The sequence below is a fragment of the Aegilops tauschii genome, chromosome 5 (genome assembly GCF_002575655.3).
Source record: "Aegilops tauschii subsp. strangulata cultivar AL8/78 chromosome 5, Aet v6.0, whole genome shotgun sequence".
NCBI lineage: Eukaryota > Viridiplantae > Streptophyta > Magnoliopsida > Poales > Poaceae > Aegilops > Aegilops tauschii.
In genome coordinates this window covers 148,246,695-148,390,873 of record NC_053039.3, presented here as the reverse complement: position 1 = coordinate 148,390,873, position 144,179 = coordinate 148,246,695, and positions in this window count along the sequence as shown.

The following is a 144,179-nucleotide window of genomic DNA, read 5'->3' as shown; positions in this document are numbered from 1 at the left end:
TCTCGAAATGCGTTTGTCGAGTGCTCATTAAGAAAGTTTCTATACAAGTTTCTGAACGAACTCCTTAAGAAAAGTTCTCCAAAGGTTCCCTATGAAAGAATCCTTTGAAGCATCTGGTCATCACAAACGTTTTGACTACTTGTGGAGCCAAAACGGACTCCGTATGAGTCAGATATCCATGTTTCAGTTAACACTGCGCAAAACTGATTCCGAACGAAACTTACAGACTAGTTCTTGTGTAGTTGCATTCGATTTTTTCCATTCTACTTCACTAAACATCTCCATATGAGATCCAATTACTTGTAGGGAAATGCAAGAGACCTCAGTTATGATGATGCACTAGGTCCATAGCTGGGACTTTGTGTATGTTCTAGAAATGCGTTTGTTGAGTGCTCATTAAGAAAGTTTCTATACAAGTTTCTGAACGAACTCCTTAAGAAAAGTTCTCCAAAAGTTCCCTATGAAAGAATCCTTTGAAGCATCTGGTCGTCACAAACATTTTGACTACTTTTGGAGCCAAAACGGACTCCGTATGAGTCAGATATCCATGTTTCAGTTAACACTGCGCAAAACTGATTCCGAACGACTGCTACAGACTAGTTCTTGTGTAGTTGCATTCGATTTTTTCATTCTCCTTCACTAAACATATCCATATGAGATCCAATTACTTGTAGGGAAATGCAAGAGACCTCAGTTATGATGATGCACTAGGTCCATAGCTGGGACTGTGTGTATTTTCTCGAAATGCGTTTGTCCAGTGCTCATTAAGAAAGTTTCGATACAAGTTTCTGAACAAACTCCTTAAGAAAAGTTCTCCAAAAGTTCCCTATGAAAGAATCCATTGAAGCATCTGGTCATCACAAACGTTTTGACTACTTGTGGAGCCAAAACGGACTCCGTATTAGTCAGATATCCATGTTTCAAATAACACTGCGCAAAACTGATTCCGAACGACAGTTACACACTAGTTCTTGTGTAGTTGCATTCGATTTTTTCCATTCTACTTCACTAAAAATCTCCATATGAGATCCGATTACTTGTAGGGAAATGCAAGAGACCTTAGTTATGATGATGCGCTAGGTCCATAGCTGGGACTTTGTGTATGTTCTCGAAATGCGTTTGTCAAGTGCTCATTAAGAAAGTTTCTATACAAGTTTCTGAACGAACTCCTTAAGAAAAGTTCTCCAAAGGTTCCCTATGAAAGAATCCTTTGAAGCATCTAGTCGTCACAAATGTTTTGACTACTTGTTTAGCCAAAACGGACTCCGTATGAGTCAGATATCCATGTTTCAGTTAACACTGCGCAAAACTGATTCCGAACAACAGTTACACACTAGTTCTTGTGTAGTTGCATTTGATTTTTTCCATTCTACTTCACTAAACATCTCCATATGAGATCCGAGTACTTGTAGGGAAATGCAAGAGACCTCAGTTATGATCATGCACTAGGTCCATAGCTGGGACTTTGTGTATGTTCTCGAAATGCGTTTGTCGAGTGCTCATTAAGAAAGTTTCTATACAAGTTTTTGAACGAACTCCTTAGGAAATGTTCTCCAAAAGTTCCATATGAAGGAATCCTTTGAATCATCTGGTCGTCACAAACGTTTTGACTACTTGTGGAGCCAAAACGGACTCCGTATGAGTCAGATATCCATGTTTCAGTTAACACTGCGCAAAACTGATTCCGAACGACAGTTACACACTAGTTCTTGTGTAGTTGCATTCGATTTTTTCCATTCTACTTAACTAAACATCTCCATATGAGATCCAATTACTTGTAGGGAAATGCAAGAGGCCTCAGTTATGATGATGCACTAGGTCCATAGCTGGGACTTTGTGTATGTTCTCGAAATGCGTTTGTCGAGTGCTCATTAAGAAAGTTTCTATACAAGTTTCTGAATGAACTCCTTAGGAAATGTTCTCCAAAAGTTCCATATGAAGGAATCCTTTGAAGCATCTGGTCGTCACAAACGTTTTGACTACTTGTGGAGCCAAAACGGACTCCGTATGAGTCAGATATCCATGTTTCAGTTAACACTGCGCAAAACTGATTCCGAACAACAGTTACACACTAGTTCTTGTGTAGTTGCATTCGATTTTTTCCATTCTACTTCACTAAACATCTCCATATGAGATCCAATTACTTGTAGGGAAATGCAAGGGACCTCAGTTATGATGATGCACTAGGTCCATAGCTGGGACTTTGTGTATGTTCTCGAAATGCGTTTGTCGAGTGCTCATTAAGAAAGTTTCTATACAAGTTTCTGAACGAACACCTTAAGAAAAGTTCTCCAAAAATTTCCTATGAAAGAATCCTTTGAAGCATCTTGTCATCACAAACGTTATGACTACTTGTGGAGCCAAAACGGACTTCGTATGAGTCAGATATACATGTTTCAGTTAACACTGCGCAAAACTGATTCCGAACGAAACTTACAGACTAGTTCTTGTGTAGTTGCATTCGATTTTTTCCATTCTACTTCACTAAACATCTCCATATGAGATCCAATTACTTGTAGGGAAATGCAAGAGACCTCAGTTATGATGATGCACTAGGTCCATAGCTGGGACTTTGTGTATGTTCTAGAAATGCGTTTGTTGAGTGCTCATTAAGAAAGTTTCTATACAAGTTTCTGAACGAACTCCTTAAGAAAAGTTCTCCAAAAGTTCCCTATGAAAGAATCCTTTGAAGCATCTTGTCATCCCAAACGTTTTGACTACTTGTGGGGCCAAAACAGACTCCGTATCAGTCAGATATCGATGTTTTAGTTAACACTGCGCAAAACTGATTCCGAACGACTGCTACAGACTAGTTCTTGTGTAGTTGCATTCGATTTTTTCATTCTACTTCACTAAACATATCCATATGAGATCCAATTACTTGTAGGGAAATGCAAGAGACCTCAGTTATGAGGATGCACTAGGTCCATAGCTGGGACTGTGTGTATGTTCTCGAAATGCGTTTGTCGAGTGCTCATTAAGAAAGTTTCGATACAAGTTTCTGAACAAACTCCTTAAGAAAAGTTCTCCAAAAGTTCCCTATGAAAGAATCCATTGAAGCATCTGGTCGTCACAAACGTTTTGACTACTTGTGGAGCCAAAACGGACTCCGTATTAGTCAGATATCCATGTTTCAAATAACACTGCGCAAAACTGATTCCGAACGACAGTTACACACTAGTTCTTGTGTAGTTGCATTCGATTTTTTCCATTCTACTTCACTAAACATCTCCATATGAGATCCGATTACTTGTAGGGAAATGCAAGAGACCTCAGTTATGATGATGCGCTAGGTCCATAGCTGGGACTTTGTGTATGTTCTCGAAATGCGTTTGTCAAGTGCTCATTAAGAAAGTTTCTATACAAGTTTCTGAACGAACTCCTTAAGAAAAGTTCTCCAAAGGTTCCCTATGAAAGAATCCTTTGAAGCATCTGGTCGTCACAAATGTTTTGACTACTTGTTTAGCCAAAACGGACTCCGTATGAGTCAGATATCCATGTTTCAGTTAACACTGCGCAAAACTGATTCCGAACAACAGTTACACACTAGTTCTTGTGTAGTTGCATTTGATTTTTCCATTCTACTTCACTAAACATCTCCATATGAGATCCGAGTACTTGTAGGGAAATGCAAGAGACCTCAGTTATGATCATGCACTATGTCCATAGCTGGGACTTTGTGTATGTTCTCGAAATGCGTTTGTCGAGTGCTCATTAAGAAAGTTTCTATACAAGTTTTTGAACGAACTCCTTAGGAAATGTTCTCCAAAAGTCCCATATGAAGGAATCCTTTGAATCATCTGGTCGTCACAAACGTTTTGACTACTTGTGGAGCCAAAACGGACTCCGTATGAGTCAGATATCCATGTTTCAGTTAACACTGCGCAAAACTGATTCCGAACGACAATTACACACTAGTTCTTGTGTAGTTGCATTCGATTTTTTCCATTCTACTTCACTAAAAATCTCCATATGAGATCCAATTACTTTTAGGGAAATGCAAGAGGCCTCAGTTATGATGATGCACTAGGTCCATAGCTGGGACTTTGTGTATGTTCTCGAAATGCGTTTGTCGAGTGCTCATTAAGAAAGTTTCTATACAAGTTTCTGAACGAACTCCTTAGGAAATGTTCTCCAAAAGTTCCATATGAAGGAATCCTTTGAAGCATCTGGTCGTCACAAGCGTTTTGACTACTTGTGGAGCCAAAACGGACTCCGTATGAGTCAGATATCCATGTTTCAGTTAACACTGCGCAAAACTGATTCCGAACGACAGTTACACACTAGTTCTTGTGTAGTTGCATTCGATTTTTTCCATTCTACTTCACTAAACATCTGCATATGAGATCTGATTACTCGTAGGGAAATGCAAGAGACCTCAGTTATGATGATGCACTAGGTCCATAGCTGGGACTTTGTCTATGTTCTCGAAATGCGTTTGTCGAGTGCTCATTAAGAAAGTTTCTATACAAGTTTCTGAACGAACTCCTTAAGAAAATTTCTCCATAAGTTCCCTATGAAAGAATCCTTTGAAGCATCTGGTCGTCACAAACGTTTTGACTACTTGTGGAGCCAAAACGGACTCCGTATCAGTCAGATATCCATGTTTCAGTTAACACTGCGCAAAACTGATTCCGAACAACAGCTACAGACTAGTTCTTGTGTAGTTGCATTCGATTTTCTCCATTCTACTTCATTAAAAACCTCCATATGATATCTAATTACTTGTAGGGAAATGCAGGAGACCCCAATTATGATGATGCACTAGGTCCATAGCTGGGACTTTGTGTATGTTCTCAAAATGCGTTTGTCAAGTGCTCATTAAGAAAGTTTCTATACAAGTTTCTGAACGAACTCGTTAAGAAAAGTTATCCAAAAGTTCCCTATGAAAGAATCCTATGAAGCATCTTGTCATCCCAAACGTTTTGACTACTTGTGGGGCCAAAACAGACTCCGTATCAGTCAGATATCGATGTTTTAGTTAACACTGCGCAAAACTGATTCCGAACGACAGTTACAGACTAGTTCTTGTGTAGTTGCCTTCGATTTTTTCATTCTACTTCACTAAACATATCCATATGAGATCCAATTACTTGTAGGGAAATGCAAGAGACCTCAGTTATGAGGATGTACTAGGTCCATAGCTGGGACTGTGTGTATGTTCTCGAAATGCGTTTGTCGAGTGCTCATTAAGAAAGTTTCGATACAAGTTTCTGAACAAACTCCTTAAGAAAAGTTCTCCAAAAGTTCCCTATGAAAGAATCCATTGAAGCATCTGGTCGTCACAAATGTTTTGACTACTTGTGGAGCCAAAACGGACTCCGTATTAGTCAGATATCCATGTTTCAAATAACACTGCGCAAAACTGATTCCGAACGACAGTTACACACTAGTTCTTGTGTAGTTGCATTCGATTTTTTCCATTCTACTTCACTAAACATCTCCATATGAGATCCGATTACTTGTAGGGAAATGCAAGAGACCTCAGTTATGATGGTGCGCTAGGTCCATAGCTGGGACTTTGTGTATGTTCTCGAAATGCGTTTGTCAAGTGCTCATTAAGAAAGTTTCTATACAAGTTTCTGAACGAACTCCTTAAGAAAAGTTCTCCAAAAGTTCCCTATGAAAGAATCCTTTGAAGCATCTGGTCGTCACAAATGTTTTGACTACTTGTTTAGCCAAAACGGACTCCGTATGAGTCAGATATCCATGTTTCAGTTAACACTGCGCAAAACTGATTCCGAACAACAGTTACACACTAGTTCTTGTGTAGTTGCATTTGATTTTTCCATTCTACTTCACTAAACATCTCCATATGAGATCCGAGTACTTGTAGGGAAATGCAAGAGACCTCAGTTATGATCATGCACTATGTCCATAGCTGGGACTTTGTGTATGTTCTCGAAATGCGTTTGTCGAGTGCTCATTAAGAAAGTTTCTATACAAGTTTTTGAACGAACTCCTTAGGAAATGTTCTCCAAAAGTCCCATATGAAGGAATCCTTTGAATCATCTGGTCGTCACAAACGTTTTGACTACTTGTGGAGCCAAAACGGACTCCGTATGAGTCAGATATCCATGTTTCAGTTAACACTGCGCAAAACTGATTCCGAACGACAATTACACACTAGTTCTTGTGTAGTTGCATTCGATTTTTTCCATTCTACTTCACTAAAAATCTCCATATGAGATCCAATTACTTTTAGGGAAATGCAAGAGGCCTCAGTTATGATGATGCACTAGGTCTATAGCTGGGACTTTGTGTATGTTCTCGAAATGCGTTTGTCGAGTGCTCATTAAGAAAATTTCTATACAAGTTTCTGAACGAACTCCTTAGGAAATGTTCTCCAAAAGTTCCATATGAAGGAATCCTTTGAAGCATCTGGTCGTCACAAGCGTTTTGACTACTTGTGGAGCCAAAACGGACTCCGTATGAGTCAGATATCCATGTTTCAGTTAACACTGCGCAAAACTGATTCCGAACGACAGTTACACACTAGTTCTTGTGTAGTTGCATTCGATTTTTTCCATTCTACTTCACTAAACATCTGCATATGAGATCTGATTACTCGTAGGGAAATGCAAGAGACCTCAGTTATGATGATGCACTAGGTCCATAGCTGGGACTTTGTCTATGTTCTCGAAATGCGTTTGTCGAGTGCTCATTAAGAAAGTTTCTATACAAGTTTCTGAACGAACTCCTTAAGAAAATTTCTCCATAAGTTCCCTATGAAAGAATCCTTTGAAGCATCTGGTCGTCACAAACGTTTTGACTACTTGTGGAGCCAAAACAGACTCCGTATCAGTCAGATATCCATGTTTCAGTTAACACTGCGCAAAACTGATTCCGAACAACAGCTACAGACTAGTTCTTGTGTAGTTGCATTCGATTTTCTCCATTCTACTTCATTAAAAACCTCCATATGATATCTAATTACTTGTAGGGAAATGCAGGAGACCCCAATTATGATGATGCACTAGGTCCATAGCTGGGACTTTGTGTATGTTCTCAAAATGCGTTTGTCAAGTGCTCATTAAGAAAGTTTCTATACAAGTTTCTGAACGAACTCGTTAAGAAAAGTTATCCAAAAGTTCCCTATTAAAGAATCCTTTGAAGCATCTTGTCATCCCAAACGTTTTGACTACTTGTGGGGCCAAAACAGACTCCGTATCAGTCAGATATCGATGTTTTAGTTAACACTGCGCAAAACTGATTCCGAACGACAGTTACAGACTAGTTCTTGTGTAGTTGCATTCGATTTTTTCCATTCTACTTCACTAAACATCTCCATATGAGATCCAATTACTTGTAGGGAAATGCAAGAGACCTCAGTTATGATGATGCACTAGGAACATAGCTGGGACTTTGTATATGTTCTAGAAATGCGTTTGTCGAGTGCTCATTAAGAAAGTTTCTATACAAGTTTCTGAACGAACTCCTTAAGAAAAGTTCTCCAAAAGTTCCCTATGAAAGAGTCCTTTGAAGCATCTGGTCGTAACAAACGTTTTGACTACTTGTGGAGCCAAAACGGACTCCGTATGAGTCAGATATCCATGTTTCAGTTAACACTGCGCAAAACTGATTCCGAACGACACATACAGACTAGTTCTTGTGTAGTTGCATTCGATTTTTTCCATTCTACTTCACTAAACATCTCCATATGAGATCCAATTACTTGTAGGGAAATCCAAGAGACCTCAGTTATGATGATGCACTAGGTCCATAGCTGGGACTTTGTGTTTGTTCTAGAAATGCGTTTGTGGAGTGCTCATTAAGAAAGTTACTATACAAGTTTCTGAACGAACTACTTAAGAAAAGTTATCCAAAGGTTCCCTATGAAAGAATCCTTTGAAGCATCTAGTCGTCACAAACGTTTTGACTACTTGTGGAGCCAAAACGGACTCCGTATCAGCCAGATATCCATGTTTCAGTTAACACTGCGCAAAACTGATTCCGAACGACACTTACAGACTAGTTCTTGTGTAGTTGCATTCGATTTTTTCCATTCTACTTCACTAAACATTTCCATATGAGATCCAATTACTTGTAGGGAAATGCAAGAGACCTCAGTTATGATGATGCACTAGGTCCATAGCTGGGACTTTGTGTATGTTCTAGAAATGCGTTTGTTGAGTGCTCATTAAGAAAGTTTCTATACAAGTTTCTGAACGAACTCCTTAAGAAAAGTTCTCCAAAAGTTCCCTATGAAAGAATAATTTGAATCATCTGGTCGTCACAAACGTTTTGACTACTTTTGGAGCCAAAACGGACTCCGTATGAGTCAGATATCCATGTTTCAGTTAACACTGCGCAAAACAGATTCCGAACGACTACTACAGACTAGTTCTTGTGTAGTTGCATTCAATTTTTTTCATTCTACTTCACTAAACATATCCATATGAGATCCAATTACTTGTAGGGAAATGCAAGAGACCTCAGTTATGATGATGCACTAGGTCCATAGCTGGGACTGTGTGTATGTTCTCGAAATGCGTTTGTCGAGTGCTCATTAAGAAAGTTTCGATACAAGTTTCTGAACAAACTCCTTAAGAAAAGTTCTCCAAAAGTTCCCTATGAAAGAATCCATTGAAGCATCTGGTCATCACAAACGTTTTGACTACTTGTGGAGCCAAAACGGACTCCGTATTAGTCAGATATCCATGTTTCAGTTAACACTGCGCAAAACTGATTCCGAACGATAGTTACACACTAGTTCTTGTGTAGTTGCATTCAATTTTTTCCATTCTACTTCACTAAACATCTCCATATGAGATCCGATTACTTTTAGGGAAATGCAAGAGACGTCAGTTATGATGATGCGCTAGGTCCATAGCTGGGACTTTGTGTATGTTCTCGAAATGCGTTTGTCAAGTGCTCATTAAGAAAGTTTCTATACAAGTTTCTGAACGAACTCCTTAAGAAAAGTTCTCCAAAAGTTCCCTATGAAAGAATCCATTGAAGCATCTGGTCGTCACAAACGTTTTGACTACTTGTGGAGCCAATACGGACTCCGTATTAGTCAGATATCCATGTTTCAGTTAACACTCCGCAAAACTGATTCCGAACGACACTTACAGACTAGTTCTTGTGTAGTTGCATTCGATTTTTTCCATTCTACTTCACTAAACATCTCCATATGAGATCCAATTACTTGTAGGGAAATGCAAGAGACCTCATTTATGATGATGCACTTGGTCCATAGCTGGGACTTTGTGTATGTTCTCTAAATGCGTTTGTCGAGTGCTCATTAATAAAGTTTCTATACAAGTTTCTGAACGAACTCCTTAAGAAAAGTTCTCCAAAAGTTCCCTATGAAAGAATCCTTTGAATCATCTGGTCGTCACAAACGTTTTGACTACTTGTGGAGCCAAAACGGACTCCGTATGAGTCAGATATCCATGTTTCAAATAACACTGCGCAAAACTGATTCCGAACGACAGTTACACACTAGTTCTTGTGTAGTTGCATTCGATTTTTTCCATTCTACTTCACTAAACATCTCCATATGAGATCCGATTACTTGTAGGGAAATGCAAGAGACCTCAGTTATGATGATGCGCTAGGTCCATAGCTGGGACTTTGTGTATGTTCTCGAAATGCGTTTGTCGAGTGCTCATTAAGAAAGTTTCTATACAAGTTTCTGAACGAACTCCTTAAGAAAAGTTCTCCAAAAGTTCCCTATGAAAGAATCCTTTGAAGCATCTTGTCATCCCAAACGTTTTGACTACTTGTGGGGCCAAAACAGACTCCGTATCAGCCAGATATCCATGTTTTAGTTAACACTGCGCAAAACTGATTCCGAACGACAGTTACAGACTAGTTCTTGTGTAGTAGCATTTGATTTTTTCCATTCTACTTCACTAAACATCTCCATATGAGATCCAATTACTTGTAGGGAAATGCAAGAGACCTCAGTTATGAGGATGCACTAGGTCCATAGCTGGGACTTTGTGTATGTTCTAGAAATGCGTTTGTCGAGTGCTCATTAAGAAAGATTCTATACAAGTTTCTGAACGAACTCCTTAGGAAATGTTCTCCAAAAGTTCCATATGAAGGAATCCTTTGAATCATCTGGTCGTCACAAACGTTTTGACTACTTGTGGAGCCAAAACGGACTCCGTATGAGTCAGATATCCATGTTTCAGTTAACACTACGCAAAACTGATTCCGAACGACAGTTACAGACTAGTTCTTGTGTAGTTGCATTCGATTTTTTTCATTCTACTTCACTAAACATCTCCATATGAGATCCAATTACTTGTAGGGAAATGCAAGAGACCTCAGTTATGATGATGCACTAGGTCCATAGCTGGGACTGTGTGAATGTTCTCGAAATGCGTTTGTCGAGTGCTCATTAAGAAAGTTTTGATACAAGTTTCTGAACAAACTCCTTAAGAAAAGTTCTCCAAAAGTTCCCTATGAAAGAATCCATTGAAGTATCTGGTCGTCACAAACGTTTTGACTACTTGTGGAGCCAAAACGGACTCCGTATTAGTCAGATATCCATGTTTCAAATAACACTGCGCAAAACTGATTCCGAACGACAGTTACACACTAGTTCTTGTGTAGTTGCATTCGATTTTTTCCATTCTACTTCACTAAACATCTCCATATGAGATCCGATTACTTGTAGGGAAATGCAAGAGACCTCAGTTATGATGATGCGCTAGGTCCATAGCTGGGACTTCGTGTATGTTCTCGAAATGCGTTTGTCAAGTGCTCATTAAGAAAGTTTCTATACAAGTTTCTGAACGAACTCCTTAAGAAAAGTTCTCCAAAGGTTCCCTATGAAAGAATCCTTTTGTAGCATCTAGTCGTCACAAATGTTTTGACTACTTGTTTAGCCAAAACGGACTCCGTATGAGTCAGATATCCATGTTTCAGTTAACACTGCGCAAAACTGATTCCGAACAACAGTTACACACTAGTTCTTGTGTAGTTGCATTTGATTTTTTCCATTCTACTTCACTAAACATCTCCATATGAGATCCGATTACTTGTAGGGAAATGCAAGAGACCTCAGTTATGATGATGCGCTAGGTCCATAGCTGGGACCTTGTGTATGTTCTCGAAATGCGTTTGTCAAGTGCTCATTAAGAAAGTTTCTATACATGTTTCTGAAGGAACTCCTTAAGAAAAGTTCTCCAAAGGTTCCCTATGAAAGAATCCTTTGTAGCATCTAGTCGTCACAAATGTTTTGACTACTTGTTTAGCCAAAACGGACTCCGTATGAGTCAGATATCCATGTTTCAGTTAACACTGCGCAAAACTGATTCCGAACAACAGTTACACACTAGTTATTGTGTAGTTGCATTTGATTTTTTCCATTCTACTTCACTAAACATCTCCATATGAGATCCGATTACTTGTAGGGAAATGCAAAAGACCTCAGTTATGATCATGCACTAGGTCCATAGCTGGGACTTTGTGTATGTTCTCGAAATGCGTTTGTCGAGTGCTCATTAAGAAAGTTCCATATGAAAGAATCGTTTGTAGTTGCATTTGATTTTTTCCATTCTACTTCACTAAACATCTCCATATGAGATCCAATTACTTGTAGGGAAATGCAAGAGACCTCAGTTATGATGATGCACTAGGTCCGTAGCTGGGACTGTGTGAATGTTCTCGAAATGCGTTTGTCGAGTGCTCATTAAGAAAGTTTTGATACAAGTTTCTGAACAAACTCCTTAAGAACAGTTCTCCAAAAGTTCCCTATGAAAGAATCCATTGAAGTATCTGGTCGTCACAAACGTTTTGACTACTTGTGGAGCCAAAACGGACTCCGTATTAGTCAGATATCCATGTTTCAAATAACACTGCGCAAAACTGATTCCGAACGACAGTTACACACTAGTTCTTGTGTAGTTGCATTCGATTTTTTCCATTCTACTTCACTAAACATCTCCATATGAGATCCTATTACTTGTAGGATAATGCAAGAGACCTCAGTTATGATGATGCGCTAGGTCCATAGCTGGGACTTTGTGTATGTTCTCGAAATGCGTTTGTCAAGTGCTCATTAAGAAAGTTTCTATACAAGTTTCTGAACGAACTCGTTAAGAAAAGTTATCCAAAAGTTCCCTATGAAAGAATCCTTTGAATCATCTTGTCATCCCAAACGTTTTGACTACTTGTGGGGCCAAAACAGACTCCGTATCAGCCAGATATCCATGTTTTAGTTAACACTGCGCAAAACTGATTCCGAACGACAGTTACAGACTAGTTCTTGTGTAGTAGCATTTGATTTTTTCCATTCTACTTCACTAAACATCTCCATATGAGATCCAATTACTTGTAGGGAAATGCAAGAGACCTCAGTTATGATGATGCACTAGGTCCATAGCTGGGACTTTGTGTATGTTCTAGAAATGCGTTTGTCGAGTGCTCATTAAGAAAGATTCTATACAAGTTTCTGAACGAACTCCTTAGGAAATGTTCTCCAAAAGTTCCATATGAAGGAATCCTTTGAATCATCTGGTCGTCACAAACGTTTTGACTACTTGTGGAGCCAAAACGGACTCCGTATGAGTCAGATATCCATGTTTCAGTTAACACTACGCAAAACTGATTCCGAACGACAGTTACAGACTAGTTCTTGTGTAGTTGCATTCGATTTTTTTCATTCTACTTCACTAAACATCTCCATATGAGATCCAATTACTTGTAGGGAAATGCAAGAGACCTCAGTTATGATGATGCACTAGGTCCATAGCTGGGACTGTGTGAATGTTCTCGAAATGCGTTTGTCGAGTGCTCATTAAGAAAGTTTTGATACAAGTTTCTGAACAAACTCCTTAAGAAAAGTTCTCCAAAAGTTCCCTATGAAAGAATCCATTGAAGTATCTGGTCGTCACAAACGTTTTGACTACTTGTGGAGCCAAAACGGACTCCGTATTAGTCAGAAATCCATGTTTCAAATAACACTGCGCAAAACTGATTCCGAACGACAGTTACACACTAGTTCTTGTGTAGTTGCATTCGATTTTTTCCATTCTACTTCACTAAACATCTCCATATGAGATCCGATTACTTGTAGGGAAATGCAAGAGACCTCAGTTATGATGATGCGCTAGGTCCATAGCTGGGACTTTGTGTATGTTCTCGAAATGCGTTTGTCAAGTGCTCATTAAGAAAGTTTCTATACAAGTTTCTGAACGAACTCCTTAAGAGAAGTTCTCCAAAGGTTCCCTATGAAAGAATCCTTTTGTAGCATCTAGTCGTCCCAAATGTTTTGACTACTTGTTTAGCCAAAACGGACTCCGTATGAGTCAGATATCCATGTTTCAGTTAACACTGCGCAAAACTGATTCCGAACAACAGTTACACACTAGTTCTTGTGTAGTTGCATTTGATTTTTTCCATTCTACTTCACTAAACATCTCCATATGAGATCCGATTACTTGTAGGGAAATGCAAGAGACCTCAGTTATGATGATGCGCTAGGTCCATAGCTGGGACTTTGTGTATGTTCTCGAAATGCGTTTGTCAAGTGCTCATTAAGAAAGTTTCTATACATGTTTCTGAAGGAACTCCTTAAGAAAAGTTCTCCAAAGGTTCCCTATGAAAGAATCCTTTGTAGCATCTAGTCGTCACAAATGTTTTGACTACTTGTTTAGCCAAAACGGACTCCGTATGAGTCAGATATCCATGTTTCAGTTAACACTGCGCAAAACTGATTCCGAACAACAGTTACACACTAGTTATTGTGTAGTTGCATTTGATTTTTTCCATTCTACTTCACTAAACATCTCCATATGAGATCCGATTACTTGTAGGGAAATGCAAAAGACCTCAGTTATGATGATGCACTAGGTCCATAGCTGGGACTTTGTGTATGTTCTCGAAATGCGTTTGTCGAGTGCTCATTAAGAAAGTTCCATATGAAAGAATCCTTTGTAGTTGCATTTGATTTTTTCCATTCTACTTCACTAAACATCTCCATATGAGATCCAATTACTTGTAGGGAAATGCAAGAGACCTCAGTTATGATGATGCACTAGGTCCATAGCTGGGACTGTGTGAATGTTCTCGAAATGCGTTTGTCGAGTGCTCATTAAGAAAGTTTTGATACAAGTTTCTGAACAAACTCCTTAAGAACAGTTCTCCAAAAGTTCCCTATGAAAGAATCCATTGAAGTATCTGGTCGTCACAAACGTTTTGACTACTTGTGGAGCCAAAACGGACTCCGTATTAGTCAGATATCCATGTTTCAAATAACACTGCGCAAAACTGATTCCGAACGACAGTTACACACTAGTTCTTGTGTAGTTGCATTCGATTTTTTCCATTCTACTTCACTAAACATCTCCATATGAGATCCGATTACTTGTAGGATAATGCAAGAGACCTCAGTTATGATGATGCGCTAGGTCCATAGCTGGGACTTTGTGTATGTTCTCGAAATGCGTTTGTCAAGTGCTCATTAAGAAAGTTTCTATACAAGTTTCTGAACGAACTCGTTAAGAAAAGTTATCCAAAAGTTCCCTATGAAAGAATCCTTTGAATCATCTTGTCATCCCAAACGTTTTGACTACTTGTGGGGCCAAAACAGACTCCGTATCAGTCAGATATCGATGTTTTAGTTAACACTGCGCAAAACTGATTCCGAACGACAGTTACAGACTAGTTCTTGTGTAGTTGCATTCGATTTTTTCCATTCTACTTCACTAAACATCTCCATATGAGATCCAATTACTTGTAGGGAAATGCAAGAGACCTCAGTTATGATGATGCACTAGGAACATAGCGGGGACTTTGTATATGTTCTAGAAATGCGTTTGTCGAGTGCTCATTAAGAAAGTTTCTATACAAGTTTCTGAACGAACTCCTTATGAAAAGTTATCCAAAAGTTCCCTATGAAAGAGTCCTTTGAAGAATCTGGTCATCACAAACGTTTTGACTACTTGTGGAGCCAAAACGGACTCCGTATGAGTCAGATATCCATGTTTCAGTTAACACTGCGCAAAACTGATTCCGAACAACACTTACAGACTAGTTGTTGTGTAGTTGCATTCGATTTTTTCCATTCTACTTCACTAAACATCTCCATATGAGATCCAATTACTTGTAGGGAAATCCAAGAGACCTCAGTTATGATGATGCACTAGGTCCATAGCTGGGACTTTGTGTTTGTTCTAGAAATGCGTTTGTCGAGTGCTCATTAAGAAAGTTACTATACAAGTTTCTGAACGAACTACTTAAGAAAAGTTATCCAAAAGTTCCCTATGAAAGAATCCTTTGAAGCATCTGGTCGTCACAAACGTTTTGACTACTTGTGGAGCCAAAACGGACTCCGTATCAGCCAGATATCCATGTTTCAGTTAACACTGCGCAAAACTGATTCCGAACGACACTTACAGACTAGTTCTTGTGTAGTTGCATTCGATTTTTTCCATTCTACTTCACTAAACATTTCCATATGAGATCCAATTACTTGTAGGGAAATGCAAGAGACCTCAGTTATGATGATGCACTAGGTCCATAGCTGGGACTTTGTGTATGTTCTAGAAATGCGTTTGTTGAGTGCTCATTAAGAAAGTTTCTATACAAGTTTCTGAACGAACTCCTTAAGAAAAGTTCTCCAAAAGTTCCCTATGAAAGAATCCTTTGAATCATCTGGTCGTCACAAACGTTTTGACTACTTTTGGAGCCAAAACGGACTCCGTATGAGTCAGATATCCATGTTTCAGTTAACACTGCGCAAAACAGATTCCGAACGACTGCTACAGACTAGTTCTTGTGTAGTTGCATTCAATTTTTTTCCTTCTACTTCACTAAACATATCCATATGAGATCCAATTACTTGTAGGGAAATGCAAGAGACCTCAGTTATGATGATGCACTAGGTCCATAGCTGGGACTGTGTGTATGTTCTCGAAATGCGTTTGTCGAGTGCTCATTAAGAAAGTTTCGATACAAGTTTCTGAACAAACTCCTTAAGAAAAGTTCTCCAAAAGTTCCCTATGAAAGAATCCATTGAAGCATCTGGTCATCACAAACGTTTTGACTACTTGTGGAGCCAAAACGGACTCCGTATTAGTCAGATATCCATGTTTCAGTTAACACTGCGCAAAACTGATTCCGAACGACAGTTACACACTAGTTCTTGTGTAGTTGCATTCGATTTTTTCCATTCTACTTCACTAAACATCTCCATATGAGATCCAATTACTTTTAGGGAAATGCAAGAGACCTCAGTTATGATGATGCGCTAGGTCCATAGCTGGGACTTTGTGTATGTTCTCGAAATGCGTTTGTCAAGTGCTCATTAAGAAAGTTTCTATACAAGTTTCTGAACGAACTCCTTAAGAAAAGTTCTCCAAAAGTTCCCTATGAAAGAATCCATTGAAGCATCTGGTCGTCACAAACGTTTTGACTACTTGTGGAGCCAAAACGGACTCCGTATTAGTCAGAAATCCATGTTTCAAATAACTGCGCAAAACTGATTCCGAACGACAGTTACACACTAGTTCTTGTGTAGTTGCATTCGATTTTTTCCATTCTACTTCACGAAACATCTCCATATGAGATCCGATTACTTGTAGGGAAATGCAAGAGACCTCAGTTATGATGATGCGCTAGGTCCATAGCTGGGACTTTGTGTATGTTCTCGAAATGCGTTTGTCAAGTGCTCATTAAGAAAGTTTCTATACAAGTTTCTGAACGAACTCCTTAAGAAAAGTTCTCCAAAGGTTCCCTATGAAAGAATCCTTTGAAGCATCTGGTCGTCACAAATGTTTTGACTACTTTTTTAGCCAAAACGGACTCCGTATGAGTCAGATATCCATGTTTCAATTAACACTGCGCAAAACTGATTCCGAACAACAGTTACACACTAGTTCTTGTGTAGTTGCATTTGATTTTTTCCATTCTACTTCACTAAACATCTCCATATGAGATCCGAGTACTTGTAGGGAAATGCAAGAGACCTCAGTTATGATCATGCACTAGGTCCATAGCTGGGACATTGTGTATGTTCTCGAAATGCGTTTGTCGAGTGCTCATTAAGAAAGTTTCTATACAAGTTTCTGAACGAACTCCTTAGGAAATGTTCTCCAAAAGTTCCATATGAAGGAATCCTTTGAATCATCTGGTCGTCACAAACGTTTTGACTACTTGTGGAGCCAAAACAGACTCCGTATGAGTCAGATATTCATGTTTCAGTTAACACTGCGCAAAACTGATTCCGAACGACAGTTACACACTAGTTCTTGTGTAGTTGCATTCGATTTTTTCCATTCTACTTCACTAAACATCTCCATATGAGATCCAATTACTTGTAGGGAAATGCAAGAGGCCTCAGTTATGATGATGCACTAGGTCCATAGCTGGGACTTTGTGTATGTTCTCGAAATGCGTTTGTCGAGTGCTCATTAAGAAAGTTTCTATACAAGTTTCTGAACGAACTCCTTAGGAAATGTTCTCCAAAAGTTCCATATGAAGGAATCCTTTGAAGCATCTGGTCGTCACAAACGTTTTGACTACTTGTGGAGCCAAAACGGACTCCGTATGAGTCAGATATCCATGTTTCAGTTAACACTGCGCAAAACTGATTCCGAACGACAGTTACAGACTAGTTCTTGTGTAGTTGCATTCGATTTTTTCCATTCTACTTCACTAAACATCTCCATATGAGATCCAATTACTTGTAGGGAAATGCAAGAGACCTCAGTTATGATGATGCACTAGGTCCATAGCTGGGACTTTGTATATGTTCTAGAAATGCGTTTGTCGAGTGCTCATTAAGAAAGTTTCTATACAAGTTTCTGAATGAACTCCTTAAGAAAAGTTATCCAAAAGTTCCCTATGAAAGAGTCCTTTGAAGCATCTGGTCGTCACAAACGTTTTGACTACTTGTGGAGCCAAAACGGACTCCGTATGAGTCAGATATCCATGTTTCAGTTAACACGGCGCAAAACTGATTCCGAACGACACTTACAGACTAGTTCTTGTGTAGTTGCATTCGATTTTTTCCATTCTACTTCACTAAACATCTCCATATGAGATCCAATTACTTGTAGGGAAATGCAAGACACCTCATTTATGATGATGCACTTGGTCGATAGCTGGGACTTTGTGTATGTTCTCTAAATGCGTTTGTCGAGTGCTCATTAAGAAAGTTTCTATACAAGTTTCTGAACGAACTCCTTAAGAAAAGTTTCTCCAAAAGTTCCCTATGAAAGAATCCTTTGAAGCATCTTGTCATCCCAAACGTTTTGACCACTTGTGGGGCCAAAACAGACTCCGTATCAGCCAGATATCCATGTTTTAGTTAACACTGCGCAAAACTGATTCCGAACGACAGTTACAGACTAGTTCTTGTGTAGTAGCATTCGATTTTTTCCATTCTACTTCACTAAACATCTCCATATGAGATCCAATTACTTGTAGGGAAATGCAAGAGACCTCAGTTATGATGATGCACTAGGTCCATAGCTGGGACTTTGTGTATGTTCTAGAAATGCGTTTGTTGAGTGCTCATTAAGAAAGTTTCTATACAAGTTTCTGAACGAACTCCTTAAGAAAAGTTCTCCAAAAGTTCCCTATGAAAGAATCCTTTGAAGCATCTGGTCGTCACAAACGTTTTGACTACTTTTGGAGCCAAAACGGACTCCGTATGAGTCAGATATCCATGTTTCAGTTAACACTGCGCAAAACTGATTCCGAACGACTGCTACAGACTAGTTCTTGTGTAGTTGCATTCGATTTTTTCCATTCTACTTCACTAAACATATCCATATGAGATCCAATTACTTGTAGGGAAATGCAAGAGACCTCAGTTATGATGATGCACTAGGTCCATAGCTGGGACTGTGTGTATGTTCTCGAAATCCGTTTGTCGAGTGCTCATTAAGAAAGTTTTGATACAAGTTTCTGAACAAATCCTTAAGAAAAGTTCTCCAAAAGTTCCCTATGAAAGAATCCATTGAAGCATCTGGTCGTCACAAACGTTTTGACTACTTGTGGAGCCAAAACGGACTCCGGATTAGTCAGATATCCATGTTTCAAATAACACTGCGCAAAACTGATTCCGAACGACAGTTACAGACTAATTCTTGTGTAGTTGCATTCGATTTTTTCCATTCTACTTCACTAAACATCTCCATATGAGATCCAATTACTTGTAGGGAAATGCAAGAGACCTCAGTTATGATGATGCACTAGGTCCATAGCTGGGACATTGTGTATGTTCTCGAAATGCGTTTGTTGAGTGCTCATTAAGAAAGTTTCTATACAAGTTTCTGAACGAACTCCTTAAGAAAAGTTCTCCAAAAGTTCCCTATGAAAGAATCCTTTGAAGCATCTGGTCGTCACAAACGTTTTTACTACTTTTGGAGCCAAAACGGACTCCGTATGAGTCAGATATCCATGTTTCAGTTAACACTGCGCAAAACTGATTCCGAACGACTGCTACAGACTAGTTCTTGTGTAGTAGCATTCGATTTTTTCCATTCTACTTCACTAAACATCTCCATATGAGATCCAATTACTTGTAGGGAAATGCAAGAGACCTCAGTTATGATGATGCACTAGGTCCATAGCTGGGACTTTGTGTATGTTCTAGAAATGCGTTTGTTGAGTGCTCATTAAGAAAGTTTCTATACAAGTTTCTGAACGAACTCCTTAAGAAAAGTTCTCCAAAATTTCCCTATGAAAGAATCCTTTGAAGCATCTGGTCGTCACAAACGTTTTGACTACTTTTGGAGCCAAAACGGACTCCGTATGAGTCAGATATCCATGTTTCAGTTAACACTGCGCAAAACTGATTCCGAACGACTGCTACAGACTAGTTCTTGTGTAGTTGCATTCGATTTTTTTCATTTTACTTCACTAAACATATCCATATGAGATCCAATTACTTGTAGGGAAATGCAAGAGACCTCAGTTATGATGATGCACTAGGTCCATAGCTGGGACTGTGTGTATGTTCTCGAAATCCGTTTGTCGAGTGCTCATTAAGAAAGTTTTGATACAAGTTTCTGAACAAATCCTTAAGAAAAGTTCTCCAAAAGTTCCCTATGAAAGAATCCATTGAAGCATCTGGTCGTCACAAACGTTTTGACTACTTGTGGAGCCAAAACGGACTCCGGATTAGTCAGATATCCATGTTTCAAATAACACTGCGCAAAACTGATTCCGAACGACAGTTACAGACTAATTCTTGTGTAGTTGCATTCGATTTTTTCCATTCTACTTCACTAAACATCTCCATATGAGATCCAATTACTTGTAGGGAAATGCAAGAGACCTCAGTTATGATGATGCACTAGGTCCATAGCTGGGACATTGTGTATGTTCTCGAAATGCGTTTGTCAAGTGCTCATTAAGGAAGTTTCTATACAAGTTTCTGAACGAACTCGTTAAGAAAAGTTCTCCAAAGGTTCCCTATGAAAGAATCCTTTGTAGCATCTAGTCGTCACAAATGTTTTGACTACTTGTTTAGCCAAAACGGACTCCGTATGAGTCAGATATCCATGTTTCAGTTAACACTGCGCAAAACTGATTCCGAACAACAGTTACACACTAGTTCTTGTGTAGTTGCATTTGATTTTTTCCATTCTACTTCACTAAACATCTCCATATGAGATCCGATTACTTGTAGGGAAATGCAAGAGACCTCAGTTATGATCATGCACTAGGTCCATAGCTGGGACTTTGTGTATGTTCTCGAAATGCGTTTGTCGAGTGCTCATTAAGAAAGTTTCTATACAAGTTTCTGAACGAACTCCTTAGGAAATGTTCTCCAAAAGTTCCATATGAAGGAATCCTTTGAATCATCTGGTCGTCACAAACGTTTTGACTACTTGTGGAGCCAAAACGGACTCCGTATGAGTCAGATATCCATGTTTCAGTTAACACTGCGCAAAACTGATTCCGAACGACAGTTACACACTAGTTCTTGTGTAGTTGCATTCGATTTTTTCCATTCTACTTCACTAAACATCTCCATATGAGATCCAATTACTTGTAGGGAAATGCAAGAGGCCTCAGTTATGATGATGCACTAGGTCCATAGCTGGGACTTTGTGTATGTTCTCGAAATGCGTTTGTCGAGTGCTCATTAAGAAAGTTTCTATACAAGTTTCTGAACGAACTCCTTAGGAAATGTTCTCCAAAAGTTCCATATGAAGGAATCCTTTGAAGCATCTGGTCGTCACAAACGTTTTGACTACTTGTGGAGCCAAAACGGACTCCGTATGAGTCAGATATCCATGTTTCAGTTAACACTGCGCAAAACTGATTCCGAACGACAGTTACACACTAGTTCTTGTGTAGTTGCATTCGATTTTTTCCATTCTACTTCACTAAACATCTCCATATGAGATCCAATTACTTGTAGGGAAATGCAAGGGACCTCAGTTATGATGATGCACTAGGCCCATAGCTGGGAATTTGTGTATGTTCTCGAAATGCGTTTGTCGAGTGCTCATTAAGAAAGTTTCTATACAAGTTTCTGAACGAACTCCTTAAGAAAAGTTCTCCAAAAGTTCCCTATGAAAGAATCCTTTGAAGCATCTTCTCATCCCAAACGTTTTGACTACTTATGGGGCCAAAACATACTCCGTATCAGTCAGATATCGATGTTTTAGTTAACACTGCGCAAAACTGATTCCGAACGACAGTTACAGACTAGTTCTTGTGTAGTTGCATTCGATTTTTTCCATTCTACTTCACTAAACATCTCCATATGAGATCCAATTACTTGTAGGGAAATGCAAGAGCCCTCAGTAATGATGATGCACTAGGTCCATAGCTGGGACTTTGTATATGTTCTAGAAATGCGTTTGTCGAGTGCTCATTAAGAAAGTTTCTATACAAGTTTCTGAACGAACTCCTTAAGAAAAGTGATCCAAACGTTCCCTATGAAAGAGTCCTTTGAAGCATCTGGTCGTCACAAACGTTTTGACTACTTGTGGAGCCAAAACGGACTCCGTATGAGTCAGATATCCATGTTTCAGTTAACACTGCGCAAAACTGATTCCGAACGACACTTACAGAGTAGTTCTTGTGTAGTTGCATTCGATTTTTTCCATTCTACTTCACTAAACATCTCCATATGAGATCCAATTACTTGTAGGGAAATGCAAGAGACCTCATTTATGATGATGCACTTGGTCCATAGCTGGGACTTTGTGTATTTTCTGTAAATGCATTTGTCGAGTGCTCATTAAGAAAGTTTCTATACAAGTTTCTGAACGAACTCCTTAAGAAAAGTTCTCCAACCGTTCCCTATGAAAGAATCCTTTGAAGCATCTTGTCATCCCAAACGTTTTGACTACTTGTGGGGCCAAAACAGACTCCGTATAAGCCAGATATCCATGTTTTACTTAACACTGCGCAAAACTGATTCCGAACGACAGTTACAGACTAGTTCTTGTGTAGTAGCATTCGATTTTTTCCATTCTACTTCACTAAACATCTCCATATGAGATCCAATTACTTGTAGGGAAATGCAAGAGACCTCAGTTATGATGATGCACTTGGTCCATAGCTGGGACTTTGTGTATTTTCTGTAAATGCGTTTGTCGAGTGCTCATTAAGAAAGTTTCTATACAAGTTTCTGAACGAACTCCTTAAGAAAAGTTCTCCAAACGTTCCCTATGAAAGAATCCTTTGAAGCATCTTGTCATCCCAAACGTTTTGACTACTTGTGGGGCCAAAACAGACTCCGTATCAGCCAGATATCCATGTTTTACTTAACACTGCGCAAAACTGATTCCGAACGACAGTTACAGACTAGTTCTTGTGTAGTTGCATTCGATTTTTTTCATTCTACTTCACTAAACATATCCATATGAGATCCAATTACTTGTAGGGAAATGCAAGAGACCTCAGTTATGATGATGCACTAGGTCCATAGCTGGGACTGTGTGTATGTTCTCGAAATGCGTTTGTCGAGTGCTCATTAAGAAAGTTTTGATACAAGTTTCTGAACAAACTCCTTAAGAAAAGTTCTCCAAAAGTTCCCTATGAAAGAATCCATTGAAGCATCTGGTCGTCACAAACGTTTTGACTACTTGTGGAGCCAAAACGGACTCCGTATTAGTCAGATATCCATGTTTCAAATAACACTACGCAAAACTGATTCCGAACGACAGTTACACACTAGTTCTTGTGTAGTTGCATTCGTTTTTTTCCATTCTACTTCACTAAACATCTCCATATGAGATCCGATTACTTGTAGAGAAATGCAAGAGACCTCAGTTATGATGATGCGCTAGGTCCATAGCTGGGACTTTGTGTATGTTCTCGAAATGCGTTTGTCAAGTGCTCATTAAGAAAGTTTCTATACAAGTTTCTGAACGAACTCCTTAAGAAAAGTTCTCCAAAGGTTCCCTATGAAAGAATCCTTTGTAGCATCTAGTCGTCTCAAATGTTTTGACTACTTGTTTAGCCAAAACGGACTCCGTATGAGTCAGATATCCATGTTTCAGTTAACACTGCGCAAAACTGATTCCGAACAACAGTTACACACTAGTTCTTGTGTAGTTGCATTTGATTTTTTCCATTCTACTTCACTAAACATCTCCATATGAGATCCGATTACTTGTAGGGAAATGCAAGAGACCTCAGTTATGATCATGCACTAGGTCCATAGCTGGGACTTTGTGTATGTTCTCGAAATGCGTTTGTCGAGTGCTCATTAAGAAAGTTTCTATACAAGTTTCTGAACGAACTCCTTAGGAAATGTTCTCCAAAAGTTCCATATGAAGGAATCCTTTGAATCATCTGGTCGTCACAAACGTTTTGACTACTTGTGGAGCCAAAACGGACTCCGTATGAGTCAGATATCCATGTTTCAGTTAACACTGCGCAAAACTGATTCCGAACGACAGTTACACACTAGTTCTTGTGTAGTTGCATTCGATTTTTTCCATTCTACTTCACTAAACATCTCCATATGAGATCCAATTACTTGTAGGGAAATGCAAGAGGCCTCAGTTATGATGATGCACTAGGTCCATAGCTGGGACTTTGTGTATGTTCTCGAAATGCGTTTGTCGAGTGCTCATTAAGAAAGTTTCTATACAAGTTTCTGAACGAACTCCTTAGGAAATGTTCTCCAAAAGTTCCATATGAAGGAATCCTTTGAATCATCTGGTCGTCACAAACGTTTTGACTACTTGTGGAGCCAAAACGGACTCCGTATGAGTCAGATATCCATGTTTCAGTTAACACTGCGCAAAACTGATTCCGAACGACACTTACAGACTAGTTCTTGTGTAGTTGCATTCGATTTTTTCCATTCTACTTCACTAAACATCTCCATATGAGATCCAATTACTTGTAGGGAAATGCAAGGGACCTCAGTTATGATGATGCACTAGGTCCATAGCTGGGACTTTGTGTATGTTCTCGAAATGCGTTTGTCGAGTGCTCATTAAGAAAGTTTCTATACAAGTTTCTGAACGAACTCCTTAAGAAAAGTTCTCCAAAAGTTCCCTATGAAAGAATCCTTTGAAGCATCTTGTCATCCCAAACGTTTTGACTACTTGTGGGGCCAAAACATACTCCGTATCAGTCATTTATCGATGTTTTAGTTAACACTGCGCAAAACTGATTCCGAACGACAGTTACAGACTAGTTCTTGTGTAGTTGCATTCGATTTTTTCCATTCTACTTCACTAAACATCTCCATATGAGATCCAATTACTTGTAGGGAAATGCAAGAGACCTCAGTTATGATGATGCACTAGGTCCATAGCTGGGACTTTGTATATGTTCTAGAAATGCGTTTGTCGAGTGCTCATTAAGAAAGTTTCTATACAAGTTTCTGAACAAACTCCTTAAGAAAAGTGATCCAAACGTTCCCTATGAAAGAGTCCTTTGAAGCATCTGGTCGTCACAAACGTTTTGACTACTTGTGGAGCCAAAACGGACTCCGTATGAGTCAGATATCCATGTTTCAGTTAACACTGCGCAAAACTGATTCCGAACGACACTTACAGACTAGTTCTTGTGTAGTTGCATTCGATTTTTTCCATTCTACTTCACTAAACATCTCCATATGAGATCCAATTACTTGTAGGGAAATGCAAGAGACCTCATTTATGATGATGCACTTGGTCCATAGATGGGACTTTGTGTATGTTCTCTAAATGCGTTTGTCGAGTGCTCATTAATAAAGTTTCTATACAAGTTTCTGAACGAACTCCTTAAGAAAAGTTCTCCAAAAGTTCCCTATGAAAGAATCCTTTGAAGCATCTGGTCGTCACAAACGTTTTGACTACTTGTGGAGCCAAAACGGACTCCGTATGAGTCAGATATCCATGTTTCAGTTAACACTGCGCAAAACTGATTCCGAACGACAGTTACAGACTAGTTCTTGTGTAGTTGCATTCGATTTTTTCCATTCTACTTCACTAAACATCTCCATATGAGATCCAATTACTTGTAGGGAAATGCAAGAGACCTCAGTTATGATGGTGCACTAGGTCCATAGCTAGGACTTTGTGTATGTTCTAGAAATGCGTTTGTCGTGTGCTCATTAAGAAAGTTTCTATGCAAGTTTCTGAACAAACTCCTTAAGAAAAGTTATCCAAAAGTTCCCTATGAAAGAATCCTTTGAAGCATCTGGTCGTCACAAACGTTTTGACTACTTGTGGAGCCAAAACGGACTCCGTATGAGTCAGATATCCATGTTTCAGTTAACACTGCGCAAAACTGATTCCGAACGACACTTACAGACTAGTTCTTGTGTAGTTGCATTCGATTTTTTCCATTCTACTTCACTAAACATCTCCATATGAGATCCATCTACTTGTAGGGAAATGCAAGAGACCTCAGTTATGATGATGCACTAGGTCCATAGCTGGGACTTTGTGTATGTTCTAGATATGCGTTTCTCGAGTGCTCATTAAGAAAGTTTCTATACAAGTTTTTGAATGAACTCCTTAAGAAAAGTTCTCCAAAATTTCCCTATGAAAGAATCCTTTGAAGCATCTGGTCGTCACAAACGTATTGACTACTTTTGGAGCCAAAACGGACTCCGTATGAGTCAGATATCCATGTTTCAGTTAACACTGCGCAAAACTGATTCCGACCGAGAGCTAAAGACTAGTTCTTTTGTAGTTGCATTCGATTTTTCCATTCTACTTCACTAAACATATCCATATGAGATCCAATTACTTGTAGGGAAATGCAAGAGACCTCAGTTATGATGATGCACTAGGTCCATAGCTGGGACTGTGTGTATGTTCTCGAAATGCGTTTGTCGAGTGCTCATTAAGAAAGTTTCTATACAAGTTTCTGGACAAACTCCTTAAGAAAAGTTCTCCAAAGTTCCCTATGAAAGAATCCATTGAAGCATCTGGTCGTCACAAACGTTTTGACTACTTGTGGAGCCAAAACAGACTCCGTAGGAGTCAGATATCCATGTTTCAGTTAACACTGCGCAAAACTGATTCCGAACGAGAGCTAAAGACTAGTTCTTTTGTAGTTGCATTCGATTTTTCCATTCTACTTCACTAAACATATCCATATGAGATCCAATTACTTGTAGGGAAATGCAAGAGACCTCAGTTATGATGATGCACTAGGTCCATAGATGGGACTGTGTGTATGTTCTCGAAATGCGTTTGTCGAGTGCTCATTAAGAAAGTTTCTATACAAGTTTCTGGACAAACTCCTTAAGAAAAGTTCTCCAAAGTTCCCTATGAAAGAATCCATTGAAGCATCTGGTCGTCACAAACGTTTTGACTACTTGTGGAGCCAAAACAGACTCCGTAGGAGTCAGATATCCATGTTTCAGTTAACACTGCGCAAAACTGATTCCGAACGACAGTTACACACTAGTTCTTGTGTAGTTGCGTTCGATTTTCTCCATTCTACTTCACTAAACATCTCCATATGAGATCCAATTCTTTGTAGGGAAAAGCAAGAGACCTCAGTTATGATGATGCACTAGGTCCATAGTTGGGACTTTCTGTATGTTCTCGAAATGCGTTTGTCGAGTGCTCATTAAAAGTTTCTATACAAGTTTCTGAACGAACTCCTTAAGAAAAGTTCTCCAAAAGTTCCCTATGAAAGAATCCTTTGAAGCATCTGGTCGTCACAAATGTTTTGACTACTTGTGGAGCCAAAACGGACTCCGTATGAGTTAGATATCCATGTTTCAGTTAACACTGCGCAAAACTGATTCCGAACAACAGTTACACACTAGTTCTTGTGTAGTTGCATTTGATTTTTTCCATTCTACTTCACTAAACATCTCCATATGAGATCCGAGTACTTGTAGGGAAATGCAAGATACCTCAGTTATGATCATGCACTAGGTCCATAGCTGGGACTTTGTGTATGTTCTCGAAATGCGTTTGTCGAGTGCTCATTAAGAAAGTTTCTATACAAGTTTCTGAACGAACTCCTTAGGAAAAGTTCCATATGAAGGAATCCTTTGAAGCATCTGGTCGTCACAAACGTTTTGACTACTTGTGGAGCCAAAACGGACTCCGTATGAGGCAGATATCCATGTTTCAGTTAACACTGCGCAAAACTGATTCCGAACGACAGTTACACACTAGTTCTTGTGTAGTTGCATTCGATTTTCTTCATTATACTTCATTAAACATCTCCATATGAGATCCAATTACTTGTAGGGAAATGCAAGAGACCTCAGCTATGATGATGCACTAGGTCCATAGCTGGGACTTTGTGTATGTTCTCGAAATGCGTTTGTCGAGTGCTCATTAATAAAGTTTCTATACAAGTTTCTGAACGAACTCCTTAAGAAAAGTTCTCCAAAAGTTCCCTATGAAAGAATCCTTTGAAGCATCTGGTCGTCACAAACGTTTTGACTACTTGTGGAGCCAAAATGGACTCCGTATGAGTCAGATATCCATGTTTCACTTAACACTCCGCAAAACTGATTCCGAACGACAGCTACAGACTAGTTCTTATGTAGTTGCATTCGATTTTTCAATTCTACTTCACTAAACATCTCCATATGAGATCGAATTACTTGTATTGAAATACAAGAGACCTCAGTTATGATGATGCACTAGGTCCATAGCTGGGACTGTGTGTATGTTCTCGAAATGCGTTTGTCGAGTGCTCATTAAGAAAGTTTCTATACAAGTTTCTGAACGAACTCCTTAAGAAAAGTTCTCCAAAAGTTCCCTATGAAAGAATCCTTTGAAGCTTCTGGTCGTCACAAACATTTTGACTACTTGTGGAGCCAAAACGGACTCCGTATGAGTCAGATATCCATGTTTCAGTTAACACTTCGCTAAACTGATTCCGAACGAGAGTTACACACTAGTTCTTGTGTAGTTGCATTCGATTTTTTCCATTCTACTTCACTAAACATCTCCATATGAGATCCGATTATTTGTAGAACTACTAGGAAAAGTGATATAGATGGAATGGCCACTAATGGCGCACCAGACATGTGGTGCGCCATTGCTATATAGCAGTGGCGCACCATGTGCTGGTGCGCCATTAGTGTGAAAGACACTAATGGCGCACCAGACACACGGTGCGCCATTAGTAACAATTTTTTTTATTTTTCCAAACATACTAATGGCGCACCAGGGCACAGTGCGCCATTACTAGTTCTAACTAGTAATGGCATACCAGCCACATAGTGCGCCACTACTATTTTTTTTGCAAAACTACTAATGGCGCACCAGAGAACAGTGCGCCATTACTAGTTTAAACTAGTAATGGCGCACTGTTCCCTGGTGCGCCATTAGTGTCTTTTTTTCTTTTTTCTTTTTGCAAAACTACTAATGGCGCACCACCAGCAGGTGCGCCATTAGTAACCAGGGTTACTAATGGCGCATTAGGTGGTGGTGCGCCATTAGTAACCTGGGACGAGCTAGATATTTTGGACAGCCACACCTACCCACTCACTTTCCCCACTTCATTCTCTCCACCTCCTCCTCCATGCTTGTCTCGGCTGCCTCCTCCTCCTCACCTCATTTGCACCATAAATTCATCCAAATTAAGTGGTTAAATTACCTTTTTTGATAGGTAAGTAAGGGGGAGCTATCTTTATGTTGTTCTCCCTCTCGAACAACGTGCACACGCACTTTTTATGGCCTAGCTAGATCTATGTATGTTAGTGGTGTTGCATATATGTTTGTGTTTGTAGGTACCGGTATTTGAAATGCGATAGTTGCCAATATTTTGCCGGAATGTTGATTCATTTCCGTTTCGGCGAGAATTTTGGCACTATGCATTCTTTTTGGTCCTATTTTTAGGGGAAGTCATGCCAAATTTTTTCTTGGTTCTAAAATATCGTTTTGCTCTACCCCGCAGGCGACCATGGTCCGCACGATGACCGAAGGCATCGTGAATAGGTTTTTGAGCTCCGCGAAGGCCAAGATGCTTGAAAAGAACGAGACGGAGATAAGATGTCCGTGTCGAAGATGCAAGCTGAAGAGCCTTATTGCGGACCCGGATTCCGGGCAGGTGCGGGACCACCTGCTCTTGCGTGGTTTCATGGATGGCTATCGGTGGCAAGGTGATGAAGATGACTATGAAGTCATCCATGGGGGTCGGGCAAGAAATGAGGATGGGCAGCAAGACAACCACCGCAGCTCGGGCGGGCGAGAAGACGAAGAATCTCTAGGACATGATCACGACGGTGATGCTGTACACAGTCATCTTGTAGAAGATGCCGGACATGATGATGAGGAAGATGCGGGAGCAGACGAAGGGCATGATCATGAAGATGAAGATGCCGGCGGAGCAGACGACGATGGACCATCGATGGGCTGGGTGCAGGACCCTCATATTCAAGAGCTGCTTCTCAAGCAGACGGATAACGCAAGAGCTGCCGCCCGAGAGAAAGCCAAGCTGGATCAACTGGAGATAGACGCGGTTACTCCATTGTATGAAGGTCGCAGGCCCGAGGATACCCGCCTGAAAGTAGAGCTCATGGCTCTGGAGATGAAGGTAAAACACAAAATGACCGACGCATGCTTCGACGAGAACATGTCATTCTGGCACGAACGTCTTCCCAAGGGGAACAAGTGCCCGACCAGTTTCGAGGAGGCGAAGAAAATCGTGTGTCCTCTGGATTTACCGCACGTGAAATACCATGTGTGCATGAACAATTGCATCATTTATCGGGACGAGCACGCGGAGTCTACCATATGTCTGGTGTGTGTGGCATCACTCGATACAAGAAGAGGAAAAAATCTCCTCGAAAAGTGGTGTGGTACTTTCCGATCACTCCTCGTCTGCAGCAGTATTTCGCGGACCCTAAGGTAGCAAAGCTCCTGCATTGGCACGCGGATAGGGAGGAGAAGAAGCGAGAAGATGACGCAAATGATCCGGAGATAAATAAAAAAGACAAGATGCTGAGTCACCCTAAGGATGGGAGCCAGTGGCAAGCGTTGAACTTTGAACACCCAGAATTTGGGAACGATCCAAGGAACATCGTGCTGGGCGCGAGCACCGATGGAGTCAATCCGTTTGGCAGCCAGAGAAGCACACATAGCACCTGGCCTGTGTTTGTGTGGATGTACAACCTTCCCCCTGGTTGTGCATGAAGAGGAAGTACATTCACATGAGTATGCTAATTGAAGGGCCGAAACAACCAGGGAACGACATCAATCTATATCAGGGGCTGCTGAAAGAGGAGCTAGACACACTGTGGAAAATGCCAGCCAATACGTGGGATGCCGCAGAGAAAGAATATTTCCCTATGAGAGCCGCACTGCTCACGACGGTGCACGACTATCTCGGTTACGGATATCTCGCGGGGCAGGTGGTCCACGGATTTTCTGGATGCGTCAGGTCCATGGATGACACAACGTTTCGCCAGCTAGATAGAGATCCCGGGTCTTCGAAAACCGTGTTCATGGGACATCGAAGGTGGCTTCGTGACGATGACCGTGGAGGAAACGCAAGGATCTGTTCGATGGTGAAACCGAACCCCGAAGACGCCCGCGTACGAGGAGCGGCGAGGAAATAGACGAGCTGTTGAAAAATTGGAAAGATTGCCCACTGTCGGGAAAGAAGCAAAAGGCGCCAGAGCCGGGAAAGAAGCGAAAGGCGCCAGAGCCACTGCTGAAGGTATGGAAAACGAGGTCTGTTTTCTGGGACTTGCCGTACTGGAAGATCCACCGTGTGCCTCACAGCCTTGATGTCATGCATATCACGAAGAACGTGTGCGAGAGTCTTCTTGGTACCCTGCTCAACATGCCAGAGAGGACCAAAGATGGGCCGAAAGCAAGGGCAGACTTGAAATCAATGGGCATCAGGGAGGAGCTTCACGCTAATGATGATGAGGCAAAGCAGGACACGGAAAGTCGTCGCAAAGGCAAAAAGGCCAAGAAGACTGAAAATGACTTCCCTCCCACGTGCTTCACTCTAAGTCAGGAGGAGATCGATCAGTTTTTCACCTGCCTCGTAGGAGTAAAACTTCCTTACGGTTACGCGGGGAAGATAAGCAGATACCTAGACTCAGCGAAGCAGAAGTTTAGCGGGATGAAGTCTCACGACTGTCACGTGCTGATGACGCAGATACTTCCAGTTGCAATCCATGGGATCATGGACGCGCACGTCCGTGAAACGCTATTTGGCCTATGCAACTTTTTCGACGTCATCTCTCGGAAGTCGGTTGGCGTGAGGCAACTCAGAAGGCTACAGGAAGAGATCGTGGTGATACTATGCGAGCTTGAGATGTACTTCCCGCCCGCATTCTTCGACGTTATGGTGCATCTGCTGGTCCATATCGTGGAGGATATCATCCAACTCGGGCCGATGTTCCTGCACAGTATGATGCCGTTCGAAAGGATGAATGGTGTCATCAAAGGATATGTTCGCAACATGTCACGTCCAGAGGGAAGCATATCCAGGGGCTTTCTGACCGAAGAGTGCATCTCCTACTGCACGAATTATCTAGGCATCGAGAACCCCGTTGGTCTGCCCGTCAACAGGCACCTCGGCATGCTCGCTAGATGGGGTCACCGTGAGGGTCGCCGCGAAATGCATGTCGACTTCGATGGTCGACTCGCCGACTTTGAAAGAGCAAACCTAGTCGCGCTACAACACATAGACGTGGTCGATCCTTGGGTGGTAGAGCACAAAACGTTTATTGAGAAGACGTACAATGACCGAGGCCAACAGAGGAGGGACGGAGATATAATCAAAGAGCACAACTCATGTTTCACGTGTTGGTTCAAGCAGAAGCTTCTGTCGTACCCTTTACATGAGGATTCTTCCGCGGAAGAACAACTCATATTCGCCTTGTCACAGGGCGCCGAGCACAACCTGATGACGTATGAGGCGTACGATATCAACGGCTACACATTCTACACCGAGGACAAGGACCTGAAGAGCGATGGTTATCAGAACTCCGGGGTAACGATGGAATCCTACACCGGTAACGACAAGGACAGATACTACGGAAGGATCGAGGAGATCTGGGAGCTGAGCTACGCTGGAGAGAAGGTCCCGATGTTCCGTGTCAGATGGGCCAAGAGCGTCATAAAAGAAGATTAGTATTTCACCACCATGGTTATACCCGAAGCCAAATCCAAGACCGCAGGCGCGAACGTCACCGCGAAAAATGAGCCATGGGTACTGGCTTCCCAAGTGGACCAATGCTTCTTCATTACCGACCCGTCAAAGCCCAGTCGTGTTGTCGTGAGGAGAGGCAAAAGGAAGATCATCGGAATGGATGGAGTTGCCAATGAGCAAGACTTCGACAAGTACGGCGACCCGAAGATGGAACATGACGACGACGATGAAGTATCAGCATACACCACAAGAAGAAGCAGGACCACCCTACCTAAAGGATGTCCGTTCAAGAGAAGAACTCCATTTACGAAAAATAAGGGCAAGAAGATTGTGAACAGATAGCTAGCTAAGATCGATTGTATTTAAATTGTAGCCTTCATTTCTCGATTGTATTTCATCGGCACTTATTGAACTCAAGAATATTTTTAAATTTCATGGACACTCGATCTCGGTCCCCCTCGCCGCCGAGCACCCCCCGCACCCTCTACCCCGCTCCACCGGCCGCCATCACCGACCCCCCGCACCCTCCCCCGCTCCACCGCCGCCGATGACCCCCCGCACCCTCCCCGGCCCGCTCCACCGTCACAAATGAATGCAACTAAAATTGCAAAAAAAAACAAATTTGATTATATTTTCAAATAATAAATTTGATGATTTTTTTCATATTCATAAATATTATTACTGTTTTTATAAAAAATTATTACTGTTTCATATTCATATTCATTTTCTAAAAAATTATTAGATGCAACAAAAAATAATAATAATAAATATTACTAATGGCGCACCTCTGGCTGGTGCGCCATTGCTATATAAAAAAAAGTTTACTAATGGCGCACCGATCGTGGGTGCACCATTGCTATATAAAAAAACATTCTAATGGTGCACTGGTTCGTGGTGCGCCATTAGTAAGCTTCCCCCCACACTAAAATCCCCAATCTCTCACATTTCTCTCTAATCCCTCCCCTGCCTCATCTCACCCGCGCCCGACCACCATCGACCACCACCGCCCCCGTGCTCGCCATCCCCGGCCGTGCTCGCTGCCCCCGCCGCACCCGACCACCACCGCCCCCAACGCCCCCTCCCTGAGCCGAGCGCCGCCTCCCTCGCCGTCCCCCCTCCGCCCGCGCCCGCGCCCTCGACGTCCTCCCGCACAACCGCCCCCTCCGCCCGCGCCCTCGCCGTCCCCCTCCCCCCGCGGCCCCACCCGCGTCAACCTTGTGCTCGCCGTCCAACACCGCGCGGCCTGTCCAGGAGGACTGCCGCCATCTTCCTCTTCTTCACCCCCCCAGGCGTGAGCTCGACGGCGACAAGGAGTGGCGACCGCAACGACCCCGTCGCCGGCGTGATTCTCCCCCGCCGCCCCCGCGCCCCCCACCACTGCAGCCGGCCGGCGCCGTGTACACCCTCGACCGTTGTGCAGGGCACCACCACGCAGGTGACCCTCCGAATGTCAAAATTTCAACATTTTGATAGAGTACAATTGTTACAGTACAGTCAGAATTGTGTATGATTGTGCCTAAAGTAGATAATAGTGGACTTTAGGCTTTTTTAGAGCCAATACTAGTGAATTTCAGTTAACTCCTTACAGTTCAGTTAGGTACAGAAAAATTCAGTTAGGTACAGTTACAGAAAAATCCAGTTAGGCTTTTTTAGAGGCAATACTAGTGGATTTTAGGTATCTATTTGCTTGTCCTTCAAATAGGGGCAAGACTGTTACAGAAAAATTACTAAATACAGTTAGCTACTGTCCAAAAATTCAGTTAGGTACAGTTAGCATCAGTTAGGTACAGTTAGCTACTGTCAGGCTTGTTAGATTAATCTTCAGTTTACTTGACTTTTGAGCCGTTGTATCTGAAGGGAGGGAGACAGGGAGTGATGCAGTTGTGCAGCTGCTTGCTGCTGAACCCTAATTAGTTTGTTTGGCTTATGTATAAGACCATAGGGCACACCTCAATTGGAACCACAGCTGCACTAGAGCAATTATGTTTCAGAATGCCCAATCATGTTCTCCAAGTGCACCAAGTGCAAGTGCACTAGGATTTTAGAACCACAGCTGCACTAGGATTTGGTGGTGGTGACTGAATGCAAGTGCACCAAGTTACAATCTAATCGATGAGCTCTTCTCCCCAATCGCTGCACACTAGTAGTATAGTAGTGACTACTTCACCAAGTTACAATCAAAACAAGCATATGCAGTCAATATACAGTCATTGTAATTTTTGGGAGTAATTTTTGGTGTCAAATCACTCAAGCAGTAACTGAATTTTCAAACTGAACTTGACACAATACTATCCATCAACATGATTTCTTTATTTTCTGTGTCATACATTTTACATATCTTTAGTCATTGAGTTCGGTAACTATTTTCACTCTGTCCTAAAGGTTTTTGTTTTTCAGCAGTTAATTGATGGTTTGATACACGATACATTTCATGCACAGGGTGAATAATGAAGCACTAGGCTCATCCATGGTACAAGTTCACCTGTGAACACTTGAAATTAGTCAGGACATCCTGTACTGATATATGTAAATTGTGTCCAGTAGGCTTTGAAGCAGCAGTTTTTCCTGTTTCTAACTCTGAATCTGATATAAACCATACTGTTGGCATAAGTGGTCTTTTGTATATGTGCTGATGCTTTTTTAATATAAAGCTATAGATGATGTTGTACTTGTGATGATGCTACTTGTGATCTTCTGAAATGACCCATTGGCGACTTCATTACGCGGGGATAATGATTTTGCAGGTACCCCGATAGGCCCTTGAGTTTGCCGAAATGTCGATTAACTTCCGTTCCGGCAAATTCGGGTACTCCATATGTCCTATTTTCAGCAAAGGTCATGCTGAATTTTTTCGTGAATTTTAGCATGACTTTGCTAAAAATAGGACATATGGGGTACTTGCGACTAATGCATGGGCCGGGGTATCTTAGTACTTAATTAAGTAGGATCAACTGCCTCTTGTGTTATACATATAGAAGTGTGATATGTTTACTGTCTCTTGGTGTTTGTCCTTAATTAAGTAGGGTATATTATTATAAGATACCCATATATATCAGTCAACCTAGGGTGCCTCGGCATCGATAAACCCTAAATGATGAAAACTTAACTTAGCATTTAGGGTGCCTCGGCGTCGACAAACCCTAAATGATAAAACCTTGGCTTTTAGGGTGCCTCGGTGTCGATGAGAACCTAAATGATGTATGCTTAGGCTTTTAGGGTGCCTCGGCGTCAACAAACCCTAAATGATAAAAGCTTAGCTTTTAGGATGCCTCGGTGTCGACAAACCCTAAATGATGAGACCATGATCTTGTTCGTTGACAATAACCAACTTTTTGACCAAACTTTTTTCCTATTTAGAGCGAAACATGGCCCACAACGATGAGGCCGGCGGTTCGGGCGGCAAGCAATTCTGGGAGCTGTCCCAGGAGATGGAGGAAGAACCTCACCGCTATGAGGACGCCACCGCGGAAGACACTGATCCTGACTACACAACCCCTAGTGGCGTCGGGGATGACACCACTGATGGTGCCGCCGAGGATGCCACCACTGATAATGGTGGCGCACGCACATATGGCAGCCAACCGAAGAGGCAACGGAAGGACCGGCGCCCGAACGTGCTCGGCACCGTCAAGGAGGAATTTACTGAAGTGAACTCCGACGGGCATCCAACAGCGCCCAAACATGTAGTCAAGGGGTACTCGGTTCAGCTCGGGTGCATTCTCCGGAGCACCGTCTCGATCAACACCGAGAACCTAAGGCATAAGGACCGAGGGAATTTGCACAGCCTCCTCTTCACGAAGCTGCACGAACGATACAAGTTCCCCGCTGAGTTTGCAAACACATGCCTCTCAGGGGATAAAGTGAACAGTGCCGCCCTCACGAGGATGAGCACAGCCCTGTCTACATGGAGAAGCACGGTGAAGGCAATGATTGAAAAAGGTGATAGTTATGAGAAGATCAAGGCGAAATATCCTTTGATGAGCGAAGATGACTACAAGGAGTTCAAGATTAAGTGCGAGAGCAGCGCAACCTCCGAATCAAGTCAGTGGGGGAAAGAAATGCGGGAGTTGAACTTAGGGGTCCACCAACTCGGTTCCGGCGGTTACAGAGTGGCGGAGCCTATATGGGACAAGGAGGACGCGGAGCATGCCGAGCAAGGCCTACCGCCCCGCTTCAAGAAATTACGTGACAAGCAGACCAGGAACTTTGTCAGGGCCCGGTACAAGGAGGACCCGGTAACAAAGGAGCTTACCACGGATCCGAAGACCAGGGCGCTTGAGCTTGTTCTGGTAAGGAATACACCCCCGCGTAATTAGCTCCATATGGTTGCATTCTAATTAATGAAGCCAAATTTCTAAATGGTTCACATTCCTTCCGCAGGAGGCTGAAAGCAGTAGCGCGGGGTCGTCTCAGAGCTCCCCTTTTGACACCCCTTTAAATAGGGCGTTGAACGTAATGAAAAATAAGGATAAGCTCAGTAAGCCATCGTCAGCTGGTCATGTGGCCGGCAAAGGCTTGTCCACAAAATGGTCGTCATACTATACCGCTGGTGGGCGAAAGGAGAAAAAGACCAGCTCGGAAAGCCAGTCGCGCGAGGTTCAAGAACTCAAGGCACAAGTGGCACGGATTCCGGAGATTGTCCAAGAGCAAGTGCAACAACAACTGGGAACGACGCTCACCGCCATTGTGCCTACCTTGATTCAGGGGCTGACGACGTGGATTGCGGGCAGCCAACAGGGGCCTCCCCCGGTTCCCAGCTTCACGGCCAGCAACTCGCACAACGCGCAGGCGGCGCCATTGGTGTCTCCGGCGGAGGCGGTATTCGTGTCTCCGGCGCCGGCACGGGCATTGGACCTTAATGCACCCGGGTGTACGCCGGCCGGCACCTCGCCAGCAAGCGGCCCCTCCGTCAGTTGCACGCGCACGCCCGCCGTTGGTGGTGCCTCGACATTAGCCGAGCTCGACGGCATCACGGTAACTAAGCCTCTCGGCTGATGACTTCATCTCCTTGCCTTTGACTTGGCATCCCTGACGCCCTACATGTTTTCGCAGGGCGCCACCGATGTTCCTTGCACTCTCCTGCACTTCGTGGGCGGCGAGTTGGTCGATGTCGCCAAAGGCAGAATCGTTCAACTGGGCAACCGCGTGTTCCACGGTAATCCGATGCCACCCACCTTGTATAGGGTTGAACTGGTTCGGGTGCTGCCAGGCTGCGACGAGTTGTTACCTCTGATTCGACCCGCTGGGGCCGACGAAGATGATGTGATGACCCTCAGCGCCTGTGTAAGCTGGCCCCTAATTTGGCCGAAGAGCCAGATTCGTTTGGGGGCGGGGGACACCACCCCACAGACAAGACCGCCAGTCGTGCCAGCGCCAAGCCATGGCAAGAACGCCGCAACGCTACTGGACATGCCGGACATCCCTATGGCACAGGATCCGGACATGCATATGGCACAGGATCCGGACGAGGACGACAACGACGGCGGTACATTTTCCAATGTCTATAAGTACTTTGCCGAACATGGGTACGGTGAAGAGTTCTGCGGGCCTCCTTCTCAAGAACCCAACCCTGAAAAAGACGACCGCGATCTAGCTGGTACGACAGAGAAACCCAATTGCAACAGGCGTCGTCTGGCGTTCAGTTCTCAGGAGACGCCTCCAGCTGCCGCCTTCACCGAGCCTCAGATAGCTGAGGTGCCAAATATTATCAGCCCCAACACGCTCAAGAAGGCAGTCTGTGAGCAGAACTCGATCCCATTACAACAGATCAGGAAGAAGGGACGGAAACGAAAGACTAACAAGGGTGCCAGTGCGAGCCAGCCGGCACCGAGTACGATCCGTGCTCAGGACAGGCCACCTTCACCTAAGGATATCTCGAGGAGGGTGCATGTGGCGGGTAGGCCGATGCTACCGACAAATATGCTCAATGCTGCAACCGGTGCTATGCGGAGTCTCCATGACAGTGTTCTTTCTTTGGAGAAGCGGCGTCTCAGAGAGAATGATGTGGCATACCCGGTTTTCGTGGCCAAGGTGCCAGAGGGCAAGGGCTTTGTGGATAGCGCCGTCGGGCGTACGATCGTCCTGCGGTTTGATGACATCTTTCCTATGCTTAACCTTCATCCGCTGCACTACACCTTCGTTCGGCTGTTTTCGCTGAGTATGGAGATGCGGATCATTAGAGACAAGACCCCGGACATTGTGATAGTCGACCCCTTCTACATGCGTGCCAAGATCTTGGGCAGCGCTGGGGACCGGCAAGTCGCGAGTTCACACCTCAAAGGCGTCATTCTGGCAAACCCAAATAAGGATAACTTCCTCGTGCCTTACTTTCCCGAGTAAGTCATCTCCTAACTGCCCCGTAACATATGATTTCTTAGATTTTGATCGTTTTTTTTCTAACATTCTGTGTTCTGTGCAGTGACACACATTGCACACTCATCCTCTTAAGCCCGAAATATTCCATGGCCACGTATTTCGACCCGGACCGTGACTCCAAGATAGACTACACAAATATCAAGAAAGTTCTTGATGATGCTCTCCCCGGCTACGCCGCATCTGGAGGCACCTTTAAGAGGCCATCTCGTAGGTACGGCAGGCACGTGTTCACCCACAATACGACGTTCCCCTACGTCAAGCAGCCGCCTGGCAGTCAGAAGGATGCCTACTACGCCCTCCATCACATGCAGGCGATCGTACGGGACCATAATCACCTTCTGCTACCAAATAATCTCAAAGATTGGGCCGCAAGCTTGGCGGCAATCCAGGACGCGGACATCCGACAAGAATTCTTTCGCATCCAGTCGGAGTTTGCAGAAATCATCCATCAAGATGTCCTTCGTACCTTGGGGCAGTTCTACCTCAAATTTCAACTGTCCAACAGTGAGATAGACACAACGCTACAAATGCAGGCTGACAACGCCCGCGACTTCATGACCATCACGACAGACTGCGGCTTCATCCACGCTACGGTCCCATGAGTCGAGTCGAAAGTAGTGATGCTATGTGTAGTTCTGAAACATTGATTAGCTCATGTTGTAATTAAACTTGCAGTCATTCAACTTAGATGTAATCAATGCTATTTATTAGTAGGACCATGAATCGTGCTATTAATGTCTTGCTTTTCTCTTCCGATCCTTTTGTTGCATACTTATATATTGCTTATGTATTGTCTGTTGTTTGGCTAGTGCATAGAGATGCCATCGTATGTCGTGTACAAGGGTAAGGTTCCCAGAGTCTACGACGACTGGGAGGAGTGTCGGAGATAGGTTCACCGTTTCAGCGGTAACAGTTACAAAGGGTACACCACTAGGGCGGAGGCGGAATCTAGATACGCGCGCTATCTAGCAGGAGAGAGGAGGGAGCGTTAGAGGAACCGGATGAAGACCAGTTTCATCGCGATGATGCTCATCGTGATGACCGCAGCTCTCGTCTATGTGATGGTAGTTTAGATGATCGATATCGACTTGTAATGTGAAGACAAACTCGCTACTCGCGGTCTCGAGACTTGTAATGTTCTATCTTTGTTCGGTCTTTTGAATTCGGAGACTAATATGATGAATTGTATTCAGAGACTAATCTTCTATTGTATTCGATGAATCTGCTGTTGCTGTGTGCTGCTGCTTGTATTCTGTCCAATAATATATTTTGTAATCTGTGCAAAAATCAGAAAAGAAAAAAAATCCCTAATATACATACTAATGGCGCATCACCCCAATGTGCGCCATTAGTATGCCAAAGGATACTAATGGCGCATCACACCGCAGTGCGCCATTAGTATGCCAAAGGATACTAATGGCACATCACCCCGCAGTGCGCCATTAGTATGCCAAAGGATACTAATGGCGCATCACCCCGCGGTGCGCCATTAGTATGGCTAGGCACATGGGTAAATATGGCCCCCTGGGAGGCATACTAATGGCGCACCGTGGCCTATACTAATGGCGCACTGCCTGGTGCGCCATTAGTATACCAGATACTAATGGCGCGCCAGTGGTGCGCCATTAGTAAAAAATACTAGTGGCGTGGTACTAGTGGCGCACCAGTAGTGCGCCATTAGTAGGCAAAACTGGTGCGCCACTAGTAGGCCTTTTCCTAGTAGTGTAGGGAAATGCAAGAGACCTTAGTTATGATGATGCACTAGGTCCATAGCTGGGACTTTGTGTATGTTCTCGAACTGCGTTTGTCGACTGCTCATTAAGAAAGTTTCTATACAAGTTTCTGAACGAACTCCTTAAGAAACGTTCTCCAAAAGTTCCCTATGAAAGAATCCTTTGAAGCATCTGGTCGTCACAAACGTTTTGACTACTTGTGGAGCCAAAACGGACTCCGTATGAGTCAGATATCCATGTTTCAGGTAACACTGCGCAAAACTGATCCCGAACGACGGTTACACACTAGTTCTTGTGTAGTTGCATTCGATTTTTTCCATTCTACTTCACTAAACATCTCCATATGAGATCCGATTACTTGTAGGGAAATGCAAGAGACCTCAGTTATGATGATGCACTAGGTCCATAGCTGGGACTTTGTGTATGTTCTCGAAATGCGTTTGTCGAGTGCTCATTACGAAAGTTTCTATACAAGTTTCTGAACGAACTCCTTCAGAAAAGTTCTCCAAAAGTTCCCTATGAAAGAATACTTTGAAGCATCTGGTCGTCCCAAATGTTTTGACTACTTGTGGAGCCAAAACAGACTCCGTATCAGTCAGATATCCATGTTTCAGTTAACACTGCGCAAAACTGATTCCGAACGACAGTTACAGACTAGTTCTTGTGTAGTTGCATTCGATTTTCTCCATTCTACTTCACTAAACATCTCCATATGAGATCCAATTCTTTGTAGGGAAATGCAAGAGACCTCAGTTATGATGATGCACTAGGTCCATAGCTGGGACTTTGTGTATGTTCTCGAAATGCGTTTGTCGAGTGCTCATTAAGAAAGTTTCTATACAAGTTTCTGAACAAACTCCTTAAGGAAACTTCTCCAAAAGTTCCCCATGAAATAATCCTTTGGAGCATCTGGTCGTCACAAACATTTTGACTACTTCTTGAGCCAAAACGGACTCCGTATGAGTCAGATATCCATGTTTCAGTTAACACTGCGCAAAACTGATTCCGAACAATAGTTACAGACTAGTTCTTGTGTAGTTGCATTCGATTATTTCCATTCTACTTCACTAAAAAAATCCGTATGAGATCCAATTACTTGTAGGGAAATGCAATAGACCTCAGATATGATGATGCACTAGGTCCGTAGCTGGGACTTTGTGTATGTTCTCGAAATGCGTTTTTCGAGTGCTCATTAAGAAATTTTCTATACAAGTTTCTGAACGAACTCCTTAAGAAAAGTTCTCCAAAACTTCCCTATGAAAGAATCCTTTGAAGCATCTGGTCGTCACAAACATTTTGACTACTTGTGGAGCCAAAACGGACTCCGTATGAGTCAGACATCCATGTTTCAAATAACACTGCGCAAAACTGATTCCGAACGACAGTTACAGACTAGTTCTTCTGTAGTTGCATTCGATTTTTTCCATTCTACTTCATACTTGTAAGGAAATGCAAGAGACCTCAGTTATGATGATGCACTAGGTCCATAGCTGGGACTTTGTGTATGTTCTCGAAATGCGTTTGTCGAGTGCTCATTAAGAAAGTTTCTATACAAGTTTCTGAAGGAACTCCTTAAGAAAAATGTTCTCCAAAAGTTCCCTATGAAAGAATCCTTTGAAGCATCTGGTCGTCACAAACGTTTTGACTACTTGTGGAGCTAAAACAGACTCTGTATGAGTCAGATATCCATGTTTCATTTAACACTGCGCAAAACAGATTCCGAACGACAGTTACAGACTAGTTCTTGTGTAGTTGCATTCGATTTTCTCCATTCTACTTCACTAAACATCTCCATATAAGATCCAATTACTTGTAGAGAAATGCAAGAGACCTCAATTATGATAATGCACTAGGTCCATAGCTCGGACTTTGTGTATGTTCTGGAAATGCGTTTGTCGAGTGCTCATTAAGAAAGTTTCTATACAAGTTCCTAAACGAACTCCTTAAGAAAAGATCGCCAAAAGTTCACTATGAAAGAATCCTTTGAAGCATATGGTCGCCACAAACGTTTTGACTACTTGTGGAGCCAAAATGGACTCCGTATGAGTCAGATATCCATGTTTCAGTTAACACTGCGCAAAACTGATTCCGAACGACAGTTATAGACTAATTCTTGTGTAGTTGCATTCGATTTTTTCTAATCTACTTCACTAAACATCTCCATATGAGATCCAATTACTTGTAGGGAAATGCAAGAGACCTCAGTTATGATGATGCACTAGGTCCATAGCTGGGACTTTGTGTATGTTCTCGAAATGCGTTTGTCGAGAGCTCATTAAGAAAGTTTCTATACAAGTTTCTGAACAAACTCCTTAAGAAAATTTCTCCAAAAGTTCCCTATAAAAGAACCCTTTGAAGCATCTGGTCGTCACAAACGTTTTGACTACTTGTGGAGCCAAAACGGACTCTGCATCAGTCAGATATCGATGTTTCAGTTAACACTTCGCAAAATTGATTCCGAACGACAGTTACAGACTAGTTCTTATGTAGTTGCATTTGATTTTTTCAATTCTACTTCACTAAACATCTCCACATGAGATCCAATTACTTGTAGGGAAATGCAAGAGACCTCAGTTATGATGATGCAGTAGGTCCATAGCTGGGAATTTTTTGTATGTTCTCGAAATGCGTTTGTCGAGTGCTCATTAAGAAAGTTTCTTTACAAGTTTCTGAACGAACTCCTTAAGAAAAGTTCTCCAAAAGTTCCCTATGAAAGAATCTGTTGAAGCATCTGGTCGTCACAAACGTTTTGACTACTTGTGGAGCCAAAACAGACTCCGTATGAGTCAGATATCCATGTTTGAGTTAACACTGCGCAAAACTGATTCCGAAAGACAGTTACACACTAGTTCTTGTGTAGTTGCATTCGATTTTTTCCATTCTACTTCAATAAACACCTCCATATGAGATCCAATTACTTGTAGGGAAATGCAACAGACCTCAGTTAGGATGATGCACTAGGTCCATAGCGGGGACTTTGTGTATGTTCTCGAACTGCGTTTGTTGAGTGCTCATTAAGAAAGTTTCTATACAAGTTTCTGAACGAACTCCTTAAGAAAAGTTCTCCAAAAGTTCCCTATGAAAGAATCCTTTGAAGCAACTGGTCGTCACAGACATTTTGACTACTTGTGGAGCCAAAACGGACTCCGTATGAGTCAGATATCCATGTGTTAGTTAACACTGCGCAAAACTGATTCCGAACGACAGTTACAGACTAGTTCTTGTGTAGTTGCATTCGATTTTTCCATTCTACTTCACTAAACATCTCCATATGAGATCCAATTACTTGTAGGGAAATACAAGAGACCTCAGTTATGATGATGCACTAGGTCCATACCTGGGACTGTGTGTATGTTCTCGAAATGCGTTTGTCGAGTGCTCATTAAGAATGTTTCTATACAAGTTTCTGAACGAACTCCTTAAGAAAAGTTCTCCAAAAGTTCCCTATGAAAGAATCCTTTGAAGCATCTGGTCGTCACAAAAGTTTTGACTACTTGTGGAGCCAAAACAGACTCCGTATGAGTCAGATATCCATGTTTCAGTTAACACTGCGCAAAATTGATTCCGAACGCCAGTTACACACTAGTTCTTGTGTAGTTGCATTCGATTTTTTCCATTCTACTTCACTAAACATCTCCATATGAGATCCAATTACTTGTAGGGAAATGCAAGAGACCGCATTTGTGATGATGCACTAGGTCCATAACTGGGACTTTGTGTATGTTCTCGAAATGCGTTTGTCGAGTGCTCATTAAGAAAGTTTCTATACAAGTTTATGAACGAACTCTTAAGAAAAGTTCTCCAAAAGTTCCCTATGAAAGAATCCTTTGAAGCATCTGGTCATCACAAACGTTTTGACTACTTGTGGAGCCAAAACGGACTCCGTATGAGTCAGATATCCATGTTTCAGTTAACACTGCGCAAAACTTATTCCGAACGACAGTTACAGACTAATTCTTGTGTAGTTGCATTCGATTTTTTCTAATCTACTTCACTAAACATCTCCATATGAGATCCAATTACTTGTAGGGAAATGCAAGAGACCTCAGTTATGATGATGCACTAGGTCCATAGCTGGGACTTTGTGTATGTTCTCGAAATGCGTTTGTCGAGAGCTCATTAAGAAAGTTTCTATACAAGTTTCTGAACAAACTCCTTAAGAAAATTTCTCCAAAAGTTCCCTATAAAAGAACCATTTGAAGCATCTGGTCGTCACAAATGTTTTGACTACTTGTGGAGCCAAAACGGACTCTGTATCAGTCAGATATCGATGTTTCAGTTAACACTTCGCAAAATTGATTCCGAACGACAGTTACAGACTAGTTCTTATGTAGTTGCATTTGATTTTTTCAATTCTACTTCACTAAACATCTCCACATGAGATCCAATTACTTGTAGGGAAATGCAAGAGACCTCAGTTATGATGATGCACTAGGTCCATAGCTGGGACTTTTTGTATGTTCTCGAAATGCGTTTGTCGAGTGCTCATTAAGAAAGTTTCTCTACAAGTTTCTGAACGAACTCCTTAAGAAAAGTTCTCCAAAAGTTCCCTATGAAAGAATCCGTTGAAGCATCTGGTCGTCACAAACGTTTTGACTACTTGTGGAGCCAAAACAGACTCCGTATGAGTCAGATATCCATGTTTCAGTTAACACTGCGCAAAACTGATTCCGAAAGACAGTTACACACTAGTTCTTGTGTAGTTGCATTCGATTTTTTCGATTCTACTTCAATAAACACCTCCATATGAGATCCAATTACTTGTAGGGAAATGCAAGAGACCTCAGTTAGGATGATGCACTAGGTCCATAGCGGGGACTTTGTGTATGTTCTCGAACTGCGTTTGTTGAGTGCTCATTAAGAAAGTTTCTATACAAGTTTCTGAACGAACTCCTTAAGAAAAGTTCTCCAAAAGTTCCCTATGAAAGAATCCTTTGAAGCAACTGGTCGTCACAGACGTTTTGACTACTTGTGGAGCCAAAACGGACTCCGTATGAGTCAGATATCCATGTGTTAGTTAACACTGCGCAAAACTGATTCCGAACGACAGTTACACACTAGTTCTTGTGTAGTTGCATTCGATTTTTTCCATTCTACTTCACTAAACATCTCCATATGAGATCCAATTACTTGTAGGGAAATGCAAGAGACCTCAGTTATGATGATGCACTAGGTCCATAGCTGGGACTTTGTGTATGTTCTCGAAATGCGTTTGTCGAGAGCTCATTAAGAAAGTTTCTATACAAGTTTCTGAACAAACTCCTTAAGAAAATTTCTCCAAAAGTTCCCTATAAAAGAACCCTTTGAAGCATCTGGTCATCACAAACGTTTTGACTTCTTGTGGAGCCAAAACGGACTCTGTATCAGTCAGATATCGATGTTTCAGTTAACACTTCGCAAAATTGATTCCGAACGACAGTTACAGACTAGTTCTTATGTAGTTGCATTTGATTTTTTCAATTCTACTTCACTAAACATCTCCACATGAGATCCAATTACTTGTAGGGAAATGCAAGAGACCTCAGTTATGATGATGCACTAGGTCCATAGCTGGGACTTTTTGTATGTTCTCGAAATGCGTTTGTCGAGTGCTCATTAAGAAAGTTTCTCTACAAGTTTCTGAACGAACTCCTTCAGAAAAGTTCTCCAAAAGTTCCCTATGAAAGAATCCGTTGAAGCATCTGGTCGTCACAAAAGTTTTGACTACTTGTGGAGCCAAAACAGACTCCGTATGAGTCAGATATCCATGTTTCAGTAAACACTGCGCAAAACTGATTCCGAAAGACAGTTACACACTAGTTCTTGTGTAGTTGCATACGATTTTTTCCATTCTACTTCAATAAACACCTCCATATGAGATCCAATTACTTGTAGGGAAATGCAAGAGACCTCAGTTAGGATGATGCACTAGGTCCATAGCGGGGACTTTGTGTATGTTCTCGAACTGCGTTTGTTGAGTGCTCATTAAGAAAGTTTCTATACAAGTTTCTGAACGAACTCCTTAAGAAAAGTTTTCCAAAAGTTCCCTATGAAAGAATCCTTTGAAGCAACTGGTCGTCACAGACGTTTTGACTACTGGTGGAGCCAAAACGGACTCCGTATGAGTCAGATATCCATGTGTTAGTTAACACTGCGCAAAACTGATTCCGAACGACAGTTACACACTAGTTCTTGTGTAGTTGCATTCGATTTTTTCCATTCTACTTCACTAAACATCTCCATATGAGATCCGATTACTTGTAGGGAAATGCAAGAGACCTCAGTTATGATGATGCACTAGATCCATAGCTGGGACTTTGTGTATGTTCTCGAAATGCATTTGTCGAGTGCTCATTAAAAAAGTTTCTATACAAGTTTCTGAACAAGCTCCTTAAGAAAAGTTCTCCAAAAGCTCCCTATGAAAGTATCCTTTGAAGCATTTGGTCGTCACTACTTGTGGAGCCAAAACGGACTCCGTATGAGTCAGATATCCATGTTTCAGTTAACACTGCGCAAAACTGATTCCGAACGACAGTTACAGACTAGTTCTTGTGTAGTTGCATTCGATTTTTCCATTCTACTTCACTAAACATCTCCATATGAGATCCAATTACTTGTAGGGAAATACAAGAGACCTCAGTTATGATGATGCACTAGGTCCATACCTGGGACTGTGTGTATGTTCTCGAAATGCGTTTGTCGAGTGCTCATTAAGAAAGTTTCTATACAAGTTTCTGAACGAACTCCTTAAGAAAAGTTCTCCAAAAGTTCCCTATGAAAGAATCCTATGAAGCATCTGGTCGTCACAAAAGTTTTGACTACTTGTGGAGCCAAAACGGACTCCGTATTAGTCAGATATCGATGTTTCAGTTAACACTGCGCAAAATTGATTCCGAACGACAGTTACACACTAGTTCTTGTGTAGTTGCATTCGATTTTTTCCATTCTACTTCACTAAACATCTCCATATGAGATCCAATTACTTGTAGGGAAATGCAAGAGACCGCATTTGTGATGATGCACTAGGTCCATAACTGGGACTTTGTGTATGTTCTCGAAATGCGTTTGTCGAGTGCTCATTAAGAAAGTTTCTATACAAGTTTATGAACGAACTCTTAAGAAAAGTTCTCCAAAAGTTCCCTATGAAAGAATCCTTTGAAGCATCTGGTCATCACAAACGTTTTGACTACTTGTGGAGCCAAAACAGACTCCGTATGAGTCAGATATCCATGTTTCAGTTAACACTGCGCAAAACTGATTCCGAACGACAGTTATAGACTAGTTCTTGTGTAGTTGCATTCGATTTTTCCATTCTAATTCACTAAACATCTCCATATGAGATCCAATTACCTGTAGGGAAATGCAAGAGACCTCAGTTATGATGATGCACTAGGTGCATAGCTGGGACTGTGTGTATGTTCTCGAAATGCGTTTGTCGAGTGCTCATTAAGAAAGTTTCTATACAAGTTTCTGAATGAACTCCTTAAGAAAAGTTCTCCAAAAGTTCCCTATGAAAGAATCCTTTTGTAACGCCCACGATTCGGCTATATCTCCCACTCATCGAGGCACGACTTAGAGGCATAACCGCATTGTGGTTTTGTCGCAAGAAGGGTTATCTTCACACAATCCCATGTAATGAACAAGAATGGGATAACGAGAGTTGGCTTACAATCGCCACTTCACACAATACATAAATAAATTCATACATCATCCAAAATCCACACATAGTCCGACTACGGTCAAATCCAAATGAAAATAAGATAACCCCAAATGCTAGATCCCCGATCGTCCCAACTGGGATCCACTACTGATCATCAGGAAAAGAAACATAGTAACGACCACGTTCCTCGTCGAACTCCCACTTGAGCTCGGTTGCGTCATCTGCACTGACATCATCGGCACCTGCAACTGTTTTGGTAGAATCTGTGAGTCACGAGGACTCAGCAATCTCACACCCGCGAGATCAAGACTATTTAAGCTTATAGGAAAGGATGGTGTAAAGGTGGAGCTGCAGCAAGCACTAAGCATATATGGTGGCTAACATACGCAAATGAGAGCGAGAAGAGAAGTGACACAATGGTCGAGAAGCTAGAAATGATCAAGAAGTGATCCTGAAACTACTTACGTTCATGCATAACTCAAACCGTGTTCACTTCCCGGACTCTGCCGAGAAGAGACCATCATGGCTACACACACGGTTGATGTATTTTAATTTAAGTCAAGTATCAAGTTCTCTACAACCGGACATTAACAAATTCCCATCTGCCTCATAACCACGGGCACGGCTTTCGAAAGATAATACCCTGCAGGGGTGTCCCAACTTAGCCCATTATAAGCTCTCATGGTCAACGAAGGATAAACCTTCTCCCGGGAAGACCCGATCAATCTCGGAATCCCGGTTTACAAGACATTTCAACAATGGTAAAACAAGACCAGCAAAGCCACCCGAATGTGCCGACAAATCCTGATAGGAGCTGCACATATCTCGTTCTTAGGGCACATCGGATGAGCCAGACGTCGGGTTGGCATAGACCCTGGTTGCCCAGGGGGCGCCGGACATCGCTTGGTTTGGGCCAGCACTCGAAGGAGCGCTGGTCCGGGGGTTTAAATAAAGATGACCCTCGGGCTCGCGAAAACCCAAGGGAAAAAGGCTTAGGTGGCAAATGGTAAAACCAAGGTTGGGCCTTGCTGGAGGAGTTTTATTCAAGGCGAACTGTCAAGGGGGTCCCATAAATCACCCAACCGCGTAAGGAACGCAAACTCAAGGAACATAATACCGGTATGACGGAAACTAGGGCGGCAAGAGTGGAACAAAACACCAGGCATAAGGCCGAGCCTTCCACCCTTTACCAAATATATAGATGCATTAATTAAATAAGAGATATTGTGATATTCCAAAAAATCCATGTTCCAACATGGAACCAATTTCAACTTCACCTGCAACTAGCAACGCTATAAGAAGGGCTGAGCAAAAGCGGTAACTTAGCCAAACAACGGTTTGCTAGGAAAGGATGGTTAGAGGCTTGACATGGCAATATGGGAGGCATGATATAGCAAGTGGTCGGTAGCGCAGCATAGCAATAGAATGAACAACTAGCAAAGCAAAGATAGAAGTGATTTTGAGGGTATGGTCATCTTGCTTGCAAGGTTCTCAGAGTTGTCCTCGTAAGCGTACTCAACAGGTTCCTCATTCACGAACTCATCTCCCGGCTCTACCCACAGCAAGAACACAAGCAAAGGAACCACAATCAATCACGGGAAATGCACAAGCAACATGATGCAAAACATGCATGATATGCGGGATATGATATGCGATGCATATGCGTGCTCCGGAAGAAAAAGGATGAACAAGGCAGTAACTTGGCAAACCAAGTATGCCACTGGAAAGATGAGATGATTTCGGTCGAAATCGACATAAAGATCACCGGAAACGGATGCACGGTTTGCAAATGGCAAGCAAAACAAAAATGACACGAATCTGCGATTAACAGCATGATAGCACTTAGAATACATCAAGTAACTATGCTACAGCACCCCAACATAGCAGCAAAGCATATGGCAGTGATCTAAATAAGATGCTTGAGAAAAGATGAACACCGAGCTAGATCACACCATAACAGGTTCAAACAAGCATGGCAAAAGTGCAAAAGATATCAGTTTCATAGACTTGATGAAATTACTGGACATGGCATAAACAGCATCAGGTAGCAATGTTCAGAGCAAGCAATCAACATACTACAGGAACTTAAAGTAGCAAAACAAGACATGGCATGAATCTACTAAATGCATAGAACAAAAGTCCCTTACTGACCATGAGCCAAAAAGGCACAGAAGATATGATGGCACCCATGTAAACATAGCAAGTTTCGTTAACAGGTTCCAGACTTAGCAGAAAACAGAGCATGGCATTCCCAGCATTATGAAGGAATATTTGTGAGCTTGATGCATTCATCACAAAGCAATGCATGACAAAACAAGCATACCTACAGAAAGATGGAATGTTTATGAAGCTAACCATGGCAAGAGAAAGTTCATAGCATGAAAGGATCAACTACAACAACCTTGGCAAAATTGAATATCGTGTTAACATTCTGCCAGAAACATTTTATAGCAAAAGTAGAGCAAGATTAAGACATGCTATGGCAATCCATAATTGCAAACAGGGGCATGGATGGATAGAGCACAACTATATCTACAAAACATCCTTACTGAACATGCCCAAAAGAAGCATGGATCTCACTGTAGCCACATGGATACATAGCAACAAAATAACAGCAGTAACAGACAGCAAAATCCTAAGCCCCTGAAAACAGAAACATCACGAAGCCTAGTTTGCATGCTTCTGCTAGTCACCACATAGATCATAAAAATACATGGCATACACCTCTGTAAAGATGGCATGGCATATATCAAAACACCTGTAGAGCTCATGCCCATAAGATGCACACATCAGATGCAACAAAAATAACAAATCACCAAGTTCTGATAAGTAACAGCAGTAAACATCATATAGCACTCTTGCACCAGAGATTTGGGCATCAAGATGGACCCAAACGAGCATGGCACAATGGAACAAAATGAAGAGCATCTCGAGGCAAACATTTTGATATATCATGCACACAAAACGGAGAAGTATGCACGGAGTTATGATGCAATGAACAGAGCCACTTATTGCAAATATATCGGGACAGAAAATCGGAGAGGGGAAAGTCAACCTAGCCCGATCCAGATCTCGATCTGGCGCGGCTCGGGCGCGCGGCTACTCGCTGGAGACGGAGGAGATGGCGGCGGCCGAAGTTGGAGAGGAGGGAGAGGAGCTCGGGGAAGACGCGGGGCACGGCGAAGGAGGCCGGAGAGGGGCACCGGAGCGGCGGGCGGCCGCGGGCGGCGCCGGCGTTCGCGGGAGGCGACGACGGGGCGGCGAGGTCGGCGACCGGGCGGCGGGGGCGGCGGCTGGAGGAGGAGGACGGAGCGGCGGCGTCGGGCGGAGGCCGGGCTCGGGGAGGGCGATCCGGGCCTCGGCGGGCCTGCGGTCGGCGGGCGGCGGCGCTGCCACGTGGCGCCTAGCCACTGGCTGCGGGCGGCGGCGAAAAATCTGTCCGGCGCGCGGAGGAAGAAAGAGGCTAGGGTTAGGGTGGATTTGATCCGGAATTTTCGGGGGAGGGGTGTTTATATAGGTAGAGGGAGCTAGGAGACTCCAAATGGAGTGCGGTTTTCGCCCACACGATCGTGATCAAACTACCGAGAGCATGGAGGGGACTTAGAGGGTTATTGGACTGTTTGGAGGGGGGTTTTGCTGCAACACACAAAAGACCTTTGCGGTTACCCGGTTAACCGTTGGAGTATCAAACGACCTCCAAATGGAACGAAACTTGACAGGTGGTCTACCGGTGGTATACCAAGGCCACTTGGCAAGACTCGGTCCATTCCGAGAACGTTCAACACCCGCTCACGAAAAGAAACAAGACGGGTGCGCCAGTGCATGTGGGAGTGTCGGATTGCAAAACGGACAACGGGGAAAATGCTCGGATGCATGAGACGAACACGTATGCAAATGAGATGCACATGACGACATTATATGAAATGCATGACATGAACAAAATGCAAAACGAAAGACAAAACCCAACCACGGAGGAATATCATAACACATAGCCGAAAATGGGAAGAGTTGGAGTTACAAATATGGAAAGTTACATCCGGGGTGTTACAACACTCCACCACTACGAGAGGATCTTGTCCCGAGATCCGGAACGGAGGTGGTCCTCGCATTCCCAGGTGGCTTCTCGGTCGGAATGGTGCGACCACTTCACTTTCAGGAATTTGATTGACTTGTTGCGAGTCTTGCGCTCAGTTTCTTCCAGAATAGCAACGGGGTGCTCATGATAAGACAGATCTTCTTGGAGATCAATCTCCTCGAAGTTGATGGTGCGCTCAGGAGTCTTGAAGCACTTGCGAAGCTGTGACACATGGAACACATCGTGCACGTTCGCAAAGTTGTAGGGAAGCTCAAGTTGATAGGCGAGGTCGCCTCTTTTGCCAATGATGTTGAAAGGACCCACGTATCTAGGGGCAAACTTCCCTTTGATACCGAAACGATGAGTGCCTTTCATTGGAGAGACGCGGAGGTAGACATGGTCTCCGATCTCGAAAGCCAAGTCACGGTGCTTGCTATCATAGTAACTCTTCTGGCGCGATTGCGCGGCTTTGAGATTTTCACGGATGACTTTACACATTTCTTCAGCCTCTGTGATTAAGTCGTTGCCAAGAAGTTGGCGTTCACCAGTCTCTGACCAATTGAGAGGAGTACGACACTTTCTGCCATAGAGAATCTCGAATGGGGCCTTGCCCGAACTCGCTTGGAAGCTGTTGTTGTAAGAGAATTCGGCATATGGAAGACAATCTTCCCACTTCATGCCAAAGGAAATGACAAAAGCCCTGAGCATATCTTCAAGGATTTGATTTACTCGCTCGACTTGGCCACTAGTTTGAGGATGGAAAGCTGTGCCGAAGCGAATGTTGGTGCCCATGGCCTTCTGGAAGGAGTCCCAGAACTTAGAAGTGAAGATGCTTCCATGATCTAAAGAAATCAATTGTGGAATGCCGTGCAAGGAGACAATCCTGGAGGTGTATAGCTCTGCCAACTGAGCTGCTGTGATGGATTCTTTGATTGGAAGGAAATGAGCCACTTTAGTAAGCTTGTCGATGACAACGAAGATAGCATCATTTCCGCGCTTGGACTTGGGAAATCCAGTCACGAAGTCCATTTCGATATGATCAAACTTCCATTCTGGGATAGCAAGAGGTTGGAGGAGACCAGCTGGTCGTTGGTGTTCTGCTTTCACCCTTCGACAGACATCACATTCATTCACGAATTGAGTGATTTCTCACTTCATTCGAGTCCACCAATACGACTGCTTGAGCTCATGGTACATCTTCGTACTTCCAGGATGAATGGAAAGAATAGAATTGTGGGCCTCGTTCATTATGACTTTCCTTAGATCACCTTTAGGAACCACAACTGGTCCTCGAAGAATAAAGTGTCTCTGTCATCAATGCGATAGCACTTGTATTTGGAAAGACCCTTGTCAATACCACGTTTCACCTTCTTCACCATGGCATCAAGAAGTTGTGCCTCACGAATTTGATCTTCCAAAGTAGGAGAGACTATGAGGTTGGCAAGAAAGCCTTGAGGAACAACTTGGAGATTCAGCTTGCGGAAAGCTTCACAAAGATCCGGTTGGAATGGCTTGAGAATTAAGCCGCTGCAATAAGCCTTCCTGCTCAAAGCATCTGCAATGAAATTGGCTTTGCCTGGAGTATATTCAATACTCGGATTGTACTCTTGAATCATTTCAACCCATCGAGTTTGCCTGAGGTTGAGGTTGGGCTGAGTGAAGATGTACTTGAGACTCTTGTGATCGGTGAATATGTCCACTTTTCTTCCCAACAAGAGATGTCTCCATGTTATTAATGCATGGACAACTGCCGCCAACTCAAGATCGTGAGTGGGGTAGTTCTTTTCATTGGGCTTCAACTAACGAGAGGTATAGGCCACAACTTTCTTCTCTTGCATTAACACAGCACCGAGACCTTGAAGAGAAGCATCACAGAAAACTTCGAATGGCTTGGATTCGTCAGGAGGAGTTAAGACAGGAGCTGTGACGAGTTTCTCTTTGAGAGCGTTGAAAGCAACGTCACACTCAGGAGTCCAGACATACTTCACATGCTTCTGGAGGAGGTTGGAAAGAGGCTTTGCAATCTTAGAGAAATTCTCAACGAATCTTCGGCAATAGCTTGCAAGACCAAGAAAACTGCGGAGCTGCTTGACATTCTGAGGAGGTTCCCAATTCACAATTGCGGATACCTTCTCGGGATTAACAGCGATGCCCTTGGCAGAGATGATATGACCAAGGTAAAGAACTTCATCAAGCCAAAACTCACATTTGGAAAACTTCGCATAAAATTGATACTCTCTGAGCTTGTCGAGCACCAATCGCAAATGTTTGGCATGATCCTTCTTATTCTTGGAGAAGACCAAAATATCATCGAGATACACCAAGACGAATTCATTGATATAGGGGTTGAAGATGAAATTCATCATCCAAGAGAATGTTGGAGGAGCATTGACAAGGCCGAAAGACATGACAGTATATTCATAAGAACCAAAGCTTGTTCTGAATGCTGTCTTGGGAATATCTTCTTCACGAATGCGAATCTGATGATAACCCATACGAAGGTCAAGCTTGGAGAATACTTTAGCACCTTTAAGTTGCTCGAATAGCTCATTGATGTTGGGAAGTGGATACTTGTTCTTGATTGTCTTCTTGTTCAATGGACGGTAGTCGACACAAAGTCGGTCCGTGCCATCCTTCTTCTGGACAAAAAGAAAACCACAACCCCACGGAGATGAACTCGGTCTGATCAAACCCAGACACTCTTGTTCATCGAGCTGTTTCTTCAATTCCTTCAGCTCCTTGGGTCAAGCTTGTAAGGACGCTTGCAAACGGGTTCTGTGCCGGGCTCAAGATCGATAACGAACTCAACTGGCCGGTGTGGAGGCATACCCGGAAGCTCTTCTGGAAAGACATCTTGGTAGTCACAAACGACTGGAATTTGAGAAATAGCATTCAACTCGCCCTTCTCATTGAGAGAAAACAACCGAACAGTCTCGTCATGAGCGGCATAGATAATCAGATCCTCGGAAGAGTGTGTCAATTGAATTTCCCTGGCAGCACAATCAAGTTGAGCCTTGTGCTTAGAAAGCCAGTCCATCCCGAGAATTAGATCAATATCCGAGTCACCAAGAACAATTGGAGAAGACAGAAATTTGTAGTTTCCCATCTTGATGGAAACATCCGAAACCATGGAGCTTGCGTTCATGAATTTACCCGGAGAGACAACTGACAACGTTCTAGGAAAATCTTGAAAAACCAACTCATGCTTGGATGCAAAAGGTCTAGAGATGAAAGAAAGCGATGCACCAGTATCAAATAAGACTTTTGCAGGAATATCATTAACTGAGAGATTACCCATTATCACATCAGTAGATTCCTTCGCTTGAGCTGCATTCATCATGTTCACCTTTGCAGACTTGGGATTATGCTTGACCACTGCATTGCTGGAAGATCTCATAGGAGGAGGAGGCAGAAGGCGCCTTTGGTTGAAGCATTTGTTAGCATAGTGACCTTTCTGCTAACACTTGTTGCAAGTCACCTCTGAGAGTGGACGATGATAAGGAGCATTTGACTTTGGAGCTTGATTCTGAGACTTGTTCTGATAGCCAGGGTTGGATGAGTGGGAAGAACCATGGCCACCTTTGTTCTTCTGCTGGAAAGGCTGACGAAACGGAGGAGGAGGAGGCAACCAGAACTTCTGTTGCTTAGCAGCCACTAGTGAGGAAGAAGAAAACTGAACTGCATCCCTGACTCTCTTCTTAGAAGCCTCACACTTGAGCTCAGCAGCCTCTTGCTTCAGTGCCATATTGTAGAAATCATCATACTTGGTCGGCTCAAAAAGCACGAGAGGTAATTGCAGATCTTCTCTGAGGCCACCTCTGAATTGATAGATCATGCTCTTTTCCGAACGATAGTTACACACTAGTTCTTGTGTAGTTGCATTAGATTTTTTCCATTCTACTTCACTAAACATCTCCATATGAGATCCGATTACTTGTAGGGAAATGCAAGAGACCTCAGTTATGATGATGCACTAGGTCCAAAGCTGGGACTTTGTGTATGTTCTCGAAATGCGTTTGTCGAGTGCTCATTAAGAAAGTTTCTATACAAGATTCTGAACGAACTCCTTAAGAAAAGTTCTCCAAAATTTCCCTATGAAAGAATCCTTTGAAGCATCTAGTCGTCACAAATGTTTTGACTACTTGTGGAGCCAAAACGGACTTGGTATCAGTCAGATATCCATGTTTCCGTTAACACTTCGCAAAACTGATTCCGAACGACAGTTACAGACTAGTTCTTGTGTAGTTGCATTCGATTTTTCCATTCTACTTCACTAAACATCTCCATATGAGATCCAATTACTTGTAGGTAAATGCAAGAGACCTCAATTATGATGATGCACTAGGTCCTTAGCTGGGACTTTGTGTATGTTCTCGAAATGCGTTTGTCGAGTGCTCATTAAGAAAGTTTCTATACAAGTTTCTAAACGAACTCCTTAAGAGAAGTTCTCCAAAAGTTCCCTATGAAAGAATCCTTTGAAGGATCTAGTCGTCAGCAATTTTTGACTACTTGTGGAGCCAAAACGGACTCCGTATGAGTCAGATATCCATGTTTCGGTTAACACTACGCAAAACTGATTCCGAACGACAGTTACAGACTAGTTCTTGTGTAGTTGCATTCGATTTTTCCATTCTACTTCACTAAACATCTCCATATGAGATCCAATTACTTGTAGGGAAATTCAAGAGACCTCAATTATGATGATGCACTAGGTCCATTGCTGGGACTGTGTGTATGTTCTCGAAATGCGTTGGTCGAGTGCTCATTAAGAAAGTTTCTATACAAGTTTCTGAACGAACGCCTTAAGAAAAGTTCTCCAAAAGTTCCCTATGAAAGAATCCTTTGAAGCATCTGGTCGTCACAAACATTTTGACTACTTGGGGAGCCTAAACAGACTCCGTATGAGTCAGATATCCATGTTTCAGTTAACACTGCGCAAAACTGATTCCGAACAACAGTTAGACACTAGTTCTTGTGTAGTTGCATTCGATTTTTTTCCATTCTACTTCACTAAACATCTCCATATGAGATTTGATTACTTGTAGGGAAATGCAAGAGACCTCAGTTATGATGATGCACTAGGTCCATAGCTGGGACTTTGTGTATGTTCTCGAAATGCGTTTGTCGAGTGCTTATTAAGAAAGTTTCTATACAAGTTTCTGAACGAACTCCTTAAGAAAAGTTCTCGAAAAGTTCCCTATGAAAGAATCCTTTGAAGCATCTAGTTGTCTCAAACGTTTTGACTACTTGTGGAGCCAAAACGGACTCCGTATGAGTCAGATATCCATGTTTCAGCTAACACTGAGCAAAATTGATTCCGAACGACAGTTACACACTAGTTCTTGTGTAGTTGCATTCGATTTTTTCCATTCTACTTCACTAACCATCTCCATATGAGATCCAATTACTTGTAGGGAAATGCAAGAGACCTCAGTTATGATGATGCACTAGGTCCATAGCTAGGACTTTGTGTATTTTCTCGAAATGCGTTTGTCGAGTGCTCATTAAGAAAGTTTCTATACAAGTTTCTGAACGAACTCCTCAAGAAAGGTTCTCCAAAAGTTCCCTATGAAAGAATCTTTTGAAGCATCTGGTCGCCCCAAATGTTTTGACTACTTGTGGAGCCAAAACAGACTCCGTATCAGTCAGATATCCATGTTTCAGTTAACACCGCGCAAAACCGATTCCGAACGACAATTACAGACTAGTTCTTGTGTAGTTGCATTCGATTTTTTCCATTCTACTTCACTAAACATCTCCATATGAGATCCAATTAGTTGTAGGGAAATCCAAGACACCTCAGTTATGATGATGCACTAGGTCCGTAGCTGGGACATTGTGTATGTTCTTGAAATGCGTTTGTCGAGTGCTCATTAAGAAAGTTTCTATACAAGTTTCTGAACGAACTCCTTAAGAAAAGTTCTCCAAAAGTTCCCTATGAAAGAATACTTTGAAGCATCTGGTCATCACAACCGTTTTGACTACTTGTGGAGCCAAAACGGACTCCGTATCAGTCACATATCCATGTTTCAGTTAACACAGCGCAAAACTGATTCCGAACGACAGTTACAGACTAGTTCTTGTGTAGTAGCATTCGATTTTTCCATTCTACTTCACTAAACACCTCCATATGAGATCCAATTACTTGTAGGGAAATGAAAGAGACCTTAGTTATGATGATGCACTAGGTGCATAGCTGGGACTGTGTGTATGTTCTCGAAATGCATTTGTCGAGTGCTCATTAAGAAAGTTTCTATACAAGTTTCTGAACGAACTCCTTAAGAAAAGTTCTCCAAAAGTGCCCTATGAAAGAATCCTTTGAAACATCTGGTCGTCACATACGTTTTGACTACTTGTGGAGCCAAAACGGACTCCGTATGAGTCAGATATCCATGTTTCAGTTAACACTGCGCAAAACTGATTCCGAACGACAGTTACACATTACTTCTTGTGTAGTTGCATTCGATTTTTTCCATTCTACTTCACTAAACATCTCCATATGAGATCTGATTACTTGCAGGGAAATGCAAGAGACCTCAGTTATGATGATGCACTAGGTCCATAGCTGGGACTTTGTGTATGTTCTCGAAATGCGTTTGTCGAGTGCTCATTAAGAAAGTTTCTATACAAGTTTCTGAACGAACTCCTTAAGAAAAGTTCTCCAAAAGTTCCCTATGAAAGAATCCTTTGAAGCATCTGGTCGTCACAAATGTTTTGACTACTTGTGGAGCCAAAATAGACTCCGTATCATTCACATATCCATATTTCAGTTAACAGTGCCCAAAACTGATTCCGGACGATAGTTACAGACTAGTTCTTGTGTAGTTGCATTCGATTTTTTCCATTCTACATCACTAAATGTCTCCATATGAGATCCAATTACTTGTAGGGAAATGCAAGAGACCTCAGTTATGATGATGCTCTAGGTCCATAGCTGGGACTTTGTGTATGTTCTCGAAATGCGTTTGACGAGTGCTCATTAAGAAAGTTTCTATACAAGTTTCTGAACGAACTCCTTAAGAAAAGTTCTCCAAAAGATCCCTATGAAAGAATCCTTTGAAGCATCTGGTCGTCACAAAATTTTTGACTACTTGTGGAGCAAAAACGGACTCCGTATGAGTCAGATATCCATGTTTCGGTTAACACTGCGCAAAACTGATTCCGAACGACAGTTACAGACTAGTTCTTGTGTAGTTGCATTCGATTTTTCCATTCTACTTCACTAAACATCTCCATATGAGATCCAGTTACTTGTAGGGAAATGCAAGAGACCTCAATTATGATGATGCACTAGGTCCATAGCTGGGACTTTGTGTATGTTCTCGAAATGTGTTTGTCGAGTGCTCATTAAGAAAGTTTCTATACAAGTTTCTGAACGAACTCCTTAAGAAAAGTTCTCTAGAAGTTCCCTTTGAAAGAATCCTTTGAAGCATCTGGTCGTCACAAATGTTTTGACTACTTGTGGAGCCAAAACGGACTCCGTATGAGTCAGATATCCATGTTTCGGTTAACACTGCGCAAAACTGATTCCGAACGACAGTTACAGACTAGTTCTTGTGTAGTTGCATTCGATTTTTCCATTCTAATTCACTAAACATCTCCGTATGAGATCCAATTACTTGTAGGGAAATGCAAGAGACCTCAATTATTATGATGTACTAGGTCCATAGCTGGGACTGTGTGTATGTTCTCGAAATGCGTTTGTCGAGTGCTCATTAAGAAAGTTTCTATACAAGTTTCTGAACGAACTCCTTATGGAAAGTTCTCCAAAAGTTCCCTATGAAAGAATCCTTTGAAGCATATGGTTGTCATAAATGTTTTGACTACTTGTGGAGCCGAAACAGACTCCGTATGAGTCAGATATCCATGTTTCAGTTAACACTGCGCAAAACTGATTCCGAACGACAGTTAGACACTAGTTCTTGTCTAGTTGCATTCGATTTTTTCCATTCTACTTCACTAAACATCTCCATATGAGATCTGATTACTTGTAGGGAAATGCAAGAGATCTCAGTTATGATGATGCACTAGGTCCATAGCTGGGACATTGTGTATGTTCTCGAATTGCGTTTGTCGAGTGCTCATTAAGAAAGTTTCTATACAAGATTCTGAATGAACTCCTCAAGAAAGGTTCTCCAAAAGTTCCCTATGAAAGAATCCTTTGAAACATCTGGTCGTCACAAAGTTTTTGACTACTTGTGGAGCCAATCCGGACTCCGTATGAGTCAGATATCCATGTTTCGGTTAACACTACGCAAAACTGATTCCGAACGAGAGTTACAGGCTAGTTCTTGTGTAGTTGCATTCGATTTTTCCATTCTACTTCACTAAACATCTCCATATGAGATCCAATTACTTATAGGGAAATGCAAGAGACCTTAGTTATGATGATGCACTAGGTCCATAGCTGGGACTGTGTGTATGTTCTTGAAATGCGTTTGTCGTGTGCTCATTAAGAAAGTTTCGATACAAGTTTCTGAACGAACTCCTTAAGAAAAGTTCTCCAAAAGTTCCCTATGAAAGAATCCTTTGAAGCATCTAGTCATCCCAAACGTTTTGACTACTTGTGGAGCCAAAACAGACTCCGTATGAGTCAGATATCCATGTTTCAGTTAACACTGCGCAAAACTGATTCCGAACGACAGTTACACACTAGTTCTTGTGTACTTGCATTCGATTTTTTCCATTTTACTTCACTAAACATCTCCATATGAGATCCGATTACTTGTAGGGAAATGCAAGAGACCTCACTTATGATGATGCACTAGGTCCATAGCTGGGACTTTGTGTATGTTCTCGAAATGCGTTTGTCGAGTGCTCATTAAGAAATTTTCTATACAAGTTTCTGAACGAACTCCTTAAGAAAAGTTCTCCAAAAGTTCCCTATGAAAGAATCCTTTGAAGCATCTGGTCATCCCAAACGGTTTGACTACTTGTGGAGCCAAAACGGACTCCGTATGAGTCAGATATCCATGTTTCATCTAACACTGCGCAAAATTGATTCCGAACGACAGTTACACACTAGTTCTTGTGTAGTTGCATTCGATTTTTTCCATTCTACTTCACTAAACATCTCCATATGAGATCCAATTACTTGTAGGGAAATGCAAGAGACCTCAATTATGATGATGCACTAGGTCCATAGCTGGGACTTTGTGTATGTTCTCGAAATCCGTTTGTCGAGTGCTCATTAAGAAAGTTTCTATACAAGATTCTGAACGAACTCCTCAACAATAGTTCTCCAAAAGTTCCCTATGAAAGAATCCTTTGAAGCATCTGGTCGTCCCAAATGTTTTGACTACTTGTGGAGCCAAGACAGACTCTGTATCAGTCAGATATCCATGTTTCAGTAAACACTACGCAAAACTGGTTTCGAACGACAGTTACAGACTAGTTCTTGTGTAGCATTTGATTTTTTTTTCTATTCTCCTTCACTAAACATCTCCATATGAGATCCAGTTACTTGCAGGGAAATGCAAGAGACCTCAGTAATGATGATGGACTAGGTCCATCGCTGGGACTTTGTGTATGTTCTCGAAATGCGTTTGTCGAGTGCTCATTAGGAAAGTTTCTATACAAGTTTCTGAACGAACTCCTTAAGAAAAGTTCTCCAAAAGTACCCTATGAAAGAATCCTTTGAAGCATCTGGTCGTCACAAACGTTTTGACTACTTGTGGAGCCAAAACGGACTCTGTATCAGTCAGATATCCATGTTTCAGTTAACAATGGGCAAAACTGCTTCCGAACGACAGTTACAGACTAGTTCTTGTGTAGTTGCATTCGATTTTTCCATTCTACTTCACTAAACATCTCCATACGAGATCCAATTACTTGTAGGGAAATTCAAGAGACCTCAGTTATGATGATGCACTAGGTCCATAGCTGGGACTGTGTGTATGTTCTCGAAATGCGTTTGTTGAGTGCTCATTAAGAAAGTTTATATAAAAGTTTCTGAACGAACTCCTTAACAAAAGTTCTCCAAAAGTTCCCTATGAAAGAATCCTTTGAAGCACCTGGTCGTCACAAACGTTTTGACTACTTGTGGAGCCAAAACGGACTCTGTATGAGTTAGATATCCATGTTTCAGTTAACACTGCGCAAAACTGATTCTGAACGACAGTTACAGACTACTTCTTGTGTAGTTGCATTCGATTTTTTCCATTCTACTTCACTAAACATCTCCATATGAGATCCAACTACTTATAGGGGAATGCGAGGGACCTCAGTTATGATGATGCACTAGGTCCATAGCTGGGACTTTGTGTATGTTCTCAAAATGCGTTTGTGGAGTGCTCATTAAGAAAGTTTCTATACAAGTTTCTGAACAAACTCCTTAAGAAAAGTTCTCCAAAATTTCCCTATGAAAGAATCCTTTGAAGCATCTAGTCGTCACCAACGTTTTGACTACTTCTGGAGCCAAAACGGATTCCGTATGAGTCAGATACCATGTTTCAGTTAACACTGCGCAAAACTGATTCCGAACGACAGTTACAGACTAGTTCTTGTGTAGTTGCATTCGATTTTTCCATTCTACTTCACTAAACATCTCCATATGATATCCAATTACTTGTAGGGAAATGCAAGGGTCCTCTGTTATGATGATGCACTGGGTCCATAGCTGGGACTTTGTCTATGTTCTGGAAATGCGTTTGTCGAGTGCTCATTAAGAAAGTTTCTATACAAGTTTCTGAACGAACTCCTGAAGAAAAGTTCTCGAAAAGTTCCCTATGAAAGAATCCTTTTAAGCATCTGGTCATCACAAATGTTTTGACTACTTGTGGATCCAAAACGGACTCCGTATGAGTCAGATATCCATGTTTCAGTTAACACTGCGCAAAACTGATTCCGAACGACAGTTACAGACTAGTTCTTGTGTAGTTGCATTCGATTTTTTCAATTCTACTTCACTAAACATCTCCATATGAGATCCAATTACTTGTAGGGAAATGCAAGAGACCTCAGTTATGATGATGCACTAGGTCCATAGCTCCGACTTTGTGTATGTTCTCGAAATGCGTTTGTCGAGTGCTCATTAAGAAAGTTTCTATACAAGTTTCTGAACGAACACCTTAAGAAAAGTTCCCTATGAAAGAATCCTTTGAAGCATCTGGTCTTCACAAATGTTTTGAATACTTGTGGAGCCAAATCGGACTCCGTATGAGTCAGATATCCATGTTTCAGTTAACACTTTGCAAAACTGATTCCGAACGACAGTTACAGACTAGTTCTTGTGTAGTTGCATTCAGTTTTCTCAATTCTACTTCACTAAACATCTCCATATGAGATCCAATTACTTGTAGGGAAATGCAAGGGACCTCAGTTACGATGATGCACTAGGTCCATAGCTGGGACTTTGTGTATGTTCTCGAAATGCGTTTGTCGAGTGCTCATTAAGAAAGTTTCTATACAAGTTTCTGAACGAACTCCTTAAGAAAAGTTCTCCAAAAGTTCCCTTTGAAAGAATCCTCTGAAGCACCTGGTCGTCACCAATGTTTTGAATACTTGTGGAGCCAAAACGGACTCCGTATGAGTCAGATATCCATGTTTCAGTTAAAACTGCGCAAAACTGATTCCGAACGACAGTTACAGACTAGTTCTTGTGTAGTTGTATTTGATTTTTTCCATTCTACATCACTAAACATCTCCATATGAGATCCAATTACTTGTAGGGAAATGCAAGAGACCTCAGTTATGATGATGCAGTAGGTCCATAGCTTTGACTTTGTGTATGTTCTCAAAATGCGTTTGTCGAGTGCTCATTAAGAAAGTTTCTATACAAGTTTCTGAACGAACTCCTTAAGAAAAGTTCTCCAAAAGTTCCCTATGAAAGAATCCTTTGAAGCATCTGGTCGTCACAAACGTTTTGACTACCTGTGGATCCAAAACGGACTTCGTATGAGTCAGATATCCATGTTTCAGTTAAAACTGCGCAAAACTGATTCCGGACGACAGTTACAGACTAGTTCTTGTGTAGTTGCATTCGATTTTTTCCATTATACTTCACTAAACATCTCCACATGAGATACAATTACTTGTAGGGAAATGCAAGAGACCTCAATTATGATGATGCACTAGGTCCATAGCTGGGACTTTGTGTATGTTCTCAAAATGCATTTGTCGAGTGCTCATTAAGAAAGTTTCTATACAAGTTTCTGAACGAACTCCTTAAGAAAAGTTCTCCAAAAGTGCCCTATGAAAGAATCCTTTGAAGCATCTGGTCGTCACAAACGTTTTGACTACTTGTGGAGCCAAAATGGACTCCGTATGAGTCAGATATCCATGTTTCAGTTCACACTGTGCAAAACTGATTCCGAACGACAGTTACAGACTAGTTCTTGTGTAGTTGCATTCGATTTTCTCCATTATACTTCACTAAACATCTCCATATGAGATCCCATTACTTGTAGGGAAATGCAAGAGACCTCAGTTATGAATATGCACTAGGTCCATAGCTGGGACTTTGTGTATGTTCTCGAAAGGCGTTTGTCGACTGCTCATTAAGAAAGTTTCTATACAAGTTTCTGAACGAAGTCCTTAAGAAAAGTTCTCCAAAAGTTCCCTATGAAAGAATCCTTTCAAGCATCTGGTCGTCACAAATGTTTTGACTACTTATGGAGCCAAAATGGACTCCGTATGAGTCAGATATCCATGTTTCAGTTAACACTGCACAAAACTGATTCCGAACGACAGTTACACACTAGTTATTGTGTAGTTGCATTCGATTTTTTCCATTCTACTTCACTAAACATCTCCATATGAGATCCAATTACTTGTAGGGAAATGCAAGAGACCTCAGTTATGATGATGCACTAGGTCCATAGCTGGGACTTTGTGTATGTTCTCGAAATGCGTTTGTCGAGTGCTCATTAAGAAAGTTTTATACAAGTTTCTGAACGAACTCCTTAAGAAAAGTTCTGCAAAATTTCCCTACGAAAGAATCCTTTGAAGCATCTGGTCGTCACAAATGTTTTGACTACTTGTGGAGCCAAAACGGACTCCGTATGAGTCAGATATCCATGTTTCAGTTAACACTGCGCAAAACTGATTCCAAACGACAGTTACAGACTTGTTCTTGTGTAGTTGCATTCGATTTTTTCCATTCTACTTCACTAAACATCTCCATATGAGATCCAATTACTTGTAGTGAAATGCAAGAGACCTCAATTATGATGATGCAATCGGTCCATAGCTGGGACTTTGTGTATTTTCTCGAAATGCGTTTGTTCAGTGCTCATTAGGAAAGTTTCTATACAAGTTTCTGAACGAACACCTTAAGAAAAGTTCCCTATGAAAGAATCCTTTGAAGCATCTGGTCTTCACAAATGTTTTGAATACTTGTGGAGCCAAATCGGACTCCGTATGAGTCAGATATCCATGTTTCAGTTAACACTTTGCAAAACTGATTCCGAACGACAGTTACAGACTAGTTCTTGTGTAGTTGCATTCAATTTTCTCAATTCTACTTCACTAAACATCTCCATATGAGATCCAATTACTTGTAGGGAAATGCAAGGGACCTCAGTTACGATGATGCACTAGGTCCATAGCTGGGACTTTGTGTATGTTCTCGAAATGCGTTTGTCGAGTGCTCATTAAGAAAGTTTCTATACAAGTTTCTGAACGAACTCCTTAAGAAAAGTTCTCCAAAAGTTCCCTTTGAAAGAATCCTCTGAAGCACCTGGTCGTCACCAATGTTTTGAATACTTGTGGAGCCAAAACGGACTCTGTATCAGTCAGATATCCATGTTTCAGTAAACACTGCGCAAAACTGGTTTCGAACGACAGTTACAGACTAGTTCTTGTGTAGCATTTGATTTTTTTCTATTCTACTTCACTAAACATCTCCATATGAGATCCAGTTACTTGCAGGGAAATGCAAGAGACCTCAGTAATGATGATGGACTAGGTCCATCGCTGGGACTTTGTGTATGTTCTCGAAATGCGTTTGTCGAGTGCTCATTAGGAAAGTTTCTATACAAGTTTCTGAACGAACTCCTTAAGAAAAGTTCTCCAAAAGTACCCTATGAAAGAATCCTTTGAAGCATCTGGTCGTCACAAACGTTTTGACTACTTGTGGAGCCAAAACGGACTCTGTATCAGTCAGATATCCATGTTTCAGTTAACAATGGGCAAAACTGCTTCCGAACGACAGTTACAGACTAGTTCTTGTGTAGTTGCATTCGATTTTTCCATTCTACTTCACTAAACATCTCCATATGAGATCCAATTACTTGTAGGGAAATTCAAGAGACCTCAGTTATGATGATGCACTAGGTCCATAGCTGGGACTGTGTGTATGTTCTCGAAATGCGTTTGTTGAGTGCTCATTAAGAAAGTTTATATACAAGTTTCTGAACGAACTCCTTAACAAAAGTTCTCCAAAAGTTCCCTATGAAAGAATCCTTTGAAGCACCTGGTCGTCACAAACGTTTTGACTACTTGTGGAGCCAAAACGGACTCTGTATGAGTTAGATATCCATGTTTCAGTTAACACTGCGCAAAACTGATTCTGAACGACAGTTACAGACTACTTCTTGTGTAGTTGCATTCGATTTTTTCCATTCTACTTCACTAAACATATCCATATGAGATCCAACTACTTATAGGGGAATGCGAGGGACCTCAGTTATGATGATGCACTAGGTCCATAGCTGGGACTTTGTGTATGTTCTCAAAATGCGTTTGTTGAGTGCTCATTAAGAAAGTTTCTATACAAGTTTCTGAACAAACTCCTTAAGAAAAGTTCTCCAAAATTTCCCTATGAAAGAATCCTTTGAAGCATCTAGTCGTCACCAACATTTTGACTACTTCTGGAGCCAAAACGGATTCCGTATGAGTCAGATACCATGTTTCAGTTAACACTGCGCAAAACTGATTCCGAACGACAGTTACAGACTAGTTCTTGTGTAGTTGCATTCGATTTTTCCATTCTACTTCACTAAACATCTCCATATGATATCCAATTACTTGTAGGGAAATGCAAGGGTCCTCTGTTATGATGATGCACTGGGTCCATAGCTGGGACTTTGTCTATGTTCTGGAAATGCGTTTGTCGAGTGCTCATTAAGAAAGTTTCTATACAAGTTTCTGAACGAACTCCTGAAGAAAAGTTCTCGAAAAGTTCCCTATGAAAGAATCCTTTTAAGCATCTGGTCATCACAAATGTTTTGACTACTTGTGGATCCAAAACGGACTCCGTATGAGTCAGATATCCATGTTTCAGTTAACACTGCGCAAAACTGATTCCGAACGACAGTTACAGACTAGTTCTTGTGTAGTTGCATTCGATTTTTTCAATTCTACTTCACTAAACATCTCCATATGAGATCCAATTACTTGTAGGGAAATGCAAGAGACCTCAGTTATGATGATGCACTAGGTCCATAGCTCCGACTTTGTGTATGTTCTCGAAATGCGTTTGTCGAGTGCTCATTAAGAAAGTTTCTATACAAGTTTCTGAACGAACACCTTAAGAAAAGTTCCCTATGAAAGAATCCTTTGAAGCATCTGGTCTTCACAAATGTTTTGAATACTTGTGGAGCCAAATCGGACTCCGTATGAGTCAGATATCCATGTTTCAGTTAACACTTTGCAAAACTGATTCCGAACGACAGTTACAGACTAGTTCTTGTGTAGTTGCATTCAATTTTCTCAATTCTACTTCACTAAACATCTCCATATGAGATCCAATTACTTGTAGGGAAATGCAAGGGACCTCAGTTACGATGATGCACTAGGTCCATAGCTGGGACTTTGTGTATGTTCTCGAAATGCGTTTGTCGAGTGCTCATTAAGAAAGTTTCTATACAAGTTTCTGAACGAACTCCTTAAGAAAAGTTCTCCAAAAGTTCCCTTTGAAAGAATCCTCTGAAGCACCTGGTCGTCACCAATGTTTTGAATACTTGTGGAGCCAAAACGGACTCCGTATGAGTCAGATATCCATGTTTCAGTTAAAACTGCGCAAAACTGATTCCGAACGACAGTTACAGACTAGTTCTTGTGTAGTTGTATTTGATTTTTTCCATTCTACATCACTAAACATCTCCATATGAGATCCAATTACTTGTAGGGAAATGCAAGAGACCTCAGTTATGATGATGCAGTAGGTCCATAGCTTTGACTTTGTGTATGTTCTCAAAATGCGTTTGTCGAGTGCTCATTAAGAAAGTTTCTATACAAGTTTCTGAACGAACTCCTTAAGAAAAGTTCTCCAAAAGTTCCCTATGAAAGAATCCTTTGAAGCATCTGGTCGTCACAAACGTTTTGACTACCTGTGGATCCAAAACGGACTTCGTATGAGTCAGATATCCATGTTTCAGTTAAAACTGCGCAAAACTGATTCCGGACGACAGTTACAGACTAGTTCTTGTGTAGTTGCATTCGATTTTTTCCATTATACTTCACTAAACATCTCCACATGAGATACAATTACTTGTAGGGAAATGCAAGAGACCTCAGTTATGATGATGCACTAGGTCCATAGCTGGGACTTTGTGTATGTTCTCAAAATGCATTTGTCGAGTGCTCATTAAGAAAGTTTCTATACAAGTTTCTGAATGAACTTCTGATGAAAAGTTATCCAAAAGTTCCCTATGAAAGAATCCTTTGAAGCATCTGGTCATCACAAACGTTTTGACTACTTGTGGAGCCAAAATGGACTCCGTATGAGTCAGATATCCATGTTTCAGTTCACACTGTGCAAAACTGATTCCGAACGACAGTTACAGACTAGTTCTTGTGTAGTTGCATTCGATTTTCTCCATTATACTTCACAAAACATCTCCATATGAGATCCCATTACTTGTAGGGAAATGCAAGAGACCTCAGTTATGAATATGCACTAGGTCCATAGCTGGGACTTTGTGTATGTTCTCGAAAGGCGTTTGTCGACTGCTCATTAAGAAAGTTTCTATACAAGTTTCTGAACGAAGTCCTTAAGAAAAGTTCTCCAAAAGTTCCCTATGAAAGAATCCTTTCAAGCATCTGGTCGTCACAAATGTTTTGACTACTTATGGAGCCAAAATGGACTCCGTATGAGTCAGATATCCATGTTTCAGTTAAAACTGCACAAAACTGATTCCGAACGACAGTTACACACTAGTTATTGTGTAGTTGCATTCGATTTTTTCCATTCTACTTCACTAAACATCTCCATATGAGATCCAATTACTTGTAGGGAAATGCAAGAGACCTCAGTTATGATGATGCACTAGGTCCATAGCTGGGACTTTGTGTATGTTCTCGAAATGCGTTTGTCGAGTGCTCATTAAGAAAGTTTTATACAAGTTTCTGAACGAACTCCTTAAGAAAAGTTCTGCAAAATTTCCCTACGAAAGAATCCTTTGAAGCATCTGGTCGTCACAAATGTTTTGACTACTTGTGGAGCCAAAACGGACTCCGTATGAGTCAGATATCCATGTTTCAGTTAACACTGCGCAAAACTGATTCCAAACGACAGTTACAGACTTGTTCTTGTGTAGTTGCATTCGATTTTTTCCATTCTACTTCACTAAACATCTCCATATGAGATCCAATTACTTGTAGTGAAATGCAAGAGACCTCAATTATGATGATGCAATCGGTCCATAGCTGGGACTTTGTGTATTTTCTCGAAATGCGTTTGTTCAGTGCTCATTAGGAAAGTTTCTATACAAGTTTCTGAACGAACACCTTAAGAAAAGTTCCCTATGAAAGAATCCTTTGAAGCATCTGGTCTTCACAAACGTTTTGAATACCTGTGGAGCCAAATCGGACTCCGTATGAGTCAGATATCCATGTTTCAGTTAACACTTTGCAAAACTGATTCCGAACGACAGTTACAGACTAGTTCTTGTGTAGTTGCATTCAATTTTCTCAATTCTACTTCACTAAACATCTCCATATGAGATCCAATTACTTGTAGGGAAATGCAAGGGACCTCAGTTACGATGATGCACTAGGTCCATAGCTGGGACTTTGTGTATGTTCTCGAAATGCGTTTGTCGAGTGCTCATTAAGAAAGTTTCTATACAAGTTTCTGAACGAACTCCTTAAGAAAAGTTCTCCAAAAGTTCCCTTTGAAAGAATCCTCTGAAGCACCTGGTCGTCACCAATGTTTTGAATACTTGTGGAGCCAAAACGGACTCCGTATGAGTCAGATATCCATGTTTCAGTTAAAACTGCGCAAAACTGATTCCGAACGACAGTTACAGACTAGTTCTTGTGTAGTTGTATTTCATTTTTTCCATTCTACATCACTAAACATCTCCATATGAGATCCAATTACTTGTAGGGAAATGCAAGAGACCTCAGTTATGATGATGCAGTAGGTCCATAGCTTTGACTTTGTGTATGTTCTCAAAATGCGTTTGTCGAGTGCTCATTAAGAAAGTTTCTATACAAGTTTCTGAACGAACTCCTTAAGAAAAGTTCTCCAAAAGTTCCCTATGAAAGAATCCTTTGAAGCATCTGGTCGTCACAAACGTTTTGACTACCTGTGGATCCAAAACGGACTTCGTATGAGTCAGATATCCATGTTTCAGTTAAAACTGCGCAAAACTGATTCCGGACGACAGTTACAGACTAGTTCTTGTGTAGTTGCATTCGATTTTTTCCATTATACTTCACTAAACATCTCCACATGAGATACAATTACTTGTAGGGAAATGCAAGAGACCTCAGTTATGATGATGCACTAGGTCCATAGCTGGGACTTTGTGTATGTTCTCAAAATGCATTTGTCGAGTGCTCATTAAGAAAGTTTCTATACAAGTTTCTGAATGAACTTCTGATGAAAAGTTATCCAAAAGTTCCCTATGAAAGAATCCTTTGAAGCATCTGGTCATCACAAACGTTTTGACTACTTGTGGAGCCAAAATGGACTCCGTATGAGTCAGATATCCATGTTTCAGTTCACACTGTGCAAAACTGATTCCGAACGACAGTTACAGACTAGTTCTTGTGTAGTTGCATTCGATTTTCTCCATTATACTTCACAAAACATCTCCATATGAGATCCCATTACTTGTAGGGAAATGCAAGAGACCTCAGTTATGAATATGCACTAGGTCCATAGCTGGGACTTTGTGTATGTTCTCGAAAGGCGTTTGTCGACTGCTCATTAAGAAAGTTTCTATACAAGTTTCTGAACGAAGTCCTTAAGAAAAGTTCTCCAAAAGTTCCCTATGAAAGAATCCTTTCAAGCATCTGGTCGTCACAAATGTTTTGACTACTTATGGAGCCAAAATGGACTCCGTATGAGTCAGATATCCATGTTTCAGTTAAAACTGCACAAAACTGATTCCGAACGACAGTTACACACTAGTTATTGTGTAGTTGCATTCGATTTTTTCCATTCTACTTCACTAAACATCTCCATATGAGATCCAATTACTTGTAGGGAAATGCAAGAGACCTCAGTTATGATGATGCACTAGGTCCATAGCTGGGACTTTGTGTATGTTCTCGAAATGCGTTTGTCGAGTGCTCATTAAGAAAGTTTTATACAAGTTTCTGAACGAACTCCTTAAGAAAAGTTCTGCAAAATTTCCCTACGAAAGAATCCTTTGAAGCATCTGGTCGTCACAAATGTTTTGACTACTTGTGGAGCCAAAACGGACTCCGTATGAGTCAGATATCCATGTTTCAGTTAACACTGCGCAAAACTGATTCCAAACGACAGTTACAGACTTGTTCTTGTGTAGTTGCATTCGATTTTTTCCATTCTACTTCGCTAAACATCTCCATATGAGATCCAATTACTTGTAGTGAAATGCAAGGGACCTCAGCTATGATGATGCACTTGGTGCATAGCTGGGACTTTGTCTATGTTCTCAAAATGCATTTGTCGAGTGCTCATTATGAAAGTTTCTACACAAGTTTCTGAACGAACTCTTTAAGAAAAGTTCTGCAAAAGTTCCCTATGAAAGAATCCTCTAAAGCATCTGGTCGTCACAAATGTTTTGACTACTTGTGGAGCCAAAACGGACTCCGTATGAGTCAGATATCCATGTTTCAGTTTACACTGCGCAAAACTGATTCCAAACGACAGTTACAGACTAGTTCTTGTGTAGTTGCATTCGATTTTTTCCATTCTACTTCACTAAACATCTCCATATGAGATCCAATTACTTGTAGGGAAATGAAAGTGACCTCAGCTATGATGATGCACTGGGTCCATAGCTGGGACTTTGTGTATGTTCTCAAAATGCATTTGTCGAGTGCTCATTAAGAAGCTTTCTATACAAGTTTCTGAACGAACTCCTTAAGAAAAGTTCTCCAAAAGTTCCCTATGAAAGAATCCTATGAAGCATCTGGTCGTCACAAACGTTTTGCCTACTTGTGGAGCCAAAATGGACTCCGTATGAGTCAGATATCCATGTTTCAGTTAACACTGTGCAAAACTAATTCCGAACGACAGTTACAGACTAGTTCTTGTGTAGTTGTATTCAATTTTTCCATTCTACTTCACGAAACATCTCCATATGAGATCCAATTACTTGTAGGGAAATGCAAGAGACCTCAGTTATGATGATGCACTAGGTCCATAGCTGGGACTTTGTGTATGTTCTCGAAATGCGTTTGTCGAGTGCTCATTAAGAAAGTTTCTATACAAGTTTCTGAACGAACTCCTTAAGAAAAGTTCTCCAAAAGTTCCCTATGAAAGAATCCTTTGAAGCATCTGGTCGTCACAAATGTTTTGACTACTTGTGGAGCCAAAACGGACTCCGTATGAGTCAGATATCCATGTTTCAGTTAACACTGCGCAAAACTGATTCCGAACGACAGTTACACACTAGTTCTTGTGTAGTTGCATTCGATTTTTTCCATTCTACTTCACTAAACATCTCCATATGTGTTGGGGATATTACCACTGGGCGTAAACCGGCCAGGGGAGGCCATGTTAACTTCATAAGTAGTTCATCTGTATCTGAAGCCCATGAAGAAAGACGGTGATGCTTCGTGAAGGCCCAAGACCCAAAGCCGGTTTAAGGCATGTAGACACAAACCGGCATTGAGATGTAAACTTGTATTGTAAGATATGCGTAGCAGAGACCGAGCCGGACACGATTATGAGCCGGCCTCGGAGTCTGTAAACCGACGGGCGACAACCCATGTATATAAGGGGACGGCCCGGGGAGGTTCAGGGACAACAAACAACAACTCGAGACCCAGGCAAAGCGTATTCGCTCCCTGGTCATCGAAACCCCATCAATTCCATCACAACTAGGCGTAGGCTTTTACCTTCATCGTAAGGGGCCGAACTAGTATAAAACTCTCTTGCGTCCCTTGTCCGCTTTAACCCCTTTAAGCTAACCCGTAGCGATGTCTCCACGAGTAAGTCCTTTCTCTAGGACATCTGCCATGACAAAACCACGACAGTTGGCGCCCACCGTGGGGCTATCGCGCGATGGTTTCCAGTTCTTGGAGGGCAGCTTCGAAGGACTCAAGGGTTACGCTGTGGCCCGGATGACCAAGAGTCATCACGGCAAGCTCTACATCGACGATGCAGGCTGGGGCCCTGAGGCCGGCTCAATCGAGTACGGGTACCGGGTCCCCTTTGGTGGCATACACGTTTTCATTGGCAAGATCGGTGAACCGGGCCCTGAGCCGGACATCGGCACCGACCTCGTCGAAATGGCTCAGCGTGTGAGATCTGCCCAGGTCAAGCCTGTCATGAAGCGTGTCTTCGTGGGAGTTATCCATGGAGGTGAATCTGAGGATAGATCGGAACCTGGTGGTGAGACCGTCGTTTATTCCGGCGACGAGTCATCGACTAGAGAAACCGAGTCGTTATATCAGTTACAAGATGGCCGGATTGGGGGCTGTTCCGAGGGCGACAGTATTCCGGACCCCTTCGATCTGCCAAACCGGGTGGTGATCTTCATGGCCGACACGCAACCAGCGCTCCACTCTTCAACTGCAGCGGCGATGATTTCCGGGTCAGCGGCGGCGGCAGCGGCTGGGGCAGGAGGCCCTGTGCGACCGCCAGCTCAGGTTCTATCTAATTTGTTTGATGTGTTGGCAACGCTGATGGCGGAGGTTAACCCGGCGGATCGGGATGCACACAATGCGGAAGTTGCGAAAGTGAAAGATCAGATCACCCAGGCAAAAGCCGACTTAGCAGCTGAGGATACCAGGATAGCCGCGGAGTGGGCCGCTTTGGATGCACAAGCTTACCGGATTATGCTGGATCAGAGTGCGTCGAATGAAGTAATGAAGAGGAGGCACCGATCTCGCCTGCCGCCGGTTTACGATGCTAGAAATCTCTTTGACACCCCAGGGGCAGGAACCAGTAATCCGCCGGTGGTAAACCGGGTAGAGGCACCCGGAGCAGGGGCGCTAGTTCAACCACGTTTGGTGGATCCGCCTCGTCAGAACAACGTTGTGGTACCTCATGTCCCCACACCACCGGGTCATTATTCTAACCCAATGGACAACATTGTCGCTGCCGCTTCACGGCTGGCGGCCATCCCGATCGAAGGCGATTCTCCAGCAGCGGTCGAGACGCGTCGGGTTAAGGAGCTTCTTCAGATAGCCCTGATTCAACAGGAGGCTTATTCGTATAGTCGCGATCGGATTCATTCCACTCCCCATCCAAGCCGGAGTTACAGCAGGCGTATGGATGAACCGGCAGTGTCAAGCAATGCACGGAACCGTGATCCGCCTCATGACCATAACCCGACGGGTGGTGCCGGTGATGCTCAGGATGTGGTGAACCGGGCTCGGGCACGCAGAGAGGCCGAGTTAGCAGTACAGCACGAGGCCCGTCAGCTCACTCCGGTTCGTCCAACCACATCAGTGGAACCAGGAGTCACCTCTAGTTCCTTGGGAGTGCCATGTCTTGTCCCGGCGTTGCGCAATGTGCGCCTGCCCAAAGATTTCAAGGGCCCGCGCAAGGTGCCGAATTACACCGCTGATTTATCCCCTGAAACATGGGTTGAAAGCTATGAGATGGCCATGGAGATGCTGGACGTGGATGATGCGGCATGTGCGAAGTACTTCACCATGATGTTGGAAGGAACGGCCCGCACTTGGCTAAAGAGTTTACCGGCTAATTCTATCAGGTCATGGGCGAGCTCGGTTTGTTCAGAATTTCAAGGATACATGCAAGCAACCCATGTCAATTGTGGACTTAGCTGCCTGTGTCCAGGAGGAAGGAGAGTCAACAACCCATTGGGTGCGCCGGGTTTCGGAGATTTTGCATTCATCAGACCGCATCAACGCTGACACCGCAGTTTTAACATTGGAAGGCAATTGCCGATTTCAGCCCTTGAAATTGAAGTTGGGACGGCTCAAATGTCATTGTAATGACATGGAAACCCTTATGGCTGCACTGGTGAAGTATGCCGACTCTGATAGTACCAAGGATCCCGAGTCTGACGATGACAAGACAGGGAAGGGAAAGAAGAGCGGCAACACCAAGGGGCAGCACCACAACACGGTGGGTCATGGAAACGGCGGCAAGCGTAAAGCGGACCACAGTTTAGATTTTTTGGCTAACACTAATATGCACGACAAGGGCCAGCGGCGTAAGGGTAAACCGTCCCGGCGGAATGGAATGCCGAATCCTAATCCGGACCGATTGTCGTATCTGTTGAACTGGCCCTGTCCAAAGCATGGGACGAAGGAGGAACCATGTACACACCTCTGGAAAGATTGTTATATCATGCAAGAGTTCAAAAATTCTGACTCTTTCCGGTATGATCATGGACCAGGAGGCGGTTCAGGTGGTGGAAATTCCGGTTCAGGATTCCATGGCAATCAGGGTGGACATAACAATCAAAGTAATCAGGGTAATCAAAGTCGCTATAATCATCAGGGCAGTCAGCAGCAGCAGTCGGGTTACCAGAGCAACCCGAAACAGTTGAATAGCGGACAGTATCATGTCTTCACCACTAGCTTGGACAAGCGCGATCAGAAGCTTCATAAAAGGATGGTGAATGCCATTGAACCGGCGGTGCCCCGTTATTTGCGCTGGTCCGAGCAGCCCATTGTGTGGAGTAGAGACGATCATCCACCCCGGATTGACAATCCGGGTCATCTGGCTCTGGTGGTGGCACCTCAGTTGGGAGGTTATAACTTCACTAAGGTACTCATGGATGGAGGGAGTAGTATCAATATCCTTTATTATGAAACTTTCCGTCGCATGGGGCTAACAGATAAAAAATCTTAAACCGTCCAATACGGTGTTCCATGGTGTGGTGCCTGGTAAGTCGGCATATCCTGTTGGTAAGATAGCCCTAGAGGTGGCTTTTGGAGATGAACATGACTCGAGATCAGAAACCTTGACCTTTGAAGTGGTGAAAATCAGAAGCCCGTATCATGCCCTATTTGGACGGCCAGCTTATGCCAAATTTATGGCACGACCTTGTTATGTCTATCTACAGCTCAAGATGCCGGGTCACAAGGGAACTATAACCGTGCATGGAAGCCGCTAGATTGCTCTGGAGTGTGAGGAAGGTGATGCGGCTTATGCTGAGTCGGTTTGTGCAACAGAGGAGTTGAAGTTTTACAAAGACAATGTTGATCCGGCAGATATGACTTCGTTGAAGAAACCAACTATGGAGCATGATCCGGCCCTGAAGTTTAAATCGGCTGATGAGACTAAACTTGTTGACTTTGTGCCGGGCGATTCGTCCAAGCAGTTTAGCATCAGCGCTAACTTGGATCCGAAATAGGAAAGCGCGCTCATTGAGTTCATCTGTGAGAATCGGGACATCTTTGCATGGAAGCCTTCTGACATGCCTGGTGTACCAAGAGAACTCGCTGAGCACACCCTCAATGTTGATCCTAAGTATAAGCCGGTCAAGAAATTTCTCCGCCGGTTCAATGAAGAAAGACGAAAAGCTATTGGAGAAGAAGTAGCCAGGCTCTTGGCGGCTGGATTTATCGTTGAAGTATTCCATCCTGAGTGGCTGGCTAATCCGGTGCTGGTCCTCAAGAAGAATGGCACTTGGCGTATGTGTGTGGATTACACACATCTCAACAAAGCTTGCCTGGCAGATCCTTTTGCCCTCCCCCGTATTGATCAGATTATTGATGCTACGGCGGGTTGTGAGCGGTTAAGTTTTTTGGATGCATATTCTGGTTATCATCAGATCAAGATGGCAGTTAAGGACCAGGAGAAGACGGCCTTCATAACTCCCTTTGGAGCCTTCTGCTATATATCCATGCCCTTTGGGCTCAAGAGTGCATAGGCAACTTATCAATGGTGTGTGCAGAATTGTCTTCATAAATAGATCGGCCACAATATTCAAGCCTATGTGGATGATATTGTGGTGAAATCAAGGAAAAAGGAGACATTGATTGATGACTTGAAGGAAACCTTTGATAACCTGCGGGTTTATAAAATGATGCTTAATCCAGCCAAGTGTGTCTTTGGTGTACCTACATGCAAGCTCTTGGGTTTTTTGGTGTCTAACAGGGGCATTGAAGCTAATCCGGAAAAGATCAAGGCCATCACCTCCCTGGCTAAACCAAAGTGTATCAATGATGTTCAACGCCTGGCAGGCTGGATTGCCGCGTTGAGCCGGTTTGTCAGACGTCTTGGTGAGAAGGCCATTCCTTTGTACCAGATGCTGAAGAAAACGGATAACTTCGTCTGGAGTGACGCCGCTAATGAAGCATTTGAGGACTTAAAACGGCAGCTAGCTAATCCGCCAATTCTCGCTGCTCTGGTTGATAAAGAACCGTTGCTGCTATATGTGGCAGCTAACGCTCGGGCTGTCAGTGTGGCTATTGTGGTGGAGCGCAAGGAGGCAGGAAAGGAATATCCGGTTCAGCGGCCGGTTTACTGTATTAGTGAGGTACTCATTGAATCCAAGCAAAGGTACCCGCATTGGCAAAAATTGGTGTATGGGGTTTTTATGGCAAGCCGGAAGCTTAAGCAGTATTTCCAAGGTCATTGCATCACAGTGGTCAGCTCTGCTCCTTTGGGGGATATAATCCAGAATAAGGAGGCAACTGGTCGAATTGCTAAATGGGCTATCGAGCTCGGGCCTCACGGGTTGAAATACATACCCCGAACGGCGATCTAATCTCAAGCACTTGTGGATTTCATCAATGATTGGATAGAATTACAAGAACCAGAAGAGAAGCCGGATCACACTTATTGGACAATTCATTTTGATGGGTCCAGGCAATTGGAGGGCTCGGGGTTGGAGTCGTGTTAACTTCCCCACGAGGTGATAAGTTTTGTTATGTTCTCCGTTTGATGTTCCCTTGCACTAATAATGCAGCTGAATATGAGGCCTTACTCCATGGTCTACGAATGGCTAAGGAGATGAATCTCAGCCGAGTTAAATGCTTCGGTGACTCGGATCTGGTGGCTCAACAAGTGTCTGGCACTTGGGATTCCAAGGACCCACTGATGGCAGCATATCGTCGTGAGGTGGATATTGTTGCAGGTCACTTCAAAGGCTATAAGGTGGATCATGTAGACCGGCGGAAGAATGAAGCGGCAGACGCTTTAAGCCGCCTGGGTTCCCAACGTAAACCGGTAGCACCTAATGTTTTTCTGGACGTTTTGCATAATCCGTCCGTCAAGCTCCATGGTGAAGAGGATTTGGTTGTTCTTGATCCGGAAGCTCAGTTGGTGGCAGCTCTATGTATTATCCCGGATTGGACGGTTCCGTATCTGGCGTATATAAGCCGGGGCGAGTTACCAGAGGATGAGACTTTGGCTAGACAGATAACCCGGCGGTCCAAGTCCATGACTATTATCAATGGAGAGTTACATCATTGCAGTGTGACAGGGGTGTTTCAACGCTGTGTATCTCCTGAGGAAGGCCGTGAAATTTTGCGTGGGATCCACAAAGGAGATTGTGGGCACCACGCCGGTTCAAAATCTTTGGTGGCCAAGGCGTTTCGTCACGGTTTTTATTGGTTGACAGCTCATGCTAATGCCGAAGACTTGGTTAAAAGATGTGATGGCTGTAAAAAATTCTCACGGCGTGTTCATGTACCAGCTCAAGAATTGAGGATGATTCCAATCACCTGGCCGTTTGCAACTTGGGGGCTGGATATGGTTGGGCCTTTCAAGAGGTCCAAGGACAAGAAGACCCACCTTTTGGTGGCAGTTGATAAATTCACAAAATGGGTGGAGGCAGAGCCAGTTAGTAAGTGTGATGCAGCCACGGCTGTTCAATTCATCAAAAAGGTGATCTTCCAGTTTGGCTTTCCACACAGCATTATAACAGACAATGGTACCAATCTGTCAAAGGGTGCCATGAAGGAGTTCTGTCAACGTGAGCACATCCGGCTTGACGTGTCATCAGTGGCTCACCCCCAGTCCAATGGTCAAGCAGAGAGGGCCAATCAAGAGATCTTGAGAGGCATCAAACCCCGTCTTATGGTTCCTTTGCAACGGGCACCGGGTTGTTGGGTTGAGGAGTTACCTTCAGTATTATGGAGCATCAATACCACACCCAACAGATCAACAGGCTACACACCGTTCTTCATGGTTTATGGAGCGGAAGCGGTTCTTCCTAGTGACATCCGTCATGACTCACCTCGTGTAGCGGCATATGTTGAAGCGGATAACGAGAAGGCACGGCAGGAAGCTCTTGACCTGTTAGATGAGGAGCATGACATGGCGGCGGCCCGTTCGGCGATTTATCAGCAAGATCTGCGTCGTTATCACAGCCGTCGGGTTAGAACTAGAACCTTTCAAGAAGGAGATTTGGTGTTTCGACTCATCCAGGATCAGACGGATATGCACAAGCTATCCCCCCCTTGGGAAGGGCCCTTTGTAGTCAGCAAGGATTTGCACAATGGGTCGTACTACCTAATCGATGTTCGAGAGCACAAAGACTCACGTAAATCGGAGGAGGAGACCAACCGGCCGTGGAATATTGCTCATCTTTGGCCCTACTATACTTGAGCTACAGGCTCTGCTTATGTACATATTATGACATTGTATATATTATGATCAATATAATAAACCAAAACCTCGGCTAAAGCGGGGTATCTGTTGTTTTCTTACATCACGTGTGGTCATATGGAGCTTACAAAGTGGCGTCCGGTTTACCCCTTGATTTAGCTTCTTAAAAGCTTGATATCAGATCATTTGGGGGCTTGGTCGTATCCGAACCATAGCCATGCCTGATCGACGTAATGCCACAGCATCACTTGGGAGCATGGTTGAACCCGAACCATGACTACGCCTCTTGATCGGCGTAAAGCCACAGAATCACTTGGGGGCTTGGTCGTATCCGAACCATAGCCACGCCTCTTGATCAGTGTAATGCCACAGCATCACTTGGGAGCATGGCCGAACCCGAAACATGACTACGCCTCTTGATCGGCGTAAAGCCACAGAATCACTTGGGGGCTTGGTCGAACCCGAACCATAGCAATGCCTTTTGATCGGCGTAATGCAACAACATCATTTGGGGGCTTAGTAGAACCCGAACCATAGCAACACCTCTTGATCAAATTTGGGGTCATTATTTGCCTTTTGCTAAGTTGCTTTTTCTTTTGCTAAAAAATTGTGGTGTTTTCAAACCAGTGTTTATCAACCCGGTTGGGCTGTCAACTACAAGTTGTTAGTACATGACCAAGTTATAATCCGGAGACTATCAACCCAGTTTGGTTTTGACTCATAGTCACCAGTATGGAATAAGCCTGTGTTTTTCACAACCCGGAACGGTTTTTTTGTAAACCGGCATTATATAGCAGGAGATGTTTTTACTCCGAATTAAGGTTACTACCTTCATTACAAGGTTGGTCAGCCAACAATATGCCTAAAGGTCGCAGGTATCATATATTTCCATACTTGGTTATCTTTTACAACCTTGGTTATAAAAACTTGGTCATTTATATAGTTGGGTATCATGACCCACCCGGTGGTAAACCGCCAGGGAATTTTAAGCTTTTTATCTGCAGGAACAATTGGAATAAAAAGCTAGGGATTATGAACATCATATCTCAAAGCATAGCGGATTAACACGCATCAGTTGCAGATAAATATGCACGAAGGAATAACCGACCAATTGTTTAACTAGCCTATTACAAGGCGTTTCAGTACTCAACAAAATAATTGTTTCTCAATAAACATTGCAGTATGGAAGGATAAACCGGCCACCGGATTATGATCACTGAGCAGCTTGACCTGACGGCTGCGGGTCATCTTGCCCCGGTTCTTCTTCTTCGTCCCAACCCAGCGGCTAGAAGTCAATAGTTGTCCAGTCGATCCCAGTTAAAGCTTGGAACACAGCTTCGTCGCTTATAAGGGTGGACGGTTCAATATCAGGAGCATAAGTGTGCTTACGGATTGGAGGGATCAGGCTTTGAGTTTCAAGAGCATGTGCGGCAACCCGCTTGTTGTTGATATCATAACTCGCATGATAATGTGAAAGATCAACTTCTTTAGCAAGTTGATAAGCTAGTGGACGTACTTCCCGGTTTATGGCGCGAAGGTCTTCAGTGCAAAATTATGATCCGTCCTCTTTCAAGCTTGGATAGCCTTTAGCCACGTCCGTCGGGTCAAGATCAGGCACCCATGCTTTTGCCCGGGTTAGCGCGGTCAGAGCGCCAGCCCTTGTAGCAGACCTCTTCAGCTCTTCTATCCGGGCAGGCATCATAGATAGCCTATCTTAGGTATCCTTGATCAACGTCGGGGGTGGCTTATTGTGCGAAGCGGTGCAGATAATCCGTTGTGCACCGGTATAAAGTTGCTCTATCAGCGTGTAGGTAGCCTTCAACTTCTTCTGCATATCTGAGCCCAGATGGCTAATGCGGGTTCCTGTATCATTACAAACATCAGTAAACTGGCAACACATGAGAGGATATGTTGAAAGCATAAAGGAAGGATGCTTACCAAACACAACAGAGGTCATAGCATGCACTTGCCACTTTACACCTGTCAGCTCGTCAACCACCGGTTTAAGAGCGGGTTCTGCGTTTTCAGCCCTTTTTAAGAAAGCAGCTTTTTCAGTCTCCCAATCCGCCCGCTCTTTGTTGAAGCCCTCTTTCAGTTTCTCCATAGCGCCTAGAGTGCGGGTCAATTCTTCCTTCGCTTTGGAGGCTTCAGATTGCTGGGTTTTGATGTTCTCCTGCAGATCAGCGGTTTGGCGTTATTTCTTGCTCAGCTCTGCCTGCAAAGAGACAGATACATAGTGAGTTGACAGTACATATTTGAAGTACCAAGCACATAACAAGTTATGCCCTTAGTACTTGGGGGCTAATGCATATTTGCGTTTACTCAGAAATTTTTACAAGTCCCAAACACAATACAGGTATTAAGCTTGGTACTTGGGGGCTAATGTGTGTTTGCTCAAACGCTGTTGATATGGGAGTTTTTCTACAGTCCCGGTTCATCTTTATAAAGTTAAACCGGCCCTTGGGGACTATACCGGCGAAAGAGCAGTATGGCAAGTTATAAAGAACCGGTTCATCTTAATAAGGTAATCCGGTCCCTGGAGGCTAAATAGGCAAGGTTAAGTTATGACAAAAGTCCCGGTTTAGATTGGTATCGTAAACCGTCACTTGGGAGCTACTACGAGCCGATGAACTGAAATTGGACAAAGGAGAAAGACAGTGGTTACCTCATATCGCTCCTTCATCAAGTTTACTAAACTAGCTTCATAGTCGCGACTGGTATATAGACGGTTCAAGAAGCCAGAGTGAATATCTTGAACACTGAGGTTGGCGAAGCTTGATAAATCGGCATTCCATTTGCCTTTGCCGATAGCGCAGAGATCGTCCTTGGCAGTATGCTTTGACAAAGCTACAGGGTTGCCTGGAGTGGAGTGGCCAGTGCCAGTAATCATAACATCATCATCTTGTTCATCCGCAGCTCTTGCCGGAGTTGGCGGTTTATCAGTGTCCTTCGTTGGACTGACCGGTTTGTCACCAGTTCGGACGGGGCTGGTTGGCCGGTCTGCATGACTTGTAATATCAACTTGCACTTGTTCAGCAAGAAAATCATGATCTTGAAGCGGCGGATCATGAAGCATGGCGTCAACATCGGTTCCTTCCAGGTCTGGAGTTGTTTCCGGTTCAGCAGCTACATTTTCGTCAGCCGGTTTGCTCAACCGAGCTTTCTTGCTGGGCCTTGGCTTGGCGCTATGAAAGGATAAGACATAAGGATCAGTACAGTATGAAAAGATAACATATCAAGAATAAAGACATGTGCATAACTCACCCAGGAACTGTTTTGAGAGGTGGAAGCTGTGTGGCCGAAGACTCGCCAGAGGATGAGTGAGAAATACCCTAATAATTTGAATCAGACAGGTTAAGAGGCTGGCGAAAACAAAGGGGTAAGAGACCTCTGATCGGCGTTTCCGAACCGGACTGTTCGATAAACCGGCGGAGGTAACTACCTGGCCGCTGTGCCGGGTTGTACGGCGAGCTTCGTGTTGCTGCGTCTTCAAAAGAAAGTTTGGATCCAAATAAGCAAGAGGGTGAGAAAATTTTACTTTCCGGTTTGCTTGATGGATTTTTGATGTTGGCAGAGGATTTGAATCGGAGGAAAGAATAGTTACCTCTGCATCCTCGGCGTGACTGCCTTCAGCGTCGTCCTGATAATAATCATTGTCAATGAGATGTATGAAAAATAAGCCAAGAGAGTCAAGTTCTACCTCTGATTCCGGATTACGCACATTGTCATCAGCTGGTAGATCGGAGGATGCAGTGGTCCTTCTCTTGGCAGGTTTCTTGAAAACCTTGGTCTTTTGACGAACTGGCTTGACCGGTTTGTCTTGCGGTTTTGCCGGTTTATCTTGTGATGGTTTCTTGTTCCAGAACGGATCATCACCCTGTCAGAAAACTAATCATACTTTCAGAGAATATTGGGACAGAAGCAAATTCAGATACAAAGGTTTATATGATTCTTACAGTTGGTGGTTTATTGAAGGTGCAGAAAGGGAGTAACCCGGTTTGGGCACAGACGGCCTCCGGTTCGTTCAGTATTTTCTTTACAGCCTAAGTGACTTCGTCATCTGTAAGCTGAATGTCAATGTGCCGCTGAGCATCCTTCAAACTCCCCGTGTACTCACACATCAAACCAGGGCGCCGGCTTAAGGGCAGAATGCTCCAGCTTATCCAGCAACGAGCAAGATCGACTCCTGTCAAACCGTTCGCCATGAAGGCTCTAAGCTTCGAAAGTTGGGGAGCATAGTTGGCCCGTTCTCTTGCTGTCAGCCTCTGAGGAAACAAGTGTGTGTTGCTCAGGCGTTCAGGGCGGTAACCCGACAGGGGATTTTCGTCAGATGGAGAGGTATCCATGCAGTAAAACCAAGTTTGGTTCCACTCTTTGGGGTGACTGTGGAGTTTGGGATGGGGGAAGGTGACTTGTTTTCTCTTCTGAACCGCCATTCCGCCTTGTTCCATATTGGGTCCATCTGAGAACTCGGTGCGACGGTTTAAATGAAAGAAATCCCTAAACAGTTCGACCGTTGTTTCTTCTTGCAGATAAGCTTCACAGAATACTTGGAAGTGGCAGATATTAGTAACAGAGTTGGGACCAATGTCTTGAGGGCGCAGCTAAAAATTGGCTAGCACATCTCGGAAATTTTTTGAACCGGGAGGGCTAAAACCTCGTGCGAGATGATCAGCAAACACGACTACTTCTCCATCCTTGGGTGTAGGAGGATTTTCTGGGCCAGGGACCCTCCAGTGAATGACATCTTTCTTGGCTAGGGCGCCCGTCTTAACAAGGTTATTCAATTGCTCCTCGGTTACTCGAGAGGGAGCCCAACTGCACTCATAAACTTGTTTAGCCATGACAAGGAAAATCTGAAACATGAGTGTTACCGGTTTAAGATTTACAGTGGACAACTATACAGCGGTATGAGGATACTAGCATATTGGTAAACCGGAGTCTGGCAATGGAATATTGTAATGCATTGGCGGTTCAACAGGGGACTAATGGTATCTACTGGGTCATCATTTTTTCTGTGAGGTTAAACCGGCCAATCTGGTATTCAAAGGGTGTAAGAGAAGGAAGAAACAAGTTTCACATCTTGCTATGGTAATTTCAGATCTACCGCGCATGGGAAAAACAAAAGATATTCTGACCTAAATTCCAGTATACTGAAGGTTCACTAAGGTGAGATGAGTTGGATATCAAATAGGTGCTGAAACTACTAAAAGCACGAGATCGCACGAGATCTATGTGGTTTTTGGATCTAACCCACGGATATAAACAAGGGAAAAGAAGGGCGGCGACGAACACCGATGAACGATGGAAAAGAAGGGCGGTTATGAATATGCACTAGGTCCATAGCTGGGACTTTGAGTATGTTCTCGAAATGCGTTTGTCGAGTGCTCATTAAGAAAGTTTCTAAACGAACTCCTTAAAAAAAGTACTCCAAAAGTTCCCTATGGAAGAATCCTTTGAAGCATCTGGTCGTAACAAATGTTTTGCCTACTTGTGGAGCCAAAACGGACTCCGTATGAGTCAGATATCCATGTTTCAGTTAACACTGCGCAAAACTGATTCCGAACAATAGTTACAGACTAGTTCTTGTGTAGTTGCGTTCGATTTTTTCCAATCTACTTCACTAAACATCTCCATATGAGATCCAATTACTTGTAGGGAAATGCAAGAGACCTCAGTTATGATGATGCACTAGGTCCATAGCTGGGACTTAGTGTATGTTCTCGAAATGCGTTTGTCGAGTGCTCATTAAAAAAGTTTCTATACAAGTTTCTGAACGAACTCCTTAAGAAAAGTTCTCCAAAAGTTCCCTATGAAAGAATCCTTTGAATCATCTGGTCGTCACAAACGTTTTGACTACTTGTGGAGCCAAAACGGACTCCTTATGAGTCAGATATCCATGTTTCAGTTAACACTGCGCAAAACTGATTCCGAACGACAGTTACAGACTAATTCTTGTGTAGTTCCATTCGATTTTTTACAATATACTTCACTAAACATCTCCATATGAGATCCAATTACTTGTAGGGAAATGCAAGAGACCTCAGTTATGAATATGCACTAGGTCCATAGCTGGGACTTTGTGTATGTTCTCGAAATGCGTTTGTCGAGTGCTCATTAAGAAAGTTTATACACAAGTTTCTTAACGAACTCCTTAAGAAAAGTTCTCCAAAAGTTCCCTATGAAAGAATCCTTTGAATCATCTGGTCGTCACAAACGTTTTGACTACTTGTGGAGCCAAAACGGACTCCTTATGAGTCAGATATCCATGTTTCAGTTAACACTGCGCAAAACTGATTCCGAACGACCGTTACAGACTAGTTCTTGTGTAGTTGCATTCGATTTTTTCCATTATAATTCACTAAACATCTCCATATGAGATCCAATTATTTGTAGGGAAATGCAAGAGACCTCAGTTATGATGATGCACAAGGTCCATAGCTGGGACTTTGTGTATGTTCTCGAAATGAGTTTGTCGAGTGCTCATTAAGAAAGTTTCTATACAAGTTTCTGAACGAACTCCTTAAGAAAAGTTCTCCAAAAGTTCCCTATGAAAGTGTCCTTTGAAGCATCTGGTTTTCACAAATGTTTTCACTACTTGTGGAGCCAAAACGGACTCCGTATGAGTTAGATATCCATGTTTCAGTTAACACTGCGCAAAACTGATTCCGAACGACAGTTACAGACTACTTCTTGTGTAGTTGCACTCGATTTTTTCCATTCTACTAAACTAAACATCTCCATATGAGATCCAATTACTTGTAGGGAAATGCAAGAGACCTCAGTTATGATGATGCACTAGGTCCATAGCTGGGACTTTGTGTATGTTCTCGAAATGCATTTGTCGAGTGCTCATTAAGAAAGTTTCTATACTAGTTTCTGAACGAACTCCTTAAGAAAAGTTCTCCAAAAGTTCCCTATGAAAGAATCCTGTGAAGCATATGGTCGTCAAAAATGCTTTGACTACTTGTGGAGCCAAAACGGACTCCGTATGAGTCAGATATCCATGTTTCAGTTAACACTGCGCAAAACTGATTTCGAACGACAGTTACAGACTAGTTCTTGTGTAGTTGCATTCGATTTTGTCCATTCTACTTCACTAAACATCTCCATATGAGATCCAATTACTTGTAGGGAAATGCAAGAGATCTCAGTTATGAATATGCACTAGGTCCATAGCTGGGACTTTGAGTATGTTCTCGAAATGCGTTTGTCGAGAGCTTATTAAGAAAGTTTCTATACAAGTTTCTAAACGAACTCCTTAAGAAAAGTACTCCAAAAGTTCCCTATGGAAGAATCCTTTGAATCATCTGGTCGTCACAAATGTTTTGCCTACTTGTGGAGCCTAAACGGACTCCATATGAGTCAGATATCCATGTTTCAGTTAACACTGCGCAAAACTGATTCCGAACGACAGTTACAGACTAGTTCTTGTGTAGTTGCATTCGATTTTTTCCATTCTACTTCACTAAACATCTCCATATGAGATCCAATTACTTGTAGGGAAATGCAAGAGACCTCAGTTATGATGATGCACTAGGTCCATAGCTGGGACTTTGTGTATTATCTCGAAATGCGTTTGTCGAGTGCTCATTAAAAAAGATTCTATACAAGTTTCTGAACGAACTCCTTAAGAAAAGTTCTCCAAAAGTTACCTATGAAAGAATCCTTTGAATCATCTGGTCGTCACAAACGTTTTGACTACTTGTGGAGCCAAAACGGACTCCTTATGAGTCAGATATCCATGTTTCAGTTAACACTGCACAAAACTGATTCCGAACGACAGTTACAGACTAATTCTTGTGTAGTTCCATTCGATTTTTTCCGTTCTACTTCACTAAACATCTCCATATGCGATCCAATTACTTGTAGGGAAATGCAAGAGACCTCAGTCATGATGATGCACTAGGTCCATAGCTGGGACTTTGTGTATGTTCTCGAAATGAGTTTGTCGACTGCTCATTAAGAAAGTTTCCACAAGAGTTTCTGAACGAACTCCTTAAGAAAAGTTCTCCAAAAGTTCCCTATGATAGAATCCTTTGAAGCATCTGGTCGTCACAAACGTTTTGACTACTTATGGAGCCAAAACGGACTCCGTATGAGTCAGATATCCATGTTTCAGTTAACACTGCGCAAAACTGATTCCGAACAACAGTTACAGACTAATTCTTGTGTAGTTCCATTCGATTTTTTCCATTATACTTCACTAAACATCTCCATATGAGATCCAATTACTTGTAGGGAAATGCAAGAGACCTCAGTTATGATGATGCACTAGGTCCATAGCTGGGACTTTGTGTATGTTCTCGAAATGAGTTTGTCGACTGCTCATTAAGAAAGTTTCTACACAAGTTTCTGAACGAACTACTTAAGAAAAGTTCTCCAAAAGTTACCTATGAAAGAATCCTTTGAAGCATCTGGTAATCAGAAATGTTTTGACTAGTTGTGGAGCCAAAACGGACTCTGTATGAGTCAGATATCCATGTTTCAGTTAACACTGGGCAAAACTGATTCCGAACGACAGTTACAGACTAGTTCTTGTGTAGTTGCATTCGATTTTTTCCATTCTACTTCACTAAACATCTCCATATGAGATCCAATTACTTGTAGGGAAATGCAAGAGACCTCAGTTATGATGATGCACTAGGTCCATAGCTGGGACTTTTTGTATGTTCTCGAAATGCGTTTGTCGAGTGGTCATTAAAAAAGTTTCTATACAAGTTTCTGAACGAACTCCTTAAGAAAAGTTCTCCAAAAGTTCCCTATGAAAGAATCCTTTGAATCACCTGGTCATCACAAACGTTTTGACTACTTGTGGAGCCAAAACGGACTCCTTATGAGTCAGATATCCATGTTTCAGTTAACACTGCGCAAAACTGATTCCGAACGACCGTTACAGACTAGTTCTTGTGTAGTTGCATTCGATTTTTTTCCATTATACTTCACTAAACATCTCCATATGAGATCCAATTACTTGTAGGGAAATGCAAGGGACCTCAGTTATGATGATGCACAAGGTCCATAGCTGGGACTTTGTGTATGTTCTCGAAATGAGTTTGTCGAGTGCTCATTAAGAAAGTTTCTATACAAGTTTCTGAACGAACTCCTTAAGTAAAGTTCTCCAAAAGTTCCCTATGAAAGAGTCCTTTGAAGCATCTGGTTTTCACAAAGGTTTTCACTACTTGTGGAGCCAAAACGGACTCAGTATGAGTTAGATATCCATGTTTCAGTTAACACTGCGCAAAACTGATTCCGAACGACAGTTACAGACTACTTCTTGTGTAGTTGCACTCGATTTTTTCCATTCTACTAAACTAAACATCTCCATATGAGATCGAATTACTTGTAGGGAAATGCAAGAGACCTCAGTTATGATGATGCACTAGGTCCATAGCTGGGACTTTGTGTATGTTCTTGAAATGCATTTGTCGAGTGCTCATTAAGAAAGTTTCTATACTAGTTTCTGAACGAACTCCTTAAGAAAAGTTCTCCAAAAGTTCCCTATGTGTGACGCCCCCGATTTGACCGTACACTAATCATGCACGCAAATGTGTACGATCAAGATCAGGGACTCACGGGAAGATATCACAACACAACTCTACAACAAAAATAAGTCATACAAGCATTATAATACAAGCCAGGGGCCTCGAGGGCTCGAATACAAGTGCTCAATCATAGACGAGTTAGCGGAAGTAACAATATCTGAGTACAGACATAAGGTAAACAAGTTTGCCTTAAGAAGGCTAGCACAAACAGGGATACAGATCGAACGAGGCGTAGGCCTCCTGCCTGGGACCTCCTAACTACTCCTGGTCGTCGTCAGCGGCCTGCACGTAGTAGTAGGCACCTCCAGTGTCGTAGGTGTCGTCGTCGACGGTGGCGTCTGGCTCCTGGACTCCAACATCTGGTTGCGACAACCAGATAGAAAGGAAAAGGGGGAAAAGAGGGAGAGAAGCAACCGTGAGTACTCATCCAAAGTACTCGCAAGCAAGGAGCTACACTACATATGCATGGGTATATGTGTAAAGGGGCATATCAGTGGACTGAACTGCAGAATGCCAGAATTAAAAGGGGGATAGCTAGTCCTGTCGAAGACTACGCTTCTGGACATCTCCATCTTGCAGCATGTAGAAGAGAGTAGATTGAAGTCCTCCAAGTAGCATCGCATAGCATAATCCTACCCGGCAATCCCCTCCTCGTCGCCCTGTTAGAGAGCGACCACCGGGTTGTATCTGGCACTTGGAAGGGTGTATTTTATTCAGTATCCAGTTCTAGTTGTCATAAGGTCAAGGCACAACTCCGGGTCGTCCTTTTACCGAGGGACACGGCTATTCGAATAGATAAACTTCCCTGCAGGGGTGCACCACATAACCCAACACGCTCGATCCCATTTGGCCGGACACACTTTTCTGGGTCATGCCCGGCCTCGTAAGATCAACATGTCGCAGCCCCACCTAGGCTCAACAGAGAGGTCAGCACGCCGGTCTAAACCTATGCGCGCAGGGGTCTGGGCCCATCGCCCTATGCACACCTGCACGTTGCGTACGCGGACGGAAGCAGACCTAGCCCCCTTAATACAAGCGCGAGCTTACGGTCCAATGCGGCGCGCGCCACTCAGTCGCTGACGTCAAAAGAGCTTCGGCTGATACCACGACGTCGGGATACCCATAACTACTCCCACGTAGATGGTTAGTGCGTATAGACCAAATGGCCAGACTCAGATCAAATACCCAGAACTCGTTAAGCGTGTTGTTTATCTGCGAACGCCGACCAGGGCCAGGCCCACCTCTCACCTAGGCGGTCTCAACCTGCCCTGTCGCTCCGCCATAAAGTAACAGTCGGGGGCTGTCAGGAACCCAGGCCCACCTCTACCGGGGTGGAGCCACCTGTCCTTTCAGCCCCCTCATCAGAATCACTTGCGGGTACTCAACGAGCCGACCCGACTTTAGTCACCACATGTGTCATGTATATAATGTATATAGTATATACCCGTGATCACCTCCCGAAGTGATCACGGCCCAGTAGTATAGCATGGCAGACGGACAAGAGTGTAGGGCCACTGATGAAACACTAGCATCCTATACTAAGCAGTAGGATAGCAGGTAAGGGTAACAATTGTAGAAACAATGACAGGCTATGCATCAGGATAGGATTATCGGAAAGCAGTAACATGCTACACTACTCTAATGCAAGAAGTATAGAGAAGAGTAGGCGATATCTGGTGATCAAGGGGGGGCTTGCCTGGTTGCTCTGGCAAGTAGGAGGGGTCGTCGACTCCGTAGTCGAACTGGGCAGCAGCAGTGTCGGTCTCGTAGTCTACCGGAGAGAAGAGGGGGAAGAAACAGTAAATACAATGCAAACATAAGCATGACGATGCGTGACATGACAATGAGCGGTGCTAGGGGTGTCCTAACGCGACAGCAGGTGGTATCGGTGAAGGGGGGGAACATCCGGGAGGTATTCCCGATGTTACGTGTTTTCGGACATACGGACCGGAGGGGGAAAGTTGCTAGTTCGATAGGTTAGGGAGGTGTGGTGGACGAACGGACTGCGTATCCGGATTCGCCTCGTCGTTCTGAGCAACTTTCATATAGAAAACATTTTCATCCGAGTTACGGTTTAAAAGATATGAATTTTCAAAGTTTATTTGAATTTCTGGAATTATTTATATTAAGAAAAATGAATTATGACGTCAGCATGAGGCAATGCTGACGTCAGCAAGTCAACAGGTCGGCTGACCAGTCAAACCAGACAGGTGGGTCCAGTGGGACCCACATGTCAGTCTCTGTTATTCTAATATCTATTTAAACTAATCTAACAGTATAATTAGAGGGGTGGGCCCCACATGTGAGTGAGTGATTAGTTAAAATAATTATTTTTATTTATAAAACATTTTCTTTTTCTTTTATTTTTGCGGCGGGGCCCGCATGTCAGTGACTGGGCCTGCCCAGTCAGCAGTTGACTGGGTCAACCCAGTCAACTGGGGCCCGTGGGGGCCACTGGCAGTGACCCAGGGGTGGCCCCAGGTGTGCCACGTCGGCGGCCGGCGCCGGAGCAACGCCGGCGACCAAACGCACGGCGGCGCGGCTCGGGAGGGGTACGGGTTTCACCCACAGTGGGTTTGCGGGGGCGGGGCTTGGCGCGTTCGACGCGGCTCGATGTCGCGCGTCCAACGGCGGTGGTCGGAGGGGCTGGAACGGCCGGAGACGACCGCTACGAGCTCGCCGGCGGCGAGGTGCTACGGGTGCCCGACGGAAGCTGCGTTAGAGCGCGCGAATGGCCGAACTAAGTAGCTAGGCGGGGGCGGCATGGTGCGGTCGGGCTAGTGGGCCTACGCCCGTGACCATTTGGTCACCGGAGACCCGCCGGCGGCGAGCTCCGCGGCGTGGCGATCGGGCGCGCGTGGGGGAGCAGCTACAGAGCGCGAGCGAGCTAACGGAGAGGGGGAGGAGATGCGGGAGCTCACAGCGGAGCTGTAGGGAGTGGCAGCGTGCTCGGGGAGGGCGCGGGGTAGCCGGAATCGGCGACGAACGACGGCGGCCGTAGGTTGAAGACGAGCTCGGGGAGGCCGGTGCAGAGGCGCTCGGCTCGTTCCCGAGGGCGTAGTCGACGTAGTCGACGGCGGGGAGTCGTTCGGGCACGTCGTCGGGGCGATCGGGGCACGGTGGCCGCGAGTTCGACGGTGAACGGCGGCGAGCACGCGCAGGCAGAGGGGATCGAAGGGGAGAGAGAGGTGGATCTGGCGGGGGAGAGGCGCAGAGGCCGAGGAAGTGAGCGGGGTGAGTGGGAGAGAGGCCCGAGGAGGCGGGGGCCGCTGACGCCCTTATCCTCTCCGGCGTCGGTGCCGGCGAGGTGGTCGGGCGGGAGCGCGCGCCCCTGTTCCGACCCGGTCGGGGGAACAGGGAAGGGGACGCGGGGGGGGGGGGGGGGGAGAGTGGGCTGGGGCGACTGGGCCGGGGGGGTTCGGGGGTGGCGGCCCAGTTTTGGCCGGGGTGCAGTGGGGGAACGGGCCTTCTCCTTTTTTTCTTTTTCTGTTCTGTTTTGTTTTCTGTTTTCCTTTTATTTGTTTATTTCCTTTTCTGTTTTATTTCATTTAAAGTATTTAGGCATTTTATAAAAAGGAGTTTTCTCCACCATAATTGCCAGTGTATTATTTAGCACCCACAGAACATTTTTGTTTGAGTTTTTGAAAACTTTTATTTTTCACTTTAATTATATTTGAAGTTTGAACTAGGAGTTAGAAAAGGAAGGTGATTCAAATGTGATCAAGCCCTGTTTAGCAACATGATTAGCTTAATCACAGGGAGTTACTGTAGCATGATTCCCAGGGTGTTACAAATCTCCTCCACTACAAGAAATCTCGTCCCGAGATTTAGGAGGTAGAAGGAAACAGTGCGGGGTATTCTTCGCGCAGACGATCCTCTCGTTCCCAAGTGGCCTCATCTTCAGAATGGTGCGACCACTGGACTTTGAGAAACTTGATCGCCTTCTGACGTGTGCGGCGTTCAGCTTGGTCGAGAATGCGGACCGGATGCTCCTATAAGAGAGGTCTTGCTGCAATTCGAGCACTTCATGATCCACAGCTCGGATTGGATCCTTGAAGCAACGGCGGAGCTGTGACACATGGAACACATCGTGAACCTGAGAAAGGTTCGGCGGTAGTTCCAGTTGGTATGCCACTTTTCCACGCCTTTCGAGGATAGTGAATGGGCCAATATAGCGAGGAGCTAGTTTGCCCTTGATCCCGAAGCGGTGAGCACCCTTCATAGGTGTGACTCGAAGATAAGCCTTTTCGCCAGGTTGATAGACCATGTCTTTATGATGACGGTCATACTGACTCTTCTGACGTGACTGAGCAGTCTTGAGATTCTCGCGAATAATGCGGACTTGTTCTTCGGCATCTTGGATAATATCCGGACCGAAGAGTGGACGTTCCCCAGTTTCTGACCAGTTGAGAGGGGTTCGGCACTTTCGTCCATATAACACTTCGAAGGGGGCCATCTTCAGACTAGCTTGATAGCTATTATTATAAGAGAACTCAGCATACGGGAGAGATTCCTCCCATTTCTTGCCGAAGGAAATAACGCAAGCTCGAAGCATGTCTTTGAGAACTTGGTTGATGCGTTCAACTTGTCCTTGCGATTGAGGATGAAACGCAGTACTGAATGACAGATGAGTTCCCATAGCTTCTTGGAAACTTGCCCAGAATCTTGAAGTGAATAAGCTACCACGGTCTGAACTGATAACCAATGGAATACCGTGGAGTGAAACAATCCTGGACATATAGAGCGTTGCCAACTGGCTAGCAGTGATCGTTTCTTTGACCGCCAGGAAATGTGCAACTTTGGAAAGCCGGTCAATGACGACAAGAATAGCATCATTACCTTTTTGTGATTTGGGAAATCCAGTGACGAAGTCCATCTCAACATGGTCCCATTTCCATTCAGGAATAGATGTAGGTTGCAGGGTTCCAGCAGGCCTTTGATGTTCTGCTTTGATACGACGGCAAACGTCACACTCAGCAACATAACGAGCAATGTCTTGCTTCATATTAGACCACCAGAATCTCTGTCGGATGTCTTGATACATCTTTGTACTACCAGGATGGATACATAGAGGCGTATCATGAGCTTCTTTCATAACTTCCTGTGTCATATCCAGGTTTTTCTCTGAACATGGCACCACTAGGCGGCCCTTGAAGTATAGGGTGCCATCTTCAGCAATGGTGAAGAATGAGGGCTTTCCTTCTGCGAGGTAGCGCTTAATCTTGTGGGCTTCAGAGTCATACTGCTGTAGCCTTTTGATGCTGTCCTCGAGATCTGGTTTAGCAACTAGGGTATTGAGAGAACCCTGGGTAACAACGTGGAGGTTCACCTTGCCAAACTCCTTAGGAGGGGGAATGAGTGCACCCGGAGGAACAACATGGAGGTTCAGCTTCCTGAATTCTTCAACAAGCGAGGACTGAACTTTGTGAACCTGGAGGTGGTTGCAGTAAGACTTGCGGCTCAAGGCATCAGCCATTACATTAGCCTTGCCTGGCGTATAGGAAATACCCAAGTCAAAGTCTGCAACAAGCTCCATCCATCTCTATTGACGGAGGTTCAGATCTGGTTGAGTAAACAGATACTTCAGACTTTGGTGGTCAGTGAAGATCTCGCAACGATTACCGAGAAGGTAATGTCGCCACTGCTTCAGTGCATGAATGACAGCAGCAAGTTCGAGGTCGTGAACTGGGTAGTTCTCTTCGTGAGGGCGCAATTGTCGAGAGGCATAAGCAATCACTTTGCGGTCTTGCATTAGGACACAGCCTAACCCTTGACGGGAAGCGTCGCAGTAAATGACGAAGTCCTTCTTAGTATTAGGTGGAGCTAGAACTGGGGCAGAAGTCAACTTGTCTTTGAGTGCCTGGAAACTTTCCTGACATTTGTCTGTCCATTGGAACTTGACGCCCTTATGTAACAGGTTAGTCAGAGGCCTGGCGATCTTGGAGAAGTTCTCGACAAATCGACGGCAATAGCTGGCGAGACCGAGAAAACTTCTGACTTGCTTAACGTTCTTGGGAGGAGTCCAATCAAGAATAGCCTGAACTCGCTCGGGGTTGACGGCAATACCATCCTTAGAGATGACATGCCCAAGATAGGTTACCTCCGGTAGCCAGAATTCACATTTGGAGAACTTGGCATATAGTTGATGTTCTCGTAGCTTTTCCAGCACAAGTCGAAGATGTTCAGCATGTTCTTCTTCGTTCTTGTAGAATATCAGGATATCATCCAGATAAACCACGACGAACTTGTCGAGGTAATCCATGAATATGTAGTTCATCAGACGAGAGAAGGTGGCTGGAGCATTGGTTAAACCGAAAGACATGACGGTGTACTCGTATGAACCATAGCGAGTCACGAAGGCGGTCTTTGGGATATCCTCTTCGCGAACACAGATCTGGTGGTAGCCCAACCTCAAGTCGAGCTTAGAGAACACTGACGAACCCGCCAGTTGATCATACAGATCATTGATCCGAGGAAGAGGGTATTTATTCTGAATGGTAGCTTGGTTTATAGGACGGTAGTCTTGAACCAATCGGTTAGTCCCATCCTTCTTCTTGACAAAGAGAGAAGGTGCTCCCCAAGGAGAGCAACTTGGGCGAATGAATCCTTTGCGAAGAGACTTGTCGATTTCCTCCTTAAGCTCAAGGAGTTCATGCGGCGGCATTTTGTAGGGTCGCTTGGCTATGGGAGTGGTGCCTGGTTTCAAGTCGATGATGAATTCGACAGCTCTAGCAGGGGGAATCCCCGGAAGTTCTTCAGGGACGACGTCGAGGAATTCACGCACGACGGGAATGTTTTCAATGCCCTCGAGTGGTGCAGCGTTCAAGGCATTCAATGCGTAAAGCCTTGCCTCGGCATTTTGCACCAGTTGAGCTTGGTAAGCAACTATTTCATCAGAAGGGTGTAGCAGATGGACGGTCTTAGTGGCGCAAACTATAGAAACAGTATGCGCTTTCAACCAATCCATACCCAAAATGAGGTCGATGTTAGACGACTTCAGGATAATGGGAGAGGCATAGAATTCCAGCCCTTCGATTTCCACGGGGACATCGATGCCAACCAAGGAGGTTTGACACTGTCCCACGGGGGTTTTGACCAATACAGAGGTGTTCATCTCCTCACATTTAACGTCGTGCTTGTATGCAAAATCTTCTGACATGAATGAATGTGATGCACCTGTATCAAATAAAACGGATGCTGGTACTGAATTTACGAGGAGTTTACCCATCACAGTAGCAGGCTGGTCTTGAGCTTCGTTGAGATCAACGTGGTTGGCATGAGCACGACCATAAGGCTTAGCATTGTTGCTGCGGGGCTAGTTGTTACCACGGCCCGTTGCTGGAAGGGCAAGTTGATTCTGATTCTGATGGCAGTCCCTGGCACGGTGACCGGGTTGTCCACACTTGTAGCACAGACCATTATTGGGAGTGGGAACCGGAGCTTGGGATGGTGGAGCTGGAAGTCTTGTCTGCCTAGATGGTGGTGGAGGCAGACGAGGTGCAGCATAGGTCTGCCTTGGGGCAGATGCATTTGGACGGTACGTGCTGTTCGGGATCCATATCTTACGCTTCTGTGCGGGCGAACCCGAAGATGAGCCCGTGTCACGGTTGCGCCTGTGAGAGCTCTGGTATTCCTGCAGACCAGTCTCGACATTGATGGCCTTATTCACCAAGGTGGCGAAATCGGCGAAGTCATGCACTAGAAGTGCGAGCTTGATGTCAGCTTGTAGTCCATCACGGAACTTCTCCTGTCTGCGTGCATCAGTTGCAATGTCTTCTTCAGCATAGCGGGACAAGTCCAGAAACTCCCGCTGATAAGCTTCGACAGTTTTGTTGCCTTGGGTGAGGTTGCGAAACTCACGCTTCTTCCGGTCCATGACTCCCTAAGGAATGAAGCAGGCACGGAAAGCAGCTTGGAAGTCTGGCCAGGTGATGATTGTTCCAGCTGGCATAGTACGCCTGTGGCTGTCCCACCATTGAGCTGCGGGTCCCTTCAGAAAGAAGGAAGAAAAATTGACATAGCTGGCAGGGGCTACATCAGCAGACTCCATCTCATAGGTGATGTCACGGAGCCAGTCATCAGCATCCAGAGGCTGAGTTGAGCTGCGGTAGATGGTTGGGTTGAGGCGTATGAAATCTTGAAGAGTCACTTGAGCTGGCTGTTGGTTCAAATTGGGGTGAGGAAACTGAGCCATCATATTTTCCATGAATTGGCGGTTCAGTTCAAACTATTGGATCATACCAGCCATGTACTCAGGTGGTGGTGGGGCATCGCCACCACGACCACGACCACCTGGTCTAACCATCCTGCTAATATATAACAGGGGTAGTTCAGCATTGAGAAATTTGCAATGACAAGAATCATTCATGATGAAACATGCATAATGAAAGGGGCACGATAGCTATTACATAGTAGTCGGCATAACTTACAAAAGCGGTCATGCATAGAGTTCAGTACACAGAGTTCAGTACATAGAATAAAACATCATAGGCGGCACACAGGCTCGCGGCGACTGAAACTAATACTACAAGTAAGCTTACATCAGTCCCAAGAGGTACTGTGGAGGTAATCGTAGCCCGACAGCTGGTAGTGAGGCAACGGATAGCCCTCCACGTCAGCAGACTGGGGGCCGCGGATACTCAGGTGTAGAGTCCGACGCTCAGGTGGCAGAAGAGGACCAAGTGCGGGAGAGTAGCCTCCCACCTCTGGCCAACCGACACCGTGGGGCATCACGGTCCTGGCTGGGTAGATCGCAGTACGCGGTACCTGTCCAGACCGGACAAAGGGGTGCAGCAGCGTCAGAGCACAGAAAAGGTGCTGACGGGTGGTGTACATCTCGTGGCGAAGAGCTCGGTTAGCTCGATCCAGCCCATCAGCATGCAGAACCAGGTGCTGATGGTAGAAGGGCTCTCGGGTGACAGTGGAGTAGGCAGCAGTATAGTATCCCTCCGCACCAACATCAGAGGCGATAGCAATGTGCCTGAAAGGGGAGGTGTCCAACTCCTGATACTCTCCACGAAGACGTGTCAGAGCAGCATAGGCAGCATCGTGGACAGCCATATCGATGGTCACACCAACACCATGTGCGGTGTGCAGCACAGTAGTGGAGTCGTACTCCCGAGAGTAGAGGTGGACGATGGCACGGTACTGCTCCTGGTTAAAATCCTGGTACTCCTCGTAGACGGTGTACTCAGGGTGCCAGCGATAACCCAGATAGGTCATCATCTCAGCTAGCACCGCAGGTGATCCCGAGGCACCAATGGCCATCGTGTGGCGAACGACCTGCCTCGTGGGTTCCATCTGAAAGCAAAGACGTTTCAAAGGAGTCAATTGACAGTGTGTGAATTGTTCAAAATACTATTCTAAGAAACAACTATGGCTTATCCATCTTTGGGGTGAACGCGGTCACGGGATCCTAGTGTTAAAGTTAGTAAATTCGTTTAACCCGAGTAGAAGAGAGTTCAGAGTCCCAGAGTAAAGGTCGAGGAGTAAAAGATACTAGTACCACCCAATGGCGACGTGGGCCCGTAAGCCGCACAACCATGTTAGTAAAAGTTTTGCAATGTCTAGACTCGACTTCGGACAAGGAGTGTGGAAGGGGGATTCCTACAGGCAGTCGGCTCTGATACCAACTTGTGACGCCCCCGATTTGACCGTACACTAATCATGCACGCAAATGTGTACGATCAAGATCAGGGACTCACGGGAAGATATCACAACACAACTCTACAACAAAAATAAGTCATACAAGCATTATAATACAAGCCAGGGGCCTCGAGGGCTCGAATACAAGTGCTCGATCATAGACGAGTTAGCGGAAGCAACAATATCTGAGTACACACATAAGGTAAACAAGTTTGCCTTAAGAAGGCTAGCACAAACAGGGATACAGATCGAACGAGGCGTAGGCCTCCTGCCTGGGACCTCCTAACTACTCCTGGTCGTCGTCAGCGGCCTGCACGTAGTAGTAGGCACCTCCAGTGTCGTAGGTGTCGTCGTCGACGGTGGCGTCTGGCTCCTGGACTCCAACATCTGGTTGCGACAACCAGATAGAAAGGAAAAGGGGGAAAAGAGGGAGAGAAGCAACCGTGAGTACTCATCCAAAGTACTCGCAAGCAAGGAGCTACACTACATATGCATGGGTATATGTGTAAAGGGGCATATCAGTGGACTGAACTGCAGAATGCCAGAATTAAAAGGGGGATAGCTAGTCCTGTCGAAGACTACGCTTCTGGACATCTCCATCTTGCAGCATGTAGAAGAGAGTAGATTGAAGTCCTCCAAGTAGCATCGCATAGCATAATCCTACCCGGCAATCCCCTCCTCGTCGCCCTGTTAGAGAGCGACCACCGGGTTGTATCTGGCACTTGGAAGGGTGTATTTTATTCAGTATCCAGTTCTAGTTGTCATAAGGTCAAGGCACAACTCCGGGTCATCCTTTTACCGAGGGACACGGCTATTCGAATAGATAAACTTCCCTGCAGGGGTGCACCACATAACCCAACACGCTCGATCCCATTTGGCCGGACACACTTTTCTGGGTCATGCCCGGCCTCGTAAGATCAACACGTCGCAGCCCCACCTAGGCTCAACAGAGAGGTCAGCACGCCGGTCTAAACCTATGCGCGCAGGGGTCTGGGCCCATCGCCCTATGCACACCTGCACGTTGCGTACGCGGCCGGAAGCAGACCTAGCCCCCTTAATACAAGCGCGAGCTTACGGTCCAATGCGGCGCGCGCCACTCAGTCGCTGACGTCAAAAGAGCTTCGGCTGATACCACGACGTCGGGATACCCATAACTACTCCCACGTAGATGGTTAGTGCGTATAGACCAAATGGCCAGACTCAGATCAAATACCCAGAACTCGTTAAGCGTGTTGTTTATCTGCGAACGCCGACCAGGGCCAGGCCCACCTCTCACCTAGGCGGTCTCAACCTGCCCTGTCGCTCCGCCATAAAGTAACAGTCGGGGGCTGTCAGGAACCCAGGCCCACCTCTACCGGGGTGGAGCCACCTGTCCTTTCAGCCCCCTCATCAGAATCACTTGCGGGTACTCAACGAGCCGACCCGACTTTAGTCACCACATGTGTCATGTATATAATGTATATAGTATATACCCGTGATCACCTCCCGAAGTGATCACGGCCCAGTAGTATAGCATGGCAGACGGACAAGAGTGTAGGGCCACTGATGAAACACTAGCATCCTATACTAAGCAGTAGGATAGCAGGTAAGGGTAACAATTGTAGAAACAATGACAGGCTATGCATCATGATAGGATTATCGGAAAGCAGTAACATGCTACACTACTCTAATGCAAGCAGTATAGAGAAGAGTAGGCGATATCTGGTGATCAAGGGGGGGGGCTTGCCTGGTTGCTCTGGCAAGTAGGAGGGGTCGTCGACTCCGTAGTCGAACTGGGCAGCAGCAGTGTCGGTCTCGTAGTCTACCGGAGAGAAGAGGGGGAAGAAACAGTAAATACAATGCAAACATAAGCATGACGATGCGTGACATGACAATGAGCGGTGCTAGGGGTGTCCTAACGCGACAGTAGGTGGTATCGGTGAAGGGGGGGAACATCCGGGAGGTATTCCCGATGTTACGCGTTTTCGGACAGACGGACCGGAGGGGGAAAGTTGCTAGTTCGATAGGTTAGGGAGGTGTGGTGGACGAACGGACTGCGTATCCGGATTCGCCTCGTCGTTCTGAGCAACTTTCGTATAGAAAACATTTTCATCCGAGTTACGGTTTAAAAGATATGAATTTTCAAAGTTTATTTGAATTTCTGGAATTATTTATATTAAGAAAAATGAATTATGACGTCAGCATGAGGCAATGCTGACGTCAGCAAGTCAACAGGTCGGCTGACCAGTCAAACCAGACAGGTGGGTCCAGTGGGACCCACATGTCAGTCTCTGTTATTCTAATATCTATTTAAACTAATCTAACAGTATAATTAGAGGGGTGGGCCCCACATGTCAGTGAGTGATTAGTTAAAATAATTATTTTTATTTATAAAACATTTTCTTTTTCTTTTATTTTTGCGGCGGGGCCCGCACGTCAGTGACTGGGCCTGCCCAGTCAGCAGTTGACTGGGTCAACCCAGTCAACTAGGGCCCGTGGGGGCCACTGGCAGTGACCAAGGGGTGGCCCCAGGTGTGCCACGTCGGCGGCCGGCGCCGGAGCAACGCCGGCGACCAAACGCACGGCGGCGCGGCTCGGGAGGGGTACGGGTTTCACCCACAGTGGGTTTGCGGGGGCGGGGCTTGGCGCGTTCGACGCGGCTCGACGTCGCGCGTCCAACGGCGGTGGTCGGAGGGGCTGGAACGGCCGGAGACGACCGCTACGAGCTCGCCGGCGGCGAGGTGCTATGGGTGCCCGACGGAAGCTGCGTTAGAGCGCGCGAACGGCCGAACTAAGTAGCTAGGCGGGGGCGGCATGGTGCGGTCGGGCTAGTGGGCCTACGCCCGTGACCATTTGGTCACCGGAGACCCGCCGGCGGCGAGCTCCGCGGCGTGGCGATCGGGCGCGCGTGGGGGAGCAGCTACGGAGCGCGAGCGAGCTAACGGAGAGGGGGAGGAGATGCGGGAGCTCACAGCGGAGCTGTAGGGAGTGGCAGCGTGCTCGGGGAGGGCGCGGGGTAGCCGGAATCGGCGACGAACGACGGCGGCCGTAGGTTGAAGACGAGCTCGGGGAGGCCGGTGCAGAGGCGCTCGGCTCGTTCCCGAGGGCGTAGTCGACGTAGTCAACGGCGGGGAGTCATTCGGGCACGTCGTCGGGGCGATCGGGGCACGGTGGCCGCGAGTTCGACGGTGAACGGCGGCGAGCACGCGCGGGCAGAGGGGATCGAAGGGGAGAGAGAGGTGGATCTGGCGGGGGAGAGGCGCAGAGGCCGAGGGAGTGAGCGGGGTGAGTGGGAGAGAGGCCCGAGGAGGCGGGGGCCGCTGGCGCCCTTATCCTCTCCGGCGTCGGTGCCGGCGAGGTGGTCGGGCGGGAGCGCGCGCCCCTGTTCCGACCCGGTCGGGGGAACAGGAAAGGGGACGCGGGGGGGGGGGGGGAGAGTGGGCTGGGGCGACTGGGCCGGGGTGGGTTCGGGGGTGGCGGCCCAGTTTGGGCCGGGGTGCAGTGGGGGAACGGGCCTTCTCCTTTTTTTCTTTTTCTGTTTTGTTTTGTTTTCTGTTTTCCTTTTATTTGTTTATTTTCTTTTCTGTTTTATTTCATTTAATGTATTTAGGCATTTTATAAAAAGGAGTTTTCTCCACCATAATTGCCAGTGTATTATTTAGCACCCACAGAACATTTTTGTTTGAGTTTTTGAAAACTTTTATTTTTCAATTTAATTACATTTGAAGTTTGAACTAGGAGTTAGAAAAGGAAGGTGATTCAAATGTGATCAAGCCCTGTTTAGCAACATGATTAGCTTAATCACAGGGAGTTACTGTAGCATGATTCCCAGGGTGTTACACTATGAAAGAATCTTGTGAAGCATATGGTCGTCAAAAACGCTTTGACTACTTGTGGAGCCAAAACGGACTCCGTATGAGTCAGATATCCATGTTTCAGTTAACACTGCGCAAAACTGATTTCGAACGACAGTTACAGACTAGTTCTTGTGTAGTTGCATTCGATTTTGTCCATTCTACTTCACTAAACATCTCCATATGAGATCCAATTACTTGTAGGGAAATGCAAGAGATCTCAGTTATGAATATGCACTAGGTCCATAGCTGGGACTTTGAGTATGTTCTCGAAATGCGTTTGTCGAGAGCTCATTAAGAAAGTTTCTATACAAGTTTCTAAACGAACTCCTTAAGAAAAGTACTCCAAAAGTTCCCTATGGAAGAATCCTTTGAAGCATCTGGTCGTCACAAATGTTTTGCCTACTTGTGGAGCCAAAACGGACTCCATATGAGTCAGATATCCATGTTTCAGTTAACACTGCGCAAAACTGATTCCGAACGACAGTTACAGACTAGTTCTTGTGTAGTTGCATTCGATTTTTTCCATTCTACTTCACTAAACATCTCCATATGAGATCCAATTACTTGTAGGGAAATGCAAGAGACCTCAGTTATGATGATGCACTAGGTCCATAGCTGGGACTTTGTGTATTATCTCGAAATGCGTTTCTCGAGTGCTCATTAAAAAAGTTTCTATACAAGTTTCTGAACGGACTCCTTAAGAAAAGTTCTCCAAAAGTTACCTATGAAAGAATCCTTTGAATCATCTGGTCGTCACAAACGTTTTGACTACTTGTGGAGCCAAAACGGACTCCTTATGAGTCAAATATCCATGTTTCAGTTAACACTGCACAAAACTGATTCCGAACGACAGTTACAGACTAATTCTTGTGTAGTTCCATTCGATTTTTTCCGTTCTACTTCACTAAACATCTCCATATGAGATCCAATTACTTGTAGGGAAATGCAAGAGACCTCAGTTATGATGATGCACTAGGTCCATAGCGGGGACTTTGTGTATGTTCTCAAAATTAGTTTGTCGACTGCTCATTAAGAAAGTTTCTACACATGTTTCTGAACGAACTCCTTAAGAAAAGTTCTCCAAAAGTTCCCTATGATAGAATCCTTTGAAGCATCTTCTCGTCACAAACGTTTTGACTACTTATGGAGCCAAAACGGACTCCGTATGAGTCAGATATCCATGTTTCAGTTAACACTGCGCAAAACAGATTCCGAACAACAGTTACAGACTAATTCTTGTGTAGTTCCATTCGATTTTTTCCATTATACTTCACTAAACATCTCCATATGAGATCCAATTACTTGTAGGGAAATGCAAGAGACCTCAGTTATGATGATGCACTAGGTCCATAGCTGGGACTTTGTGTATGTTCTCGAAATGAGTTTGTCGACTGCTCATTAAGAAAGTTTCTACACTAGTTTCTGAACGAACTCCTTAAGAAAAGTTCTACAAAAGTTCCCTATGAAAGAATCCTTTGAAGCATCTGGTCATCAAAAATGTTTTGACTAGTTGTGGAGCCAAAACGGACTCTGTACGAGTCAGATATCCATGTTTCAGTTAACACTGGGCAAAACTGATTCCGAACGACAGTTACAGACTAGTTCTTGTGTAGTTGCATTCGATTTTTTCCATTCTACTTCACTAAACATCTCCATCTGAGATCCAATTACTTGTAGGGAAATGCAAGAGACCTCAGTTATGATGATGCACTAGGTCCATAGCTGGGACTTTGTGTATGTTCTTGAAATGCGTTTGTCGAGTGCTCATTAAAAAAGTTTCAATACAAGTTTCTGAACGAACTCCTTAAGAAAAGTTCTCCAAAAGTTCCCTATGAAAGAATCCTTTGAATCACCTGGTCATCAAAAACGTTTTGACTACTTGTGGAGCCAAAACGGACTCCTTATGAGTCGGATATCCATGTTTCAGTTAATACTGCGCAAAACTGATTACGAACGACAGTTACAGACTAATTCTTGTGTAGTTCCATTCGATTTTTTCCATTATACTTCACTAAACATCTCCATATGAGATCCAATTACTTGTAGGGAAATGCAAGAGACCTCAGTTATGATGATGCACTAGGTCCATAGCTGGGACTTTGTGTATGTTCTCGAAATGAGTTTGTCGACTGCTCATTAAGAAAGTTTCTACACAAGTTTCTGAACGAATTCCTTAAGAAAAGTTCTCCAAAAGTTCCCTATGAAAGAATCCTTTGAAGCATCTGGTCATCAGAAATGTTTTGACTAGTTGTGGAGCCAAAACGGACTCTGTATGAGTCAGATATCCATGTTTCTGTTAACACTGGGCAAAACTGATTCCGAACGACAGTTACAGACTAGTTCTTGTGTAGTTGCATTCGATTTTTTCCATTCTACTTCACTAAACATCTCCATATGACATCCAATTACTTGTTGGGAAATGGAAGAGACCTTAGTTATGATGATGCACTAGGTCCATAGCTGGGACTTCGTGTATGTTCTCGAAATGCGTTTGTCGAGTGCTCATTGAGAAAGTTTCTATACAAGTTTCTGAACGAACTCCTTAAGAAAAGTTCTCCAAAAGTTCCCTATGAAAGAATCCTTTGAATCATCTGGTCGTCACAAACGTTTTTACTACTTGTGGAGCCAAAACTGACTCCTTATGAGTCAGATATCCATGTTTCAGTTAACACTGCGCAAAACTGATTCCGAACGACAGTTACAGACTAGTTCTTGTGTAGTTACATTCGATTTTTTCCATTCTACTTCACTAAACATCTTCATATGAGATCCAGTTACTTGTAGGGAAATGCAAGAGACCTCAGTTATGAATATGCACTAGGTCCATAGCTGGGACTTTGTGTATGTTCTCGAATTGCGTTTGTCGAGTGCACATTAAGAAAGCATCTGGTCGTCACAAACGTTTTGACTACTTATGGAGCCAAAACGGACTCCGTATGAGTCAGATATCCATGTTTCAGTTAACACTGCGCAAAACTGATTCCGGACGACAGTTAATGACTAGTTCTTGTGTAGTTGCATTCGATTTTTTCCATTCTACTTCACTAAACATCTCCATATGAGATCCAATTACTTGTAGGGAAATGCAAGAGACCTCAGTTATGAATATGCACTAGGTCCATAGCTGGGACTTTGTGTATGTTCTCGAAATGCGTTTGTCGAGTGCTCATTAAGAAAGTTTCTACACAAGTTTCTGAACGAACTCCTTAAGAAAAGTTCTGCAAAAGTTCCCTATGAAAGAATCCTTTGAAGCATCTGGTCGTCACCAATGTTTTGACTACTTGTGGAGCCAAAACGGACTCCTTATGAGTCAGATATCCATGTTTCAGTTAACACTGCGCAAAACTAATTCCGACCGACCGTTACACACTAGTTCTTGTGTAGTTGCATTCGATTTTTTCCATTATACTTCACTAAACATCTCCATATGAGATCCAATTACTTGTAGGGAAATGCAAGAGACCTCAGTTATGATGATGCACAAGGTCCATAGCTGGGACTTTGTGTATGTTCTCGAAATGAGTTTGTCGAGTGCTCATTAAGAAAGTTTCTATACAAGTGAACGAACTCCTTAAGAAAAGTTCTCCAAAAGTTCCCTATGAAAGAGTACTTTGAATCATCAGGTTTTCACAATGGTTTGCACTACTTGTGGAGCCAAAACAGACTCCGTATGAGTTAGATATCCATGTTTCAGTTAACACTGCGCAAAACTGATTCCGAACGACAGTTACAGACTACTTCTTGTGTAGTTGCATTCGATTTTTTCCATTCTACTAAACTAAACATCTCCATATGAGATCCAATTACTTGTAGGGAAATGCAAGAGACCTCAGTTATGATGATGCACTAGGTCCATAGCTGGGACTTTGTCTATGTTCTCGAAATGCGTTTGTCGAGTGCTCATTAAGAAAGTTTCTATACAAGTTTCTGAACGAACTCCTTAAGAAAAGTTCTCCAAAAGTTCCCTATGAAAGAATCTTGTGAAGCATCTGGTCGTCAAAAACGCTTTGACTACTTGTGGAGCCAAAATGGACTCCGTATGAGTCAGATATCCATGTTTCAGTTAACACTGCGCAAACCTGATTTCGAACGACAGTTACAAACTAGTTCTTGTGTAGTTGCATTCGATTTTGTCCATTCCACTTCACTAAACATCTCCATATGATATCCAATTACTTGTAGGGAAACGCAAGAGACCTCATTTATGAATATGCACTAGGTCGATAGCTGTGACTTTGAGTATGTTCTCGAAATGCGTTTGTCGAGAGCTCATTAAGAAAGTTTCTATACAAGTTTCTAAACGAACTCCTTAAGAAAAGTACTCCAAAAGTTCCCTATGGAAAAATCCTTTGAAGCATCTGGTCGTCACAAATGTTTTGCCTACTTGTGGAGCCAAAACGTACTCCGTATGAGTCAGATATCCATGTTTCAGTTAACACTGCGCAAAACTGATTCCGAAAGATAGTTACATACTAGTTCTTGTGTAGTTGCATTGAAGTTTTTCCATTCTACTTCACTAAACATCTCCATATGAGATCCAATTACTTGTAGGGAAATGCAAGAGACCTCAGTTATGATGATGCACTAGGTCCATAGCTGGGACTTTGTGTATTATCTCAAAATGCGTTTGTCGAGTGCTCATTAAAAAAGTTTCTACAAGTTTTGAACGAACTCCTTAAGAAAAGTTCTCCAAAAGTTCCCTATGGAAGAATCCTTTGAATCATCTGGTCATCACAAACCTTTTGACTACTTGTGGAGCCAAAACGGACTCCTTATTAATCAGATATCGATGTTTCAGTTAACACTGCGCAAAACTGATTCCGAACGACAGTTACAGACTAGTTCTTGTGTAGTTGCATTCGATTTTTTCCATTCTACTTCACTAAACATCTCCATATGAGATCCAATTACTTGTAGGGAAATGCAAGAGACCTCAGTTATGAATATGCACTAGGTCTATAGCTGGGACTTTGTGTATGTTCTCGAAACGCGTTTGTCGAGTGCTCATTAAGAAAGTTTCTACACAAGTTTCTGAACGAACTCCTTAAGAAAAGTTCTCCAAAAGTTCCCTATGAAAGAATCCTTTGAAGCATCTGGTTGTCACAAATGTTTTGCCTACTTGTGGAGCCAAAACGGACTCCTTATGAGTCAGATATCCATGTTTCAGTTAACACTGCGCAAAACTGATTCCGAACGACCGTTACAGACTAGTTCTTGTTTAGTTGCATTCGATTTTTTCCATTATACTTCACTAAACATCTCCATATGAGATCCAATTATGTGTTGGGAAATGCAAGAGACCTCAGTTATGATGATGCACAAGGTCCATAGCTGGGACTTTGTGTATGTTCTCGAAATAAGTTTGTCGAGTGCTCATTAAGAAAGTTTCTATACAAGTTTCTGAACGAACTCCTGAAGAAAAGTTCTCCAAAAGTTCCCTATGAAAGAGTCCTTTGAAGCATCTGGTTTTCACAATGGTTTGCACTACTTGTGGAGCCAAAACGGACTCTGTATGAGTTAGATATCCATGTTTCAGTTAACTCTGCCAAAACTGATTCCGAACGACAGTTACAAACTACTTCTTGTGTAGTTGCATTCGATTTTTTCCATTCTACTAAACTAAACATCTCCATATGAGATCCAATTACTTGTAGGGAAATGCAAGAGACCTCAGTTATGATGATGCACTAGGTCCATAGCTGGGACTTTTTGTATGTTCTCGAAATATGTTTGTCGAGTGCTCATTAAGAAAGTTTCTATACAAGTTTCTGAACGAACTCCTTAAGAAAATTTCTCCAAAAGTTGCCTATGAAAGAATCCTGTGAAGCATCTGGTCGTCAAAAACGCTTTGACTACTTGTGGAGCCAAAACGGAATCCGTATGAGTCAGATATCCATGTTTCAGTTAACACTGCGCAAAACTGATTCCGAACGACAGTTAGAGACTAGTTCTTGTGTAGTTGCATTAGATTTTGTCCATTCTACTTCACTAAACATCTCCATATGATATCCAATTACTTGTAGGGAAACGCAAGAGACCTCAGTTATGAATATGCACTAGGTCGATAGCTGTGACTTTGAGTATGTTCTCGAAATGCGTTTGTCGAGAGCTCATTAAGAAAGTTTCTATACAAGTTTCTAAACGAACTCCTTAAGAAAAGTACTCCAAAAGTTCCCTATGGAAGAATCCTTTGAAGCATCTGGTCGTCACAAATGTTTTGCCTACTTGTGGAGCCAAAACGGACTCCGTATGAGTTTGATATCCATGTTTCAGTTAACACTGCGCAAAACTGATTCCGAACGACAGTTACAGACTAGTTCTTGTGTAGTTGCATTCGATTTTTTCCATTCTACTTCACTAAACATCTCCATATGAGATCCAATTCTTTGTAGGGAAATGCAAGGGACCTCATTTATGATGATGCACTAGGTCCATAGCTGGGACTTTGTGTATTATCTCGAAATGCGTTTGTCGAGTGCTCATTAAAAAAGTTTCTATACAAGTTTCTGAACGAACTCCTTAAGAAAAGTGCTCCAAAAGTTCCCTATGAAAGAATCCTGTGAAGCATCTGGTCGTCAAAAACGCTTTGACTTCTTGTGGAGCCAAAACGGACTCCGTATGAGTCAGATATCCATGTTTCAGTTAACACTGCGGAAAACTGATTTCGAACGACAGTTACAGACTAGTTCTTGTGTAGTTGCATTCGATTTTGTCCATTCTACTTCACTAAACATCTCCATATGAGATCCAATTACTTGTAGGGAAATGCAAGAGACCTCAGTTATGATGATGCTCTAGGTCCATAGCTGGGACTTTGTGTATGTTCTCGAAATGAGTTTGTCGACTGCTCATTAAGAAAGTTTCTATACAAGTTTCTAAACGAACTCCTTAAGAAAAGTACTCCAAAAGTTCCCTATGATAGAATCCTTTGAAGCATCTGGTCGTCACAAACGTTTTGACTACTTATGGAGCCAAAACGGACTCCGTATGAGTCAGATATCCATGTTTCAGTTAACACTGCGCAAAACTGATTCCGAACGAGAGTTACAGACTAGTTCTTGTGTAGTTGCATTCGATTTTTTCCATTCTACTTCACTAAACATCTCCATATGAGATCCAATTACTTGTAGGGAATTGCAAGAGACATCAGTTATGATGATGCACAAGGTCCATTGCCGGGACTTTGTGTATGTTCTCGAAATGAGTTTGTCCAGTGCTCATTAAGAAAGTTTCTATACAAGTTTCTGAACGAACTCCTTAAGAAAAGTTCTCCAAAAGTTCCCTATGAAAGAGTCCTTTGAAGCATCTGGTTTTCACAAAGGTTTTCACTACTTGTGGAGCCAAAACGGACTCCGTATAAGTTAGATATCCATGTTTCAGTTAACACTGCCCAAAACTGATTCCGAACGACAGTTACAGACTACTTCTTGTGTAGTCGCATTCGATTTTTTCCATTCTACTAAACTAAACATCTCCATCTGAGATCCAATTACTTGTAGGGAAATGCAAGAGACCTCATTTATGATGATGCACTAGGTCCATAGCTGGGACTTTGTGTATGTTCTCGAAATGCGTTTGTCGAGTGCTCATTAAGAAAGTTTCTATCCAAGTTTCTGAACGAACTCCTTAAGAAAAGTTCTCCAAAAGTTCCCTATGAAAGAATCCTTTGAAGCATCTGGTCGTCAAAAACGCTTTGACTACTTGTGGAGCCAAAACGGACTCCGTATGAGTCAGATATCCATGTTTCAGTTAACACTGCGGAAAACTGATTTCGAACGACAGTTACAGACTAGTTCTTGTGTAGTTGCATTCGATTTTGTCCATTCTACTTCACTAAACATCTCCATATGAGATCCAATTACTTGTAGGGAAATGCAAGAGACCTCAGTTATGAATATGCACTAGGTCCATAGCTGGGACTTTGAGTATGTTCTCGAAATGCGTTTGTCGAGAGCTCATTAAGAAAGTTTCTATACAAGTTTCTAAACGAACTCCTTAAGAAAAGTACTCCAAAAGTTTCCTATGGAAGAATCCTTTGAAGCATCTGGTCGTCACAAATGTTTTGCCTACTTGTGGAGCCAAAACGGACTCCGTATGAGTCTGATATACATGTTTCAGTTAACACTGCGCAAAACTGATTCCGAACGACAGTTACAGACTAGTTCTTGTGTAGTTGCATTCGATTTTTTCCATTCTACTTCACTAAACATCTCCATATGAGATCCAATTACTTGTAGGGAAATGCAAGAGACCTCATTTATGATGATGCACTAGGTCCATAGCTGGGACTTTGTGTATTATCTCGAAATGCGTTTGTCGAATGCTCATTAAAAAAGTTTCTATACAAGTTTCTGAACGAACTCCTTAAGAAAAGTTCTCCAAAAGTTCCCTATGAAAGAATCCTTTGAATAATCTGGTTGTCACAAACGTTTTGACTACTTGTGGAGCCAAAACGGACTCCTTATGAGTCAGATATCCATGTTTCAGTTAACACTGCGCAAAACTGATTCCGAACGACAGTTACAGACTAATTCTTGTGTAGTTCCATTCGATTTTTTCCATTATACTTCACTAAATATCTCCATATGAGATCCACTTACTTGTAGGGAAATGCAAGAGACCTGAGGTATGATGATGCACTAGGTCCATAGCTGGGACTTTGTGTATGTTCACGAAATGAGTTTGTCGACTGCTCATTAAGAAAGTTTCTACACAAGTTTCTGAATGAACTCCTTAAGAAAATTTCTCCAAAAGTTCCCTATGATAGAATCCTTTGAAGCATCTGGTCGTCGCAAACGTTTTGACTACTTATGGAGCCAAAACGGACTCCGTATGAGTCAGATATCCATGTTTCAGTTAACACTGCGCAAAACTGATTCCGAACGACCGTTACAGACTAGTTCTTGTGTAGTTGCATTCGATTTTTTCTATTCTACTACACTAAACATCTCCATATGAGATCCAGTTACTTGTAGGGAAATGCAAGAGACCTCAGTTATGATGATGCACAAGGTCCATAGCTGGGACTTTGTGTATGTTCTCGAAATGAGTTTGTCGAGTGCTCATTAAGAAAGTTTCTATACAAGTTTCTGAACGAACTCCTTAAGAAAAGTTCTCCCAAAGTTCCCTATGAAAGAGTCCTTTGAAGCATCTGGTTTTCACAAAGGTTTTCACTACTTGTGGAGCCAAAACGGACTCCGTATAAGTTAGATATCCATGTTTCAGTTAACACTGCGCAAAACTGATTCCGAACGACAGTTACAGACTACTTGTGTAGTTGCATTCGATTTTTTCCATTCTACTAAACTAAACATCTCCATATGAGATCCAATTACTTGTTGGGAAATGCAAGAGACCTCAGTTATGATGATGCACTAGGTCCATAGCTGGGACTTTGTGTATGTTCTCGAAATGCGTTTGTCGAGTGCTCAGTAAGAAAGTTTTTATACAAGTTTCTGAACGAACTCCTTAAGAAAAGTTCTCCAAAAGTTCCCTATGAAAGAATCCTGTGAAGCATCTGGTCGTCAAAAACACTTTGACTACTTGTGGAGCCAAAACGGACTCCGTATGAGTCAGATATCCATGTTTCAGTTAAAACTGCGCAAAACTGATTTCGAACGACAGTTACAGACTAGTTCCTGTGTAGTTGCATTCGATTTTGTCCATTCTACTTCACTAAACATCTCCATATGAGATCCAATTACTTGTAGGGAAATGCAAGAGACCTCAGTTACGAATATGCACTAGGTCCATAGCTGGGACTTTGAGTATGTTCTCGAAATGCGTTTGTCGAGAGCTCATTAAGAAAGTTTCTATACAAGTTTCTAAACGAACTCCTTAAGAAAAGTACTCCAAAAGTTCCCTATGGAAGAATCCTTTGAAGCATCTGGTCATCGCAAATGTTTTCCCTACTTGTGGAGCCAAAACTGACTCAGTATGAGTCAGATATCCATGTTTCAGTTAACACTGCGCAAAACTGATTCCGAACGACAGTTACAGACTAGTTCTTGTGTAGTTGCATTCGATTTTTTCCATTCTACTTCACTAAACATCTCCATATGACATCCAATTACTTGTAGTGAAATGCAAGAGACCTCAGTTATGATGATGCACTAGGTCCATAGCTAGGACTTTGTGTATGTTCTCGAAATGAGTTTGTCGAGTGCTCATTAAGAAAGTTTCTATACAAGTTTCTGAACGAACTCCTTAAGAATAGTTCTCCCAAAGTTCCCTATGAAAGAGTCCTTTAAAGCATCTAGTTTTCACAAAGGTTTTCACTACTTGTGGAGCCAAAACGGACTCCGTATAAGTTAGATATCCATGTTCACTTAACAGTGCGCAAAACTGATTCCGAACGACTGTTACAGACTACTTGTGTAGTTGCATTCGATTTTTTCGATTCTACTAAACTAAACATCTCCATATGAGATCCAATTACTTGTAGGGAAATGCAAGAGACCTCAGTTATGATGATGCACTAGGTCCATAGCTGGGACTTTGTGTATGTTCTCGAAATGCGTTTGTCGAGTGCTCAGTAAGAAAGTTTTTATACAAGTTTCTGAACGAACTCCTTAAGAAAAGTTCTCCAAAAGTTCCCAATGAAAGAATCCTGTGAAGCATCTGGTCGTCAAAAACAATTTGACTACTTGTGGAGCCAAAACGGACTCCGTATGAGTCAAATATCCATGTTTCAGTTAAAACTGCGCAAAACTGATTTCGAACGACAGTTACAGACTAGTTCTTGTGTAGTTGCATTCGATTTTGTCCATTCTACTTCACTAAACATCTCCATATGAGATCCAATTACTTGTAGGGAAATGCAAGAGACCTCAGTTATGAATATGCACTAGGTCCATAGCTGGGACTTTGAGTATGTTCTCGAAATGCGTTTGTCGAGAGCTCATTAAGAAAGTTTCTATACAAGTTTCTAAACGAACTCCTTAAGAAAAGTACTCCAAAAGTTCCCTATGTAAGAATTCTTTCAAGCATCTGGTCGTCACAAATGTTTTGCCTACTTTTGGAAACAAAACGGACTCCGTATGAGTCAGATATCCATGTTTCAGTTAACACTCCGCAAAACTGATTCCGAACGACAGTTACAGACTAGTTCTTGTGTAGTTGCATTCGATTTTTTCCATTCTACTTCACTAAACATCTCCATATGACATCCAATTACTTGTAGTGAAATGCAAGAGACCTCAGTTATGATGATGCACTAGGTCCATAGCTAGGACTTTGTGTATGTTCTCGAAATGCGTTTGTCGAGTGCTCATTGAGAAAGTTTCTATACAAGTTTCTGAACGAACTCCTTTAGAAAAGTTCTCCAAAAGTTCCCTATGACAGAATCCTTTGAATCATCTGGTCGTCACGTTTTTACTACTTGTGGAGCAGAAACGGACTTCTTATGAGTCAGATATCCATGTTTCAGTTAACACTGCGCAAAACTGATTCCGAACAACAGTTACAGACTAGTTCTTGTGTAGTTGCATTCGATTTTCTCCATTCTACTTCACTAAACATCTCCATATGAGATCCAATTACTTCTAGGGAAATGCAGGAGACCCTATTTATGATGATGCACTAGGTCCATAGCTGGGACTTTGTGTATGTTCTCGAAATGCCATTGTCGAGTGCTCATTAAGAAAGTTTCTATACAAGTTTCTGAACGAACTCCTTAAGAAAAGTTCTCCGAAAGTTCCCTATGAAAGAATCCTTTGAAGCATCTGGTCGTCGAAAACATTTTGACTACTTGTGGAGCCAAAACAGACTCCGTATGAGTCAGATATCCATGTTTCAGTTAACACTGCGCAAAACTGATTTCGAACGACAGTTACAGACTAGTTCTTGTGTAGTTGCATTTGATTTTGTCCATTCTACTTCACTACACATCTCCATATGAGATCCAATTACTTGTAGGGAAAAGCAAGAGACCTCAGTTATGAATATGCACTAGGTCCATAGCTGGGACTTTGTGTATGTTCTCGAAATGCGTTTGTCGAGTGCACATTAAGAAAGTTTCTATACAAGTTTCTAAACGAACTCCTTAAGAAAAGTACTCCAAAAGTTCCCTATGGAAGAATCCTTTGAAGCATCTGGTCGTCACAAATGTTTTTCCTACTTGTGGAGCCAAAACGGACTCCGTATGAGTCAGATATCCATGTTTCAGTTAACACTGCGCAAAACTGATTCTGAACGACAGTTAGAGACTAGTTGTTGTGTAGTTGAATTCGATTTTCTCCATTCTGCTTCACTAAACATCTCCATATGAGATCCAATTACTTGTAGGGAAATGCAATAGACCTCAGTTATGATGATGCACTAGGTCCATAGCTGGGACTTTGTGTATGTTCTCGAAATGAGTTTGTCGAGTGCTCATTAAGAAAGTTTCGATACAAGTTTCTGAACGAACTCCTTAAGAAAAGTTCTCCAAAAGTTCCTTATGAAAGAATCCTTTGAATCATCTGGTCGTCACAAATGTTTTGACTACTTGTGGAGCCAAAACGGACTACTTATGAGTCAGCTATCCATGTTTCAGTTAACACTGCGCAAAACTGATTCCGAACGACGGTTACAGACTAGTTCTTGTGTAGTTGCATTCGATTTTTTCCATTATACTTCACTAAAAATCTCCATATGAGATCCAATTACTTGTAGGGAAATGCAAGAGACCTCAGTTATGATGATGCACAAGGTCCATAGCAGGGACTTTGTGTATGTTCTTGAAATGAGTTTGTCGAGTGCTCATTAAGAAAGTTTCGATACAAGTTTCTGAACGAACTCCTTAAGAAAAGTTCTCCAAAAGTTCCCTATGAAAGAATCCTTTGAAGCATCTAGTCTTCCCAAACGTTTTGACTACTTGTGGAGCCAAAACTTACTCCGTATGAGTCAGATATCCATGTTCCAGTTAACACTGCGCAAAACTGATTCTGAACGACAGTTACAGACTAGTTCTTGTGTAGTTGCATTCGATTTTCTCCATTCTACTTCACTAAACATCTCCATATGAGATCCAATTACTTGTAGGGAAATGCAGGAGACCCTATTTATGATGATGCACTAGGTCCATAGCTGTGACTTTGTGTATGTTCTCGAAATGCCATTGTCGAGTGCTCATTAAGAAAGTTTCTATACAAGTTTGTGAACGAACTCCTTAAGAAAAGTTCTCCGAAAGTTCCCTATGAAAGAATCCTTTGAAGCATCTGGTCGTCAAAAACATTTTGACTACTTTTGGAGCCAAAACAGACTCAGTATGAGTCAGATATCCATGTTTCAGTTAACACTGCGCAAAACTGATTTCGAACGACAGTTACAGACTAGTTCTTGTGTAGTTGCATTCGACTTTGTCCATTCTACTTCACTAAACATCTCCATATGAGATCCAATTACTTGTAGGGAAAAGCAAGAGACCTCAGTTATGAATATGCACTAGGTCCATAGCTGGGACTTTGAGTATGTTCTCGAAATGCGTTTGTCGAGTGCACATTAAGAAAGTTTCTATACAAGTTTCTAAACGAACTCCTTAAGAAAAGTACTCCAAAAGTTCCATATGGAAGAATCATTTGAAGCATCTGGTCGTCACAAATGTTTTTCCTACTTGTGGAGCCAAAACGGACTCTGTATGAGTCAGATATCCATGTCTCAGTTAACACTGCGCAAAACTGATTCCGAACAAAAGTTACAGACTTCTTCTTGTGTAGTTGCGTTCGATTTTTTCCATTCTACTTCACTAAACATCTCCATATGCGATCCAATTACTTGTAGGTAAATGCAAGAGACCTCAGTTATGATGATGCACTAGGTCCATAGCTGGGACTTTGTGTATGTTCTCGAAATGCGTTTGTTGAGTGCTCATTAAGAAAGTTTCTACACAAGTTTCTGAACGAACTCCTTAAGAAAAGTTCTCCAAAAGTTCCCTATAAAAGAATCCTTTCAATCATCTGGTCGTCACAAATGTTTTGACTACTTGTGGAGAAAAAACGGACTACTTATGAGTCAGATATCCATGTTTCAGTTAACACTGCGCAAAACTGATTCCGAACGACGGTTACAGACTAGTTCTTGTGTAGTTGCATTCGATTTTTTCCATTATACTTCACTAAACATCTCCATATGAGATCCAATTACTTCTAGGGAAATGCAGGAGACCCTATTTATGATGATGCACTAGATCCATAGCTGGGACTTTGTGTATGTTCTCGAAATGCCATTGTCGAGTGCTCATTAAGAAAGTTTCTATACAAGTTTCTGAACGAACTCCTTAAGAAAAGTTCTCCGAAAGTTCCCTATGAAAGAATCCTTTGAAGCATCTGGTCGTCAAAAACATTTTGACTACTTGTGGAGCCAAAACAGACTCCGTATGAGTCAGATATCCATGTTTCAGTTAACACTGCGCAAAACTGATTTCGAACGACAGTTACAGACTAGTGCTTGTGTAGTTGCATTCGACTTTGTCCATTCTACTTCACTAAACATCTCCATATGAGATCCAATTACTTGTAGGGAAAAGCAAGAGACCTCAGTTATGAATATGCACTAGGTCCACAGCTGGGACTTTGTGTATGTTCTCGAAATGCGTTTGTCGAGTACACATTAAGAAAGTTTCTATACAAGTTTCTAAACGAACTCCTTAAGAAAAGTACTCCAAAAGTTCCCTATGGAAGAATCCTTTGAAGCACCTGGTCGTCACAAATGTTTTTCCTACTTGTGGAGCCAAAACGGACTCCGTATGAGTCAGATATCCATGTTTCAGTTAACACTGCGCAAAACTGATTCTGAACGACAGTTAGAGACTAGTTCTTGTGTAGTTGAATTCGATTTTCTCCATTCTGCTTCACTAAACATCTCCATATGAGATCCAATTACTTGTAGGGAAAGGCAAGAGACCTCAGTTATGATGATGCACTAGGTCCGTAGTTGGGACTTTGTGTATGTTTTCGAAATGAGTTTGTCGAGTGCTCATTAAGAAAGTTTCTATACAAGTTTCTGAACGAACTCCTTAAGAAAAGTTCTCCAAAAGTTCCTTATGAAAGAATCCTTTGAATCATCTGGTCATCACAAATGTTTTGACTACTTGTGGAGCCAAAACGGACTACTTATGAGTCAGCTATCCTTGTTTCAGTTAACACTGCGCAAAACTGATTCCGAACGACGGTTACAGACTAGTTCTTGTGTAGTCGCATTCGATTTTTTCCATTCTACTTCACTAAACATCTCCATATGAGATCCAATTACTTGTAGGGAAATGCAAGAGACCTCATTTATGATGATGCACTAGGTCCATAGCTGGGACTTTGTGTATGTTCTCGAAATGCGTTTGTCGAGTGCTCATTAAGAAAGTTTCTATACAAGTTTCTGAACGAACTCCTTAAGAAAAGTTCTCCAAACGTTCCCTATGAAAGAATCCTTTGAATCATCTGGTCATCACAAATGTTTTGACTACTTGTGGAGCCAAAACGGACTACTTATGAGTCAGATATCCATGTTCCAGTTAACACTGCGCAAAACTGATTCTGAACGACAGTTACAGACTAGTTCTTGTGTAGTTGCATTCGATTTTCTCCATTCTACTTCACTAAACATCTCCATATGAGATCCAATTACTTGTAGGGAAATGCAGGAAACCCTTCACTAAACATCTCACTAAACATCTTCATTAAGAAAGTTTCTATACAAGTTTTTGAACGAACTCCTTAAGAACAGTTCTCCGAAAGTTCCCTATGAAAGAATCCTTTGAAGCATCTGGTCGTCAAAAACATTTTGACTACTTTTGGAGCCAAAACATGCTCCGTATGAGTCAGATATCCATGTTTCAGTTAACACTGCGCAAAACTGATTTCGAAGGACAGTTACAGACTAGTTCTTGTGTAGTTGCATTCGACTTTGTCCATTCTACCTCACTAAACATCTCCATATGAGATCCAATTACATGTAGGGAAAAGCAAGAGACCTCAGTTATGAATATGCACTTGGTCCATAGCTGGGACTTTGAGTATGTTCTCGAAATGCGTTTGTCGAGTGCACATTAAGAAAGTTTCTATACAAGTTTCTAAACGAACTCCTTAAGAAAAGTACTCCAAAAGTTCCCTATGAAAGAATCATTTGAAGCATCTGGTCATCACAAATGTTTTTCCTACTTGTGGAGCCAAAACGGACTCTGTATGAGTCAGATATCCATGTCTCAGTTAACACTGCGCAAAACTGATTCCGAACAACAGTTACAGACTTCTTCTTGTGTAGTTGCGTTCGATTTTTTCCATTCTACTTCACTAAACATCTCCATATGCGATCCAATTACTTGTAGGTAAATGCAAGAGACCTCAGTTATGATGATGCACTAGGTCCATAGCTGGGACTTTGTGTATGTTCTCGAAATGCGTTTGTTGAGTGCTCATTAAGAAAGTTTCTACACAAGTTTCTGAACGAACTCCTTAAGAAAAGTTCTCCAAAAGTTCCCTATAAAAGAATCCTTTCAATCATCTGGTCGTCACAAATGTTTTGACTACTTGTGGAGAAAAAACGGACTACTTATGAGTGAGATATCCATGTTTCAGTTAACACTGCGCAAAACTGATTCCGAACGACGGTTACAGACTAGTTCTTGTGTAGTTGCATTCGATTTTTTCCATTATTCTTCACTAAACATCTCCTTATGAGATCCAATTACTTGTAGGGAAATGCAAGAGACCTCAGTTATGATGATGCACAAGGTCCATAGCAGGGACTTTGTGTATGTTCTCGAAATGAGTTTGTCGAGTGCTCATTAAGAAAGTTTCGATACAAGTTTCTGAACGAACTCCTTAAGAAAAGTTCTCCAAAAGTTCCCTATGAAAGAATCCTTTGAAGAATCTAGTCGTCCCAAACGTTTTGACTACTTGTGGAGCCAAAACTTACTCCGTATGAGTCAGATATCCATGTCCCAGTTAACACTGCGCAAAACTGATTCTGAACGACAGTTACAGACTAGTTCTTGTGTAGTTGCATTCGATTTTCTCCATTCTACGTCACTAAACATCTCCGTATGAGATTTAATTAATTGTAGGGAAATGCAAGGGACCTCAGTTATGATGATGCACTAGGTCCATAGCTGGGACTTTCTGTATGTTCTCGAAATGCGTTTGTCGAGTGCTCATTAAGAAAGTTTCTATACAAGTTTCCGAACGAACTCCTGAAGAAAAGTTCTCCAAAAGTTCCCTATGAAAGAATCCTTTGAAGCATCTGGTCGTCACAAACATTTTGACTACTTGTGGAGCCAAAACGGACTCCGTATGAGTCAGATATCCATGTTTCAGTTAACACTGCGCAAAACTGATTCTGAACGACAGTTAGAGACTAGTTCTTGTGTTGTTGAATTCGATTTTCTCCATTCTGCTTCACTAAACATCTCCATATGAGATCCAATTACTTGTAGGGAAATGCAAGAGACCTCAGTTATGATGATGCACTAGGTCCGTAGCTGGGACTTTGTGTATGTTCTCGAAATGAGTTCGTCGAGTGCTCATTAAGAAAGTTTCTATACAAGTTTCTGAACGAACTCCTTAAGAAAAGTTCTCCAAAAGTTCCCTATGAAAGAATCCTTTGAATCATCTGGTCATCACAAATGTTTTGACTACTTGTGGAGCCAAAACGGACTACTTATGAGTCAGATATCCATGTTTCAGTTAACACTGCGCAAAACTGATTCCGAACGACGGTTACAGACTAGTTCTTGTGTAGTTGCATTCGATTTGCTCCATTCTACTTCACTAAACATCTCCATATGAGATCCAATTACTTGTAGGGAAATGCAAGAGACCTCAGTTATGATGATGCACTAGGTCCGTAGCTGGGACTTTGTGTATGTTCTCGAAATGAGTTCGTCGAGTGCTCATTAAGAAAGTTTCTATACAAGTTTCTGAACGAACTCCTTAAGAAAAGTTCTCCAAAAGTTCCCTATGAAAGAATCCTTTGAATCATCTGATCATCACAAATGTTTTTACTACTTGTGGAGCCAAAACGGACTACTTATGAGTCAGATATCCATGTTTCAGTTAACACTGCGCAAAACTGATTCCGAACGACGGTTACAGACTAGTTCTTGTGTAGTTGCATTCGATTTTTTCCATTATACTTCACTAAACATCTCCATATGAGATCAAATTACTTGTAGGGAAATGCAAGAGACCTCAGTTATGCTGATGCATAAGGTCCATAGCTGGGACTTTGTGTATGTTCTCGAAATGAGTTTGTCGAGTGCTCATTAAGAAAGTTTCTATACAAGTTTCTGAACGAACTCCTTAAGAAAAGTTCTCCAAAAGTTCCCTATGAAAGAATCCTTTGAAGCATCTAGTCATCACAAACGTTTTGACTACTTGTGGAGCCAAAAATTACTCCGTATGAGTCAGATATCCATGTTCCAGTTAACACTGCGCAAAACTGATTCTGAACGACAGTTACAGACTAGTTCTTGTGTAGTTGCATTCGATTTTCTCCATTCTACCTCACTAAACATCTCCATATGAGATTTAATTACTTGTAGGGAAATGCAAGAGACCTCAGTTATGATGATGCACTAGGTCCATAGCTGGGACTTTGTGTATGTTCTCGAAATGCGTTTGTCGAGTGCTCATTAAGAAAGTTTCTATACAAGTTTCTGAACGAACTCCTTAAGAAAAGTTCTCCAAAAGTTCCCTATGAAAGAATCCTTTCAATCATCTGGTCATCACAAACATTTTGACTACTTGTGGAGCCAAAACAGACTCCGTATGAGTCAGATATCCATGTTTCAGTTAACACTGCGCAAAACTGATTCTGAACGACAGTTACAGAGTAGTTCTTGTGTAGTTGCATTCGATTTTCTCCATTCTACTTCACTAAACATCTCCATATGAGATTTAATTACTTGTAGGGAAATGCAAGAGACCTCAGTTATGATGATGCACTAGGTCCATAGCTGGGACTTGATGTATGTTCTCGAAATGCGTTTGTCGAGTGCTCATTAAGAAAGTTTCTATACAAGTTTCTGAACGAACTACTGAAGAAAGGTTCTCCAAAAGTTCCCTATGAAAGAATCCTTTGAAGCATCTGGTCGTCACAAACATTTTGACTACTTGTGGAGCCAAAACGGACTCCGTATGAGTCAGATATCCATGTTTCAGTTAACACTGCGCAAAACTGATTCTGAACGACAGTTAGAGACTAGTTCTTGTGTATTTGAATTCGATTTTCTCCATTCTGCTTCACTAAACATCTCCATATGAGATCCAATTACTTGTAGGGAAATGCATTAGACCTCAGCTATGATGATGCACTAGGTCCATAGCTGGGACTTTGTGTATGTTCTCGAAATGAGTTTGTCGAGTGCTCATTAAGAAAGTTTCTATACAAGTTTCTGAACGAACTCCTTAAGAAAAGTTCTCCAAAAGTTCCTTATGAAAGAATCCTTTGAATCATCTGGTCGTCACAAATGTTTTTACTACTTGTGGAGCCAAAACGGACTACTTATGAGTCAGCTATCCATGTTTCAGTTAACACTGCGCAAAACTGATTCCGAACGACGGTTACAGACTAGTTCTTGTGTAGTTGCATTCGATTTTTTCCATTATACTTCACTAAACATCTCCATATGAGATCCAATTACTTGTAGGGAAATGCAAGAGACCTCAGTTATGATGATGCACAAGGTCCATAGCAGGGACTTTGTGTATGTTCTCGAAATGAGTTTGTCGAGTGCTCATTAAGAAAGTTTCGATACAAGTTTCTGAACGAACTCCTTAAGAAAAGTTCTCCAAAAGTTCCCTATGAAAGAATCCTTTGAAGCATCTAGTCATCCCAAACGTTTTGACTACTTGTGGAGCCAAAACTTACTCCGTATGAGTCAGATATCCATGTTCCAGTTAACACTGCGCAAAACTGATTCTGAACGACAGTTACAGACTAGTTCTTGTGTAGTCGCATTCGATTTTTTCCATTCTACTTCACTAAACATCTCCATATGAGATCCAATTACTTGTAGGGAAATGCAAGGGACCTCAGTTATGATGATGCACTAGGTCCATAGCTGGGACTTTGTGTATGTTCTCGAAATGCGTTTGTCGAGTGCTCATTAAGAAAGTTTCTATACAAGTTTCTGAACGAACTCCTGAAGAAAAGTTCTCCAAAAGTTCCCTATGCAAGAACCCTTTGAAGCATCTGGTCGTCACAAATGTTTTGACTACTTGTGGAGCCAAAACGGACTACTTATGAGTCAGATATCCATGTTCCAGTTAACACTGCGCAAAACTGATTCTGAACGACAGTTACAGACTAGTTCTTGTGTAGTTGCATTCGATTTTCTCCATTCTACTTCACTAAACATCTGCATATGAGATCCAATTACTTGTAGGGAAATGCAGGAGACCCTATTTATGATGATGCACTAGGTCCATAGCTGTGACTTTGTGTATGTTCTCGAAATGCCATTGTCGAGTGCTCATTAAGAAAGTTTCTATACAAGTTTCTGAACGAACTCCTTAAGAACAGTTCTCCGAAAGTTCCCTATGAAAGAATCCTTTGAAGCATCTGGTCGTCAAAAACATTTTGACTACTTTTGGAGCCAAAACATGCTCCGTATGAGTCAGATATCCATGTTTCAGTTAACACTGCGCAAAACTGATTTCGAACGACAGTTACAGACTAGTTCTTGTGTAGTTGCATTCGACTTTGTCCATTCTACTTCACTAAACATCTCCATATGAGATCCAATTACTTGTAGGGAAAAGCAAGAGACCTCAGTTATGAATATGCACTAGGTCCATAGCTGGGACTTTGAGTATGTTCTCGAAATGCGTTTGTCGACTGCACATTAAGAAAGTTTCTATACAAGTTTCTAAACGAACTCCTTAAGAAAAGTACTCCAAAAGTTCCCTATGGAAGAATCATTTGAAGCATCTGGTCATCACAAATGTTTTTCCTACTTGTGGAGCCAAAACGGACTCTGTATGAGTCAGATATCCATGTCTCAGTTAACACTGCGCAAAACTGATTCCGAACAACAGTTACAGACTTCTTCTTGTGTAGTTGCGTTTGATTTTTTCCATTCTACTTCACTAAACATCTCCATATGCGATCCAATTACTTGTAGGTAAATGCAAGAGACCTCAGTTATGATGATGCACTAGGTCCATAGCTGGGACTTTGTGTATGTTCTCGAAATGCGTTTGTTGAGTGCTCATTAAGAAAGTTTCTACACAAGTTTCTGAACGAACTCCTTAAGAAAAGTTCTCCAAAAGTTCCCTATAAAAGAATCCTTTCAATCATCTGGTCGTCACAAATGTTTTGACTAATTGTGGAGAAAAAACGGACTACTTATGAGTGAGATATCCATGTTTCAGTTAACACTGCGCAAAACTGATTCCGAACGACGGTTACAGACTAGTTCTTGTGTAGTTGCATTCAATTTTTTCCATTATTCTTCACTAAACGTCTCCATATGAGATCCAATTACTTGTAGGGAAATGCAAGAGACCTCAGTTATGATGATGCACAAGGTCCATAGCAGGGACTTTGTGTATGTTCTCGAAATGAGTTTGTCGAGTGCTCATTAAGAAAGTTTCTATACAAGTTTCTGAACGAACTCCTTAAGAAAAGTTCTCCAAAAGTTCCCTATGAAAGAATCCTTTGAAGCATCTAGTCGTCCCAAACATTTTGACTACTTGTGGAGCCAAAACTTACTCCTTAGAGTCAGATATCCATGTTCCAGTTAACACTGCGCAAAACTGATTCTGAACGACAGTTACAGACTAGTTCTTGTGTAGTTGCATTCGATTTTCTCCATTCTACTTCACTAAACATCTCCATATGAGATTTAATTACTTGTAGGGAAATGCAAGGGACCTCAGTTATGATGATGCACTAGGTCCATAGCTGGGACTTTGTGTATGTTCTCGAAATGCGTTTGTCGAGTGCTCATTAAGAAAGTTTCTATACAAGTTTCCGAACGAACTCCTGAAGAAAAGTTCTCCAAAAGTTCCCTATGAAAAAATCCTTTGAAGCATCTGGTCGTCACAAACATTTTGACTGCTTGTGGAGCCAAAACGGACTCCGTATGAGTCAGATATCCATGTTTCAGTTAACACTGCGCAAAACTGATTCTGAACGACGATTAGAGACTAGTTCTTGTGTTGTTGAATTCGATTTTCTCCATTCTGCTTCACTAAACATCTCCATATGAGATCCAATTACTTGTAGGGAAATGCAAGAGACCTCAGTTATGATGATGCACTAGGTCCGTAGCTGGGACTTTGTGTATGTTCTCGAATGGAGTTCGTCGAGTGCTCATTAAGAAAGTTTCTATACAAGTTTCTGAACGAACTCCTTAAGAAAAGTTCTCCAAAAGTTCCCTATGAAAGAATCCTTTGAATCATCTGGTCATCACAAATGTTTTGACTACTTGTGGAGCCAAAACGGACTACTTATGAGTCAGATATCCATGTTTCAGTTAACACTGCGCAAAACTGATTCCGAACGACGGTTACAGACTAGTTCTTGTGTAGTTGCATTCGATTTTCTCCATTCTACTTCACTAAACATCTCCATATGAGATCCAATTACTTGTAGGGAAATGCAAGAGACCTCAGTTATGATGATGCACTAGGTCCGTAGCTGGGACTTTGTGTATGTTCTCGAAATGAGTTCGTCGAGTGCTCATTAAGAAAGTTTCTATACAAGTTTCTTAACGAACTCCTTAAGAAAAGTTCTCCAAAAGTTCCCTATGAAAGAATCCTTTGAATCATCTGGTCATCACAAATGTTTTTACTACTTGTGGAGCCAAAACGGACTACTTATGAGTCAGATATCCATGTTTCAGTTAACACTGCGCAAAACTGATTCCGAACGACGGTTACAGACTAGTTCTTGTGTAGTTGCATTCGATTTTTTCCATTATACTTCACTAAACATCTCCATATGAGATCCAATTACTTGTAGGGAAATGCAAGAGACCTCAGTTATGCTGATGCACAAGGTCCATAGCTGGGACTTTGTGTATGTTCTTGAAATGAGTTTGTCGAGTGCTCATTAAGAAAGTTTCTATACAAGTTTCTGAACGAACTCCTTAAGAAAAGTTCTCCAAAAGTTCCCTATGAAAGAATCCTTTGAAGCATCTAGTCATCACAAACGTTTTGACTACTTGTGGAGCCAAAAATTACTCCGTATGAGTCAGATATCCATGTTCCAGTTAACACTGCGCAAAACTGATTCTGAACGACAGTTACAGACTAGTTCTTGTGTAGTTGCATTCGATTTTCTCCATTCTACCTCACTAAACATCTCCATATGAGATTTAATTACTTGTAGGGAAATGCAAGAGACCTCAGTTATGATGATGCACTAGGTCCGTAGCTAGGACTTTGTGTATGTTCTCGAAATGCGTTTGTTGAGTGCTCATTAAGAAAGTTTCTACACAAGTTTCTGAACGAACTCCTTAAGAAAAGTTCTCCAAAAGTTCCCTATAAAAGAATCCTTTCAATCATCTGGTCGTCACAAATGTTTTGACTACTTGTGGAGAAAAAACGGACTACTTATGAGTGAGATATCCATGTTTCAGTTAACACTGCGCAAAACTGATTCCGAACGACGGTTACAGACTAGTTCTTGTGTAGTTGCATTCAATTTTTTCCATTATTCTTCACTAAACGTCTCCATATGAGATCCAATTACTTGTAGGGAAATGCAAGAGACCTCAGTTATGATGATGCACAAGGTCCATAGCAGGGACTTTGTGTATGTTCTCGAAATGAGTTTGTCGAGTGCTCATTAAGAAAGTTTCTATACAAGTTTCTGAACGAACTCCTTAAGAAAAGTTCTCCAAAAGTTCCCTATGAAAGAATCCTTTGAAGCATCTAGTCGTCCCAAACGTTTTGACTACTTGTGGAGCCAAAACTTACTCCTTAGAGTCAGATATCCATGTTCCAGTTAACACTGCGCAAAACTGATTCTGAACGACAGTTACAGACTAGTTCTTGTGTAGTTGCATTCGATTTTCTCCATTCTACTTCACTAAACATCTCCATATGAGATTTAATTACTTGTAGGGAAATGCAAGGGACCTCAGTTATGATGATGCACTAGGTCCATAGCTGGGACTTTGTGTATGTTCTCGAAATGCGTTTGTCGAGTGCTCATTAAGAAAGTTTCTATACAAGTTTCCGAACGAACTCCTGAAGAAAAGTTCTCCAAAAGTTCCCTATGAAAAAATCCTTTGAAGCATCTGGTCGTCACAAACATTTTGACTGCTTGTGGAGCCAAAACGGACTCCGTATGAGTCAGATATCCATGTTTCAGTTAACACTGCGCAAAACTGATTCTGAACGACAGTTAGAGACTAGTTCTTGTGTTGTTGAATTCGATTTTCTCCATTCTGCTTCACTAAACATCTCCATATGAGATCCAATTACTTGTAGGGAAATGCAAGAGACCTCAGTTATGATGATGCACTAGGTCCGTAGCTGGGACTTTGTGTATGTTCTCGAAATGCCATTGTCGAGTGCTCATTAAGAAAGTTTCTATACAAGTTTCTGAACGAACTCCTTAAGAAAAGTTCTCCAAAAGTTCCCTATGAAAGAATCCTTTGAATCATCTGGTCATCACAAATGTTTTGACTACTTGTGGAGCCAAAACGGACTACTTATGAGTCAGATATCCATGTTTCAGTTAACACTGCGCAAAACTGATTCCGAACGACGGTTACAGACTAGTTCTTGTGTAGTTGCATTCGATTTTCTCCATTCTACTTCACTAAACATCTCCATATGAGATCCAATTACTTGTAGGGAAATGCAAGAGACCTCAGTTATGATGATGCACTAGGTCCGTAGCTGGGACTTTGTGTATGTTCTCGAAATGAGTTCGTCGAGTGCTCATTAAGAAAGTTTCTATACAAGTTTCTGAACGAACTCCTTAAGAAAAGTTCTCCAAAAGTTCCCTATGAAAGAATCCTTTGAATCATCTGGTCATCACAAATGTTTTTACTACTTGTGGAGCCAAAACGGACTACTTATGAGTCAGATATCCATGTTTCAATTAACACTGCGCAAAACTGATTCCGAACGACGGTTACAGACTAGTTCTTGTGTAGTTGCATTCGATTTTTTCCATTATACTTCACTAAACATCTCCATATGAGATCCAATTACTTGTAGGGAAATGCAAGAGACCTCAGTTATGCTGATGCACAAGGTCCATAGCTGGGACTTTGTGTATGTTCTTGAAATGAGTTTGTCGAGTGCTCATTAAGAAAGTTTCTATACAAGTTTCTGAACGAACTCCTTAAGAAAAGTTCTCCAAAAGTTCCCTATGAAAGAATCCTTTGAAGCATCTAGTCATCACAAACGTTTTGACTACTTGTGGAGCCAAAAATTACTCCGTATGAGTCAGATATCCATGTTCCAGTTAACACTGCGCAAAACTGATTCTGAACGACAGTTACAGACTAGTTCTTGTGTAGTTGCATTCGATTTTCTCCATTCTACCTCACTAAACATCTCCATATGAGATTTAATTACTTGTAGGGAAATGCAAGAGACCTCAGTTATGATGATGCACTAGGTCCATAGCTGGGACTTTGTGTATGTTCTCGAAATGCGTTTGTCGAGTGCTCATTAAGAAAGTTTCTATACAAGTTTCTGAACGAACTCCGTAAGAAAAGTTCTCCAAAAGTTCCCTATGAAAGAATCCTTTCAATCATCTGGTCATGACAAACATTTTGACTACTTGTGGAGCCAAAACGGACTCCATATGAGTCAGATATCCATGTTTCAGTTAACACTGCGCAAAACTGATTCTGAACGACAGTTACAGAGTAGTTCTTGTGTAGTTGCATTCGATTTTCTCCATTCTACTTCACTAAACATCTCCATATGAGACTTAATTACTTGTAGGGAAATGCAAGAGACCTCAGTTATGATGATGCACTAGGTCCATAGCTGGGACTTGATGTATGTTCTCGAAATGCGTTTGTCGAGTGCTCATTAAGAAAGTTTCTATACAAGTTTCTGAACGAACTACTGAAGAAAGGTTCTCCAAAAGTTCCCTATGAAAGAATCCTTTGAAGCATCTAGTCGTCACAAACATTTTGACTACTTGTGGAGCCAAAACGGACTCCGTATGAGTCAGATATCCATGTTTCAGTTAACACTGCGCAAAACTGATTCTGAACGACAGTTAGAGACTAGTTCTTGTGTATTTGAATTCGATTTTCTCCATTCTGCTTCACTAAACATCTCCATATGAGATCCAATTACTTGTAGGGAAATGCATTAGACCTCAGCTATGATGATGCACTAGGTCCATAGCTGGGACTTTGTGTATGTTCTCGAAATGAGTTTGTCGAGTGCTCATTAAGAAAGTTTCTATACAAGTTTCTGAACGAACTCCTTAAGAAAAGTTCTCCAAAAGTTCCTTATGAAAGAATCCTTTGAATCATCTGGTCGTCACAAATGTTTTGACTACTTGTGGAGCCAAAACGGACTACTTATGAGTCAGCTATCCATGTTTCAGTTAACACTGCGCAAAACTGATTCCGAACGACGGTTACAGACTAGTTCTTGTGTAGTTCCATTCGATTTTTTCCATTATACTTCACTAAACATCTCCATATGAGATCCAATTACTTGTAGGGAAATGCAAGAGACCTCAGTTATGATGATGCACAAGGTCCATAGCAGGGACTTTGTGTATGTTCTCGAAATGAGTTTGTCGAGTGCTCATTAAGAAAGTTTCGATACAAGTTTCTGAACGAACTCCTTAAGAAAAGTTCTCCAAAAGTTCCCTATGAAAGAATCCTTTGAAGCATCTAGTCATCCCAAACGTTTTGACTACTTGTGGAGCCAAAACTTACTCCGTATGAGTCAGATATCCATGTTCCAGTTAACACTGCGCAAAACTGATTCCGAACGACAGTTACAGACTAGTTCTTGTGTAGTTGCATTCGATTTTCTCCATTCTACTTCACTAAACATCTCCATATGAGATTTAATTACTTGTAGGGAAACGCAAGGGACCTCAGTTATGATGATGCACTAGGTCCATAGCTGGGACTTTGTGTATGTTCTCGAAATGCGTTTGTCGAGTGCTCATTAAGAAAGGTTCTATACAAGTTTCTGAACGAACTCCTGAAGAAAAGTTCTCCAAAAGTTCCCTATGCAAGAATCCTTTGAAGCATCTGGTCGTCACAAACATTTTGACTACTTGTGGAGCCAAAACGGACTCCGTATGAGTCAGATATCCATGTTTCAGTTAACACTGCGCAAAACTAATTCTAAACGACAGTTAGAGACTAGTTCTTGTGTAGTTGAATTCGATTTTCTCCATTCTGCTTCACTAAACATCTCCATATGAGATCCAATTACTTGTAGGGAAATGCAAGAGACCTCAGTTATGATGATGCACTAGGTCCGTAGCTGGGACTTTGTGTATGTTCTCGAAATGAGTTTGTCGAGTGCTCATTAAGAAAGTTTCTATACAAGTTTCTGAACGAACTCCTTAAGAAAAGTTCTCCAAAAGTTCCCTATGAAAGAATCCTTTGAATCATCTGGTCATCACAAATGTTTTGACTACTTGTGGAGCCAAAACGGACTACTTATGAGTCAGATATCCATGTTTCAGTTAACACTGCGCAAAACTGATTCCGAACGACGATTACAGACTAGTTCTTGTGTAGTTGCATTAATTTTTTCCATTATACTTCACTAAACATCTCCATATGAGATCCAATTACTTGTAGGGAAATGCAAGAGACCTCAGTTATGCTGATGCACAAGGTCCATAGCTGGGACTTTGTGTATGTTCTCAAAATGAGTTTGTCGCGTGCTCATTAAGAAAGTTTCTATACAAGTTTCTGAACGAACTCCTTAAGAAAAGTTCTCCAAAAGTTCCCTATGAAAGAATCCTTTGAAGCATCTAGTCATCACAAACGTTTTGACTACTTGTGGAGCCAAAAATTACTCCGTATGAGTCAGATATCCATGTTCCAGTTAACACTGCGCAAAACTGATTCTGAACGACAGTTACAGACTAGTTCTTGTGTAGTTGCATTCGATTTTCTCCATTCTACTTCACTAAACATCTCCATATGAGATCTAATTACTTGTAGGGAAATGCAAGAGACCTCAGTTATGATGATGCACTAGGTCCATAGCTGGGACTTTGTGTATGTTCTCGAAATGCGTTTGTCGAGTGCACATTAAGAAAGTTTCTATACAAGTTTCTGAACGAACTCCTTAAGAAAAGTTCTCCAAAAGTTCCTTATGAAAGAATCCTTTGAATCATCTGGTCGTCACAAATGTTTTGACTACTTGTGGAGCCAAAACGGACTACTTATGAGTCAGCTATCCATGTTTCAGTTAACACTGCGCAAAACTGATTCCGAACGACGGTTACAGACTAGTTCTTGTGTAGTTGCATTCGATTTTTTCCATTATACTTCACTAAACATCTCCATATGAGATCCAATTACTTGTAGGGAAATGCAAGAGACCTCAGTTATGCTGATGCACAAGGTCCATAGCTGGGACTTGGTGTATGTTCTCGAAATTAGTTTGTCGAGTGCTCATTAAGAAAGTTTCTATACAAGTTTCTGAACGAACTCCTTAAGAAAAGTTCTCCAAAAGTTCCCTATGAAAGAATCCTCTGAAGCATCTGGTCGTCACAAACGTTTTGACTACTTGTGGAGCCAAAACGCACTCCGTATGAGTCAGATATCCATGTTTCAGTTAACACTGCGCAAAACTGATTCTGAACGACAGTTACAGACTAGTTCTTGTGTAGTTGCATTCGATTTTCTCCATTCTACTTCACTAAACATCTCCATATGAGATCCAATTACTTGTAGGGAAATGCAAGAGACCTCAGTTATGATGATGCACTAGGTCCATAGCTGGGACTTTGTGTATGTTCTCGAAATGCGTTTGTCGAGTGCTCATTAAGAAAGTTTCTATACAAGTTTCTGAACGAACTCCTTAAGAAAAGTTCTCCAAAACTTCCCTATGAAAGAATCCTTTGAAGCATCTGGTCGTCAAAAACGGTTTGACCACTTGTGGAGCCAAAACGGACTCCGTATGAGTCAGCTATCCATGTTTCAGTTAACACTGCGCAAAACTGATTCTGAACGACAGTTACAGACTAGTTCTTGTGTAGTTGAATTCGATTTTCTCCATTCTGCTCCACTAAACATCTCCATATGAGATCCAATTACTTGTAGGGAAATGCAAGAGACCTCAGTTATGATGATGCACTAGGTCCATAGCTGGGACTTTGTGTATGTTCTCGAAATGCGTTTGTCGAGTGCTCATTAAGAAAGTTTCTATACAAGTTTCTGAACGAACTCCTTAAGAAAAGTTCTCCAAAAGTTCCCTATGAAAGAATCCTTTGAAGCATCTGGTTGTCCCAAACGTTTTGACTACTTGTGGAGCCAAAACTTACTCCGTATGAGTCAGATATCCATGTTCCAGTTAACACTGCGCAAAACTGATTCTGAACGACAGTTACAGACTAGTTCTTGTGTAGTTGCATTCGATTTTCTCCATTCTACTTCACTAAACATCTCCATATGAGATTTAATTACTTGTAGGGAAATGCAAGGGACCTCAGTTATGATGATGCACTAGGTCCATAGCTGGGACTTTGTGTATGTTCTCGAAATGCGTTTGTCGAGTGCTCATTAAGAAAGGTTCTATACAAGTTTCTGAACGAAGTCCTGAAGAAAAGTTCTCCAAAAGTTCCCTATGCAAGAATCCTTTGAAGCATCTGGTCGTCACAAACATTTTGACTACTTGTGGAGCCAAAACGGACTCCGTATGAGTCAGATATCCAGGTTTCAGTTAACACTGCGCAAAACTAATTCTAAACGACACTTAGAGACTAGTTCTTGTGTAGTTGAATTCGATTTTCTCCATTCTGCTTCACTAAACATCTCCATATAAGATCCAATTACTTGTAGGGAAATGCAAGAGACCTCAGTTATGATGATGCACTAGGTCCATAGTTGGGACTTTGTGTATGTTCTCGAAATGCGTTTGTCGAGTGCTCATTAAGAAAGTTTCGATACTAGTTTCTGAACGAACTCCTTAAGAAAAGTTCTCCAAAAGTTCCCTATGAAAGAATCCTTTGAAGCATCTGGTCGTTACAAACATTTTGACACTTGTGGAGCCAAAACGGACTCCGTATGAGTCAGCTATCCATGTTTCAGTTAACACTGCGCAAAACTGATTCCGAACGACGGTTACAGACTAGTTCTTGTGTAGTTGAATTCGATTTTTTCCATTATACTTCACTAAACATCTCCATATGAGATCCAATTACTTGTAGGGAAATGCAAGAGACCTCAGTTATGCTGATGCACATGGTCCATAGCTGGGACTTGGTGTATGTTCTCGAAATTAGTTTGTCGAGTGCTCATTAAGAAAGTTTCTATACAAGTTTCTGAACGAACTCCTTAAAAAAAGTTCTCCAAAAGTTCCCTATGAAAGAATCCTCTGAAGCATCTGGTCGTCACAAACGTTTTGACTACTTGTGGAGCCAAAACACACTCCGTATGAGTCAGATATCCATGTTTCAGTTAACACTGCGCAAAACTGATTCTGAACGACAGTTACAGACTAGTTCTTGTGTAGTTGCATTCAATTTTCTCCATTCTACTTCACTAAACATCTCCATATGAGATCCAATTACTTGTAGGGAAATGCAGGAGACCCTATTTATGATGATGCACTAGGTCCATAGCTGTGACTTTGTGTATGTTCTCGAAATGCCATTGTCGAGTGCTCATTAAGAAAGTTTCTATACAAGTTTGTGAACGAACTCCTCAAGAAAAGTTCTCCGAAAGTTCCCTATGAAAGAATCCTTTGAAGCATCTGGTCGTCAAAAACATTTTGACTACTTTTGGAGCCAAAACAGACTCAGTATGAGTCAGATATCCATGTTTCAGTTAACACTGCGCAAAACTGATTTCGAACGACAGTTACAGACTAGTTCTTGTGTAGTTGCATTCGACTTTGTCCATTCTACTTCACTAAACATCTCCATATGAGATCCAATTACTTGTAGGGAAAAGCAAGAGACCTCAGTTATGAATATGCACTAGGTCCATAGCTGGGACTTTGAGTATGTTCTCGAAATGCGTTTGTCGAGTGCACATTAAGAAAGTTTCTATACAAGTTTCTAAACGAACTCCTTAAGAAAAGTACTCCAAAAGTTCCCTATGGAAGAATCATTTGAAGCATCTGGTCGTCACAAATGTTTTTCCTACTTGTGGAGCCAAAACGGACTCTGTATGAGTCAGATATCCATGTCTCAGTTAACACTGCGCAAAACTGATTCCGAACAACAGTTACAGACTTCTTCTTGTGTAGTTGCGTTCGATTTTTTCCATTCTACTTCACTAAACATCTCCATATGCGATCCAATTACTTGTAGGTAAATGCAAGAGACCTCAGTTATGATGATGCACTAGGTCCATAGCTGGGACTTTGTGTATGTTCTCGAAATGCGTTTGTTGAGTGCTCATTAAGAAAGTTTCTACACAAGTTTCTGAACGAACTCCTTAAGAAAAGTTCTCCAAAAGTTCCCTATAAAAGAATCCTTTCAATCATCTGGTCGTCACAAATGCTTTGACTACTTGTGGAGAAAAAACGGACTACTTATGAGTCAGATATCCATGTTTCAGTTAACACTGCGCAAAACTGATTCCGAACGACGGTTACAGACTAGTTCTTGTGTAGTTGCATTCGATTTTTTCCATTATACTTCACTAAACATCTCCATATGAGATCCAATTACTTCTAGGGAAATGCAGGAGACCCTATTTATGATGATGCACTAGGTCCATAGCTGGGACTTTGTGTATGTTCTCGAAATGCCATTGTCGAGTGCTCATTAAGAAAGTTTCTATACAAGTTTCTGAACGAACTCCTTAAGAAAAGTTCTCCGAAAGTTCCCTATGAAAGAATCCTTTGAAGCATCTGGTCGTCAAAAACATTTTGACTACTTGTGGAGCCAAAACAGACTCCGTATGAGTCAGATATCCATGTTTCAGTTAACACTGCGCAAAACTGATTTCGAACGACAGTTACAGACTAGTGCTTGTGTAGTTGCATTCGACTTTGTCCATTCTACTTCACTAAACATCTCCATATGAGATCCAATTACTTGTAGGGAAAAGCAAGAGACCTCAGTTATGAATATGCACTAGGTCCATAGCTGGGACTTTGTGTATGTTCTCGAAATGCGTTTGTCGAGTGCACATTAAGAAAGTTTCTATACAAGTTTCTAAACGAACTCCTTAAGAAAAGTACTCCAAAAGTTCCCTATGGAAGAATCCTTTGAAGCATCTGGTCGTCACAAATGTTTTTCCTACTTGTGGAGCCAAAACGGACTCCGTATGAGTCAGATATCCATGTTTCAGTTAACACTGCGCAAAACTGATTCTGAACGACAGTTAGAGACTAGTTCTTGTGTAGTTGAATTCGATTTTCTCCATTCTGCTTCACTAAACATCTCCATATGAGATCCAATTACTTGTAGGGAAAGGCAAGAGACCTCAGTTATGATGATGCACTAGGTCCGTAGTTGGGACTTTGTGTATGTTTTCGAAATGAGTTTGTCGAGTGCTCATTAAGAAAGTTTCTATACAAGTTTCTGAACGAACTCCTTAAGAAAAGTTCTCCAAAAGTTCCTTATGAAAGAATCCTTTGAATCATCTGGTCATCACAAATGTTTTGACTACTTGTGGAGCCAAAACGGACTACTTATGAGTCAGCTATCCATGTTTCAGTTAACACTGCGCAAAACTGATTCCGAACGACGGTTACAGACTAGTTCTTGTGTAGTCGCATTCGATTTTTTCCATTCTACTTCACTAAACATCTCCATATGAGATCCAATTACTTGTAGGGAAATGCAAGAGACCTCAGTTATGATGATGCACTAGGTCCATAGCTGGGACTTTGTGTATGTTCTCGAAATGCGTTTGTCGAGTGCTCATTAAGAAAGTTTCTATACAAGTTTCTGAACGAACTCCTTAAGAAAAGTTCTCCAAAACTTCCCTATGAAAGAATCCTTTGAAGCATCTGGTCGTCAAAAACGGTTTGACCACTTGTGGAGCCAAAACGGACTCCGTATGAGTCAGCTATCCATGTTTCAGTTAACACTGCGCAAAACTGATTCTGAACGACAGTTACAGACTAGTTCTTGTGTAGTTGAATTCGATTTTCTCCATTCTGCTCCACTAAACATCTCCATATGAGATCCAATTACTTGTAGGGAAATGCAAGAGACCTCAGTTATGATGATGCACTAGGTCCATAGCTGGGACTTTGTGTATGTTCTCGAAATGCGTTTGTCGAGTGCTCATTAAGAAAGTTTCTATACAAGTTTCTGAACGAACTCCTTAAGAAAAGTTCTCCAAAAGTTCCCTATGAAAGAATCCTTTGAAGCATCTGGTTGTCCCAAACGTTTTGACTACTTGTGGAGCCAAAACTTACTCCGTATGAGTCAGATATCCATGTTCCAGTTAACACTGCGCAAAACTGATTCTGAACGACAGTTACAGACTAGTTCTTGTGTAGTTGCATTCGATTTTCTCCATTCTACTTCACTAAACATCTCCATATGAGATTTAATTACTTGTAGGGAAATGCAAGGGACCTCAGTTATGATGATGCACTAGGTCCATAGCTGGGACTTTGTGTATGTTCTCGAAATGCGTTTGTCGAGTGCTCATTAAGAAAGGTTCTATACAAGTTTCTGAACGAAGTCCTGAAGAAAAGTTCTCCAAAAGTTCCCTATGCAAGAATCCTTTGAAGCATCTGGTCGTCACAAACATTTTGACTACTTGTGGAGCCAAAACGGACTCCGTATGAGTCAGATATCCAGGTTTCAGTTAACACTGCGCAAAACTAATTCTAAACGACACTTAGAGACTAGTTCTTGTGTAGTTGAATTCGATTTTCTCCATTCTGCTTCACTAAACATCTCCATATAAGATCCAATTACTTGTAGGGAAATGCAAGAGACCTCAGTTATGATGATGCACTAGGTCCATAGTTGGGACTTTGTGTATGTTCTCGAAATGCGTTTGTCGAGTGCTCATTAAGAAAGTTTCGATACTAGTTTCTGAACGAACTCCTTAAGAAAAGTTCTCCAAAAGTTCCCTATGAAAGAATCCTTTGAAGCATCTGGTCGTTACAAACATTTTGACACTTGTGGAGCCAAAACGGACTCCGTATGAGTCAGCTATCCATGTTTCAGTTAACACTGCGCAAAACTGATTCCGAACGACGGTTACAGACTAGTTCTTGTGTAGTTGAATTCGATTTTTTCCATTATACTTCACTAAACATCTCCATATGAGATCCAATTACTTGTAGGGAAATGCAAGAGACCTCAGTTATGCTGATGCACATGGTCCATAGCTGGGACTTGGTGTATGTTCTCGAAATTAGTTTGTCGAGTGCTCATTAAGAAAGTTTCTATACAAGTTTCTGAACGAACTCCTTAAAAAAAGTTCTCCAAAAGTTCCCTATGAAAGAATCCTCTGAAGCATCTGGTCGTCACAAACGTTTTGACTACTTGTGGAGCCAAAACACACTCCGTATGAGTCAGATATCCATGTTTCAGTTAACACTGCGCAAAACTGATTCTGAACGACAGTTACAGACTAGTTCTTGTGTAGTTGCATTCAATTTTCTCCATTCTACTTCACTAAACATCTCCATATGAGATCCAATTACTTGTAGGGAAATGCAGGAGACCCTATTTATGATGATGCACTAGGTCCATAGCTGTGACTTTGTGTATGTTCTCGAAATGCCATTGTCGAGTGCTCATTAAGAAAGTTTCTATACAAGTTTGTGAACGAACTCCTCAAGAAAAGTTCTCCGAAAGTTCCCTATGAAAGAATCCTTTGAAGCATCTGGTCGTCAAAAACATTTTGACTACTTTTGGAGCCAAAACAGACTCAGTATGAGTCAGATATCCATGTTTCAGTTAACACTGCGCAAAACTGATTTCGAACGACAGTTACAGACTAGTTCTTGTGTAGTTGCATTCGACTTTGTCCATTCTACTTCACTAAACATCTCCATATGAGATCCAATTACTTGTAGGGAAAAGCAAGAGACCTCAGTTATGAATATGCACTAGGTCCATAGCTGGGACTTTGAGTATGTTCTCGAAATGCGTTTGTCGAGTGCACATTAAGAAAGTTTCTATACAAGTTTCTAAACGAACTCCTTAAGAAAAGTACTCCAAAAGTTCCCTATGGAAGAATCATTTGAAGCATCTGGTCGTCACAAATGTTTTTCCTACTTGTGGAGCCAAAACGGACTCTGTATGAGTCAGATATCCATGTCTCAGTTAACACTGCGCAAAACTGATTCCGAACAACAGTTACAGACTTCTTCTTGTGTAGTTGCGTTCGATTTTTTCCATTCTACTTCACTAAACATCTCCATATGCGATCCAATTACTTGTAGGTAAATGCAAGAGACCTCAGTTATGATGATGCACTAGGTCCATAGCTGGGACTTTGTGTATGTTCTCGAAATGCGTTTGTTGAGTGCTCATTAAGAAAGTTTCTACACAAGTTTCTGAACGAACTCCTTAAGAAAAGTTCTCCAAAAGTTCCCTATAAAAGAATCCTTTCAATCATCTGGTCGTCACAAATGCTTTGACTACTTGTGGAGAAAAAACGGACTACTTATGAGTCAGATATCCATGTTTCAGTTAACACTGCGCAAAACTGATTCCGAACGACGGTTACAGACTAGTTCTTGTGTAGTTGCATTCGATTTTTTCCATTATACTTCACTAAACATCTCCATATGAGATCCAATTACTTCTAGGGAAATGCAGGAGACCCTATTTATGATGATGCACTAGGTCCATAGCTGGGACTTTGTGTATGTTCTCGAAATGCCATTGTCGAGTGCTCATTAAGAAAGTTTCTATACAAGTTTCTGAACGAACTCCTTAAGAAAAGTTCTCCGAAAGTTCCCTATGAAAGAATCCTTTGAAGCATCTGGTCGTCAAAAACATTTTGACTACTTGTGGAGCCAAAACAGACTCCGTATGAGTCAGATATCCATGTTTCAGTTAACACTGCGCAAAACTGATTTCGAACGACAGTTACAGACTAGTGCTTGTGTAGTTGCATTCGACTTTGTCCATTCTACTTCACTAAACATCTCCATATGAGATCCAATTACTTGTAGGGAAAAGCAAGAGACCTCAGTTATGAATATGCACTAGGTCCATAGCTGGGACTTTGTGTATGTTCTCGAAATGCGTTTGTCGAGTGCACATTAAGAAAGTTTCTATACAAGTTTCTAAACGAACTCCTTAAGAAAAGTACTCCAAAAGTTCCCTATGGAAGAATCCTTTGAAGCATCTGGTCGTCACAAATGTTTTTCCTACTTGTGGAGCCAAAACGGACTCCGTATGAGTCAGATATCCATGTTTCAGTTAACACTGCGCAAAACTGATTCTGAACGACAGTTAGAGACTAGTTCTTGTGTAGTTGAATTCGATTTTCTCCATTCTGCTTCACTAAACATCTCCATATGAGATCCAATTACTTGTAGGGAAAGGCAAGAGACCTCAGTTATGATGATGCACTAGGTCCGTAGTTGGGACTTTGTGTATGTTTTCGAAATGAGTTTGTCGAGTGCTCATTAAGAAAGTTTCTATACAAGTTTCTGAACGAACTCCTTAAGAAAAGTTCTCCAAAAGTTCCTTATGAAAGAATCCTTTGAATCATCTGGTCATCACAAATGTTTTGACTACTTGTGGAGCCAAAACGGACTACTTATGAGTCAGCTATCCATGTTTCAGTTAACACTGCGCAAAACTGATTCCGAACGACGGTTACAGACTAGTTCTTGTGTAGTCGCATTCGATTTTTTCCATTCTACTTCACTAAACATCTCCATATGAGATCCAATTACTTGTAGGGAAATGCAAGAGACCTCATTTATGATGATGCACTAGGTCCATAGCTGGGACTTTGTGTATGTTCTCGAAATGCGTTTGTCGAGTGCTCATTAAGTAAGTTTCTATACAAGTTTCTGAACGAACTCCTTAAGAAAAGTTCTCCAAAAGTTCCCTATGAAAGAATCCTTTGAATCATCTGGTCATCACAAATGTTTTGACTACTTGTGGAGCCAAAACGGACTACTTATGAGTCAGATATCCATGTTCCAGTTAACACTGCGCAAAACTGATTCTGAACGACAGTTACAGACTAGTTCTTGTGTAGTTGCATTCGATTTTCTCCATTCTACTTCACTAAACATCTCCATATGAGATCCAATTACTTGTAGGGAAATGCAGGAGACCCTATTTATGATGATGCACTAGGTCCATAGCTGTGACTTTGTGTATGTTCTCGAAATGCCATTGTCGAGTGCTCATTAAGAAAGTTTCTATACAAGTTTCTGAACGAACTCCTTAAGAACAGTTCTCCGAAAGTTCCCTATGAAAGAATCCTTTGAAGCATCTGGTCGTCAAAAACATTTTGACTACTTTTGGAGCCAAAACATGCTCCGTATGAGTCAGATATCCATGTTTCAGTTAACACTGCGCAAAACTGATTTCGAAGGACAGTTACAGACTAGTTCTTGTGTAGTTGCATTCGACTTTGTCCATTCTACCTCACTAAACATCTCCATATGAGATCCAATTACATGTAGGGAAAAGCAAGAGACCTCAGTTATGAATATGCACTAGGTCCATAGCTGGGACTTTGAGTATGTTCTCGAAATGCGTTTGTCGAGTGCACATTAAGAAAGTTTCTATACAAGTTTCTAAACGAACTCCTTAAGAAAATTACTCCAAAAGTTCCCTATGGAAGAATCATTTGAAGCATCTGGTCATCACAAATGTTTTTCCTACTTGTGGAGCCAAAACGGACTCTGTATGAGTCAGATATCCATGTCTTAGTTAACACTGCGCAAAACTGATTCCAAACAACAGTTACAGACTTCTTCTTGTGTAGTTGCGTTCGATTTTTTCCATTCTACTTCACTAAACATCTCCATATGCGATCCAATTACTTGTAGGTAAATGCAAGAGACCTCAGTTATGATGATGCACTAGGTCCATAGCTGGGACTTTGTGTATGTTCTCGAAATGCGTTTGTTGAGTGCTCATTAAGAAAGTTTCTACACAAGTTTCTGAACGAACTCCTTAAGAAAAGTTCTCCAAAAGTTCCCTATAAAAGAATCCTTTCAATCATCTGGTCGTCACAAATGTTTTGACTACTTGTGGAGAAAAAACGGACTACTTATGAGTGAGATATCCATGTTTCAGTTAACACTGCGCAAAACTGATTCCGAACGACGGTTACAGACTAGTTCTTGTGTAGTTGCATTCGATTTTTTCCATTATTCTTCACTAAACATCTCCATATGAGATCCAATTACTTGTAGGGAAATGCAAGAGACCTCAGTTATGATGATGCACAAGGTCCATAGCAGGGACTTTGTGTATGTTCTCGAAATGAGTTTGTCGAGTGCTCATTAAGAAAGTTTCGATACAAGTTTCTGAACGAACTCCTTAAGAAAAGTTCTCCAAAAGTTCCCTATGAAAGAATCCTTTGAAGCATCTAGTCGTCCCAAACGTTTTGACTACTTGTGGAGCCAAAATTACTCCGTATGAGTCAGATATCCATGTTCCAGTTAACACTGCGCAAAACTGATTCTGAACGACAGTTACAGACTAGTTTTTGTGTAGTTGCATTCGATTTTCTCCATTCTACGTCACTAAACATCTCCGTATGAGATTTAATTAATTGTAGGGAAATGCAAGGGACCTCAGTTATGATGATGCACTAGGTCCATAGCTGGGACTTTGTGTATGTTCTCGAAATGCGTTTGTCGAGTGCTCATTAAGAAAGTTTCTATACAAGTTTCCGAACGAACTCCTGAAGAAAAGTTCTCCAAAAGTTCCCTATGAAAGAATCCTTTGAAGCATCTGGTCGTCACAAACATTTTGACTACTTGTGGAGCCAAAACGGACTCCGTATGAGTCAGATATCCATGTTTCAGTTAACACTGCGCAAAACTGATTCTGAACGACAGTTAGAGACTAGTTCTTGTGTTGTTGAATTCGATTTTCTCCATTCTGCTTCACTAAACATCTCCATATGAGATCCAATTACTTGTAGGGAAATGCAAGAGACCTCAGTTATGATGATGCACTAGGTCCGTAGCTGGGACTTTGTGTATGTTCTCGAAATGAGTTCGTCGAGTGCTCATTAAGAAAGTTTCTATACAAGTTTCTGAACGAACTCCTTAAGAAAAGTTCTCCAAAAGTTCCCTATGAAAGAATCCTTTGAATCATCTGGTCATCACAAATGTTTTGACTACTTGTGGAGCCAAAACGGACTACTTATGAGTCAGATATCCATGTTTCAGTTAACACTGCGCAAAACTGATTCCGAACGACGGTTACAGACTAGTTCTTGTGTAGTTGCATTCGATTTTTTCCATTATACTTCACTAAACATCTCCATATGAGATACAATTACTTGTAGGGAAATGCAAGAGACCTCAGTTATGCTGATGCACATGGTCCATAGCTGGGACTTGGTGTATGTTCTCGAAATTAGTTTGTCGAGTGCTCATTAAGAAAGTTTCTATACAAGTTTCTGAACGAACTCCTTAAAAAAAGTTCTCCAAAAGTTCCCTATGAAAGAATCCTCTGAAGCATCTGGTCGTCACAAACGTTTTGACTACTTGTGGAGCCAAAACACACTCCGTATGAGTCAGATATCCATGTTTCAGTTAACACTGCGCAAAACTGATTCTGAACGACGGTTACAGACTAGTTCTTGTGTAGTTGCATTCGATTTTCTCCATTCTACTTCACTAAACATCTCCATATGAGATCCAATTACTTGTAGGGAAATGCAGGAGACCCTATTTATGATGATGCACTAGGTCCATAGCTGTGACTTTGTGTATGTTCTCGAAATGCCATTGTCGAGTGCTCATTAAGAAAGTTTCTATACAAGTTTGTGAACGAACTCCTTAAGAAAAGTTCTCCGAAAGTTCCCTATGAAAGAATCCTTTGAAGCATCTGGTCGTCAAAAACATTTTGACTACTTTTGGAGCCAAAACAGACTCAGTATGAGTCAGATATCCATGTTTCAGTTAACACTGCGCAAAACTGATTTCGAACGACAGTTACAGACTAGTTCTTGTGTAGTTGCATTCGACTTTGTCCATTCTACTTCACTAAACATCTCCATATGAGATCCAATTACTTGTAGGGAAAAGCAAGAGACCTCAGTTATGAATATGCACTAGGTCCATAGCTGGGACTTTGAGTATGTTCTTGAAATGCGTTTGTCGAGTGCACATTAAGAAAGTTTCTATACAAGTTTCTAAACGAACTCCTTAAGAAAAGTACTCCAAAAGTTCCCTATGGAAGAATCATTTGAAGCATCTGGTCGTCACAAATGTTTTTCCTACTTGTGGAGCCAAAACGGACTCTGTATGAGTCAGATATCCATGTCTCAGTTAACACTGCGCAAAACTGATTCCGAACAACAGTTACAGACTTCTTCTTGTGTAGTTGCGTTCGATTTTTTCCATTCTACTTCACTAAACATCTCCATATGCGATCCAATTACTTGTAGGTAAATGCAAGAGACCTCAGTTATGATGATGCACTAGGTCCATAGCTGGGACTTTGTGTATGTTCTCGAAATGCGTTTGTTGAGTGCTCATTAAGAAAGTTTCTACACAAGTTTCTGAACGAACTCCTTAAGAAAAGTTCTCCAAAAGTTCCCTATAAAAGAATCCTTTCAATCATCTGGTCGTCACAAATGTTTTGACTACTTGTGGAGAAAAAACGGACTACTTATGAGTCAGATATCCATGTTTCAGTTAACACTGCGCAAAACTGATTCCGAACGACGGTTACAGACTAGTTCTTGTGTAGTTGCATTCGATTTTTTCCATTATACTTCACTAAACATCTCCATA